The sequence below is a fragment of the Procambarus clarkii genome, chromosome 89, assembly GCF_040958095.1.
Source record: "Procambarus clarkii isolate CNS0578487 chromosome 89, FALCON_Pclarkii_2.0, whole genome shotgun sequence".
NCBI lineage: Eukaryota > Metazoa > Arthropoda > Malacostraca > Decapoda > Cambaridae > Procambarus > Procambarus clarkii.
In genome coordinates, this window is record NC_091238.1 from 21,369,427 (window position 1) to 21,508,738 (window position 139,312).

The 139,312-nt window shown below is 44.4% G+C and overlaps 1 protein-coding gene across 1 annotated transcript; it reads right to left on the minus strand.

The window, feature by feature from the left end:
• Positions 1-46,700: 46,700 nt before the first annotated feature.
• Positions 46,701-116,605, minus strand: LOC138359234 (uncharacterized). The gene is made up of 4 exons (XM_069318227.1): positions 116,470-116,605; positions 114,183-114,747; positions 48,053-48,257; positions 46,701-46,754 (listed from the first exon to the last, which is right to left on the minus strand). Exons 1-4 carry the CDS (start codon positions 116,603-116,605, stop codon positions 46,701-46,703), a joined length of 960 nt encoding a protein of 319 aa, XP_069174328.1.
• Positions 116,606-139,312: the final 22,707 nt, after the last annotated feature.

Sequence of the window (139,312 nt, forward strand, 5' to 3'; positions counted from 1 at the left end):
GGCAAAATGTAATCCATCGGTGCTCTCAGTAAGTGGCATATTTTCGGTATAAAGTACGTAATTTCAAACTGCGAATACGTGCACAGAACCATAATTTGGCTCCAAAATATGGCTCAAGCGTCGAATTTGGAGTGTTTGGGATATTTTGAAAACTGTCGGGCGGGTATAGGCAAAATGTGACTCATTGCCGCTCTCAGTAACTGGCATATTTTCTGTATAAAAATTCGTAATTTCAAGCTGCGAATTCGTGCAGAGAACCAGAGTTTGGCCCAAAAATATTGTTCAAGAGTCAAATTTGGGATGTTTGGGATATTTTGAAATCTGCAGGGGGGAAGGGTATGGGCAAAATGTGACCCATCCCCGCTCACAGTACTTGCCATATTTTCGGTATAAAAAGTCGTAATTTCAAACTGCGAATTCGTGCAGAGAGCCAGAATTTGGCTCCAAAATATGGCTCAAGCGTCGAATTTGGGATGTTTGGGATACTATGAAAAACTGCAGGGGGGGGGGGGGGAAATATGACCCATCGCTGCTCTCAGAAATTTGCATATTTTCGGTATGAAATTCGTAATGACAAACTGCGAATTCGTGCAGAGAGTCAGAATTTTCTTCCAAAATATGGCTCAAGGGTCGAACTTGGGATGTTTGTGATATTTTGAATTCTGCAGTGTGGTCTGTGCAAAATGTGACCCATCGCCGCTCACAGTAGTTGCCATATTTTCGGTATAAAAAGTTGTAATTTCAAACTGCGAATATGTGCAGAGAGCGAGAATTTGACTCCAAAATGTGGCTCAAGCGTGGAATTTGGGATGTTTGGGATATTTTCAAAACTGAAGGGTGGGTTTGCGGAAACTGTGACCCATCACTGCTCACAGTAATTGGCATATTTTCGATATAAATTTAGTAATTTTAAACTGCGAATACGTGCAGAGAGCCAGAATTTGGCTCCAAAATATGGCTCAAGCGTCGAACTTGGGATGTTTGGGATATTTAGAAACCTGCAGGGAGGGTTTGGGCAAAATGTGACCCATCGCCGCATCAGTATTTGGCATATGTTCGGTATAAAAAGTCGTAATTTCAAACTAGGAATACGTGCTGAGAGCCAGAATTTGGTTCCAAAATATAACTCAAGCGTCGAATTTGGGGTGTTTCGGATATTTTCTAAACTGCAGAATTTGGGATGTTTGGGATATTTTGAAAACTGAAGGGGAGGTTTGGGCAAAATGTGACCCATCGCCGTTCTCAGAATTTGGCATATTTTCGCAATAAAAAGTCGTAATTTCAAGCAGCGAATTCGTGCAGAGAGCCAGAATTTCGCTCCAAAATATGGCTCAAGGGTGGAATTTGGAATGTTTGATATATTTTGAAATCGGCAAAGGGGTTTGGTCAAAATGTGACCCTTCGCTGCTCTCAGTAATTGCCATATTTTCGGTATAAAAAGTCGAAATTACAAACTGCGAATACGTGCAGAGAGCTAGAATTTGGCTCCAAAATGTGGTTCAAGCTTCGAATTTGGGATATTTGGGATATTTTCAAAACTGCAGGTTGGGATTGCGGAAACTGTGACCCATAGCCGATCTCAGTAATTGGCATATTTTCGGTATAAAATTAGTAATTTCAAACAGCGAATACGTGCAGAGAGCCAGAATTTTGCTCCAAATTTTGGCTCAAGCGTCGAATTTGGGATGTTTGCGATGTTTTGAAAACTGCAGGGAGGGTTTGGGCAAAATGTGTTCCATCGCCGCTTTCAGTAACTGGCATATTTTCGGCATAAAAAGTCGTAATTTCATACTGCGAATACGTGGAGAGAGCCAGAATTTGGCTCCAAAATATGGCTCAAGCGCTGAATTTGGGATGTTTGGGATACTGTAAAAACTGCAGGGTGGGTTTAGGCAAAATGTAATCCATCGGTGCTCTCAGTAAGTGGCATATTTTCGGTATAAAGTACGTAATTTCAAACTGCGAATACGTGCACAGAACCATAATTTGGCTCCAAAATATGGCTCAAGCGTCGAATTTGGAGTGTTTGGGATATTTTGAAAACTGCCGGGCGGGTATAGGCAAAATGTGACTCTGCCGCTCTCAGTAACTGGCATATTTTCTGTATAAAAATTCGTAATTTCAAGCTGCGAATTCGTGCAGAGAACCAGAGTTTGGCCCAAAAATATTGTTCAAGAGTCAAATTTGGGATGTTTGGGATATTTTGAAATCTGCAGGGGGGAAGGGTATGGGCAAAATGTGACCCATCCCCGCTCACAGTACTTGCCATATTTTCGGTATAAAAAGTCGTAATTTCAAACTGCGAATTCGTGCAGAGAGCCAGAATTTGGCTCCAAAATATGGCTCAAGCGTCGAATTTGGGATGTTTGGGATACTATGAAAAACTGCAGGGGGGGGGGAAATATGACCCATCGCTGCTCTCAGAAATTTGCATATTTTCGGTATGAAATTCGTAATGACAAACTGCGAATTCGTGCAGAGAGTCAGAATTTTCTTCCAAAATATGGCTCAAGGGTCGAACTTGGGATGTTTGTGATATTTTGAATTCTGCAGTGTGGTCTGTGCAAAATGTGACCCATCGCCGCTCACAGTAGTTGCCATATTTTCGGTATAAAAAGTTGTAATTTCAAACTGCGAATACGTGCAGAGAGCGAGAATTTGACTCCAAAATGTGGCTCAAGCGTGGAATTTGGGATGTTTGGGATATTTTCAAAACTGAAGGGTGGGTTTGCGGAAACTGTGACCCATCACTGCTCACAGTAATTGGCATATTTTCGATATAAATTTAGTAATTTTAAACTGCGAATACGTGCAGAGAGCCAGAATTTGGCTCCAAATTTTGGCTCAAGCGTCGTGTTTGCGATGTTTGGGATGTTTTGGAAACTGCAGGGGGGGTTTGGGCAAAATGTGACCCATCGCTGCTCTCAGTAATTGTCATATTTTCGGTATAAAGAGTCGTAATTTCAAACTGCGAATACGTGCAGAGAGCCAGAATTTGGTTCCTAAAAATGGCTCAAGCTTCGAATTTAGGATGTTTGGGATATTTTGAATACTGCAGGGGGGGTTTGGGCAAAATGTGACTTATCGCCGCTGTCATTAATTAGCATATTTTCGGAATAAAAATTCGTAATTTCAAACTGCGAATACGTGCCGAGAGCGAGAATTCGGTTCCAAAATACTGCTCAAGGGTTGAATTTGGGATGTTTGGGATATTTTGAAAACTGCAAGGGGGGTTTGGGCAAAATGTAACCCATCGCCACTCTCAGTTATTGGCATATTTTCGGTATAAAAAGTCGTAATTTGATTCAGTGAATACGTGCCGAGACACAGAATTTGGCTTCAAAATATGGCACAAGGGTCGAATTTGTGATGTCTGGGATATTTTGGAAACTCCAGAGGGGTTTGGGTAAAATGTGATCCATCGCCGCTCTCAGTAATTGACATATTTTCTGTATAAAAAGTCGTAATTTAAATCTGCAAATACGTGCAGAGAGCGAGAATTTGGCTCCAAAATATGGCTCAAGGCTCGAATTTGGGGTGTTTGGGATATTTTGAAAACTGCCGAGGAGGGTTTGGGCAAAAATTGACCCATCGCTACTCCCAGTAATTTATATGTTATGGGTATAAAAAGTCGTAATTTCAAACTGCGAATACATACAGAGAGCCAGAATTTGGGTCCAAAATATGGATCAAGCGTCGAATTTGGGATGTTTGGGATATTTTCAAAACTGAAGGATGGGTTTGGCAAAATGTGACTTATCGCTGCTCTCAATAATTAGGATATTTTTGGTATAAAATTCGTAATTTCAAACTGCGAATACGTGCAGAGAGCCAGAATTTGGCTCCAAAATATAGCTCAAGCATCGAAATTGGGATGGTTGGGATACTATGAAAACTGCAGGGGGGGGGGGCAAAATGTGACCCATTGCTGCTCTCAAAAATTTGCATATTTTCAGTATAAAAATTCGTAATTTCAAAGAGCGAATACGTGTAGAGAGCCAGAATTTGGCTCCAAAATATGGGTCAAGCGTCGAACTTGGGATGTTTGGGATATTTTGAAACCTGCAGGGAGGGTTTGGGCAATATGTGACCCATCGCCGCAGCAGTATTTGGCATATTTTCTGTATAAAAAGTCGTAATTTCAATCTGCAAATACATGCAGAGAGCCAGAATTTGGCTCCAAAATATGGCTCAAGGCTCGAATTTGGGGTGTTTGGGATATTTTGAAAATTGCCAGAGAGGGTTTGGGCAAAAATTGACCCATCTCTACTCACAGTAATTGACATGTTTTAGGTATAAAAAGTCGTAATTTCAAACTGCGAATACGTACAGAGAGCCAGAATTTGGATCCAAAATATGGATCAAGCGAAGAATATGGGATGTTTGGGACATTTTCAAAACTGCAGGGTGGGTTTTGGCAAAATGTGACCATCACCGATCTTAGTAATTGGCATATTTTCGGTAAATAAAAAAACCTAATTTCAAACAGTGAATACGTGCAGAGAGACAGAATTTAGCACCAAAATGTGGCTGAAGGGTCGAATTTGAGATGTTTGGGATATTTTGAAAACTCCAGAGGGGTTTGGGCAAAATGTGACCCATCGCAGCATCAGTATTTGGCATATGTTCGGTATAAAAAGTCGTAATTTCAAACTGGGAATACGTGCTGAGAGCCAGAATTGGGTTCCAAAATATAGCTCAAGCGTCGAATTTGGGGTGTTTCGGATATTTTCAAAACTGCAGAATTTGAGAAGTTTGGGATATTTTGGAAACTGAAGGGGAGGTTTGGGCAAAATGTGACACATCGCCGTTCTCAGAATTTGGCATATTTTCGCCATAAAAAGTCGTAATTTCAAGCAGCGAATTCGTGCAGGGAGCCAGAATTTCGCTCCAAAAAATAGCTCAAGGGTGGATTTTGGAATGTTTGATATATTTTGAAATCGGCAAGGAGGTTTGGTCAAAATGTGACCCATCGCTGCTCTCAGTAATTGCCATATTTTCGGTAAAAAAAGTCGTAATTTCAAACTGCGAATACGTGCAGAGAGCTAGAATTTGGCTCCAAAATGTGGCTCAAGCGTCGAATTTGGGATATTTGGGATATTTTCAAAACTGCATGTTGGGATTGCGGAAACTGTGACCCATAGCTGATCTCAGTAATTGGCATATTTTCGGTATAAAATTAGTAATTTCAAACTGCGAATACGTGCAGAGAACCAGAATTTTGCTCCAAATTTTGGCTCAAGCGTCGAATTTGGATGTTTGCGATGTTTTGAAAGCTGCAGGGAGGGTTTGGGCAAAATGTGATCCAACTCTGGTTGAAGTAATTGGCATATTTTCGGTATAAAAATTCGTAATTTCAAACTGCGAATTCGTGCAGAGAACCAGAATTTGGCTCAAAAATATGGATCAAGGGTCGAATTTGGGATGTTTGGGATATTTTGAAATATGCAAGGGGGGTCTGGGCAAAATGTGACCCATCCCCGCTCAAAGTACTTGCCATATTTTCGGTATAAAAAGTCGTAATTTCAAACTGCGAATTCGTACAGAGAGCCAGAATTTGCCTCCAAAATATGGCTCAAGCGTCGAATTTGGGATGTTTGGGATACTATGAGAAACTGCAGGGGGGGGGGGCAAAATGTGACCCATCGCTGCTCACAGAAATTTGCATATTTTCGGTATAAAATTCGTAATGACAAACTGCGAATTCGTGCAGAGAGCCAGAATTTGCCTCCAAAATATGGCTCAAGGGTCGAACTTGGGATGTTTGGGATATTTTGAAATGTGCAGGGGGGGTCTGGGCAAAATGTGACCCATCACCGCTCAAAGTAGTTGCCATATTTTCGGTATAAAAAGTCGTAATTTCAAACTGCGAATACGTGCAGAGAGCGAGAATTTGACTCCAAAATGTGGCTCAAGCGTGGAATTTGGGATGTTTGGGATATTTTAAAAACTGCAGGTGGGTTTACTGAAACTCTGACCCATCACTGCTCTCAGTAATTGGCATATATTCGATATAAATTTAGTAATTTTAAACTGCGAATACGTGCAGAGAGCCAGAATTTGGCTCCAAATTTTGGCTCAAGCGTCGTGTTTGCGATGTTTGGGATGTTTAGAAAACTGCAGGGGGGTTTGGGCAAAATTTGACCCATCGCTGCGCTCAGTAATTGGCATATTTTCGGAATAAAAAGTCGTAATTTCAAACTGCGAATACGTGCCGAGAGCGAGAATTCGGTTCCAAAATATTGCTCAAGGGTCGAATTTGGGATGTTTTGGATATTTTGAAACTTGAAAGGGGGGTTTGGGCAAAATGTAACCCATCGCCACTCTCAGTTATTGGCATATTTTCGGTCTAAAAATTCGTAATTTCATACAGTGAATACGTGCAGAGACACAGAATGTGGCTAAAAAAATTGGTTCAAGGGTCGAATTTGAGATGTTTGGGATATTTTGAAAACTCCAGAGGGGTTTGGGTAAAATGTGATCCATCGCCGCTCTCAGTAATTGGCATATTTTCTGTATAAAAAGTCGAAATTTCAATCTGCAAATACGTGCAGAGAGCCAGAATTTGGCTCCAAAATATGGCTCAAGGATCGAATTTGGAGTGTTTGGGATATTTTGAAAACTGACGAGGGGGGTTTGGGCAAAAATTGACCCATCGCTACTCCCAGTAATTGACATGTTTTCGGTGTAAAAAGTAGTAATTTCAAACTGCGAATACGTACAGAGAGCCAGAATTTGGGTCCAAAATATGGATCAAGCGTCGAATTTGGGATGTTTGGGATATTTTCAAAACTGCAGGATGGGTTTGGCAAAATGTGACCCATTGCTGCTCTTAATAATTAGCATATTTTCGGTATAAAATTCGTAATTTCAAATTGCGAATACATGCAGAGAGCAAGAATTTGGCTCCAAAATATGGCTGAAGCGTCGAAGTTGGGATGGTTGGGATACTATGAAAACGGCAGGGGGGGGGGGGGTCAAAATGTGACCCATCGCTGCTCTCCAAAATTTGCATATTTTCAGTATAAAAATTCGTAATTTCAAAGAGCGAATACGTGTAGAGAGCCAGAATTTGGCTCTAAAATATGGCTCAAGCGTCGAACTTGGGATGTTTGGGATATTTTGAAACCTGCAGGGAGGGTTTGGGTAAAATGTGACTTATCGCCGCTGTCATTAATTGTCATATTTTCGGAATAAAAAGTCGTAATTTCAAACTGCGAATACGTGCCGAGAGCCAGAATTTGGTTCCAAAATATAGTTCAAGCGTCGAATTTGGGGTGTTTCGGATATTTTCAAAACTGCAGAATTTGGGATGTTTGGGATATGCCTAAACCTGCCCAAACCCCCCTGCAGTTTTTAAATATATCCCAAACATCCCAAATTCGACGCTTGAACCATATTTTGGAGCCAAATTCTAGCTCTCTGCACGGATTCGCAGTTTGAAATTACGAATTTTATTCCGAAAAAAGCCAATTACTGTGAGCGGCGATGAGTCACATTTTGCCCAAACCCACCCTGCAGTTTTCAAAATATCCCAAACTTCCCAAATTCGACGCATGAGCCACATTTGGGAGCCAAATTCTAGCTTTTTTTCATATTCGCAGTTTGAAATTACGACTTTTTGTACCGAAAATATGCCAATAACTGACAGCTGCGATGGGTCACATATTGCCCAAACACCCCTGTAGTTTTTAAAATATCCCAAACATCCCAAATTCGATCCTTGAGACATATTTTGGAGCCAAATTATGGCTCTCTGCTTGTATTCGCAGTATGAAATTTTGACTTTTTATACCGCAAATATGCCAATTACTGAGAATTGCGAAGGTCACATTTTGCACAAATCCTACCTACAGTTTTCAAAATATCCAAAACAGCCCAAATTCGACGCTTAACCATATTTTGGAGCCCAATTCAAGGTCTCTCCACGTATTCGCAGTTTGAAGTTATGACTTTTTATACCGAAAATATGCCAATTACTGAGATTTACTACCGGTCATATTTTGCCCAAACCCCCAATGCAGTTTTCAAAATATCCCAAACATCCCAAATTCAACGATTGAGCTATATTTTGGAGCCAAATTCTGGCACTCTGCACGTATTCGAAGTTTGAAATTACGACTTTTTATACCGAAAATATGCCAATTACTGAGAGCAGCTATGGGTCACATTTTGCCCCCCATCCCCCTGCAGTTTTCAAAATATCGCAAATATCCCAAATTAGACGCTCGAGGTATCAGAGCTTTGAGGAAAATCAGGAACATTTTAGTTCATTCTAATGAAAACACATTGATTTTTATTATTTGTATCGGAAACAACATTGTCATATGTATTTTCTTGGATATAAATAATACGAAACCTCGCTTTATTATTCGAAGTTAAAATTCTTAAATTTCATTTAATAGTGACTTTTTTCACGTTTTTCATGTAGTTTGATAAAAGCGTAAATATATACATTTTACCAATATTTCGATACTTTTTCATGTAGTATCACGATATGGTATTTGGCCTTCAAATCTCAGAATTTCGGATAATATTGCATTTTAAGCAAGTTTTCTAGCATTTTGTTTCGTACTATAAATCATCGAATTTAGTAATATTTTGACGTTTATCATCCCCCTTTTCCTTTATGTGATATAAACAAAATATCATCGAATTAGGCAATATTTTGCTGTTTTTCAACGTTTTTGTGAATTTCCAGTTTATTGTTATTAATTCATTAAATATACGATAAAACTTATACAAACACATAATTGATTAGATAATAACTTTAAATACTTCATTTTCAATCATCTATTTGTTTCTCGTTGAAATACTCAGTAAGATATTGAAAAGGGGAGAAGTTCGGTTTTTATTGCATATATCGACGTTTAGGCCGGAATAGAGCGGTTTTACGTGTACATCTTCCATCGGTAATATAAACGGAAAATCAGGAACATTTTAGTTAATTTTAATGAAAACACATTGATTTTTATCATTTGTATTGGAAACAATATTATCATATGTCTTTTCTTAGATCTAAATAATACGAAACCTCGCTTTATGATTCGAAGTTAAAATCCACAAATTTGGAATAATAGTGACTTTTTTCACGTTTTTCATGTAGGTTGATATTACGTAAATATATTAATTTTTACCAATATTTCGATACTATTTCATGTAGTATCACGATATGTGATTTGGCCTTCATATCTCAGATTTTCGCAAATTTTTGCATTTTAAGCAACTTTTCTTGCATTTTGTTTCGTACTAAACATCATCGAATTTAGCAATATTTTGCCGTTCTTCAACGTTTTTGTGAATTTTCAGTTTGTTATTAATTCATTAAATATACGATAAAAATCATACAAACACGTAATTGATTAGATAATAACCTGAAATACCTCATTTTCAATCAACTATTTGTTTCTCGTTAAAATACTGAGAAACATATTGAAAAGGGGAGAAGTTCGGTTTTTATTGCATATAACGACGTTTCAGCCGGACTTCAGCGGTTTTACGTGTACATTTTCCATCGGTAATATTAACGGAAAATCAGGAACATTTTAGTTCATTCTAATGAAAACACATTGATTTTTATCATTTGTATTGGAAACAACATTGTCATATATCTTTTATTGGATCTAAATAATACGGAACCTCGCTTTATGATTCGAAGTTAAAATCCTCAAATTTGGTATAATAGTGACTTTTTCACGTTTTTTATGTAGTTTGATATTACGTATATATATTCATTTTACCAATATTTCCATACTATTTCATGTAGTATCACGATATGTGATTTGGCCTTCAAATCTCAGAATTTCGCATAATATTGCATTTTAAGCATGTTTTCTTGCATTTTGTTTCGTACTAAAAATCATCGAATTTAGTAATATTTTGACGTTTATCATCCCCCTTTTTTATTTATGTGATATAAACAAAATATAATCGAATTAGGCAATATTTTGCTGTTTTTCCACGTTTTTGTGAATTTTCAGTTAATTGTTATCAATTCTTTAAATTTACGATAAAAATGATGCAAACACATAATTGATTAGAAATTGACCTTAAATACTTCATTTTCAACCAACTATTTGTTTCTCATTAAAATACTGAGTAAGATATTGATAAGGGGAGAAGTTCGGTTTTTATTGCAATTATCGACGTTTCAGCCGGAATAGAGCGGTTTTACGTGTACATCTTCCATCGGTAATATAAACGGAAAATCAGGAACATTTTAGTTAATTCTAATGAAAACACATTGATTTTTATTATTTGTATTGGAAACAACATTGTCGTATGTCTTTTCTTGGATCTAAATAATACGAAACCTCGCTTAATGATTCGAAGTTAAAATCCACAAATTTGGAATAATAGGGACTCTTTTCACGTTTTTCATGTAGTTTGATATTACGTAAATATATTCATTTTTACCAATATTTCGATACTATTTCATGTAGTATCACGATATGTGATTTGGCCTTCATATCCAATATTATCGCATAATATTGCATTTTAAGCAAGTTTTCTTGCATTTTGTTTCATACTAAACATCATCGAATTTAGCAATATATTGACGTTTATCATCCCCTTTTCCTTTATGACATATGACAATGTTGTTTCCAATACAAATGATAAAAATCAATGTGTTTTCATTAGAATTACTAAAATGTTCCTGATTTTCCGTTTATATTACCGATGGAAGATGTACTCGTAAAACCGCTCTATTCCGGCTGAAACGTCGATATATGCAATAAAAACCGAACTTCTCCCCTTTTCAATATCCTACTCAGTATTTCAACGAGAAACAAATAGATGATTAAAGGTGAAGTATTTAAGTTTATTATCTAATCAATTACGTGTTTGCATAATTTTTATCGTATACTGAATGAATTAATAACAATAAACTGAAAATTCACAAAAACGTGGAAAAACGGCAAAATATTGCTTAATTCGATGATATTTTGTTTAAATCACATAAAGGAAAAGTGGATGATAAACGTCAAAATATTGCTAAATTCGATGATGTTTAGTACGAAACAAAATGCAAGAAAACTTGGTTAAAATGCAATATTATGTGAAAATCTGGGATATGAAGGCTAAATCACATATCGTGATACTACATGAAATAGTATCGAAATATTGGTAAAAATGAATATATTTACGTAATATCAAACTACATGATAAACGTGAAAAGAGTCACTATTATTCCAAATTTGTGGATTTTAACTTCGAATCATAAAGCGAGGTTTCGTATTATTTAGATCCAAGAAAAGACATATGACAATGTTGTTTCCAATACAAATGATAAAAATCAATGTGTTTTCATTAGAATTAACTAAAATGTTCCTGATTTTACGTTTATATTACCGATGGAAGATGTACACGTAATACCGCTCTATTCCGGCTGAAACGTCGATATATGCAATAAAAACCGAACTTCTCCCCTTTTCAATAGGGGAGTATTTCTGAGTATAAATACTCAGTATTTCAACGAGAAACAAATAGACGATTAAAGGTGAAGTATTTAAGTTTATTATCTAATCAATTAAGTGTTTGCATCATTTTTATCGTATATTTAATGAATTAATACCAATAAACTGAAAATTCACAAAAACGTGGAAAATCGGCAAAATATTGCCTAATTCGATGATATTTTGTTTAAATCACATAAAGGAAAAGGGGATGATAAACGTCAAAATATTGCTAAATTCGATATTGTTTAGTATGAAACAAAATGCAAGAAAACTTGCTTAAAATGCAATATTATGCGAAAATCTGAGATATGAAGGCCAAATCACATTTCGTGATACTACATGAAATAGTATCGAAATATTGGTAAAAATGAATATATTTACGTAATATCAAACTACATGATAAACGTGAAAAGAGTCACTATTATTCCAAATTTGTGGATTTTAACTTAGAATCATAAAGCGATTTTTCGTGATATTTAGAACCAAGAAAAGACATATGACAATGTTGTTTCCAATACAAATGATAAAAATCAATGTATTTTCATTAGAATTAACTAAAATGTTCCTGATTTTCCGTTTATATTACCGATGGAAGATGTACACGTAAAACCGCTCTATTCCGGCTGAAACGTTCAAATTTCAAATCATAGAGAGAGGTTTCGTATTATTTAGATCCAAGAAAAGACATATGACAATGTTGTTTCCAATACAAATGATAAAAATCAATGTATTTTCATTAGAATTAACTAAAATGTTCCTGATTTTCTGTTTATATTACCGACGGAAGATGTACACGTAAAACCGCTCTAATCCGGCTGAAACGGCGATATATGCAATAAAAACCGAACTTCTCCCCTTATCAATATCTTACTCAGTATTTTAACGAGAAACAAATAGCTGATTGAAAATGAAGTATTTAAGGTCAATTTCTAATCAATTATGTGTTTGCATCATTTTTATCGTAAATTTAAAGAATTGATAACAATTAACTGAAAATTCACAAAAACGTGGAAAAACAGAAAAATATTGCCAAATTCGATTATATTTTGTTTATATCACATAAATAAAAAAGGGGGATGATAAACGTCAAAATATTACTAAATTCGATGATTTATAGTACGAAACAAAATGCAAGAAAACTTGCTTAAAATGCAATATTATGCGAAATTCTGAGATTTGAAGGCCAAATAACATATCGTGATACTACATGAAAAAGTATCGAAATATTGGTAAAATGTATATATTTACGTAATATCAAACTACATGAAAAACGTGAAAAAAGTCATTATTAAATGAAATTTAAGAATTTTAACTTCGAATCATAAAGCGAGGTTTCGTATTATTTAGATCCAAGAAAATACATATGACAATGTTGTTTCCGATACAAATAATAAAAATCAATGTGTTTTCATTAGAATGAACTAAAATGTTCCTGATTTTCCTCATAGCTCTTGAGCTCTGATACCTCAAGCGTCTAATTTGGGATATTTGCGATATTTTGAAAACTGCATGGGGATGGGGGGCAAAATGTGACCCATGGCTGCTCTCAGTAATTGGCATATTTTCGGTATAAAAAGTCGTAATTTCAAACTTCGAATACGTGCAGAGTGCCAGAATTTGGCTCCAAAATATAGCTCAATCGTTGAATTTGGGATGTTTGGGATATTTTGAAAACTGCATTGGGGGTTTGGGCAAAATATGACCCATCGCCGCTCTCAGTAATTGGAATATTTTTGGTATAAAAAGTCATAATTTCTAACTGCGAATACGTGAAGACACCTTGAATTGGGCTCCAAAATATGGTTAAGCGTCGAATTTGGGATGTTTTGGATATTTTGAAAACTGCAGGTAGGATTTGTGCGAAATGTGACCTTCGCCGTTCTCAGTAATTGGCATATTTCGGTATGAAAAGTCAAAATTTCATACTGCGAATACATGCAGAGAGCCATAATTTGGCTCCAAAAATATAGCTCAAGGATCGAATTTGGGATGTTTGGGATATTTTGAAAACTACAGGCGGATTTGGGCAATATGTGACCCATCGCAGCTGTCAGTAATTGGCATATTTTCGGTACAAAAAGTCGTAATTTCAAACTGCGAATATGAAAAAAAGCTTTAATTTGGCTCCCAAATGTGACTCATGCGTCGAACTTGGGAAGTTGGGGATATTTTGAAAACTGCAGGGTGGGTTTGGGCAAAATGTGACTCATCGCCGCTCACAGTAATTGGCTTTTTTTTCGGAATAAAATTCGTAATTTCAAACTGCGAATCCGTGCATAGAGCTAGAATTTGGCTCCAAAATATGGTTCAAGCGTCGAATTTGGGATGTTTGGGATATATTTAAAAACTGCACGGGGGTTTGGGCAGGTTTGGGCATATCCCCAAAATCTCAAATTCTGCAGTTTTGAAAATATCCGAAACACCCCAAATTCGACGCTTGAGCTATATTTTGGAACCAAATTCTGGCTCTCAGCACGTATTCGCAGTTTGAAATTACGACTTTTTATACCGAACATATGCAAATACTGACGCGGCGATGGGTCACATTTTACCCAAAGCCTCCCTGCAGGTTTCAAAATATCCTAAACATCCCAAGTTCGACGCTTGAGCCATATTTTAGAGCCAAATTCTGGCTCTCTACACGTATTCGCTCTTTGAAATTACGAATTTTTATACTGAAAATATGCAAATTTTGGAGAGCAGCGATGGATCACATTTTGACCCCCCCCCCCCTGCAGTTTTCATAGTATCCCAACCATCCCAATTTCGACGCTTCAGCCATATTTTGGAGCCAAATTCTGGCTCTCTACATGTATTCGCAATTTGAAATTACGAATTTTATACCGAAAATATGCTAATTATTAAGAGCAGCAATGGGTCACATTTTGCCAAACCCATCCTGCAGTTTTGAAAATATCCCAAACATCCCAAATTCAACGCTTGATCCATATTTTGGACCCAAATTCTGTTGCTCTGTACGTATTCGCAGTTTGAAATTACGACTTTTTACACCGAAAACAAGTCAATTACTGGGAGTAGCGATAGGACAATTTTTGCCCTACCCTCCTCGGCAGTTTTCAAAATATCCCAAACACCCCAAATTCGAGCCTTGAGCCATATTTTGGAGCCAAATTCTGGCTCTCTGCACGTATTTGCATATTTAAATTACGACTTTTTATACAGAAAATATGCCAATTACTGAGAGCGGCATTGGATCACATTTTACCCAAACCCTTCTGGAGTTTCCAAAATATCCCAAACATCACAAATTCGACCCTTGAGCCATATTTTGGAGCCAAATTCTTTGTCTCGGCACGTATTCACTGTATCAAATTACGACTTTTTATACCGAAAATATGCCAATAACTGAGAGTGGCGATGGGTTACATTTTGCCCAAACCCCCCTTGCAGTTTTCAAAATATCGCAAACATCCCAAATTCGACCCTTGAGCAATGTTTTGGAACCGAATTCTCGCTCTCGGCACGTATTCGCCCTTTGAAATTACGACTTTTTATTCCGAAAATATGCCAATTAATGACAGCGGCGATAAGTCACATTTTGCCCAAACCCCCTCTGCAGTATTCAAAATATCCAAAACATCCAAAATTCGACGCTTGAGCCATTTTTAGGAACTAAATTCTGGCTCTCTGCACGTGTTCGCAGTTTGAAATTACGACTTTTTATACCGAAAATATGCCATTTACTGAGAGAGCGATTGGTTACATTTTCCCCAAACCCCCCTGCAGTTTTCAAAATATCCCAAACATCCCAAATTCGACCAATGAGCCATATTTTGGAGGCAAAATCTGGCTGTCTGCACGTATTCGCCGTTTGAAATTACGACTTTTTATACCGAAAATATGCAAATTACTGAGAGCAGCGATTGGTCACATTTGGCGACCACCCCCCTGCAGTTTTCAAAATATTCCAAACATCCCAAATTCGACGCTTGAGCCATATTTTGGAGCCTAATTCTGGCCCTCTGCACGTATTCGCCCTTTGAAATTACGACTTTTTATTCCGAAAATATGCCAATTACTGAAAGCGGCGATAGGTCACATTTTGCCCAAACCCCCAGTGCTGTTTTCAAAATATCCCAAACATCCCTAATTCGACCCTACAGCAACATTTTGGAGCCTAATTCTGTCTCTTTGCACGTATTCGCAGTTTGAAATTATGAATTCTTTACCGAATATATGCAAATTACTGGAAGCAGCGATGGGTCACATATTGCCCAACCCCCCTCCCCTCCTGCTGTTTTCAAAATATCACAAACATCCCAAATTCGACACTTGTGCTATATTTTGGAGCCCAATTCTGGCTCTTTTGAAGTATTCGCAGTTTGAAATTACTACTTTTTATACCGAAAATATGCCAATTACTAAGAGCGACGATGAGTCACAATTTGCCTGAACCCACCCTGCAGTTTGAAAATACCCCAAACACTCTAAATTCGACTCTTGAACTATATTTTGGAGCCAAATTCTGGCTCTGTGAACGTATTCGCATTTTGAAATTACGAACTTTATACCGAAAATATGCCAATTACTGAGAGCAGCGATGGTCTCATTTTGCCCAAACTTACCCTGCAGTTTTGAAAATATCCGAAACATCTCAAATTCGACGCTTGAGCAATTTTTTGGAGCCAAATTCTGGCTCTCAGCCCGTATTCGCAGTTTGCAATTAGGACTTTTTTTACCGAAAATATGCCAAATAGTGAAAGCATCGAAGGATCACATTTTGCTCAAACCACCTCCCCTCCTGCACTTTTTAAAATATCCTAAACATCCCAAATTCGACGCTTGAGCCATATTTTGGAGCCAAATTCTGGCTATTTACACGTATTAGCCGTTTGAAATTACGAATTTTATAGCGAAAATATGCAAATTTCTGAGAGCAGCGATGGGTCACATTATGCCCTCCCCCCCCCCTGCAGTTTTCATAGTATCCCAAACATCCCAAATTCGACGCTTGTGCCATATTTTGGAGCCAAATTATGACTCTCTGTACATATTCGCAGTTTGAAATTACGACTTTTCATACAGAAAATATTCCAATTACTGAAAGCGGCAATGGATCACATTTTGCCCAAACCCCTCTGGAGTTTTCAAAATATCCCAAAAATCTCAAATTCGACCCTTGAGCCATATTTTGGAGCCAAATTCTGTCTCTCTGCACGTATTCACTGTATGAAACTACGAATTTTATACCGAAAATATGCCAATTATTGAGAGCAGCGATGGGCCACATTTTACCCCCCCACCCCCTGCAGTTTTCAAAGGGGGCAATTTGGTGGCCTTTTTGCTTCTAGAGAATATGGCCTTGTGATGATAAGAATCACGTTCCTCACGATTATACCTTTTAGAACTCTTTCCCCTTGTCTAGTTGACGTTGAGAAGCAGTTCAGTTAGACGAGCGAAGGATAGTTTCTTCATCGCTTGATCTCCTCAGCGGCGGCCACATGGCGGTTCATATTCCTTTAATGCTCTCCTATTTCAACATCCCACAAGACGTAGGAAAGAAGCCTAACCTAACGTAGCCTAACCTTACCTTACCTAACCTAACCTTACCTAACCTTACCTTACCTTAACTTACCTTACCTTACCTTACTTTACCTAACCTAAACCATCCTAACCAAACGTAACGTAACATAACCTAACTTAACCTAACCTAATCTAAGAAATTGTATGAGTAACGACAGTTTCTACGAGAATGCAATTTGTTAATGAGGGCGAGCTCCGTTAGTAGCTATAATCTAGATTATTTGTCAAAGGTTTCGTTGCTCGACTGAGGCCTCATTGATGCAATAATTAATGATTCAAAGTTGATGAAATCAAGTCCATTGAGGTCGCGGTCAGTACACAAATATTGTTTGGTTGAGATGATCTGCGAACTGCAGCAGGAAAAAAAAGAATACCAGGGAAGTAATTAATAGTCAGTAATCGTTGCGAAGATACCAATCGTCAGATATTAACAAATGATCCTTTAATATATTTCAGATTTTTTTTTTTTTCTGGAAATGTATATTTGTTTAATTAGGAAGTTTAATTGTCTGAGTAATGCGAGAAACTGCACATCTGATGGTTTGATGAACGTTAGAATTTTAGTAATCTGTGAAACTCTGTCAAATATTTTCACTGTAGTCGTGTAAGATACTGTAAGCTCTATCCTTCAGTAAGTACAAGCTTTCTGGTCTAATGCTTCCTCTATAGATCCCTGTTACCTTGCACTAGTGGAGGTTGAATTCCATTAACCACTTACAACTGTTCCTACTTTACTGAATATATTATCATAAATAGAACTTCCGTATCTGTTATCCATCCTCACTACACATCAGACTCCATCCTCACGACACGTAAGACTCCATCCTTGCTACACATCAGACTTCATCCTCACGACACATCAGACTCCATCCTCGCTACACATCAGACTCCATCCTGAATATATTATCATAAACAGAACTTCCGCATCTGTTATCCATCCTCACGACACATCAGACTCCATCCTTGCTACATATCAGCTTCCATCCTCGCTACATATCAGCCTCCATCCTCGCTACATATCAGCCTCCATCCTCGCTACATATCAGCCTCCATCCTCGCTACATATCAGCCTCCATCCTCGCTACATATCAGCCTCCATCCTCGCTACATATCAGCCTCCATCCTCGCTATATATCAGCCTCCATCCTCGCTACATATCAGACTAATAATTCAGTATTTACTGAAAATAGATACAGGTAAATACTGTCTTCGGTACTTACCACTTTCCCTTTATAGGGAAATAGGGAAAGTGGTGAAGAGTGGAGTGTGATGAAGGGTAGGGAAGGTGGTGAATGATTGGGGTGGTAAATGATAGGGAAGGTAGTGAAGGGTAGGGAAGGGCAGAGAAGACGATGAAGGGTAGGGAAGGGGACGAAGGGTAGTCAATATAGTAAAGGAGAAGGAAGGTGGTAAAGAAGATGGAAGGTAGTGATGATGGTGATTGTAGATTGGGTAATTAACGGTGCCTGCGCTGATAAAATGGTTGTAGTGAGGAAGATAGTGTGAATGGATGAGGATGGCCCTGTTTAGTTTAGATGGTTACAGTGTAGAAGGTGGCTTGTTGTGAGGGTAGTTTTAGTGTGAAAGATATGTATTTATTACAGAGTGAAAGATGGTCTGTAGTTAACAGGGTTACAGTGACGAAGATAGTGTACAGGGAAGATGGTTACAAGGATGAAGATAGTGAACAGAGAAGCTGTGACGTCCGTCACCAGAGCAACGCCAAGTAACCCCCACCCCCTTTCTACACACACACACGCACACACACACACACACAGTCTTGGGTCAGCTTTGATCGTGAGCAGACGTGTAGGGTCAGCGGTCGCGTTAAACGAGGGAACAATAGGGTTCAAGGGAGCGGGTGAACTGTGCTGTGAGAATCGGGACAGTGTAAATTGAACAGTGGCATTGTTATGCAACACATTGATCACATCTCGTGGTGAATTATCTTAGTGAATTTAGAGAAGATAGCTAGTGAATATCGACTTCTTGAGGAAGCATCAGTCGCATCAGCCGGGACACAAGTGGAGACCTGAAGACCTCACAAGATTATTGACGATTATCGATTATCCACTCACACTAGGACTATTCTTGCTCTCTCTCTTGCTCTCTCTCTCTTGACAAGGGCAACATGGCAGGAGGACGCAACAGGGACACAGGAAACAGCCAGAGTGACCAAACGAAGGAAATGTTAACCCAAGTTCTGGAGGAACTCAGGAGGGAGATGCATGAAATGAGGATTACAATTAACAACCTGCAAAGTGAGCTGACATCAGCAAGAGAGGAGATCAAATCCCTCACAGAAAAAAATAAAAAGACCGAGCATCAGATTATCATCCAAAGGGAAGGTGGGAATGTTACATTGGAAGGAAATGCCTCTGTACCTGAAACATTTGCAGACATACTGAAAAAGAGCTCAGAAGCAATGGACACAGTGAGGGAGGTAGCGATGCAAGCAGCCACCTCACAGGAAGCAGCAAGATGCACCACTCAGCTGCTGGAGAGAAAAAGATCAGTGGTAGTTGTAGGCATAAAAGAACAGGAAGGATCCAACAGGCAAGAATGGAATAGCAAGGATAGAGAGGCAGTACAGGGGCTACTGAAGGGGTTACAGATGGAAGGGGCTGAACGAAACATTGAGAAGGTTTTCAGGTTGGGCTGGTACAACAAGGACAGAAACCGACTTGTAAAGGTGGTGTTTACAAACGAAACCATGAAGGAGGATATCCTCGAAAGGAAGAGTCGACTGCAGCATGTGGAGGGATACAAGAAAGTATTCCTGCAGAGGGACAGGACGAAGGAGGAGAGAGCCAGGGCAGCAGAGGCAAGGAGGAAGCGCAGGGAGGGAGAAGCAAACCAGGAAATCACAGCCCCCAACACAACAGTCCTAGAGACTAGAGGCGAACCCAAAACCAGCATCCCAGCAACACCAGAGGGGAGGGCAACCCCACAACCCCCCTCTGCATAGAAACCCTCCCTTCCCCTCACCCTACCTGCCCCCACCCAACCCTCCCTCCCCCCCACCCCATTCTTACCCTGTCATCCCTTCCCCATTCCCATCATGTCCCCCCTCCCACCTTTCCCCCTCCCCCTTCATCCCATACCCTCCCTATCCCTCCTCCCACCTCACCCCGTATCCTCCATATCCCCCCTATCTCCTTAACCCACACCCTACCTGTCCCCCCTTCCATGAAACCCCCACCCCTCACCCCAAACTCCCCTGAAACCCTGCAAACCACCTCACAGATCATCTCACCCACTGAAAAGCTTCCCACACCAGCAGAATGCTCGCCAAGAAAGGGACAAGAAAATGAACTGAAGAAAGTGAGCTTCAAGGCAATGTACACTAACATAGATGGAATTACTAATAAAACAAATGAACTCGGAGAATAGGCACTAGAAGAAAACCCAGACATAATAGCACTCACAGAAACAAAGCTAACAAACACCATAACAAACGCAGTGTTTCCACAGGGCTACTATGTAGTGAGGAAAGAGAGAGAAGGGAGAGGAGGAGGTGGTGTAGCTTTGCTACTAAGAGAAGGTTGGAGTTTCGAAGAGATGGTAATTCAGAACTGTGAAGGTTTCAGTGACTACATATCAGGCACCATAGCAACTGGAGGACAGAAAATTATAGTAGTAGTCATATATAACCCCCCACCGAATGTCATAAGACCCAGACAGGAATATGATAGAAACAACTTGGCCACCATCAATATAATAGAGAGAGCAGCTTCTGTGGCTAGCAGGAATGGATCCAGGCTACTAATCATGGGAGACTTCAACCATGGAAAGATAGATTGGGGGAACAGAGACCCACATGGAGGCCCAGACACATGGAGAGCTAAGCTGCTGGATGTGGCAACAAGAAACTTTCTAAGTCAGCACGTCAAGGGACCGACAAGAACGAGAGGAGGGGATGAACCAGCCTTGCTTTATCTGATATTTACCCTAAATGAGTCGGATATAAGGGAAGTTAAGTTGGAAGCCCCCTGGGGAATGAGTGATCATAGTGTATTGAGCTTTGAGTACCTGGTTGATCTAGGAATTATCACCCCCAAAAAAGAACTGGGAAACAAAGGGCTGGCGTACCGAAAGGCAAACTATGAGGAGATGAATAAATTCCTATGGGATATACATTGAGACACAGAACTCGGAACCAAGTCTGTACAAGACATGATGGACTATGTCACCCAAAAATGTCAGGAGGCTGTAAGCAGGTTTGTCCCAGCCCAACAGGAAAAAACAGAGAAGCAAAGGAAGAATCCGTGGTTTAATAGGGAATGTATGAAGGCAAAGGAGCTGAACAAAAGGGCATGGAGGAACTTCCGTAATAACAGAACACCAGAAAGTAGAGAGAGATACCACAGAACCAGGAACGAGTATGTTAGTGTGAGAAGAGCAGCTGAGAAAAGGTATGAAAATGATATAGCTAATAAAGCCAAGACCGAACCAAAGCTACTACACAGTCACATCAGGAGGAAGACAACAGTGAAGGAACAGGTGATGAAACTTAGGGTGGGCGAGGACAGGTACACAGAGAATGACAAAGAGGTGTGTGAAGAACTCAACAAAAGGTTCCAGGAGGTCTTTACAATAGAACAGGGAGAAGTCACGGTGCTAGGAGAGGTGGCAGCAAACCAGGTGACCTTGGAAAGGTTCGAAATTACAAGAGATGAGGTCAAGAAGCACCTATTGGAGCTGGATGTGAGAAAAGCTGTTGGGCCGGATGGAATCTCACCATGGGTATTGAAAGAGTGTGCAGGAGCACTTAGCTTGCCACTCTCCATAGTGTATAGTAGGTCACTGAAATCGGGAGACCTACCAGAAGTATGGAAGACTGCTAATGTAGTACCAATATTTAAAAAGGGTGACAGACAAGAGGCACTGAACTACAGGCCAGTGTCCTTAACTTGTATACCATGCAAGGTGAAGGAGAAGATTGTGAGAAAAAACCTAGTAACACATCTGGAGAGAAGAGACTTCGTGACAACCCATCAACATGGGTTCAGGGAGGGTAAATCTTGCCTTACAGGCTTGATAGAATTCTATGATCAGGTGACAAAGATTAAGCAAGAAAGAGAAGGATGGGCGGACTGCATTTTTTTGGACTGTCGGAAAGCCTTTAACACAGTACCCCAGAAAAGGTTGATGCATAAGCTGGAGAAACAGGCAGGAGTAACTGGTAGGGCGCTCCAGTGGGTAAGGGAGAACCTAGGCAATAGGAAGCAGAGAGTTATAGTGAGGGGTGCGACCTCAGAATGGCGGGAAGTCACCAGTGGAGTCCCACAGGGCTCTGTGCTTGGACCTATCCTGTTTCTGATATATGTAAATGATCTCCCAGAGGGTATAGACTCATTCCTCTCAATGTTTGCTGACGACGCCAAAATTATGAGAAGGATTAAGACAGAGGAGGACAGCTTGAGGCTTCAAGAAGACCTGGACAAGCTGCAGGAATGGTCGAACAAATGGATGTTAGAGTTTAACCCAAGCAAATGTAATGTAATGAAGATAGGAGTAGGAAGCAGGAGACCAGATACAAGGTATCACTTGGGAGATGAAATACTTCAAGAGTCAGAGAGAGAGAAAGACCTGGGGGTTGATATCACGCCAGACCTGTCCCCTGAAGCTCATATCAAGAGGATAACATCAGCAGCATATGCCAGGTTGGCTAACATAAGAACGGCCTTTAGAAACTTGTGTAAGGAATCTTTCAGAACATTATATACCACATATGTCAGACCAATCCTGGAGTATGCGGCTCCAGCATGGAGTCCATATCTAGTCAAGCATAAGACTAAACTGGAAAAGGTTCAAAGGTTTGCCACCAGACTAGTACCTGAGCTGAGAGGTATGAGCTACGAGGAGAGACTACGGGAATTGAACCTCACTTCGTTGGAAGACAGAAGAGTTAGGGGGGACATGATCACCACATTCAAGATTCTCAAGGGAATCGACAGGGTTGATAAAGATAGGCTATTTAACACAAGGGGCACACGCACTAGGGGATACAGGTGGAAACTGAGTGCCCAAATGAGCCACAGAGATATTAGAAAGAACTTTTTTAGTGTCAGAGTGGTTGACAAATGGAATGCATTAGGAAGCAATGTGGTGGAGGCTGACTCCATACACAGTTTCAAGTGTAGATATGATAAAGCCCAATAGGCTCAGGAACCTGTACACCTGTTGATTGACGGTTGAGAGGCGGGACCAAAGAGCCAGAGCTCAACCCCCGCAAGCACAACTAGGTGAGTACACAAACATATTTTAATCCGGCATTATTCAGCAATAAACAAATTTCTGATCAATATATAAATAACGGTTATAAATGAGAACATATACGACATCCCGTGTATATCAACATAATTCTTCTGTTTCTATGATTCTGTCTCTGCCTCTCTCTTTCTGTCTTTCTGTTTCTGTTTCTGTGAGTTTGTCTGTCTTCAGATTCTTGGGGATAGTCTCACCAAATTTTTAACAGTAATTCATGTTGGGTACGTGCCCCTCCGTGAACAGTGGCGGCCATAAATGAATTGAGTGCCACTTGAAATGGTGCCAAGTGACCCCCAAAAATGAATTTTGCAATATCCAGTTAAATTTGAATTATATAATGTAAAACATTTTCACTGATATCTGCGAAATATGAAAACAGTTAAATTGTCATATTTTGCCTGTAATGTCCTGTAATGTGTTAATAATGTCATCACCACCGCGTCCCTTACCACAAAAACCCTACCTGAGTCAGGGTCCCAAATGTCAGCCACTCCAGTGTCACCCATCCAAGTTTCAGTTTACGTGGCATCATTAATGCGTACCCCAAGCCCTAGACCCCCTTTACTACCACCCCCCCCCCCACCACCTCTGGAGAGAGAAAGAAATGGATATAAACACATGGACACACAACTAGGTGAGTACACACACACACACACGTTTCTTATCCAAATAAAAATCAACTAATAGGAATATTTTTATTTTAAAAAGTTAGACACAGATAATAAATTAACAAATCACTGTGTGAGTGAAGACTCCTTAAATCTCTGAGCAAATATTTTCTCTCTATGCAGGAGGTCAAAGACAATCGTGTATATCCTTGTTGAATGTCCTGACTTCCAGGACAAGCGTGTGTCTTGCTTTCAGACCATCCCTCGCGGTCACTTGTCCCTCGATAGAATTCTTGGTGAATCGGATACTTTTGAAATTGTTCGCCTTATGCGTTTCTGTTCTCGTATTGGCATCTTTGGTGATACTTAGCGTCCTCTGATTATCCCGCACATTTGATGGTGCTACATAGCCTTCCCAGTTTGGTGCCTTCTTTTGATAATTACTTTGTTTTACTCAGGTGGGTATAGCAGCAGACGACTGGTGACTCCTGTCAACAGGCTGAGAGCTGTTCCATGCCATAGCTCAAGGTAAGCGTTACCCACTAGTTGCCCTGGAACACGACCCATCATATGCTTAACAACCTGCACCTGGAGTCATCAAGCAATTACAAAACCACTTACCAATCTTTACATTCTTGTCTTAATCTTTGGCGGCTTTGTTTACATCTATTAAACCGTTTAATAGATGTACTTAAATGAGTACAAGTAGAGGATGAGCATCTTATAAAAGTTAGAGGGAATAAGATGTCGACAATTTGTGATGTGATGTGATGCTGGCAGACATTGTAACACATCACTTGAGTTGCCACAGTTGTCAGGAATAGACGTGCATAACTGTCTCCTGGGAAGATAGAAGAATACAGTTCTGGATAAAGCGTTTGAGTGAAGGCTACAGTGTACCACTGGTGAGGAAGCTGCCGAGAGCGCAACATATGTCATTTCTCAGTGATTATGAAGATATTAGAGGCTACCTGAAGCCTTGATGGTGGTCGTGCCTGAGTGGACTTTAATGTGTTATATTCTCGAGTGGAGGAGAGTAAGCAGGTATTTCGGTGTGGAGCCTGCCAGGCGACTTGGTGTGCTCACATCAGGAGTGAGACAAGCTTTATGAGGCAGTCCTAAGGTGATTTTTTTGGCCGGCCAGATGTGACGCCATGTTGGAGCGCTAGAGTGAGCACCCTCACGTCCTGGAATTCTGTGGTAAGCTCATTTAATTAGCGATAGAATGTTTACAGTGTTTAATCGTGTGCCCAGCGATCGTAGAGAACGCATGTGAATATAGGATAGATGTTTAATTAAGACGGTGAGCAGAGATAAGGAGTTAGAGAGGAGTGGAGATGCTGAAGGCAGGAGCAGCACATATTCTCTTGCCTGTGGTCAGTGAGTGACTGAGGAGGCGGATCCCCTGGCCGCCGGCGCAGCTTCATTTCGGTGTGGACTCTTCCGAAAATGGGAGAGGGTCCACCACGGCAGAGCTGGAGTGCTAAAAGGGATATCGGAAGGAGTTTATTTATTGTAAATACATCTATTTACATTTTATTAGGGAAACATGTTATTATGGATTGGTAATGGAATTACAGGTTTGGATGGGAAAAGTTAGTGGAAGAGCTTCGCGTCTGAAGATTATATGCTAAACTCCAAGTGGGAGCTGAACTGTAAGGGTTGAGTAGAATTTCAAGTTCAGGAGTGGAACTCCATTGATATAGCGGAACTTCGAGTGTAGGGGGAGCTACACGTTTCTTTTGTGAAGCCGTTTGGAGGAGATTCACTGACATTCGAGTGGGACTTCATGTGCAGCAGATATTGGAAGAACTGCAGGAGTATTTACCTGATTTTAAGGACCAAGACGGATGTTCTTTGTGGTGGGCCTCAGGAAGAAGAACAGAGAATCATATGGATATCTTCCGGTGATGTATAAAGGAGTGCTTGATTGCATATTGGCATGAAAGACGCAGTGTAAGGTGAGAGATTGATTTCTATAGTTGTTGGAGATATTTTATGTGCCAGATATTCAGCCTCAAGCAGTGAGGGGACAATAGGTTGAGTGCCAAGATTTGAGCAGCAACCTAATAAAGTTATTTGGTAAAGTCTGAATATGATATTGGGGGTGCTACCAGTTGACAGTAGCGTACAGTGCTGTACTGTAATATTATATATATTGTTGTTGTACGTGATTATGTAATACTAGAAGTACCCGGTCAGGCATTGCTGTGGCTCAGTAGCGTATGTGCGTTGCTGAGCCACAGCAAAATTCCCTGTCCCCCAGTCCTCCCCCACCATTCCCCCCCTCACCCATCTCCTCAGCCTTCCAACCATTCCCCACCCCACCGTCCCCTCGTCTTCCCCACCATTCCCCACTCTACCCTCCCCTCTTCCTTCCAATCATGCCCCACTACCCTGTCACTTTGTCCTCCTCCCCATTCTCCATTCCCCCATACCCTCGTCCCCACCATCCCAAAAGTCGCCGTCCCCTCGTCCTCCCCACCATCTCTCACTTCCGTCCCCTCGTTATCCCCACCATTCCCCACTCCCTCGTCCGGTGCCTTCCCAAATGGTCTGATGTTCCCATCAGAAAAATGAGAACATCAAGTGATCTGATGTTCCCATCACCGAAATATAATAAAAAAAAGGTTAAAAAATAAAATGAAAATATGAAAAAATAATAAAATAATCTATACTCACGAAATGAATGGTATGGTAAACAACACAGCTCAATTCCAACGCAATTCACACTATTCCATAACAAGGAGAGTGTGGGGGAGTCATGGCGGCTCGTGAGGGTGTGTACTCATGATAATAGGCCAGTTTGGAGCTGCACCCTAGAGTAAAGGTGATGTTGAACCCTCTCCAAGAAAAAGATCTCCAAACTTAATATAAGCACTCCAGTGTTCATTGCTGGTCGACTGACGGCAGCAGAAGTGTGTGGGTGCCGTGGTCGGTCATATTTTTATGACCGACCACGGCAACCGGCCATAGTCCCAAGATTGTCATAATGACAATTACACTCGCAACATAGTCGTCATAACTATTACACTCCCAACATCGTCATCATGACTATTACACCCCCAACATAGTCATCATGACTATTACTCTCCGAACATCGTCATCATGACTATTACATCGTCATCATGAATATTACACTCCCAACATCGTCATCATGACTATTACACCCATAGTCATCGTTACTATTGCACTCCCAACATCGTCATCATGACTATAACACATCCATCATAGTCATCATAACTAATATTCTCCCAACATCGTCATCATGACTGTTACACCCCCAACATCGTCATCATGACTATTACACTCTCAACATAGTCATCATGACTATTACATCGTCATCATGACTGTTACACCCCCAACATTGTCATCATGACTATTACACTCTCAACATAGTCATCATGACTATTACATCGTCATCATGTATATTGCACTCCCAACATCGTCATCATGACTATATCTCTCCCAACGTCGTCATCATGACTATTGCACACCCAACAATGTCATCATGACTGTTACGCTCCCAACATCGTGATCAAGACTATTACACTCCAATCATAGTCATCATGACTATAAAACCTCAACATAGCCATCATGACTATTACACTCAAATCAGAGTCATCATGACAATATCACTCCCATCATAGTCATCATGACAATTACAATCCCAACATCGTGATCAAGACTACTACACACCCAACAGAGTCATCATGACTGTTAAACTCCCAACATCAGCATCATGACTATTACATCGTCGTCATGACTATAACACTCCCATCATAGTCATCATGATTATTACTCTCCCAACATCGTAATCATGACTATAAAACATCAAAATAGTCATCATGACTATTACACTCCCATCATAGTCATCATGACTATTACACACCCAACATAGTCGTCATGACTATTACACACCCAACATAGTCGTCATGACTATTACACTCCCAACATCGTCATCATGACGATTACTCTCCCATCATAGTCATCATTACTATTACTCTCCCAACGTCGTCATCATGACTATTACTCCCCCAACACCGTTATCATGACAATTACACTTCCAACATCGTCATCAAGACTATTGTACACCCAACAAAGTAATCATGACTATTACACTCCCAACATCGTCAACATGACTATTAGTCTCCCAACATCGTCATCAGTACTATAACACCCCCAACATAGTCATCATGACTATTTCTCTCTCAACGTCGTCATCATGACTATTACACTCCCAACATCGTCATCATGACTATTACACCCCCAACATAGTCATCATGACTATTATACTCCCAACATCGTCATCATGACTATTACAACCCAACATAGTCATCATTACTATTACACTCCCAACATCGTCATCATGACAATAACACTCCCAACATAGTCATCATGACTATTACTTTCCGAACATCGTCATCGTTAATATTACTCTCCCAACGTCGTCATCATGACTATTACTCCCCCAACATTGTCATCAAGACTCTTACACTCCTATCATAGTCATCATGACTATTACTCTCCAAACATCGTAATAAGTACTATTACACCCCCATCATAGTCGTCATGACTATTACACCTCCAACATAGTCATCATAACTTTTATGCTCCCAAAATCTTCATCATGACTATTACACCCCCAACAAAGTCATCATTACTATTACACTCCCAACATCGTCATCATAACTATAACACTCCCATCATAGTCATCATGACTATTTCTCTTCCAACGTCGTCATCATGACTATGACTCTCTCAACATCGCCAACAGTACTATTACACCCTCATCATAGTCGTTATCACTATTACACTCCCATCATAATCATCATGATAATTGCATTCCCAACATAGTAACCATGACTGTTTCACTCCCATCATAGTCATCATTACTATTACACTCCCAACATCGTCATCATGACTATTACACCCCCATCATAGTCATGACTATTACTCTCCGAACATCGTCATCATTAATATTATTCTCCCAACGTCGTCATCATGACTATTACTCCCCCAACACCGTCATCATGACAATTACACTGCCAACATAGTCGTCATGACTAATAAACTCCCAACATAGTCATCATGATAGTTGCATTCCCAACATCGTCATCATGACTATAACACTCTCATCATAGTCATCATGACTATTACTCTCCCAACGTCGTCATCATGACTATTACACTCCCAACATCGTCGTCATAACTATTACACTCCCAAGATCGTCATCATGACAATAAAACCTCTACATAGTCATCATGACTATTACACTCCCTTCATAGTCATCATGACTATTACATTCCCATCATTGTCATCATGACTGCTACACTCCCAACATAGTCATCATGACTATTACACTCCCAACATCGTCGTCATGGCAATAACTCTACCAACATAGTCCTCATGACAATTACTCTCCCAACATCGTCGTCATGACTATTACTCTCCAAACATCGTAATCAGTACTATTACACTCCCAACATCGTCATCATGACTATAAAACCTCAATATAGTCATCATGACTAATACACTTATTATAGTCATCATGACGATTAAACTCCCAACACCGTCATCATGACTATTACATCGTCATCATGAATATTACATTCCCAACATCGTCATCATGACTATAACACTCCCAACATAGTCATCATGACTATTAAACTCCCAACGGCGTCACCATGACTATTACTTGCCCAACATCGTTATCAGTACTATTACCCCCCCCCATCATAGTCATCATGACTATTGCACTCCTAACATCGTCATCAGTACTATTACACTCCCAACATCGTCATCATGACTATTACATCGTCATCATGAAAATTACACTGCCAACATAGTCGTCATGACTATTACACTCCCAACATCGTGATCAAGACTATTACACCCCAAGATAGGCATCATTACTATTACACTCCCAACATTGTCATCATTAGTATTACACTCTCAACATTGTTATCATGACTATAACACTCCCATCATAGTCATCATGACTATTTCTCTCTCAACGTCGTCATCATGACTATTAGTCTCCCAACATCGTCATCAGTACTATTACACCCCTATCATAGTCGTCATGACCATTACACTCCCAACATCGTCATCATGACTATTACACCCCCAACATAGTCATCATGACTATTATGCTCCCAACATCGTCATCATGACTTTTACACCCCAACATAGTCATCATTACTATTACACCCTCAACAAAGTCATCATGACTATTATACTCCCAACATCGTCATCATGACAATAACACTCCCAACAGAGTCATCATGACAATAACACTCCCAACAGAGTCATCATGACTATTACTTTCCGAACATCGTCATCTTTACTATTACTCTCACAACGTCGTCATCATGACTATTACACCCATATCATAGTCGTCATGACTTTTATACTCCCAAAATCGTCCTCATGACTTTTACACCCCCCAACATAGTCATCATTACTATTACACTCCCAACATCGTCATCATGACTATAACACTCCCAACATAGTCATCATGACTATTTCTCTTCCCACGTCGTCATCATGACTATTACTCTCCCAAAATCGCCATCAGTACTATTACACCCCCTTCATAGTCGTCATGACTATTACACTCCCAACATAGTCATCATGACAATTACACTGCCAACATAGTCCTCATGACTATTAAACTCCCAACATCGTGATCAAGACTATTACACTCACAACATAGTCGTCATGACTATTACTCTCCCAATATAGGCATTATGACTATTACACCCCCAACATAGTCTTCATTACTATTACACTCCCAACATCGTCATCATGACTATAACACTCCCATCATAGTCATCATGACTATTCCTCTTCCAACGTCGTCATCATGACTATTACACCCCCATCATAGTCATCATGACTATTACATCGTCATCATGAATATTACATTCCCAACATCGTCATCATGACTATAACACTCCCAACATAGTCATCATGACTATTAAACTCCCAACGGCGTCACCATGACTATTACTCTCCCAACATCGCCATCAGTACTATTACACCCCCATCATAGTCGTCATGACTATTACACTCCCAACATCGTCATCATGACTGTTACACCCCCAACATAGTCATCATGACTATTATACTCCCAACATCGTCATCATGACTATTATATCCCCAACATAATCATCATTACTATTACTCTCCCAACGTCGTCATCATGACTATTACTCCCCAAACATCGTCATCATGACAATTACACTGCCAACATAGTCATCATGATTATTATACTCCCAACATCGTTATCAAGACTATTGCACCCCCAACAAAGTCATCATGACTATTACACTACCAACAACGTGATGAAGACTATTACACTCCCAACATAGTCATCATGAATATTACACTCCCAACATGGTCATCATGACTATTACTCTCCCAACATAGTCATCATTACTTTTACACTCCCAACATAGTCATCATGACTATTACACTCTCAACATCGTTTTCATGACTATTATACCCTCAACATAGTCATCATGACTATTATACACCCAACATCGTCATCATGACTATTTCACCCCCAACATACTCATCATGACTATTACTTTCCGAACATTGTCATCATTACTATTACTCTCCACACGTCGTCATCATGACTATTACTCCCCCAACATCGTCATCATGACAATTACACTGCCAACATAGTCGACATGACTATTACACTCCCAACATAGTCATCATGACTATTACACTCCCCACATAGTCATCGTGACTATTACACTCCCAACATAGTCATCATGACTATAATACCTCAACATAATCATCATGACTATTACACTCCCAACATAGTCATCATGACTATTACACTCCCAATAGAGTCATCATTACTATTACACTCCCAACATCGTCATCATGACTATAACACTCCCATCATAGTCATCATGACTTACTCTCCCAACGTCGTTATCATGACTATTACTCTCCCGACATCGTCGTCACAACTACTACACACCCAGCATAGTCATCATGGCTATTACACTCTCATCATAGTTATCATAAGTATTACACTCCGAACATAATCATGATGACTATTCCAACATGGAAATGCCTGGTAATGATTCCCAGCATCATCATCGGTACAAATAGTTAAAAAAAAAAGAACGATTATGTACTGTAATTCGGGTAACACCATCACCACCACTACTTGCGGGCTCTTCATGCGCGTGCCACCTCTTGGGTGGCTTAATCTTCATCAATCTTCACCACCACTATCATTCCCCCACCCAACCATTTGGGCTGGACGGTAGAGCGACGGTCTCGCTTCATGCAGGTCGGTGTTCAATCCCCGACCGTCCAAATGGTTGGGCACCATTCCTTCCCTCCCGTCCCATCCCAAATCCTTATCCTGACCCAGTGCTATATAGTCGTAATGGCTTGGCCCCTTACCCCCGATAGTTCCCTTCCCCCCCCCCCCCCCTCCTTCACTCCCCAATTGTGACCATTTACACCATCACAACTAAAACCACTATTCCCACCCATAGCCTCGCACAATCACTGGTTTGTATTACTATATTGCCAGTTAACTATATTTTGTGTTATCTAGGATATAATTTTGGGTAGTAGTGCTGGATGGTATGGCTTAGTAGGAATCATAATAATTATACTCTCCCGTGTCCAAGTAGATAGAGCGACAGGGTTCCTGTCCCTCCTAAGACAGAAAAAATGAGGTGTCTTCCAGTGACAGTCTGCGTCTCCTCGGGCTCTCCCAGGGTGTTTGAAGTATACACAATGAGGCCTGGGGAGTGGGAGAGGTATGCTGCAGTTGAGCAGCAATACACAGTACTCGACGCACAGAAACAACTTGCTGCTCTCGCCCTCGGCAAACGTGAGACAAAGGTGTTACAACGTAAAGATAAGGACAAAAAAAATGAAGTAAAAGAGCGCCGCCAGAGGATGGTGAGGATTACACTGGATAACGGGAAGGTTCCCCCACGCCACCCTCCTCCCACCCGCGCCATCGTCTCCCACTGAACACTGCGAGAATGCAGGATTTATATTATTTAATTTAATTTAATTTATTTTCATTTTAAAGTGGACTGCTTTTTAATATTTACCCTAATAGGTGTTTATCCATGCACGTAGCGAGCCTTAAACTGTACATACAGCTTATATAACAATTGGTGGTTATAAATAAACTACAGTATAATGTGTGTTAGTTTTATTGTAACCGTATAATGGGTTAGTGTAACTAGTAAAAAAGTCTATTGGGGAAGCCAGAGCATGCAAGGTGTCTGTGGTGTCTGGTAGTTGGTACAGTTCTCTTTGACTTCTCATGGATAACAAGCTTACCTGCCAACAAGTTAGGCTATAACACTTGCACTAACATGTAAAGTACAGGTGAGACACATGAAATGAAAAGTGTAATAATAATAATGAGGATTACTTTTTGTTTCGGATTGATCTACTACATAACAGCAATGAACTATCTAATATTCTCGGACTGGACGGTAGAGCGACGGTCTCGCTTCTTGCACATCAGCGTTCAATCCCTGACCGTCCAAGAATGAGACCGGTACCACCTTACACCATCAACAATGACCACTGTACTTCCTTACACCATCATCAATGACCACTGTACTGTCTTACACCTTCAACAATGACCACTGTACTTCCTTACACCATCATCAATGACCACTGTACTTCCTTACACCTTCAACAATGACCACTGTACTTCCTTACACCATCATCAATGACCACTGTACTTCCTTACACCTTCAACAATGACCACTGTACTGTCTTACACCATCAACAATGACCACTGTACTTCCTTACACCTTCAACAATGACCACTGTACTGCCTTACACCATCAACAATGACCACTGTACTGCCTTACACCATCAACAATGACCACTGTACTGCCTTACACCATCAACAATGACCACTGTACTGCCTTACACCATCAACAATGACCACTGTACTGCCTTACACCTTCAACAATGACCACTGTACTGTCTTACACCATCAACAATGACCACTGTACTTCCTTACACCATCATCAATGACCACTGTACTGCCTTACACCATCATCAATGACCACTGTACTGTCTTACACCATCAACAATGACCACTGTACTTCCTTACACCTTCAACAATGACCACTGTACTGTCTTACACCATCAACAATGACCACTGTACTTCCTTACACCTTCAACAATGACCACTGTACTTCCTTACACCATCATCAATGACCACTGTACTTCCTTACACCTTCAACAATGACCACTGTACTGCCTTACACCATCAACGATGACCACTGTACTGCCTTACACCATCAACAATGACCACTGTACTGCCTTACACCATCAACAATGACCATTGTATGGCCTTACATCATCAACAATGACCACTGTACTGCCTTACACCATCAACAATGACCACTGTACTGCCTTACACCATCAACAATGACCACTGTACTGCCTTACACCATCAACAATGACCACTGTACTGCCTTACACCGTCAACAATGACAGCAGTGCTACCTTACAACATCAACAATGACCATTGTATGGCCTTACATCATCAACAATGACCTCTGTATGCCTTACACCATCAACAATGGTGTATTCCAGCATAGTTGAGGCAGTGTATAGTGGGAAGGTTTGTTACGTTGTAAACCTTGACTAAACGTTGTAAAACAGAGTCATCATGACTGTTAAACTCCCAACATCAGCGTCATGACTATTACATCGTCATCTTGACCATTACATCGTCGTCATGACTATAACACTCCCATCATAGTCATCATGATTATTACTCTCCCAACATCGTAATCATGACTATAAAACATCAAAATAGTCATCATGACTATTACACTCCCATCATAGTCATCATGACAATTACACACCCAACATAGTCGTCATGACTATTACACTCCCAACATCGTCATCATGACGATTACTCTCCCAACATAGTCATCATGACTGTTACACACTCAACATCGTCATCATGACTATTACACTCCCATCATAGTCATCATGAATAATACACTCCCAACATCGTCATCATGACTATTACACTCCCATCATAGTCATCATTACTATTACTCACCGAACATCGTCATCATTAATATTACACTCCCATCATAGTCATCATTACTATTACTCTCCCAACGTCGTCATCATGACTATTACTCCCCCAACACCGTCATCATGACAATTACATTGCCAACATAGTCGTCATGACTAATACACTCCCAACATAGTCATCATGATAGTTACACTCCCAACATCGTCATCATGACTATAACACTCTCATCATAGTCATCATGACTATTACTCTCCCAACGTCGTCATCATGACTATTACTCTCCCAACATCGTCATCAGTATTATTACACTCCCAAGATCGTCATCATGACAATAAAACCTCTGCATAGTCATCATGACTATTACACTCCCTTCATAGTCATCATGACTATTACATTCCCATCACAGTCATCATGACTCCTACACTCCCAACATAGTCATCATGACAATTACACTCCCAACATAGTCATTATGACTATTACACTCCCATCATAATCATCATGATCATTACTCTCCCAACATCGTCGTCATGACCATTACTCTCCAAACATCGTAATCAGTACTATTACACTCCCAACATCGTCATCATGATTATAAAACCTCAATATAGTCATCATGACTAATACACTTATTATAGTCATCATGACTATTACACTCCCAACACCGTCATCATGACTATTACACTGCCAACATAGTCATCATGACTATTACATCGTCAACATGGCAATTACACTGCCAACATAGTCGTCATCACTATTACACTCCCAACATCGTAATCAATACTATTGCACACCCAACAAAGTCATCATGACTATTACAATCCCAACATCGTGATCAAGACTATTACACCCCAACGTAGTCATCATTATTATTACACTCCCAACATAGTCATCATTAGTATTACACTCCCAACATCGTTATCATGACTATAACACTCCCATCATAGTCATCATGACTATTTCTCTCTCAACGTCGTCATCATGACTATTAGTCTCCCAACATCGTCATCAGTACTATTACACCCCTATCATAGTCGTCATGACTATTACACTCCCAACCTCGTCATCATGACTATTACACCCCCAACATAGTCATCATGACTATTATACTCCCAACATCGTCATCATGACAATTACACCCCAACATAGTCATCATTACTATTACACTCCCAACATCGTCATCATGACAATAACACTCCCAACATCGTCATCATGACTATTACTTTCCGAACATCGTCATCTTTACTATTACTCTCCCAACGTCGTCATCATGACTATTACTCTCCCATCATTGTCGTCATGACTATTACACCTCCAACATAGTCATCATGACTTTTATACTCCCAAAGTCGTCATCATGACTATTACATCCCCAACATAGTCATCATTACTATTACACTCCCAACATCGTCATCATGACTATAACACTCCCATCATAGTCATCATTACTATTTCTCTTCCAACGTCGTCATCATGACTATTACTCTCCCATCATCGCCATCAGTACTTTTACACCCCCATCATAGTCGTCATGACTATTACACTCCCAACATAGTCATAATGACAATTACACTGCCAACATAGTCGTCATGACTATTACACTCCCAACATCGTCATCATGACTATTACTCCCCCCAACATCGTCATCATGACAATTACACTGCCAACATATTCATCATGACTATATCTCTCCCAACGTCGTCATCATGAGTATTACTCTCCCATCATCGTCATCATGACTATTACTCCACCAACATCGTCATCATGATAATTACTCTGCCAACATAGTCGTCTTCACTCCCAACATATGACTGCTACACAACCAACATCGGCATGAAGACTATTACACCCCTAACATAGTCATCATGACTATTACACTTCCTTCATAGTCATCATGACTATTACATTCCCATCATAGTCATCATGACTCTTACACTCCCAACATCGTAATCAGTACTATTACACGCCCAACATCGTCATCATGACTATAAAACCTCTATATAGTCATCATGACTAATACACTTATTATAGTCATCATGACTATTATACTCCCAACACCGTCATCATGACTATTACATCGTCATCATGAATATTACATTCCCAACATCGTCATCATGACTATAACACTCCCATCATAGTCATCATGACTATTAAACTCCCAACGTCGTCACCATGACTATTACTTGCCCAACATCGTTATCAGTACTATTACACCCCCATCATAGTCACCATGACTATTGCACTCCTAGCATCGTTATCAGTACTATTACACTCCCAACATCGTCATCATGACTATTACATCGTCATCATGGCAATTACACAGCCAACATAGTCATCATGTCTATTACACTCCCAACATCGTCATCAAGACTATTACACTCCCAACATCGTCATCAAGACTATTGCACCCCCAACATAGTCATCATTAGTATTACACTCCCAACGTCGTTATCATGACTATAACACTCCCATCATAGTCATCATGACTATTTCTCTCTCAACGTCGTCATCATGACTATTAGTCTCCCAACATCGTCATCAGTACTATAACACCCCTATCATAGTCGTCATGACTATTACACTCCCAACATCGTCATCATGACTATTACACCCCCAACATAGTCATCATGACTATTATACTCCCAACATCGTCATCATGACTATTACACCCCAACATAGTCATCATTACTATTACACTCCCAACATCGTCATCATGACAATAACACTCCCAACATAGTCATCATGACTATTACTTTCCGAACATCGTCATCGTTATTATTACTCTCCCAACGTCGTCATCATGACTATTACTCCCCCAACATCGTCACCATGACAATTACACTCCCAACATCGTCATCAAGACTCTTACACTTCTATCATAGTCATCATGCCTATTACTCTTCCAACATCGTCGTCATGACTATTACTCTTCAAACATCGTAATAAGTACTATTACACCCCCATCATAGTCGTCATGACTATTACACCTCCAACATAGTCATCATAACTATAACACTCCCAACATCGTCATCATAACTATAACACTCCCATCATAGTCATCATGACTATTTCTCTTCCAACGTCGTCATCATGACTATTACTCTCCAAACATCGTAATCAGTACTATTACACTCCCAACATCGTCATCATAACTATAACACTCCCATCATAGTCATCATGACTATTTCTCTTCCAACGTCGTCATCATGACTATTACTCTCCAAACATCGTAATCAGTACTATTACACTCCCAACATCGTCATCATGACTATAAAACCTCAATATAGTCATCATGACTAATACACTTATTATAGTCATCATGACTATTAAACTCCCAACACCGTCATCATGACTATTACATCGTCATCATGAATATTACATTCCCAACATCGTCATCATGACTATAACACTCCCAACATAGTCATCATGACTATTAAACTCCCAACGGCGTCACCATGACTATTACTTGCCCAACATCGTTATCAGTACTATTACACCCCCATCATAGCCATCATGACTATTGCACTCCTAACATCGTCATCAGTACAATTACACTCCCAACATCGTCATCATGACTATTACATCGTCATCATGACAATTACACTGCCAATATTGTCGTCATGACTATTACACTCCCAACATCGTGATCAAGACTATTACACCCCAAGATAGTCATCATTACTATTACACTCCCAACATTGTCATCATTAGTATTACACTCTCAACATTGTTATCATGACTATAACACTCCCATCATAGTCATCATGAGTATTTCTCTCTCAACGTCGTCATCATGACTATTAGTCTCCCAACATCGTCATCAGTACTATTACACCGCTATCATAGTCGTCATGACTATTACACTCCCAACATCGTCATCATGACTATTACACCCCCAACACAGTCATCATGACTATTATACTCCCAACATCGTCATCATGACAATAACACTCCCAACAGAGTCATCATGACAATAACACTCCTAACAGAGTCATCATGACTATTACTTTCCGAACATCGTCATCTTTACTATTACTCTCACAACGTCGTCATCATGACTATTACACCCCCATCATAGTCGTCATGACTATTACACCTCCAACATAGTCATCATGACTTTTATACTCCCAAAATCGTCATCATGACTTTTACACCCCCCATCATAGTCATCATTACTATTACACTCCCAACATCGTCATCATGACTATGACACTCCCAACATAGTCATCATGACTATTTCTCTTCCCACGTCGTCATCATGACTATTACTCTCCCAACACCGCCATCAGTACTATTACACCCCCATCATAGTCGTCATGACTAGTACACTCCCAACATAGTCCTCATGACTATTACTCCCCCAACATAGTCTTCATTACTATTACACTCCCAACATCGTTATCATGACTATAACACTCCCATCATAGTCATCATGACTATTCCTCTTCCAACGTCGTCATCATGACTATTACACCCCCATCATAGTCATCATGACTATCATGACTATTACATCGTCATCATGAATATTACATTCCCAACATCGTCATCATGACTATAACACTCCCAACATAGTCATCATGGCTATTAAACTCCCAACGGCGTCACCATGACTATTACTCTCCCAACATTGCCATCAGTACTATTACACCCCCATCATAGTCGTCATGACTATTACACTCCCAACATCGTCATCATGACTATTACACCCCCAACATAGTCATCATCACTATTATACTCCCAACATCGTCATCATGACTATTATACCCCCAACATAATCATCATTACTATTACTCTCCCAACGACGTCATCATGACTATTACTCCCCCAACATCGTCATCATGACAATTACACTGCCAACATAGTCGTCATGACTATTAAACCCCACCATAGTCATCATGACTATTATACTCCCAACATCGTTATCAAGACTCTTGCACCCCCAACAAAGTCATCATGACTATTACACTACCAACATCGTGATCAAGACTATTACACTCCCAACATAGTCATCATGAATATTACACTCCCAACATAGTCATCATGACTATTACTCTCCCAACATAGTCATCATTACTTTTACACTCCCAATATCGTCATCGTGACTATAACACTCCCATCATAGTCATCATGACTATTACTCCTCCAACATCGTCATCAGTACTATTACACCCCCATCATAGTCATCATGACTATTACACTCTCAACATCGATTTCATGACTATTATACCCTCAACATAGTCACCATGACTATTATACACCCAACATCGTCATCATGACTATTTCACCCCCAACCTAGTCATCATTACTATTACACTCCCAACATACACATCATGACTATTACTTTCCGAAGATTGTCATCATTACTATTACTCTCCCCACGTCGTCATCATGACTATTACTCCCCCAACATCGTCATCATGACAATTACACTGCCAACATAGTCGTCATGACTATTACACTCCCAACATAGTCATCATGACTATTACACTACCCACATAGTCATCGTGACTATTACACTCCCAACATGACTATAAAACCTCAACATAATCATCATGACTATTTCACTCCCAACATAGTCATCATGACTATTACACTCTCAATAGAGTCATCATTACTATTACACTCCCAACATCGTCATCATGACTATAACACTCCCATCATAGTCATCATGACTATTACTCTCCCAACGTCATTATCATGACTATTACACTCCCGACATCGTCGTCACAACTACTACACACCCAGCATAGTCATCATGACTATTACACTCTCATCATAGTTATCATAAGTATTACACTCCGAACATAATCATGATGGCTATTCCAACCTAGAAATGCCTGGTAATGATTCCCAGCATCATCATCGGTACAAATAGTTAAAAAAAAAAGAACGATTATGTACTGTAGTTCGGGTAACACCATCACCACCACTACTTGCGGGCTGTTCATGTGCGTGCCACCTCTTGGGTGGCTTAATCTTCATCAATCTTCACCACCACTATCATTCCCCCCCCCCCTCCTTCACTCTCCAATTGTGACCATTTACACCATCACAACTAAAACCACTATTCCCACCCATAGCCTCGCACAATGACTGGTTTGTATTACTATATTGCCAGTTAACTATATTTTGTGTTATCTAGGATATAATTTTGGGTAGTAGTGCTGGATGGTATGGCTTAGTAGGAATCATAATAATTATACTCTCCCGTGTCCAAGTAGATAGAGCGACAGGGTTCCAGTCCCTCCTAAGACAGAAAAAATGAGGTGTCTTCCAGTGACAGTCTGCGTCTCCTCGGGCTCTCCCAGGGTGTTTGAAGTATACACAATGAGGCCTGGGGAGTGGGAGAGGTATGCTGCAGTTGAGCAGCAATACACAGTACTTGACGCACAGAAACAACTTGCTGCTCTCGCCCTCGGCAAACGTGAGACAAAGGTGTTACAACGTAAAAATAAGGACAAAAAAAATGAAGTAAAAGAGCGCCGCCAGAGGATGGTGAGGATTACACTGGATAACGGGAAGGTTCCCCCACGCCACCCTCCTCCCACCCGCGCCATCGTCTCCCACTGAACACTGCGAGAATGCAGGATTTATATTATTTAATTTAATTTAATTTATTTTAATTTTAAAGTGGACTGCTTTTTAATATTTACCCTAATAGGTGTTTATCCATGCACGTAGCGAGCCTTAAACTGTACATACAGCTTATATAACAATTGGTGGTTATAAATAAACTACAGTATAATGTGTGTTAGTTTTATTGTAACCGTATAATGGGTTAGTGTAACTAGTAAAAAAGTCTATTGGGGAAGCCAGAGCATGCAAGGTGTCTGTGGTGTCTGGTAGTTGGTACAGTTCTCTTTGACTTCTCATGGATAACAAGCTTACCTGCCAACAAGTTAGGCTATAACACTGGCACTAACATGTAAAGTACAGGTGAGACACATGAAATGAAAAGTGTAATAATAATAATGAGGATTACTTTTTGTTTCGGATTGATCTACTACATAACAGCAATGAACTATCTAATATTCTCGGACTGGACGGTAGAGCGACGGTCTCGCTTCTTGCACATCAGCGTTCAATCCCTGACCGTCCAAGAATGAGACCGGTACCACCTTACACCATCATCAATGACCACTGTACTTCCTTACACCATCATCAATGACCACTGTACTGCCTTACACCTTCAACAATGACCACTGTACTGCCTTACACCATCAACAATGACCACTGTACTGCCTTACACCTTCAACAATGACCACTGTACTGCCTTACATTATCAACAATGACCACTGTACTGCCTTACACCTTCAACAATGACCACTGTACTGCCTTACACCATCAACAATGACCACTGTACTGCCTTACACCTTCAACAATGACCACTGTACTGCCTTACATTATCAACAATGACCACTGTACTGCCTTACACCATCAACAATGACCACTGTACTGCCTTACACCATCAACAATGACCACTGTACTGTCTTACACCATCAACAATGACCACTGTACTGCCTTACACCATCAACTATGACCACTGTACTGTCTTACACCATCAATAATGACCACTGTACTGCCTTACACCATCAACAATGACCACTGTACTGTCTTACACCATCAACAATGACCACTGTACTACCTTACACCATCAACAATGACCACTGTACTGTCTTACACCATCAACAATGACCACTGTACTGTCTTACACCATCAACAATGACCACTGTACTGTCTTACACCATCAACAATGACCACTGTACTGCCTTACACCATCAACAATGACCACTGTACTGTCTTACACCATCAACAATGACCACTGTACTACCTTACACCATCAACAATGACCACCGTACTGTCTTACACCATCAACAATGACCACTGTACTGTCTTACACCATCAACAATGACCACTGTACTGCCTTACACCATCAACAATGACCACTGTACTGTCTTACACCATCAACAATGACCACTGTACTACCTTACACCATCAACAATGACCACCGTACTGTCTTACACCATCAACAATGACCACTGTACTGCCTTACACCATCAACAATGACCACTGTACTACCTTACACCATCAACAATGACCACCGTACTGTCTTACACCATCAACAATGACCACTGTACTGCCTTACACCGTCAACAATGACCGCAGTACTACCTTACACCATCAACAATGACCATTGTATGGCCTTACATCATCAACAATGGTGTATTCCAGCATGGTTGAGGCAGTGTATAGTGGGAAGGTTTGTTACGTTGTGAACCTTGACTTTAGAAAAGTTTTTGATACAGTGCCACATGAAATATTGATTAGAAAATAGAAGCGCGTGGTACTGGGGGCACTATATTAAGTTGGATTAGAGAAAGGCTATTGAAAAGAAAGCAAAGAGTTAGAATAAGTGGATTACACACATGGGTTTCATGTGTGTAAGGTTTGGTTAGGTTAACCTAAGTTAGTGAACTTAACCTAACCTAATTTTAAGGTAAATTAGGATAGGTTGAGGTAGGTTAGTTCAAGATGGGTTGTTATGTTGTTGTATTTGGAATTTTTCCGTCTGGGATGTGACTACATCGGTCTTCTTTGACGAGCCAATAGTCTATCGTGTTGAATATCTGATAGTGGTTGGAGGATGGTTAGTGGATGAATGTGGTTTATGTTGTTTTTCAGTCAAAGAGGCAGGTCGTTGGGAGGTTTGTACAGCTGGGGGATTCTTACTCCTCGTGCTGGTGGTTGGGGTTTGTGGCAAAGTCAGCCTGGGGAAGTGACTTGGGTAAGGCGTGCTAAGGAGTCATTTAGGAGTTTTTCCATCAACATTTCAAATGATGTGTGTCCAGCAATGGTAGCTGTGTTAGAGCGGATGTCATTGTCCATGGATGTCAATGGGGTGTCTTTTGGGACCGCCTAGGGGATGGGTTGTATTACGTGTGTAAAGAATTTAGTTAGGAGTCAGTTCAACGTCTTTTCTATTGCATTTTCATTGCCAGCGACAAGAGTCTCAACAAGATCGGCAATCTTAGTCATACGTTTTATGGGATCAGATTGGACTCTGAAACTGTAGGATTGTCAGTGACAGACATGTCAGGAACAAGCAAAAGTTATGGTTGAGTGTGAGGTAGCGGTTGACGATGGGCTGAGTTAGGTTGTTTCAATGCACTACTGTATTGCAGGTTATTGGTAAGAAGAACCTTAGGTTTTGCCGCAATGTATGAAGGACATTGTTTGAATGTAATGTTGTGATCGTCACCACAGTTTGAGCAGGTGAGTACATATGATGCACAGTCTTGTGTGTAATGGGAACCAGAGTATTTTCCACATTTAATGTGAAGGGTGCAGCCTTTCCTGGTATGGTTAAAACCTTTACATATGAAGCATTGACTGTTACGGGGTATGTACACCTCTACTCTATGGAGTAAGCTGTTAAACCGAACCTGATCAGGGGAGGGGGAGTAGTCTAGAAGAGTAAATAGGGCAGTGTCTGTATCACTCAGTTCTCCGTTTATTCTACCGATACATTTTTTGACTCCAAAGATTGGAATGCCATCTGCCAGAAGTTGTGCCTTGATGTCGTTTGCACTAATGTCTACAACATGTCTGAATATATATTTTGCTAATAGGTCACATAGTGGTTTGTAGCATTTGACTTGGTGTCCACAGATGTCAGTAACGTCTGAAAGCTCTAGTTCTTCGCTGTGTTTGTGGTCCACTGCGATTAAGTTCCTTTGTTTGTTAGGTTTAATATCGTGCACTATGATCTTAAATATATTGGGAATGGCATTATATAGGATACTTTGTGACCTGCTATTTCTGAAAACAATCTTATCTTCCTCGTCAAAGGCAATTATGAAAATTTGTAAAGCAGGAGAACTTGTCCTAGCATGGTTGAGCGGTGGATGTTGATACTGAGGCCGCCTGGGGCCAGGATGGTCTCTCTTTACCTCTGTATGATGGCGACGTTGCGCCTCTAATCTGTTTGCCTTACTGTGATGTTTACTGTCCAGGAAAACTCCCTCTGGATCCTCCTCTAAGACCGGGTGACCATCATGATCTAAATGTGTGCCATGTAACAGTGGTTTCTTAAAACTCTCAAAGGTATCGTGGATGTTTGTAGGAGAGATACTGTGCACACCTCCAGCCGTTGCCATGTTGTTCGCCCCCCCCCATATCCTCCCAAGAAGCAGTTTAATGCTGAAAAATGTTGCAAATCAAAGATACAAATATTGCAAGTCAAATGCAATATCATTCATAGATAACTGGGAAATCTTCTATGGAAGAAATAACATGTATGCTCGAGATGGGGTGCATTTATCTAGGGCTGAGGTTGTTGCTATTGCTAACTCATTTCTTCCTGTGGCTGGAGGGGTTTGCTTGGGTTTAAAGTTTAAAGGTTTGTTTAAAGATTAAAGTGGTATGGGAATTGATATGGAGAAAGGAGGAAATATAAGTATGTGTTTGTGGGGGGGAAACATATTGACAAAATGAACATGGAAAGAGAAAGGCTTCAAATTAATAATACACTTAAGGTATAATACAAGAACAGTAGGAGTCTAAGAAACAAAATAAACTATTTAAATGATCTTGTCTGCACAGAAAAAAATTATTATTGCACTTGCCGAAACATGGATGAATGTAGAGAATAGAGAACTTTTAGCTGAATATTAAATAAACGGATTTAAACTACTTCACACAGATAGATATATTAGACGAGGAGGGGGAGTAGCCATTTATGTTAGGGAAAACTGTACATGTAATCTCAAATATTGAAACAAAACGGAGCCACACACAGTAACTATCTAGCTAGAATTAAACGAGAAAATAAAAATCTTATAATATGAGTTATTTACAGGCCACCAAACTTAGGCAGAATGGAAGCAAAGCATCTATGGGATGAAATATCTAGGTCAAACAGTATTTGTTTCATGGGTGACTTTAATTTTAGTGGAATAAACAGGATTAACAGAACAGGGAATAACGAATCAGAAGATTTTCTACAATTTATTGACGATTGCTTCCCCCCCCCCCCCCAACATCGTTATCATGACTGTTACACTCCCAACAAAGTCATCATGACTCTTACACTCCCAACATCGGCATCATGACTATTACATCGTTATTATGAATATTACACTCCCAACATCGTCATCATGACTATTACACTTCAACATAGTCATCATTACTATTACATTCCCAACATCGTCATCATGACAATAACACTCCCATCATAGTCATCATGACTATTCCTCTCCGAACATCGTCATCATTACTATTACTCTCCCAACATCGTCATCATGACTATTATTCCCCCAACATAGTCATCATAACAATTACACTGCCAACATAGTCATCATGACTATTATACTCCCAACATTGTCATCATGACTTTTACACCCCCAACATAGTCATCATTACTATTACACTCCCAACATCGTCATCATGACTATAACACTCCCATAATAGTCATCATGACTATTTCTCTCCCAACGTCATCATCATGACTATTAATCTCCCAACATCGTCATCAGTACAATTACACCCCCATCATAGTAGTCATGACTATTACACTTCCAACATCGTCATCATGACTTTTACACCCCCAACATAGTCATCATTACTATTACACTCCCAACATTGTCATCATGACAATAACACTCCCAACATAGTCATCATGACCATTACTCTCCGAACATCGTCATCATTACTATTACTCTCCCAGCATCTTCATCATGACTATTACTCCCCGAACATGACAATTATACTGCCAACAAAGTCATCATTACTATTAACCTGAGGATGATAAGCCGTAGTGAATGCTGAAGTGGTTTCTACAATTTTACATACGTCTCTAAAAATATTCCAATTAAATTCCTGACCTCGGTCAGAAATTAACACTTTAGGGGGACCGAATACAGTGACGAACCTATCTAAGAACTCCTTTGCAACAGTTCGTGAATCCTTCTGAGGCAATGCAATCAGTGTGGTGTACCTGGACAGGTGGTCTACCAACACCAATACGTAACGGTTTCCTGAATGACTGTGACGCAGATCAATCAGATCAGCCCCCACCCGATCTAAAGGTTCCAAAATTTTTGGGAATTCTTGCAATGGAGCTTGTACCTTAGGGGTACCTTTCCTCCTTTGGCAGTGACCACAGGACTTAACGAAGTTAATGACCTCTGTTAACATACCGGAGAAGAAAAAGAGTTACTTGGCTTTCATGTGAGTTTTAAAAATCCCCGGATGACCTGCAATCTTAGACGAATGTGCGAGTTTCAACGCCGACTTCCTCAACACCTCTGGGATAACCAGCTGAAAAACTGCACGATCCTTCTGTCCCTTTACATAAAATAAGACCCCATCCCCCATTTCAAAATCATGAATTGCTAAATTACGTTTCTTCGACGGATATTTTCCTCCCTCCAAATGTTCAATAATTTCCTTCCACCTTGGTTCGTTCATCTGGAATTCTCGCATTTTCTCACTGGAAATATTTTCGATATTAAGATTTACGTTAATAGTAGCAATGATTCTACTCAAAGTGTCTGGTACAACATGTGATGGACCCGGCTTGTAAAGTATTTAGAATGAGTGAGCAGCTAGTTCATGAGACCAACGTGACATGCGAGAGCACTTAGTTCTTTTCTTAAAAATATGAGTCAACGCCCTGTGATCTGTATAATGACAAAGTGACGTTGGAAAAGATACGGTTCAAAGTACTTGACACTTTCTACCACAGCCAAAGCTTCCCTATCCGTTGCAGAATAGCGGACCTCCGGACCCTTAATCTTCCTGCTGAAATATACTACTGGGTGAGGAAGACTGTCATTGTCACGTTGCATTAAGCACCCACCAATAGCTATGCCACTGGCGTCAGTGTGTACTTCCCACTCCTGATCAAAATCCGGTACTGCCAAGACTGGAGTGGTAATGAGTTGGCTTTTTAATTTTGCATAAGCGTTATCATGCTCAGGTTTCCAAACGAATTTAACATTTTTCTTAGTAAGCTCAGTTAACGGTGCTGTTGTACTTGCAAAACCCTCAATGTGGCGACGGAAATATCCGGCTGCCCCCAGAAACCTTCGAACATCCTTTGCGGTCTTAGGTGTAGGCATGTCAGCAATGGCACGACAGGAGTCGGGGTCAGGTCGGATACCATCTGTGCACACCTGGAATACCAGAAACTTGAATTTCTGCGATGCCAGAGTGCATTTCCCCACATTGAGTTTGAAACCCGCCTTATCTAAAAGTGTCAACGTCTCAGTCAAATCTCGTAAGTGCTCATCAAACGTCCTGGAATAGATGACCACATCATCCAGGTACGCTAATGAGTGCCTTCCGAGAACTGGGTTTAGTATATAATTGATAGCCATCTGAAATGATGAAGGCGCTGTCTTTAACCCGAAAGGCATCCGCTTGAATTGATAAGTATGAACCCCATCAGAAAGTATGAACCCCATCATCGCGGTCTTCTCTCTATCTTTCTCAGCGACTGGGATTGCCCAATACGCAGATTTCGCATCCAGAGTGGAAAAGTATTTGGCTGCCCCAAACTGATCTATTATTTCTTGTATCCGTGGCAAGGGATACACATCACCTTTAGTAATTTCGTTTATCTTTCGGTAGTCAACACAAAACCTATAACTACCATCCGGTTTACGTACCAGCACCACTGGCGACAACCATGGTGATGTCCTAGGCTCTATCACATCCTGTCTCAACATTTTCTGACACTCATCCCTAATTACTTCCTTCGCCCGTTCCGGAAGCCTCCATTGACGGATGTAAATAGGAGGATGGTCATCTGTAGGAATAACATGCTCGATCCTATCCAGAAACCCGATCTGATCGTCTTCTGTTGCAAACAGTCTAGGGAATTTACGTAAAATCCCTCTCAAAAGTTTCCTATCTGACTGTTGCACATGTTGCAAATCCAGAGCCGAGATTAACTTATCAACTTCTTGAGTATTACTACTTTTTCCTGTCTCGGTCTTGTGTTTACCCTGTGTACTACTTTCTGTAACATTCAGCGCACTACATTGTGCTGTGGTGGCTGGCATCTCCTGGCTTTGAAACTGAAAAATTCCTGTATTTTCTACAACTGTAGCTGAGACACCCTATCACCTGCCCTGAAACGATAGGTTTTGTGCGAGAGATTGACAACTGGAATAAGGGCACCTTTATCAAGCACTGTGATCAAATGATGAGGGATCAACAACTTGTCACATCTCCCAGCCACCTGAAGGGTGGTACCTGGTGCAATGTGACGTCCCACTGATACTTTAATGAATTTAACTGAATGGGGTGGGCAACATTGTTTCACCAAGGCATGTAACCCACATGATTTCTTATCTGTGTCTGGAAGAGACTTAAACAACAACTTAGGGTAGTGAATGTTGTACTTCTGTTTCTTACTAATGGAAGCAATTACTGGTGGATGATCTACCATTTTAAAGGGATAAACTACCTGGCCCAACTTCAATCTGCACTTCCTTGCTCCCTCTTGAGCCGACAAAGAAAAGTTAACTCGTCCCAGAAAATCCATTCCCAACAAAATCTGACCAGGGAATGCAAGATTCTCGACAATCGTGCAATTGTGTGGGTAAGCTTCCCCCTTACCCACTTCAAAATTGAGAGTGGCATGGCCCAAGATATAAATATGTTGACCATTCACTGCTGTTAAATGCTTCCCACAACGCTCAAGGCGTGTCTCCCCTATTCTATTCCCCTAGAGGCACAATGGATATTTACTATGGAGATGAACTCAAGTGCACTATACCTTCAATACTGCAGCTTGCCAAAGGATGTTGATTGGCTGCCCACAGGTCAGTTGACCTGTATGTACCTCAGCCGAGGTCCCCAGACACACTAAACTTTACTTTTTTTAAAACGCCCTCCAGTGGGACAGGCTCCACCCCCTAGTTCCTAAGCCCACATTAACTCCGCCTATCCCAAGCCTATGGCCAATGGATTTTACCATGACTAGGTGCTCTAGAAACCGGGCCAATGGCATGGGCAGGCACTACCCTGTGAGGCCCCGCCTCCCCAGGCCTACATGTCTTTAACCAATCCGGATCAGGCTTGACCATAAGGGTCAATTCCTCTTGACAGAAAACTCCAAAAACTGGGAAGACACCAACGACTTTCCTGGCTGGGCACCCACGTGTAACTTGAGATCACAAGTTTATTATATTAGCCCTGGGGCAATATTTCCAATTCGTCACTGGCCCGGAGGACAGGAGAGAGAGGGGAGCAAGTGGCTTCAAGCTGTTTATGACCCCGTGACAAAAGACAGAAATGACCCAAGGGAGGGTAGGCAAGCGAAAGAAGGGAAGGGGAAGAAAAAGGAGAAGAGAAAGGGGGAAGGGGAAAGGGGGGAAGGGGCTATGGTGTATAAATACCATTAAAGCATGAGGCTGGTGCTAGGAGCATGAGGCTGGTGCTATGAGCATGAGGCTGGTGCTATGAGCATGAGGCTAGTGCTAGCTGGAGCATCAGGCTAGTGCTAGGAGCATGAGGCTAGTGCTAGGAGCATGAGGCTGGTACTAGGAGCATGAGGTAGGTGCTAGGAGCATGAGGTAGGTGCTAAGAGCATGAGGCTGGTGGTAGGAGCATTAGGCTGGTACTAGGAGCATGAGATAGGTGCTAGGAGCATGAGGTAGGTGCTAGGAGCATGAGGTAGGTGCTAAGAGCATGAGGCTAGTGCTAGGAGCATGAGGCTGGTACTAGGAGCATGAGACTGGTAATGGAGCACGAGGCTGGTGATAGAAACACGAGGTAGGTGCTAGGAGCATGAAGCTGGTTCTAGGAGCATGAGGCTGGTGCTAAGACCATGAGGCTGGTGCTAGAACCATGAGGTAGGTACTAGGAACATGAGGCTGGTGCTAAGAGCATGAGGCTGGTGCTAGGAGCATGAAGTAGGTGCTAGGAGCATGAGGCTGGTGCTAAGACTATGAGGCTGATGCTAGGAGCATGAGGCTGGTGCTAGGAACACGAGGTAGGTGCTAGGAGCATGAGGCTGGTGATAGGAGCACGAGGCTGGTGCTAGGAACATGAGGTAGGTGCTAGGAGCATGAGGTAGGTGCTAGGAGCATGAAGTAGGTGCTAGGAGCATGAGGCTGGTGCTAAGACCATGAGGCTGGTGCTAGGAGCATGAGGCTGGTACTAGGAGCACGAGGCTGGTGCAAGGAGCACGAGGATGGTGCTAGGAGCATGAGGCTGGTGCTAGGAGCATGAGGTAGGTGCTAGGAGCATGAGGCTGGTGCTAGGAGCATGAGGTAGGTGCTAGGAGCATGAGGCTGGTGCTAGGAGCACGAGGCTGGTGCTAGGAGCATGAAGCTGGTGCTAGGAGCATGAGGTAGGTGCTAGGAGCATGAGGCTGGTGCTAGGAGCATGAGGTTGGTGCTAGGAGCATGAAGCTGGTGCTAGGAGCATGAGGTAGGTGCTAGGAGCATGAGGCTGGTGCTAGGAGCACGAGGCTGGTGCTACGAGCATGAGGTTTGTGCTAGGAGAATGAGGCTGGTGCTAGGAGCATGAAGTAGGTGCTAGTAGCATGAGGTTGGTGCTAGGAGAATGAAACGTATGCTAGGAGCATGCGGCTGGTGCTAGGAGCATGAGGTAAGTGCTAGGAGCATGAGGTTGGTGCTAGGAGCATGAAACGTATGCTAGGAGTATGAGGCTGGTGCTAGGAGCATGTGTCTGGTGATAGGAGCATGAGGATGGTGCTAGGAGCAAGAGGTAGGTGCTAGGAGCATGATGCAGGTGCTAGGAACATGAGGCTGGTGCTAGGAGCATGAAACTTATGCTAGGAGCATGAAGCTTCTGCTAGGAGCATGAGGCTGGTGCTAGGAGCATGAGGCTGGTGCTAGGAGTATGAGGTTGGTGCTATTAGCATGAGGCTGGTGCTAGGAGCATGAGGTTGAGGCTAGGAGCATAAGGTTGGTGCTAGGCGCATGAGGCTGGTGTTAGGAGCATGACATAGGTGCTAGGAGCATGAGACTGGTGCTAGGAGTATGAGGCTGGTGCTAGGAGCACGAGGCTGGTGCTAGGAGCATGAGGCTGGTGCTAGCTAGGAGCATGAGGTTGGTACTAGGTGAATGAGGTAGGTGCTATATAAGAGCATGAGGCTGGTGCTAGGAGCATGAGGTTTGTGCTAGGAGAATGAGGCTGGTTCTAGGAGCATGAAGTAGGTGCTAGGAGCATGAGGTTGGTGCTAGGAGAATGAAACGTATGCTAGGAGCATGAGGCTGGTGCTACGAGCATGAGGTAAGTGCTAGGAGCATGAGGTTGGTGCTAGGAGCATGAAACGCATGCTAGGAGTATGAGGCTGGTGCTAGGAGCATAAGGATGGTGCTAGGAGCATGAGTCTGGTGATAGGAGCATGAGGCTGGTGCTAGGAGCAAGAGGTGGGTGCTAGGGGCATGATGCAGGTGCTAGGAACATGAGGCTGGTGCTAGGAGCATGAAACTTATGCTAGGAGCATGAAGCTTATGCTAGGAGCATGAGGCTGGTGCTAGGAGAATGAGGTTGGTGCTAGGAGCACGAGGCTGGTGCTAGGAGCAAGAGGTTGGTGCTATTAGCATGAGGCTGGTGCTAGGAGCATGAGGCTGGTGCTAGGAGCACGAGGCTGGTGCTAGGAACATGAGGTAGGTGCTAGGAGCATGAAGTAGGTGTTAGGAGCATGAGGCTGGTGCTAAGACCATGAGGCTGGTGCTAGGAGCATGAGGCTGGTACTAGGAGCACGAGCCTGGTGCAAGGAGCACGAGGATGGTGCTAGGAGCATGAGGCTGGTGCTAGGAGCTTGAGGTAGGTGCTAGGAGCATGAGGCTGGTGCTAGGAGCATGATTGGTAGGTGCTAGGAGCATGAGGCTGGTGCTAGGAGCACGAGGCTGGTGCTAGGAGCATGAAGCTGGTGCTAGGAGCATGAGGTAGGTGCTAGGAGCATGAGACTGGTGCTAGGAGCATGAGGTTGGAGCTAGGAGCATGACGCTGGTGCTAGGAGCATGAGGTAGGTGCTAGGAGCATGAGGCTGGTGCTAGGAGCACGAGACTGGTGCTAGGAGCATGAGGTTTGTGCTAGGAGAATGAGGCTGGTGCTAGGAGCATGAAGTAGGTGCTAGTAGCATGAGGTTGGTGCTAGGAGCATGAGGCTGGTACTAGGAGCACGAGGCTGGTGCAAGGAGCACGAGGATGGTGCTAGGAGCATGAGGCTGGTGCTAGGAGCTTGAGGTAGGTGCTAGGAGCATGAGGCTGGTGCTAGGAGCATGATTGGTAGGTGCTAGGAGCATGAGGCTGGTGCTAGGAGCACGAGGCTGGTGCTAGGAGCATGAAGCTGGTGCTAGGAGCATGAGGAAGGTGCTAGGAGCATGAGACTGGTGCTAGGAGCATGAGGTTGGAGCTAGGAGCATGACGCTGGTGCTAGGAGCATGAGGTAGGTGCTAGGAGCATGAGGCTGGTGCTAGGAGCACGAGGCTGGTGCTAGGAGCATGAGGTTTGTGCTAGGAGAATGAGGCTGGTGCTAGGAGCATGAAGTAGGTGCTAGTAGCATGAGGTTGGTGCTAGGAGAATGAAACGTATGCTAGGAGCATGAGGCTGGTGCTAGGAGCATGAGGCTGGTACTAGGAGCACAAGCCTGGTGCAAGGAGCACGAGGATGGTGCTAGGAGCATGAGGCTGGTGCTAGGAGCTTGAGGTAGGTGCTAGGAGCATGAGGCTGGTGCTAGGAGCATGATTGGTAGGTGCTAGGAGCATGAGGCTGGTGCTAGGAGCACGAGGCTGGTGCTAGGAGCATGAGGTTTGTGCTAGGAGAATGAGGCTGGTGCTAGGAGCATGAAGTAGGTGCTAGTAGCATGAGGTTGGTGCTAGGAGAATGAAACGCATGCTAGGAGCATGAGGCTGGTGCTAGGAGCATGAGGTAAGTGCTAGGAGCATGAGGTTGGTGCTAGGAGCAAGAGGTAGGTGCTCGGAGCATGATGCAGGTGCTAGAAACATGAGGCTGGTGCTAGGAGCATGAAACTTATGCTAGGAGCATGAAGCTTATGCTAGGAGCATGAGGCTGGTGCTAGGAGCATTAGCTGGTGCTAGGAGCATGAGGCTGGTGCTAGGAGCATGAGGTTGGTGCTATTAGCATGAGGCTGGTGCTAGAAGCATGAGGTTGAGGCTAGGTGCATAAGGTTGGTGCTAGGCGCATGAGGCTGGTGTTAGGAGCATGACATAGGTGCTAGGAGCATGAAGCTGGTGCTAGGAGCATGAGGTTGGTGATATTAGCATGAGGCTGGTGCTAGGAGCATGAGGTTGAGGCTAGGAGCATAAGGTTGGTGCTAGGCGCATGAGGCTGGTGTTAGGAGCATGACATACGTGCTAGGAGCACGAGGCTGGTGCTAGGAGTATGAGGCTGGTGCTAGGAGCACGAGGCTGGTGCTAGGAGCATGAGGCTGGTGCTAGCTAGGAGCATGAGGTTGGTACTAGGTGAATGAGGTAGGTGCTATATAAGAGCATGAGGCTGGTGCTAGGAGCATGAGGTTTGTGCTAGGAGAATGAGGCTGGTGCTAGGAGCATGAAGTAGGTGCTAGGAGCATGAGGTTGGTGCTAGGAGAATGAAACGTATGCTAGGAGCATGAGGCTGGTGCTAGGAGCATGAGGTAAGTGCTAGGAGCATGAGGTTGGTGCTAGGAGCATAAGGATGGTGCTAGGAGCATGAGTCTGGTGATAGGAGCATGAGGCTGGTGCTAGGAGCAAGAGGTAGGTGCTAGGAGCATGATGCAGGTGCTAGGAGCATGAGGCTGGTGCTAGGAGCATAAGGATGGTGCTAGGAGCATGAGTCTGGTGATAGGAGCATGAGGCTGGTGCTAGGAGCAAGAGGTAGGTGCTAGGAGCATGATGCAGGTGCTAGGAACATGAGGCTGGTGCTAGGAGCATGAAACTTATGCTAGGAGCATGAAGCTTATGCTAGGAGCATGAGGCTGGTGCTAGGAGCATGAGGTTGGTGCTAGGAGAATGAAACGTATGCTAGGAGCATGAGGCTGGTGCTAGGAGCATGAGGTAAGTGCTAGGAGCATGAGGTTGGTGCTAGGAGCATAAGGATGGTGCTAGGAGCATGAGTCTGGTGATAGGAGCATGAGGCTGGTGCTAGGAGCAAGAGGTAGGTGCTAGGAGCATGATGCAGGTGCTAGGAGCATGAGGCTGGTGCTAGGAGCATAAGGATGGTGCTAGGAGCATGAGTCTGGTGATAGGAGCATGAGGCTGGTGCTAGGAGCAAGAGGTAGGTGCTAGGAGCATGATGCAGGTGCTAGGAACATGAGGCTGGTGCTAGGAGCATGAAACGTATGCTAGGAGCATGAAGCTTATGCTAGGAGCATGAGGCTGGTGCTAGGAGCATGAGGTTGGTGCTAGGAGCATGAGGCTGGTGCTAGGAGCATGAGGTTGGTGCTATTAGCATAAGGCTGGTGCTAGGAGCATGAGGCTGGTGCTAGGAGCACGAGGCTGGTGCTAGGAACATGAGGTAGGTGCTTGGAGCATGAAGTAGGTGCTAGGAGCATGAAGTAGGTGCTAGGAGCATGAGGCTGGTGCTAAGACCATGAGGCTGGTGCTAGGAGCATGAGGCTGGTACTAGGAGCACGAAGCTGGTGCAAGGAGCACGAGGATGGTGCTAGGAGCATGAGGCTGGTGCTAGGAGCATGAGGTAGGTGCTAGGAGCATGAGGCTGGTGCTAGGAGCATGAGGTAGGTGCTAGGAGCATGAGGCTGGTGCTAGGAGCACGAGGCTGGTGCTAGGAGCATGAAGCTGGTGCTAGGAGCATGAGGTAGGTGCTAGGAGCATGAGGCTGGTGCTAGGAGCATGAGGTTGGTGCTAGGAGCATGAGGCTGGTGCTAGGAGCATGAGGTTGGTGCTATTAGCATGAGGCTGGTTCTAGGAGCATGAGGCTGGTGCTAGGAGCACGAGGCTGGTGCTAGGAACATGAGGTAGGTGCTAGGAGCATGAGGCTGGTGCTAGGAGCATGAGGTTGGTGCTAGGAGCATGAAGCTGGTGCTAGGAGCATGAGGTAGGTGCTAGGAGCATGAGGCTGGTGCTAGGAGCACGAGGCTGGTGCTAGGAGCATGAGGTTTGTGCTAGGAGAATGAGGCTGGTGCTAGGAGCATGAAGTAGGTGCTAGTAGCATAAGGTTGGTGGTAGGAGAATGAAACGTATGCTAGGAGCATGAGGCTGGTGCTAGGAGCATGAGGTAAGTGCTAGGAGCATGAGGTTGGTACTAGGAGCATGAAACGTATGCTAGGAGTATGAGGCTGGTGCTAGGAGCATGAGTCTGGTAATAGGAGCATGAGGCTGGTGCTAGGAGCAAGAGGTAGGTGCTAGGAGCATGATGCAGGTGCTAGGAACATGAGGCTGGTGCTAGGAGCATGAAACTTATGCTAGGAGCATGAAGCTTATGCTAGGAACATGAGGCTGGTGCTAGGAGCATGAAACTTATGCTAGGAGCATGAAGCTTATGATAGGAGCATAAGGCTGGTGCTAGGAGCATGAGGCTGGTGCTAGGAGCATGAGGCTGGTGCTAGGAGCATGAGGCTGGTGCTAGGAGCATGAGGTTGGTGCTAATAGCATGAGGCTGGTGCTAGGAGCATGAGGTTGAGGCTAGGAGCATAAGGTTGGTGCTAGGCGCACGAGGCTGGTGTTAGGAGCATGACATAGGAGCTAGGAGCATGAGGCTGGTGCTAGGAGCATGAGGTTGGTGCTATTAGCATGAGGCTGGTGCTAGGAGCATGAGGTTGAGGCTAGGAGCATAAGGTTGGTGCTAGGCGCATGAGGCTGGTGTTAGGAGCATGACATAGTTGCTAGGAGCATGAGGCTGGTGCTAGGAGTATGAGGCTGGTGCTAGGAGCACGAGGCTGGTGCTAGGAGCATGAGGCTGGTGCTAGCTAGGGGCATGAGGTTGGTACTAGGTGAATGAGGTAGGTGCTATATAAGAGCATGAGGCTGGTGCTAGGAGCATGAGGTTTGTGCTAGGAGAATGAGGCTGGTGCTAGGAGCATGAGGTTGGTGCTAGGAGAATGAAACGTATGCTAGGAGCATGAGGCTGGCGCTAGGAGCATGAGGTAAGTGCTAGGAGCATGAGGTTGGTGCTAGGAGCATAAAACGCATGCTAGGAGTATGAGGCTGGTGCTAGGAGAATAAGGATGGTGCTAGGAGCATGAGTATGGTGATAGGAGCATGTGGCTGGTGCTAGGAGCAAGAGGTAGGTGCTAGGAGCATGATGCAGGTGCTAGGAACATGAGGCTGGTGCTAGGAGCATGAAACTTATGCTAGGAGCATGAAGCTTATGCTAGGAGCATGAGGCTGGTGCTAGGAGCATGAGGTTGGTGCTAGGAGCATGAGGCTGGTGCTAGGAGCATGAGGCTGGTGCTAGGAGCATGAGGTTGGTGCTATTAGCATGAGGCTTGTGCTAGGAGCATGAGGCTGGTGCTAGGAACATGAGGTAGGTGCTAGGAGCATGAGGTAGGTGCTAGGAGCATGAAGTAGGTGCTAGGAGCATGAGGCTGGTACTAGGGGCACGAGGCTGGTGCAAGGATCACGAGGATGGTGCTAGGAGCATGAGGCTGGTGCTAGGAGCATGAGGCTGGTACTAGGAGCACGAAGCTGGTGCAAGGAGCACGAGGATGGTGCTAGGTGCATGAGGCTGGTGCTAGGAGCATGAGGTAGGTGCTAGGAGCATGAGGCTGGTGCTAGGAGCATGAGGTAGGTGCTAGGAGCATGAGGCTGGTGCTAGGAGCACGAGGCTGGTGCTAGGAGCATGAAGCTGGTGCTAGGAGCATGAGGTAGGTGCTAGGAGCATGAGGCTGGTGCTAGGAGCATGAGGTTGGTGCTAGGAGCATGAGGCTGGTGCTAGGAGCATGACGTTGGTGCTATTAGCATGAGGCTGGTGCTAGGAGCATGAGGCTGGTGCTAGGAGCACGAGGCTGGTGCTAGGAACATGAGGTAGGTGCTAGGAGCATGAGGCTGGTGCTAGGATCATGAGGTTGGTGCTAGGAGCATGAGGCTGGTGCTAGGAGCACGAGGCTGTTGCTAGGAGCATTAGGTTTGTGGTAGGAGAATGAGGCTGGTGCTAGGAGCATGAAGTAGGTGCTAGTAGCATGAGGTTGGTAATAGGAGAATGAAACGTATGCTAGGAGCATGAGGCTGATGCTAGGAGCATGAGGTAAGTGCTAGGAGCATGAGGTTGGTGCTAGGAGCATGAAACGTATGCTAGGAGTATGAGGCTGGTGCTAGGAGCATGAGTCTGGTGATAGGAGCATGAGGCTGGTGCTAGGAACAAGGTTGGTGCTAGGAGCATGATGCAGGTGCTAGGAACATGAGGCTGGTGCTAGGAGCATGAAACTTATGCTAGAAGCATGAAGCTAATGCTAGGAGCATGAGGCTGGTGCTAGGAACATGAGGCTGGTAGTAGGAGCATGAGGCTGGTGCTAGGAGCATGAGGTTGGTGCTATTAGCATGAGGCTGGTGCTAGGAGCATGAGGTTGAGGCTAGGAGCACGAGGCTGGTGCTAGGAGCATGAGGCTGGTGCTAGCTAGGAGCATGAGGTTGGTACTAGGTGAATGAGGTAGGTGCTATATAAGAGCATGAGGCTGGTGCTAGGAGCATGAGGTTTGTGCTAGGAGAATGAGGCTGGTGCTAGGAGCATGAAGTAGGTGCTAGGAGCATGAGGTTGGTGCTAGGAGAATGAAACGTATGCTAGGAGCATGAGGCTGGTGCTTGGAGCATGAGGTAAGTGCTAGGAGCATGAGGTTGGTGCTAGGAGCATAAGGATGGTGCTAGGAGCATGAGTCTGGTGATAGGAGCATGAGGCTGGTGCTAGGAGCAAGAGGTAGGTGCTAGGAGCATGATGCAGGTGCTAGGAACATGAGGCTGGTGCTAGGAGCATAAGGATGGTGCTAGGAGCATGAGTCTGGTGATAGGAGCATGAGGCTGGTGCTAGGAGCAAGAGGTAGGTGCTAGGAGCATGATGCAGGTGCTAGGAACATGAGGCTGGTGCTAGGAGCATGAAACTTATGCTAGGAGCATGAAGCTTATGCTAGGAGCATGAGGCTGGTGCTAGGAGCATGAGGTTGGTGCTAGGAGCATGAGGCTGGTGCTAGGAGCATGAGGTTGGTGCTATTAGCATAAGGCTGGTGCTAGGAGCATGAGGCTGGTGCTAGGAGCACGAGGCTGGTGCTAGGAACATGAGGTAGGTGCTAGGAGCATGAGGCTGGTGCTAGGAGCATGAGGTTGGTGCTAGGAGACTGAGGCTGGAGCTAGGAGCATGAGGTAGGTGCTAGGAGCATGAGGCTGGTGCTAGGAGCACGAGGCTGGTGCTAGGAGCATGAAGCTGGTGCTAGGAGCATGAGGTAGGTGCTAGAAGCATGAGGCTGGTGCTAGGAGCATGAGGTTGGTGCTAGGAGCATGAGGCTGGTGCTAGGAGCATGAGGTTGGTGCTATTAGCATGAGGCTGGTTCTAGGAGCATGAGGCTGGTGCTAGGAGCACGAGGCTGGTGCTAGGAACATGAGGTAGGTGCTAGGAGCATGAGGCTGGTGCTAGGAGCATGAGGTTGGTGCTAGGAGCATGAAGCTGGTGCTAGGAGCATGAGGTAGGTGCTAGGAGCATGAGGCTGGTGCTAGGAGCACGAGGCTGGTGCTAGGAGCATGAGGTTTGTGCTAGGAGAATGAGGCTGGTGCTAGGAGCATGAAGCAGGTGCTAGTAGCATAAGGTTGGTGGTAGGAGAATGAAACGTATGCTAGGAGCATGAGGCTGGTGCTAGGAGCATGAGGTAAGTGCTAGGAGCATGAGGTTGGTGCTAGGAGCATGAAACGTATGCTAGGAGTATGAGGCTGGTGCTAGGAGCATGAGTCTGGTAATAGGAGCATGAGGCTGGTGCTAGGAGCAAGAGGTAGGTGCTAGGAGCATGATGCAGGTGCTAGGAACATGAGGCTGGTGCTAGGAGCATGAAACTTATGCTAGGAGCATGAAGCTTATGCTAGGAACATGAGGCTGGTGCTAGGAGCATGAAACTTATGCTAGGAGCATGAAGCTTATGCTATGAGGCTGGTGCTAGGAGCATGAGGCTGGTGCTAGGAGCATGAGGCTGGTTCTAGGAGCATGAGGCTGGTGCTAGGAGCATGAGGTTGGTGCTAATAGCATGAGGCTGGTGCTAGGAGCATGAGGTTGAGGCTAGGAGCATAAGGTTGGTGCTAGGCGCATGAGGCTGGTGTTAGGAGCATGACATAGGAGCTAGGAGCATGAGGCTGGTGCTAGGAGCATGAGGTTGGTGCTATTAGCATGAGGCTGGTGCTAGGAGCATGAGGTTGAGGCAAGGAGCATAAGGTTGGTGCTAGGCGCATGAGGCTGGTGTTAGGAGCATGACATAGTTGCTAGGAGCATGAGGCTGGTGCTAGCTAGGGGCATGAGGTTGGTACTAGGTGAATGAGGTAGGTGCTATATAAGAGCATGAGGCTGGTGCTAGGAGCATGAGGTTTGTGCTAGGAGAATGAGGCTGGTGCTAGGAGCATGAGGTTGGTGCTAGGAGAATGAAACGTATGCTAGGAGCATGAGGCGGGCGGTAGGAGCATGAGGTAAGTGCTAGGAGCATGGGGTTGGTGCTAGGAGCATGAAACGCATGCTAGGAGTATGAGGCTGGTGCTAGGAGCATAAGGTTGGTGCTAGGAGCATGAGTCTGGTGATAGGAGCATGAGGCTGGTGCTAGGAGCAAGAGGTAGGTGCTAGGAGCATGATGCAGGTGCTAGGAACATGAGGCTGGTGCTAGGAGCATGAAACGTATGCTAGGAGCATGAAGCTTATGCTAGGAGCATGAGGCTGGTGCTAGGAGCATGAGGTTGGTGCTAGGAGTATGAGGCTGGTGCTAGGAGAATGAGGCTGGTGCTAGGAGCATGAGGTTGGTGCTATTAGCATGAGGCTTGTGCTAGGAGCATGAGGCTGGTGCTAGGAACATGAGGTTGGTGCTAGGAGCATGAGGTAGGTGCTAGGAGCATGAAGTAGGTGCTAGGAGCATGAGGCTGGTACTAGGGGCACGAGGCTGGTGCAAGGATCACGAGGATGGTGCTAGGAGCATGAGGCTGGTGCTAGGAGCATGAGGCTGGTACTAGGGGCACGAGGCTGGTGCAAGGAGCACGAGGATGGTGCTAGGTGCATGAGGCTGGTGCTAGGAGCATGATGTAGGTGCTAGGAGCATGAGGCTGGTGCTAGGAGCATGAGGTAGGTGCTAGGAGTATGAGGCTGGTGCTAGGAGCACGAGGCTGGTGCTAGGAGCATGAAGCTGGTGCTAGGAGCATGAGGTAGGTGCTAGGAGCATGAGGCTGGTGCTAGGAGCATGAGGTTGGTGCTAGGAGCATGAGGCTGGTGCTAGGAGCATGAGGTTGGTGCTATTAGCATGAGGCTGGTGCTAGGAGCATGAGGCTGGTGCTAGGAGCACGAGGCTGGTGCTAGGAACATGAGGTAGGTGCTAGGAGCATGAGGCTGGTGCTAGGAGCATGAGGTTGGTGCTAGGAGCATGAAGCTGGTGCTAGGAGCATGAGGTAGGTGCTAGGAGCATGAGGCTGGTGCTAGGAGCACGAGGCTGGTGCTAGGAGCATGAGGTTTGTGCTAGGAGAATGAGGCTGGTGCTAGGAGCATGAAGTAGGTGCTAGTAGCATGAGGTTGGTGCTAGGAGAATGAAACGTATGCTAGGAGCATGAGGCTGATGCTAGGAGCATGAGGTAAGTGCTAATAGCATGAGGTTGGTGCTAGGAGCATGAAACGTATGCTAGGAGTATGAGGCTGGTGCTAGGAGCATGAGTCTGGTGATAGGAGCATGAGGCTGGTGCTAGGAACAAGGTTGGTGCTAGGAGCATGATGCAGATGCTAGGAACATGAGGCTGGTGCTAGGAGCATGAAACTTATGCTAGGAGCATGAAGCTAATGCTAGGAGCATGAGGCTGGTGCTAGGAACATGAGGCTGGTACTAGGAGCATGAGGCTGGTGCTAGGAGCATGAGGTTGGTGCTATTAGCATGAGGCTGGTGCTAGGAGCATGAGGTTGAGGCTAGGAGCATAAGGTTGGTGCTAGGCGCATGAGGCTGGTGTTAGGAGCATGACATAGGTGCTATTAGCATGAGGCTGGTGCTAGGAGCATGAGGTTGGTGCTATTAGCATGAGGCTGGTACTAGGAGCATGAGGTTGAGGCTAGGAGCATAAGGTTGGTGCTAGGCGCATGAGGCTGGTGTTAGGAGCATGACATACGTGCTAGGAGCATGAGGCTGGTGCTAGGAGCATGAGGTTGGTGCTATTAGCATGAGGCTGGTACTAGGAGCATGAGGTTGAGGCTAGGAGCATAAGGTTGGTGCTAGGCGCATGAGGCTGGTGTTAGGAGCATGACATACGTGCTAGGAGCATGAGGCTGGTGCTAGGAGTATGAGGCTGGTGCTAGGAGCACGAGGCTGTTGCTTGGAGCATGAGGCTGGTGCTAGCTAGGAGCATGAGGTTGGTACTAGGTGAATGAGGTAGGTGCTATATAAGAGCATGAGACTGGTGCTAGGACCATGAGGTTTGTGCTAGGAGAATGAGGCTGGTGCTAGGAGCATGAAGTAGGTGCTAGGAGCATGAGGTTGGTGCTAGGAGAATGAAACGTATGCTAGGAGCATGAGGCTGGTGCTAGGAGCATGAGGTAAGTGCTAGGAGCATGAGGTTGGTGCTAGGAGTATGAAACGCATGCTAGGAGTATGAGGCTGGTGATAGGAGCATAAGGCTGGTGCTAGGAGCATGAGTCTAGTGATAGGAGCATGAGGCTGGTGCTAGGAGCAAGAGGTAGGTGCTAGGAGCATGATGCAGGTGCTAGGAACATGAGGCTGGTGCTAGGAGCATGAAACTTATGCTAGGAGCATGAAGCTTATGCTAGGAGCATGAGGCTGGTGCTAGGAGCATGAGGTTGGTGCTAGGAGCATGAGGCTGGTGCTAGGAGCATGAGGTTGGTGCTATTAGCATGAGGCTGGTGCTAGGAGCATGAGGTTGAGGCTAGGAGCATGAGGTTGGTACTAGGAGCATGAGGTAGATGCTATTAGCATGAGGCTGGTGCTAGGAACATGAGGCTGTTGCTAGGAGCATGAGGCTGGTGCTAGGAGCATGAATCTTATGCTAGGAGCATGAGAATGATGCTAGGAGCATGAGAATGATGCTAGGAAAATGAGGTTGGTGCTAGGAGCATGAGGCTGGTGCTAGGAGCATAAGGTTGGTGCTAGGAGCATGAGGTTGGGACTAGGAGCATGAGGTAGGTGCTAGGAGCATGAGGTTGGTGCTAGTAGAATGCGGCTGGTTGAAAGAGCATGAGGTTGGTGCTAGGAGCATGAGGTTGGCGCTATGCGCATGCGGTAGGTGCTAGGAGCATGAAGCTGGTGCTAGGAGCATGAAAATGGGGCAAGGTGCATAAGGTTGGCGCTAGGAGCATAAGCTGGTGTTAGAAGCATGAAGCTGGTGCTAGGAGCATGAGGTTGGGGCTGGGAGAATTAAGCTTATGATAGGAGCATGAGACTGGTGCTAGGAGCATGAGGCTGGTGCTAGGGGTATGAAGCTTATGCTATGAGCATTAGGATGGTGCTAGGAGCATGAGAATGGTGCTAGTAGCATGAGGTTGGTGCTAGGAGCATGAGGTTGGATCTAGGAGCATGAGGTTGGATCTAGGAGCATGAGGCTGGTGCTAGCAGCATCAGGCTGGTTCTAGGAGCATGAGGTAGGTGCTAACGAAGATGAGGTAGGTGCTAGGAGCATGATGTTGGTGCTAGGAGCATGAGGTTGGTGCTAGGAGAATAGGGTTGGTGCTAGGAGCATGAGGTAGGTTCTAGGAGCAGGAAGGTGGTGCTAGAAGCATGAAGCTGGTGCTAGGAGCATGAGGCTGGTGCTACGAACATAAGGCTGGTGTTAGGAGCATGAGGTTTGCGCGAGGAGCATGAGGTTGGTGCTAGGAGCATGACGTTGGTGCTACGAACATGAGGATGGTGCTAGGAGCATGAGGTTGGTGCTAGGAGCATGGGGTTGGTGCTAGGAGCATGACGTTAGTGCTAGGAGCATGAGGTTGTTGCTAGGAGCATGAGGCTGGTGCTACGAACATGAGGCTTGTGTTAGGAGCATGAGGTTTGTGCTAGGAGAATGAGGTAGGTGCTAGGAGCATGAGGTTGGTGTTAGGAGCAAGAGGTTGGTGCTAGGAGCATGAGGTTAATGCTAGGAGCATGAAGCTGGTGCTAGGAGCATGAGGTAGGGGCAAAGAGCATTAGGCTTATGGTAATAGCATGATGTTGATGCTAGGAGCATGAGGCTGGTGCTACGAACATGAGGCTGGTGTTAGGAGCATAAGGTTCGTGCTAGGAGAATGAGGTAGGTGCTAGGAGCATGAGGTAGGTGCTAGGAGAATGAGGCAGGTGCTAGGAGCATGTGAATAGTGCTAGGAGCATGAGGTTTGTGCTAGGAGCATGAGGCTGGTGCTAGGAGCATGAGGTTGGTGCTAGGAGCATGGGGGTGTTGCTAGGAACATGAGGTAGGTTCTAGGAGCAGGAAGCTGGTGCTAAGAGCATGAGGTTGGTGCTAGGAGCATGAGGTTGGAGATAGGAGCATGAGGTTGTTGCTAGGAGCATGATGCTGGTGCTACGACCATGAGGCTGGTGTTAGGAGCATGAGGTTTGTGCTAGGAGAATGAGATAGGTGCTAGGAGCATGAGGTAGGTGCTAGGAGAATGAGGTAGGTGCTAGGAGCATGAGGATGATGCTAGGAGCATGAGGTTGGTGCTAGGAGCATAGGGTTGGTGCTAGGAGCATGAGGTAGGTTCTAGGAGCATGAAGCTTGTGCTAGAAGCATGAAGCTGGTGCTAGGAGCATAAGGTTGGGGCTAGGAGCATGAAGCTTATGCTAGGAGCATGAGGCTGGTGTTAGGAGCATGAGGCTGGTGCTAGAAGCATGTGGCTGGTGCTAGGAGCATGAGGTAGGTGCTTGGAGAATGAGGTTGGTGCTAGGAGCATGAGTCTGGTGCTAGTAGCATAAGGTTGGTTCTAGGAGCATGATGTTGGTGCTAGGAGCATGAGGTTGGTGCTAGGTGCATGAGGCTGGTGATAGGAGCATGAGGCTGGTGCTAGTAGCATAAAGTTGGTGCTAGGAGCATGAGGATGGTTCTAGGAGCATGAGGATTGTGCTAGGAGCCTGAGGTTGGTGCTAGGAGAATGAGAAAGATGCTAGGAGCATGAAGCTGGTGCTAGGAGCATGAGGTTGGTGCTAGGAGCATGAGGCTGGTGCTAGGAACATGAGGCTGGTGTTAGGAGCATGAGGCTGGTGCTAGGAGCATGAGGTAGGTGCTTGGAGAATGAGGTAGGTGCTAGAAGCATGAAGTTGGTGCTATTAGAATGAGGTTGGTGCCAGGAGCATGAGGGTGGTGCTAGGAGCTTGTGGTAGGTGCTAGGAGCATGAAACTGGTGCTAGGAGCATGAAGCTGGTGCTAAGACCATGAGGCTGGTGCTAGGAGCATGAGGCTGGTATTAGGAGCACGAAGCTGGTGCAAGGAGCACGAGGATGGTGCTAGGAGCATGAGGCTGGTGCTAGGAGCATGAGGTAGGTGCTAGGAGCATGAGGCTGGTGCTAGGAGCATGAGGTAGGTGCTAGGACCATGAGGCTGGTGCTAGGAGCACGAGGCTGGTGCTAGGAGCATGAAGCTGGTGCTAGGAGCATGAGGTAGGTGCTAGGAGCATGAGGCTGGTGCTAGGAGCATGAGGTTGGTGCTAGGAGCATGAGGCTGGTGCTAGGAGCATGAGGTTGGTGCTATTAGCATGAGGCTGGTTCTAGGAGCATGAGGCTGGTGCTAGGAGCACGAGGCTGGTGCTAGGAACATGAGGTAGGTGCTAGGAGCATGAGGCTGGTGCTAGGAGCATGAGGTTGGTGCTAGGAGCATGAAGCTGGTGCTAGGAGCATGAGGTAGGTGCTAGGAGCATGAGGCTGGTGCTAGGAGCACGAGGCTGGTGCTAGGAGCATGAGGTTTGTGCTAGGAGAATGAGGCTGGTGCTAGGAGCATGAAGCAGGTGCTAGTAGCATAAGGTTGGTGGTAGGAGAATGAAACGTATGCTAGGAGCATGAGGCTGGTGCTAGGAGCATGAGGTAAGTGCTAGGAGCATGAGGTTGGTGCTAGGAGCATGAAACGTATGCTAGGAGTATGAGGCTGGTGCTAGGAGCATGAGTCTGGTAATAGGAGCATGAGGCTGGTGCTAGGAGCAAGAGGTAGGTGCTAGGAGCATGATGCAGGTGCTAGGAACATGAGGCTGGTGCTAGGAGCATGAAACTTATGCTAGGAGCATGAAGCTTATGCTAGGAACATGAGGCTGGTGCTAGGAGCATGAAACTTATGCTAGGAGCATGAAGCTTATGCTAGGAGCATAAGGCTGGTGCTAGGAGCATGAGGCTGGTGCTAGGAGCATGAGGCTGGTGCTAGGAGCATGAGGCTGGTGCTAGGAGCATGAGGTTGGTGCTAATAGCATGAGGCTGGTGGTAGGAGCATGAGGTTGAGGCTAGGAGCATAAGGTTGGTGCTAGGCGCATGAGGCTGGTGTTAGGAGCATGACATAGGAGCTAGGAGCATGAGGCTGGTGCTAGGAGCATGAGGTTGGTGCTATTAGCATGAGGCTGGTGCTAGGAGCATGAGGTTGAGGCTAGGAGCATAAGGTTGGTGCTAGGCGCATGAGGCTGGTGTTAGGAGCATGACATAGTTGCTAGGAGCATGAGGCTGGTGCTAGCTAGGGGCATGAGGTTGGTACTAGGTGAATGAGGTAGGTGCTATATAAGAGCATGAGGCTGGTGCTAGGAGCATGAGGTTTGTGCTAGGAGAATGAGGCTGGTGCTAGGAGCATGAGGTTGGTGCTAGGAGAATGAAACGTATGCTAGGAGCATGAGGCTGGCGCTAGGAGCATGAGGTAAGTGCTAGGAGCATGAGGTTGGTGCTAGGAGCATGAAACGCATGCTAGGAGTATGAGGCTGGTGCTAGGAGCATAAGGTTGGTGCTAGGAGCATGAGTCTGGTGATAGGAGCATGAGGCTGGTGCTAGGAGCAAGAGGTAGGTGCTAGGAGCATGATGCAGGTGCTAGGAACATGAGGCTGGTGCTAGGAGCATGAAACTTATGCTAGGAGCATGAAGCTTATGCTAGGAGCATAAGGCTGGTGCTAGGAGCATGAGGTTGGTGCTAGAAGCATGAGGCTGGTGCTAGGAGCATGAGGCTGGTGCTAGGAGCATGAGGTTGGTGCTATTAGCATGAGGCTTGTGCTAGGAGCATGAGGCTGGTGCTAGGAACATGAGGTAGGTGCTAGGAGCATGAGGTAGGTGCTAGGAGCATGAAGTAGGTGCTAGGAGCATGAGGCTGGTACTAGGGGCACGAGGCTGGTGCAAGGATCACGAGGATGGTGCTAGGAGCATGAGGCTGGTGCTAGGAGCATGAGGCTGGTACTAGGGGCACGAGGCTGGTGCAAGGAGCACGAGGATGGTGCTAGGTGCATGAGGCTGGTGCTAGGAGCATGATGTAGGTGCTAGGAGCATGAGGCTGGTGCTAGGAGCATGAGGTAGGTGCTAGGAGTATGAGGCTGGTGCTAGGAGCACGAGGCTGGTGCTAGGAGCATGAAGCTGGTGCTAGGAGCATGAGGTAGGTGCTAGGAGCATGAGGCTGGTGCTAGGAGCATGAGGTTGGTGCTATTAGCATGAGGCTGGTGCTAGGAGCATGAGGCTGGTGCTAGGAGCACGAGGCTGGTGCTAGGAACATGAGGTAGGTGCTAGGAGCATGAGGCTGGTGCTAGGAGCATGAGGTTGGTGCTAGGAGCATGAAGCTGGTGCTAGGAGCATGAGGTAGGTGCTAGGAGCATGAGGCTGGTGCTAGGAGCACGAGGCTGGTGCTAGGAGCATGAGGTTTGTGCTAGGAGAATGAGGCTGGTGCTAGGAGCATGAAGTAGGTGCTAGTAGGATGAGGTTGGTGGTAGGAGAATGAAACGTATGCTAGGAGCATGAGGCTGATGCTAGGAGCATGAGGTAAGTGCTAGGAGCATGAGGTTGGTGCTAGGAGCATGAAACGTATGCTAGGAGTATGAGGCTGGTGCTAGGAGCATGAGTCTGGTGATAGGAGCATGAGGCTGGTGCTAGGAACAAGGTTGGTGCTAGGAGCATGATGCAGGTGCTAGGAACATGAGGCTGGTGCTAGGAGCATGAAACTTATGCTAGGAGCATGAAGCTAATGCTAGGAGCATGAGGCTGGTGCTAGGAACATGAGGCTGGTACTAGGAGCATGAGGCTGGTGCTAGGAGCATGAGGTTGGTGCTATTAGCATGAGGCTGGTGCTAGGAGCATGAGGTTGAGGCTAGGAGCATAAGGTTGGTGCTAGGCGCATGAGGCTGGTGTTAGGAGCATGACATAGGTGCTATTAGCATGAGGCTGGTGCTAGGAGCATGAGGTTGGTGCTATTAGCATGAGGCTGGTACTAGGAGCATGAGGTTGAGGCTAGGAGCATAAGGTTGGTGCTAGGCGCATGAGGCTGGTGTTAGGAGCATGACATACATGCTAGGAGCATGAGGCTGGTGCTTGGAGTATGAGGCTGGTGCTAGGAGCACGAGGCTGTTGCTTGGAGCATGAGGCTGGTGCTAGCTAGGAGCATGAGGTTGGTACTAGGTGAATGAGGTAGGTGCTATATAAGAGCATGAGACTGGTGCTAGGACCATGAGGTTTGTGCTAGGAGAATGAGGCTGGTGCTAGGAGCATGAAGTAGGTGCTAGGAGCATGAGGTTGGTGCTAGGAGAATGAAACGTATGCTAGGAGCATGAGGCTGGTGCTAGGAGCATGAGGTAAGTGCTAGGAGCATGAGGTTGGTGCTAGGAGTATGAAACGCATGCTAGGAGTATGAGGCTGGTGATAGGAGCATAAGGCTGGTGCTAGGAGCATGAGTCTAGTGATAGGAGCATGAGGCTGGTGCTAGGAGCAAGAGGTAGGTGCTAGGAGCATGATGCAGGTGCTAGGAACATGAGGCTGGTGCTAGGAGCATGAAACTTATGCTAGGAGCATGAAGCTTATGCTAGGAGCATGAGGCTGGTGCTAGGAGCATGAGGTTGGTGCTAGGAGCATGAGGCTGGTGCTAGGAGCATGAGGTTGGTGCTATTAGCATGAGTCTGGTGCTAGGAGCATGAGGTTGAGGCTAGGAGCATGAGGTTGGTACTAGGAGCATGAGGTAGATGCTATTAGCATGAGGCTGGTGCTAGGAACATGAGGCTGTTGCTAGGAGCATGAGGCTGGTGCTAGGAGCATGAAACTTATGCTAGGAGCATGAGAATGATGCTAGGAGCATGAGAATGATGCTAGGAAAATGAGGTTGGTGCTAGGAGCATGAGGCTGGTGCTAGGAGCATAAGGTTGGTGCTAGGAGCATGAGGTTGGGACTAGGAGCATGAGGTAGGTGCTAGGAGCATGAGGTTGGTGCTAGTAGAATGCGGCTGGTTGAAAGAGCGTGAGGTTGGTGCTAGGAGCATGAGGTTGGCGCTATGCGCATGCAGTAGGTGCTAGGAGCATGAAGCTGGTGCTAGGAGCATGAAAATGGGGCAAGGTGCATAAGGTTGGCGCTAGGAGCATAAGCTGGTGTTAGAAGCATGAAGCTGGTGCTAGGAGCATGAGGTTGGGGCTGGGAGAATTAAGCTTATGATAGGAGCATGAGACTGGTGCTAGGAGCATGAGGCTGGTGCTAGGGGTACGAAGCTTATGCTATGAGCATTAGGATGGTGCTAGGAGCATGAGAATGGTGCTAGTAGCATGAGGTTGGTGCTAGGAGCATGAGGTTGGATCTAGGAGCATGAGGTTGGATCTAGGAGCATGAGGCTGGTGCTAGGAGCATCAGGCTGGTTCTAGGAGCATGAGGTAGGTGCTAACGAAGATGAGGTAGGTGCTAGGAGCATGATGTTGGTGCTAGGAGCATGAGGTTGGTGCTAGGAGAATAGGGTTGGTGCTAGGAGCATGAGGTAGGTTCTAGGAGCAGGAAGGTGGTGCTAGAAGCATGAAGCTGGTGCTAGGAGCATGAGGCTGGTGCTACGAACATAAGGCTGGTGTTAGGAGCATGAGGTTTGCGCGAGGAGCATGAGGTTGGTGCTAGGAGCATGACGTTGGTGCTACGAACATGAGGATGGTGCTAGGAGCATGAGGTTGGTGCTAGGAGCATGGGGTTGGTGCTAGGAGCATGACGTTAGTGCTAGGAGCATGAGGTTGTTGCTAGGAGCATGAGGCTGGTGCTACGAACATGAGGCTTGTGTTAGGAGCATGAGGTTTGTGCTAGGAGAATGAGGTAGGTGCTAGGAGCATGAGGTTGGTGTTAGGAGCAAGAGGTTGGTGCTAGCAGCATGAGGTTAATGCTAGGAGCATGACGCTGGTGCTAGGAGCATGAGGTAGGGGCAAAGAGCATTAGGCTTATGGTAATAGCATGATGTTGATGCTAGGAGCATGAGGCTGGTGCTACGAACATGAGGCTGGTGTTAGGAGCATAAGGTTCGTGCTAGGAGAATGAGGTAGGTGCTAGGAGCATGAGGTAGGTGCTAGGAGAATGAGGCAGGTGCTAGGAGCATGAGAATAGTGCTAGGAGCATGAGGTTTGTGCTAGGAGCATGAGGCTGGTGCTAGGAGCATGAGGTTAGTGCTAGGAGCATGGGGGTGTTGCTAGGAACATGAGGTAGGTTCTAGGAGCACGAAGCTGGTGCTAAGAGCATGAGGTTGGTGCTAGGAGCATGAGGTTGGGGATAGGAGCATGAGGTTGTTGCTAGGAGCATGATGCTGGTGCTACGAACATGAGGCTGGTGTTAGGAGCATGAGGTTTGTGCTAGGAGAATGAGATAGGTGCTAGGAGCATGAGGTAGGTGCTAGGAGAATGAGGTAGGTGCTAGGAGCATGAGGATGATGCTAGGAGCATGAGGTTGGTGCTAGGAGCATAGGGTTGGTGCTAGGAGCATGAGGTAGGTTCTAGGAGCATGAAGCTTGTGCTAGAAGCATGAAGCTGGTGCTAGGAGCATAAGGTTGGGGCTAGGAGCATGAAGCTTATGCTAGGAGCATGAGGCTGGTGTTAGGAGCATGAGGCTGGTGCTAGAAGCATGTGGCTGGTGCTAGGAGCATGAGGTAGGTGCTTGGAGAATGAGGTTGGTGCTAGGAGCATGAGTCTGGTGCTAGTAGCATAAGGTTGGTTCTAGGAGCATGATGTTGGTGCTAGGAGCATGAGGTTGGTGCTAGGTGCATGAGGCTGGTGATAGGAGCATGAGGCTGGTGCTAGTAGCATAAAGTTGGTGCTAGGAGCATGAGGATGGTTCTAGGAGCATGAGGATTGTGCTAGGAGCCTGAGGTTGGTGCTAGGAGAATGAGAAAGATGCTAGGAGCATGAAGCTGGTGCTAGGAGCATGAGGTTGGTGCTAGGAGCATGAGGCTTGTGCTAGGAACATGAGGCTGGTGTTAGGAGCATGAGGCTGGTGCTAGGAGCATGAGGTAGGTGCTTGGAGAATGAGGTAGGTGCTAGAAGCATGAAGTTGGTGCTAGTAGAATGAGGTTGGTGCCAGGAGCATGAGGGTGGTGCTAGGAGCTTGTGGTAGGTGCTAGGAGCATGAAACTGGTGCTAGGAGCATGAAGCTGGTGCTAGGAGCATGAAGCTTATGGTAGGAGCATGAAGCTTATGCTAGGAGCATGAGGCTGGTGTTAGGAGCATGAGGCAGGAGCAACATTTCCTCGAGGCTGTCCCTAGCTTTACTACTCTACACAGTAAATTGTCCAACATAACTAGTTCTTTCAATGGTACTGGTGGTTTATGAATCGGGCGAGTGTCTTGCTTAGTCAAAAATTTAATGACGGGTGCCCATATGGGGTCTTGTCTTTGTTCCGTTTCTACTACTGTAGCATCTAATGCTGGGTAATTTAACTGAATCGCAGCTACGTGTCGAGAAAACGCATCGGCTACAACATTTTGCTTTCCTGGAATATATCCAAATGTGGGATTGAATTCTTGAATTGTGAGCAAATATCTAGCAAACTTTCCAACTGGATTCTTATTTTTGAACAAGGGAATTAATGGTTGGTGATCTGTAAGAACATGAACTGGGTAATTATAAATTGTATCCTTGAAATGTTTAAGTGCCCAAACAACTGCCAAGGCTTCTCGTTCTGTTGCACTATAATTTTTCTCTTCTTTGGATAATGTGCGGCTAGCATAAGCTATTGCGTGATCTCTGTGACCTTCTGCTTGAAGTAATGCAGCACCTAGACCTATGTCACTAGCATCTGTAACCAACGTAAAAGGTTTAGAAAAATCTGGGTACCTAAGGACAGGTGACGAAATCAAGGCTGCTTTGAGTTTTTTGAATGATTGATCCTGGGCCTCTCCCCAAACAAAGGGTTCATCTTTTCTTTGCAACTTGTAAAGCGGGGCGGCTATAATAGAGAATCCAGCAATAAATGAACGATAAAATCCTACAAGACCTGTGAACTGTCTTACGGCTTCTGCGGTACGAGGTGTTGGAAAATCACGGGCAGCAATAATTTTTGATTCATTCAATGTAATACCTGAAGGTGTAACTGTATGACCTAGGAAATTAATCTTTTGCTTTAAAAATGAACATTTTGCAAGCTTTATTTTTAAATTAGCTTCAGCGAGCTTTGCAAGTACTTTTTCAAGGTTCTGGAAATGAGTCTGAACATCTTGCGACATGATTATGAGATCATCAAGGTAAACTAGAAGCGTACTTCCTATCAATCTACGAAATAGATTTGTCATGAGCCGTGAAAAGGTTATTGGACTACTACGCAAACCAAACGGCATTCTTTTGAAATGAAAATGACCATTGGGAGTACTAAAGGCTGTCAATTGTTTACTTTCCTCATCAAGGGGGATTTGCCAGAATCCCTGCAACAAATCTAACGTTGAGAATACTTTGTTTCGACCAATACTTTGCAACAAATCATTTAGAACTGGAAGTGGGAAACGATCAGGTATCGTTACTCTGTTAAGATTGCGATAATCGATTACAGGTCTCCAAGTCCCATCTCGCTTTGGTACAAGAATCAATGGAGCGTTCCATGGCGAATTACTCGATTCAATTACATCACTCTGTAACATTTCTTCTACAAGTCTATCTGCTTCTGCTCTCTGAGAATGGGGAAGACGGTAAGCTGGTACATAAATAGGCGTAGTTCCTTGTTCAAGGGGAATTTTATGTGTAATGAGAGGAGTGAGACCTAATTTTTCTCCTGGTAGAGCAACAACAGCTCTATTCTTGTTCAAAATTTTCAAAAGCTGAGCCACAGAGTCAGGAAAATCAGTAGGACTGAGGTGTTGCGCTTGCACCTCTGGCTGAGATCCCTGTTCTCCTGGTGTGAGTGTACAAACAGTATGATCCATGGAGACATCATCCACAACTCGCACCGGTAACGAGCAATGGGCAAAATCTACAACATGGGTACCAGACTGGAGATGGATATCGGCATTACTTGTGTTCGCGATAAAAAGTGAGACAGTACCATCCTGCACTGTGTGCCAGGAGGGTTCAACAAATGTACCATTCACTTTACATGTTTCACTTTCCGCAATCACATCCGACAACTCAGGCACTCCCTGAACCTTAACTCTTATTCTGGTGAGAGAATGAGGGTGTAGCACAGTGTCAGTAGCCATGGAACCACTGACTTCAGAGATGGAAGCTGCCAGGCGAGCGAGACAACGAGAATCCGTTAGGGCGTCCCCTTCCAGAAAGTCCCGATACTCATTCTCCTTAACAACTGCACAACTACTATGCTTCAATCGAGTGCCTGTTTTCTCGGGTATGCTACCACGACAATGATCTGACAAACCTACGCTTGCAAGGCGGGTGTCAACAAAATTAACATAATCTGATTGAAGGTTGAACTCGTGGCCCTGTCGATACATGCTACACAAGGGTATGACATGGTCTTTGATACTTATGTTCCAACGATGGGGAAACAATGCAATATTTTCATCAATCATGGTGTACAGACCTAAGAGAATGTCTCCAGGAAAATGAATAATGTCAACAACTAAACATGTTATAGACAATGTGACATCATTGAACTTGAGTGGGAGGTCAATTTCACCCTGAACTTTTACTTTATTTCCTGAAATACCACTTAGAAAAGGTATGTGTGACTGTTTTAAAATAGTAGGGTGCTTACTCTCAATGTCTCTAAGAGCTGAGGGCTTGACAATATTAATTTTTGCACCTGAGTCAAGAAAAACTTTTAAAACTCTACCATGTACAATGGCTGATACAAGGGGACCATCACTTGAGACTGGACAAGTTACTATTTTTGACTTATGTTGTCTGGGATATCTGTGTCTTGTTTGTGTCAAATTTACTGTGGATCCGTCAACATCTACAACTGGTCTAGAGTCAGTGTCCTCCTCTGTCAAGTGTCCAAATCTATTTTGGGTAGCTACTGAATACACAGGGAGGGCACTAGGATTGGCTAGCTTGAATTGGTTAGCGGATGGCCTTGGGGGTTTCCCGACGACATGGAGTGAACATTCTGAGCTCCAGCATTCTGTGACTGAGCATTATAATTTGAAGTTGCATTATAGCTGGGCTGGGAGTTGTAATTACGAGAGTTCTGATAATGTCTTGGACGCTGTGAGCCTCGCCAAGACTGACCATGGGAGTTACGAGGTGGAGATGTCCTTTGCCTAGCTCTTCAATCCGCAGTGTGGTGACCAACTTGTTTATGGTACGTGCAATATGGAAGCCTAGAATGATTAGATTGATGAGGGGGCCGAGAGAATTGTCTAGGAGGTGATGATCTAGGGGCGGACCAACAGTCCCTTGCAAGGTGGTTACTCTTACCACAATGCCAACATGAGGGAGTGGATGGTTGTGGACTATGGCGTTTCGGCATTTTATGAGGCGGCGAATTTGACTGGGGGCTACGAGCATGGGTACGCTTCTGCGACCAAGAGTTTTGAGAATTTGTGGGAGGATGCTGAGAGCTTGTGACTACATTTACAGCATCAGAGGGTGGCAACAGTTGAGCACTTCGGGGAGCTAGTTTATCTGCGGCATTGTTAATAGCCTCAAATACTTCACCAATTTCATGTTTAACACCAAAATTTTGTTGCTCAACGATTGGTTTTGTATGCTCGGGGGCAAAATGCATTAAAGTACCAAATGCTATCATTTTGGCCATAGCCTCAGGGGACAGATTATTGTCTTTATCTAACCAAGTCGAATTATTCATAGCAGAAACTAAGGCATACAGATACTGATCGAGACGGCTAGTAAACGCATTAAACGATTCACCAGGCTGCATGGTGGCATTGGCAATTTTCTTGACTAACCTATATGGGTCAAGGTCTCCTTTATTAACAAAGCGACGGCGAAAGAAATCCTTAAATTCAGGCCAAGACTGGAGGCTAACAATGGCTTTCTCATCAACAACAAAACGTGCATCACCTTTGGTTGTGTCCACGGCTGACCGTGCAATTGCTAAGTATTCGGCATCAGTAGGCTTAGAAAAACGTGCAACTGTTTTCGCTTCAACCTTACTAAACCATGATTCTAATAAACGCGATTCCCCAGCAAAAAGAGGAATAGCCATTTCCTGAGCTGATCTCTGGCCATTGGGACGAGCAACTGTTCCCATTGATTCTGAAGGGGTTTCAACAGTGGTAGGCATTGTCACAGCCGTGGAAGTAATATTTGAACGCAGATTATAATTAAGTGCACCTGGCATCAGAAATAGTATACACAAAAATAAACACAAAAAATATCAACTTGGCTAAAGTAAAAATGGCAGAAATAAAATTATTAAATTGGGCTAGGCAAGAAAATAATTAAGAACAAGCAAATTGTAAACTAAATTTAGCAATCTTTCATTAAAAAAATGACTGGAATTAGATGTATGTAAATTAATTAAACCAGACTAAGCACAGCAATTTAGAATAAAAACTGGGAAATGCAATTGCAAAATTTCATTAAAAAGATTCAACACAACAAGTGGCAATGCAAGAAATATGGATGTAGCACATAAACTGGACACAGGAATGTATATAACTCCTATGGTAAAAGTTTAAATTAAAATGCTTAAAGGATAAATTTCAAGTTAGGTCTGGAGAAATATAAAAAAAATTTCTATGTTCTATTGTCTATGGAAATCTCAAAAACAAATTTCTTTTATGCAAAAATAAACTGCTAGAACAATTATTTCTTACTTCTCTCACCTTTGAATTCAGTAATGACACTAGTAACAATTAATGAATAATGGAATCATATGCAGGGAATATTGAAATGTCTCAGAGAAACTGTGGGCCTCTGGAGTACTAAACCGGCTCCAATATTTAACAAGTCACTGAAAGATTAATTCATAAGATATTTTGGATATATTTACGTTAAACCTCATTAAATCATAGCACACGATATCTTAGCTCATATTTACTTAACTCAGGGCTGCAGGATTTGCAATATAACAGTGGCCAAAACGAAAAACGGTGACCAGACGTGTGAAGAGGACCATGTGAGGGCTTGTTTACAAACTGGTGCGATGGCAGCGCTCCTGGCGGCGGTGGCGCGAAACTCAGGGACCCCACACTGTTGATGCTGGAAGTGCGAAGATAAATTCTGACGACGACGATATTACGACGATGTCGGTGGAGAAACACGATTGGGAGGCAGGAGTTCACACAAAATGATGTAGCAGGGGCTGGTGGCGAGGTGTGAGCTTAGAGGGAGGCGAGGCGTGTGAGCCTGGGGAGGCGACACTAGTCAACCAATTGCAGTCCACCAAATATTCTCAAGGAACAATACAGCACATACGATGATCAGGTGATGCTTGCGACGATGGCTGACGACGATTGCAGTAGCTTGCACCCTCACGAAGCTTGATACTGTCAGCTTGGGTGGCGGTGGTGGTGGTGGTGGGTGCACTAGGTGGTTCCCACGTGGTGGCGCGAGGTTCAAAAATGGCTGGCGCGGGAAGCTTCCTTCCTCCTCACTGATGAGTGAGCGTTCTCACAGGAAAATATTGACCCTTACTTCTGAAACGTTGGCCTGGAGTAGTGGTTGATGGCAGGACCCCGGTCTGGCACAATATTTGATGCGTGGGTGGCAGGATGGCGGCTTATGGCGGTGGCGGTGGCGGCGGTTTTGGCTGGAACACGAGGCGATGCTGGGTACTGGAACTTTTGCTTCCAGAAAAAAATTTCTGGATCCCACTGCTGCTACCAGTATTCGTTTGCCTTGTTCGGGTAGAATGTAGACTCAGTAGTCGCTTCTGTATATATTTATTGACTGAGATAGCAAGGTAAATATCTGCCTAGCCGAGGTCCTTCTACTCCGAGTCTGTGAGGATAACTGCGGCTGCTGGGAGCATGCTTGATGCTCCTCTGTCTGGCATGACGTCAGAGGCCTACTTGCCTGTGATTGGTTACATTTCAACTGACAGAATTTTGAGTATAACAATTTGCTTGGAGAATGAGGTAGGTGCTAGGAGCATGAGGCTGGTGCTAGTAGCATAAGGTTGGTTCTAGGAGCATGAGGTTGGTGCTAGGAGCATGAGCCTGGTTCTAGGAGCACGATGTTGGTGCTAGGAGCATGAGGTTGGTGCAAGGAGCATGAGGCTGGTGCTAAGAGCATGAGGTAGGTGCTAGGAGCATGAGGCTTGTGTTAATAGCATGACGTAGGTGCTAGGAGCATGAGGTAGATGCTAGGAGAATGAGGAAATGTGCTAGGAGCACGAGGTAGGTGCTAGGAGCATGAGGTTGGTGCTAGGAGCATGAAGCGTGTGCTAGGAGCATGAGGTAGGTGCTAGCAGCATTAAGCTAATGCTAGGAGCATGAGATAGGGGCTAGCAGCATTAAGCTAATGCTAGGAGCATGAGGTAGGGGCTAAGAGCATGAAGCTTATGCTAGGAGCATGAGGATCATGCTAGGAGCATGAGGCTGGTGCTAGGAGCACGAGGCTGGTGCTAGGAACATGAGGTAGGTGCTAGGAGAATGAGGTAGGTGCTAGGAACATGAGGATGGTGCTAGGAGCCTGAGGTTGGTGCTAGGAGCATGAGGTTGGTGCTAGGAGTATGGGGTTGGTGCTAGGAGCATGAGGATGGGGCTAGGAGCATGAGGTAGGTGCTAGGAGCATGATGTTTGTGCTAGGAGCATGAGGTTGGTGCTAGGAGCATGAGGCTGGTGCTACGAACATGAGGCTGGTGATAGGAGCATGAGGTTTGCGCTAAGAGCATGAGGTTGGTGCTTGGAGCATGACGTTGGTGCTACGAACATGAGGATGGTGCTAGGAGCATGAGGTTGGTGCTAGGAGCATGAGGTTGGTGCTAGGAGCATGACGTTGGTGCTAGGAGCATGAGGTTGTTGCTAGGAGCAAGAGGCTGGTGCTACGAACATGAGGCTGGTGTTAGGAGCATGAGGTTTGTGCTAGGAGAATGAGGTAGGTGCTAGGAGCATGAGGTTGGTGTTAGGAGCAAGAGGTTGGTGCTAGGAGCATGAGGTTAATGCTAGGAGCATGAAGCTGGTGCTAGGAGCATGAGGTAGGGGCAAGGAGCATGAAGCTTATGGTAATAGCATGATGTTGATGCTAGGAGCATGAGGCTGGTGCTGCGAACATGAGGCTGGTGTTAGGAGCATAATGTTTGTGCTAGGAGCATGAGGTAGGTGCTAGGAGCATGAGGTAGGTGGTAGGAGAATTAGGCAGGTGCTAGGAGGATGAGAATAGTGCTAGGAGCATGATGTTTGTGCTAGGAGCATGAGGCTGGTGGTAGGAGCATGAGGTTCGTGCTAGGAGCATGAGGTTGGTGCTAGGGGCATGAGGTTGGGGATAAGAGCATGAGGTTGTTGCTAGGAGCATGAGGCTGGTGCTACGAACATGAGGCTGGTGTTAGGAGCATGAGGTTTGTGCTAGGAGAATGAGATAGGTGCTAGGAGCATGAGGTTGGTACTAGGAGAATGAGGTAGGTGATAGGAGCATGAGGATGGTGCTAGAAGCATGAGCGTTGTGCTAGGAGCATGAGGCTGGTGCTAGGAGCATGAGGATGGTGCAAGGAGCATAGGGTTGGTGCTAGGAGCATGAAGCTGGTGCTAGAAGTATGAAGCTGGTGCTAGGAGCATAAGGTTGGGGCTAGGAGCATGAAGCTTATGCTAGGAGCATAAGGCTGGTGTTAGGAGCATGAGGCTGGTACTAGGAGGATGAGGTTGGTGCTTGGAGAATGAGGTAGGTGCTAGGAGCATGAGGCTGGTGCTAGTAGCATAAGGTTGGTTCTAGGAGCATGAGGTTGGTGCTAGGAGCATGAGCCTGGTTCTAGGAGCATGATGTTGGTGCTAGGAGCATGAGGTTGGTGCTAGGTGCATGAGGTTGGGGCCAGGAGCAAGAGGTTGGTGCTAGGAGCAAGAGGTAGGTGCTAGGAGCATGAAGCTGGTGCTAGGAGCATGAAGCTGGTGCTAGGAGCATGAAGCTAATTCTAGGAGCATGAGGCTGGTGATAGGAGCATGAGGCTGGTGCAAGAAGCATGAGGTAGGTGCTTGGAGAATGAGGTAGGTGCTAGGAGCAAGAGGCTGGTGCTGGTAGCATAAGGTTGGTGCTAGGAGCATGAGGATGGCTCTAGGAGCATGAGGTTGGTTCTCGGAGCATGAGCCTGGTTCTAGGAGCATGATGTTGGTGCTACGAGGATGAGGTTGGTGCTTCGAGCATGAGGTTGGTGCTAGGAGCATGGGGCTGGCGCTAAGAGCATGAGGTAGGTGCAAGGAGTATGAGGTAGGTGCTAGGAGAATGAGGATGGTGCTAGGAGCCTGAGGTTGGTGCTAGGAGCAGGAGGTTGGTGCTAGGAGCATGGGGTTGGTGCTAGGAGCATGAGGATGGGGCTAGGAGCATGAGGTAGGTGCTAGGAGCATTGGGCTGGTGCTAAGAGCATGATGCTGGTGCTAGGAGCATGAGGCTGGTGCTAGGAGCACGAAGCTGGTGCTAGGAGCACGAGGCTGGTGCTAGGAGCATGAGGCAGGTGCTAGGAGCATGAGGTTAGTACCAGGAGAATGAGGTAAGTGTTATGTAGGAGCATGAGGCTGGTGCTAGGAGCATGACGCTGGTGCTAGGAGTATGAGGTAGGTGCTAGGAGCATGAGGTAGGTGCTAGGAGCATGAGGTTGGTGCTTGGAGCATAAAACGTATGCTAGGAGCATGAGGCTGGTGCTAGGAGCATGAGGCTGGTGGTAGGAGCATGAGTCTGATGCTAGGAGCATGAGGCTGGTGCTAGGAGCATGAGGTAGGTGCTAGGAGCATGAGGCTGATGCTAGGAACATGAAGCTGGTGCTAGGAGCATGAAACGTATGCTAGGAGCATGAGGCTGATGCTAGGAGCATGAAGCTTATGCTAGGAGCATGAGTCTGATGCTAGGAGCATGAGGCTGGTGCTAGGAGCATGAGGTAGGGGCTAGGAGCATGAGACTGGTGCTAGGAGCATGAGGTAGGTGCTAGGAGCATGAGGTTGGTGCTAGGAGCATAAAACGTATGCTAGGAGCATGAGGCTGGTGCTAGGAGCATGAGGCTGGTGCAAGGAGCATGAGGTAGGTGCTAGGAGCATAAAACGTATGCTAGGAGCATGAGGCTGGTGCTAGGAGCATGAGGCTGGTGCTAGGAGCATGAGTCTGATGCTAGGAGCATGAGGCTGGTGCTAGGAGAATGAGGAAGGTGCTAGGAGCACGAGGCTGATGGTAGGAACATGAGGCTGGTGCTAGGAGCATGAGGTTGGTGCAAGGAGCATGATGTTGGTGCTAGGAGCATGAGGTAGGTGCTAGGAGCATGATGTTGGTGCTAGGAGCATAAAACGTATGCTAGGAGCATGAGGCTGGTGCTAGGAGCATGAGGTTGGTGCTAGGAGCATGAGTCTGATGCTAGGAGCATGAGGCTGGTGCTAGGAGCATGAGGCTGGTGCTAGGAGAATGAGGCTGGTGCTAGGAGCATGAGGTAGGTGCTAGGAGCATGAGGTTGGTGCTAGGAGCATAAAACGTATGCTAGGAGCATCAGGCTGGTACTAGGAGCATGAGGCTGGTGCTAGGAGCATGAGTCTGATGCTAGGAGCATGAGGCTGGTGCTAGGAGCATAAGGTAGGTGCTAGGAGCAGGAGGCTGATGCTAGGAACATGAGGCTGGTGCTAGGAGCATGAAACTTATGCTTGGAACATGAGGCTGATGCTAGGAGCATGAAGCTTTTGCTAGGAGCATGAGGTTGGTGCTAGGAGCATGAGGTTGGTGCTAGGAGCATGAGGCTGGTGCTAGGAGCATGAGGTTGGTGCAAGGAGCATCAGGTTGGCGCTAGGAGCATGAGGTAGGTGCCAGGAGCATGAGGTTGGTGCTAGTAGTATGCGGTTGGTTCAAGGAGCATGAGGATGGTGCTAGGAACATGAGGTTGGTGCTAGGAGCACGAGGCTTGTGCTAGGAGCGTGAGGTTGGTGCTAGGAGAATGAGGTTGGTGCTAGGAGCACGAGGCTCGTGCTAGGAGCGTGAGGTTGGTGCTAGGAGCATGAGGGTGGTGCTAGGAGCATGAGGTTGTTGCTAGGAGCATGAGGTTGGTGCTAGTAGTATGCGGCTGGTTCAAGGAGCATGAGGTTGGTGCTAGGAGCATGAGGTTGGGGCTAGGAGCATAAGGTTGGTGCTAGGATCATGAGGCTGGTGTTAGGAGCATGACGTAGGTACTAGGAGCATGAGGTAGGTGCTAGGAGCATGAGGGTGGTGCTAGGAGCATGAGGCTGGTGCTAGGAACACAAGGCTAGTGCTAGGAGCATGAGGCTGGTGCTTGGAGCTTGAGGTAGGTGCTAGGAGAATGACGTGGGTGCTAGGATCATGAGGTTGGTGCTAGGAACATGAGGTTGGTGCTAGGATCATGATGTTGGTGCTAGGAACATGAGGTTGGTGCTAGGAGCATGAGGCTGGTGCTAGGAGCATAAGGTTGATGCTAGGAACATGAAGTTGGTGCTAGGAGCATGAGGCTGGTGCTAGGAGCACGAGGCTGGTGCTAGGAGCATGAGGCTAGTGCTAGGAGCTTGAGGTAGGTGCTAGAAGCATGAGGCTAGTGCTAGGAGCATGAGGCTGATGCTAGGAGCATGAGGTGCTGAAAAAGAAAACTGGCAGCTCTAGGGTCTCTAGTTGTTTCGATTAGCTTAGACCCTAACTCCTTCAAAAAGCTAGCAGCACTTTTACCCCAGGCACCAAGTGTCTCTGAGACAATGGGGACAAAATTGTAGTGGTGCTCAAGGTCTCTGTATTTATGTGACTTGGCTGCTTCCCGGTGATTGGCAGCTCCTCCTGCTTGTGTAGCACTGAAGTCAACATAGGTATTGGCCAAAGTTGAAACGCAAGTGTAGTCCCACACCAACTGTCTACCACTCTTCCAGGGGTTCACCGTGATTCCGTCTGGGCGACCGACAGGCTCATCAGAGTTGCGGGACATTAGGTAACGGGGCTCTCTCTCTGCTGGACAACCGGCTGTGGTAAGGCTTCTCTTAATAATGTCATTGACCTCGCCGTGTCTTGCATGCCATCCTCCTGTCCTTTGGCAGAGAAGGCCATGCCGACCGTATCTGTCGGCCTCTGCCTCGCCGCAAATACACCTGTATTCGGTGTGGATTGGGGCAGTGAGGCGGAGAGCTACGGCAATTCGGAGGGCCTGCGGAGTGAGACGGGTGCCGGTTGCTGACATTGGGGTTGCTAATAGGAAATCACCTGCATGGGGAGCAGCTACAGCTCTAAGTCGGGCAGTCTCATGTGGTGTTGTCGCAGCTTCTAGCAAAGTCGCAGCTTCTTGGTCGGCAATGGGGCGATCCCAGCTGGATTGCTTATGGGCTTCAGAAGGCTGTGGTTGGGGGTGCTGGTCCTGCAAGAGAGACCCATTTGGTTGTGCAGTCTGTGAAGCTGGGATCATGTACCCCTGCCTGTTGAACTAGGTGCTCAGGTAGGATTTCCTTCACCAAGTTGTTAGACCCCACTGAAGAGGACAGGAACGCTGGCACAGCAATTTGTGTTGCTGTGCGCACTCCAAGGCCCCCGAGTCTGACAGGAAGGGAGGCCTGTTTCCACTGTGAGTCGCTGAGGGAAAGATTGAGGATTTTTTCTAGTGTTGATTTCAGCAAGCTGTCGTACTCTTCTAATTTAATATTGTTGAAAGATGGCGAACATCTTAGAAAGTAGGTCAGCCTGGGGAGGGACAAGCATCTGGTGATGAGGTAAAGTGCATCATGAGCATCGATGTCTTCAATCCTCTCGTTCATTCTCTTCAGGTCAGTGATCTTCTTACCTAGGACCCCGTCGATAGCATTCCTGCCAACAGGAGCACCTAGGAGTGTGCTGTCCTCAGGTTTGGTTGTATGAATGTCAGGCAAAACAACCTTTATTTGCTCTATTATGCGCTGGTTGGTGGAGGTTATTTCGCACTTGGAAGGGTTCAGGGTGAGGCCTAGGCTTGCTCCTTGCTCCTGAATTATTCTTATGTCGTCCAAGAGTGAGGCTGGGGAGCCAGCTAGAGTACCATCGTCCAAAAACAAAAATATTGAGCTCACTGGACAGGTTATCGGTCACTTCCTTGATAACTAGGCAGAAAAGGAAAGGAGCAAGGGGGTCACCCTGTTGGACACCTTCTTGTGATTCAATTTCGTGTTCCCCAAAAAGCAGAGTTAGATTCTTGCTTTAGCATGAGTTTACAAACGGGTAGAGGGAAGGAAAAAGGCGATGAACTGCACTGAGTACTGCATCCCTTCTAACCAGATTGAAAGCATTTTTGAAGTCCAGCTTTATCAGGGCTTTTTCATCCGTAATGTAGGCTCTAGCTGCATGAGCCGCTGCCTCACACCCTTGGGGAATGCCAAACCCAAGCTGTTTTGGCTTCAGCATGTCGGCTGCTGCCTGATATATACATATATATATATATATATATATATATATATATATATATATATATATATATATATATATATATATATATATATATATATATATATATATATATATATATATATATATATATATATATATATATATATATATATAATATATTTAAACCTAGAAGGGGTACCTTTGGTGCATGTGTAGGGACCCATAGCCTCGGAGAAGAAAATAAAGAGTACTCAGAGAAGATCTTGTGGATCCTCACTGAACACTTTGATATTTTCTTCTCCTACCACCCCTATTCTTTTGGTATGTGTGTATATTTATCTAACTTTATTTGAAAATGTCATTACACAAAAAAGTTACAATGTTGATTACATGCAGGGTACAGGGCTGTTTGTCACAAGTTGTCTAGCTCCTCCAGCTCCTCAGATGGCAGGCAGGAACCATGGATGCAGTGAGCATTTCCTCTCTAGATTCCCACACTAAGGCACTGAAAAATAAAACTGGCAGCTCTAGGGTCTCTAGTGGTTTCGAATAGCTTAGACCCCAACTCCTTCGAAATGCTAGCAGCACTTTTACCCCAGGCACCAAGTGTCTCTGAGGCAATGGGGACAAAATTGTAGTGGTGCTCAAGGTCTCTGTATTTACATGTCTTGGCTGCTTCCCGGTGGTTGGCAGCTCCTCCTGCTTGTGTAGCACTGAAGTCAACATACATATATATATATATATATATATATATATATATATATATATATATATATATATATATATATATATATATATATATATATATATATATATATATATATATATACATATATATATATACATATATATATATACATATATATATATATATATATATATATATATATATATATATATATATATATATATATATATACATATATATATATATATATATATATATATATATATATATATATATATATATATATATATATATATATATATGTATATATATATATGTATATATATATATATATATATATATATATATATATATATATATATATATATATATATATATATATATATATATTAGTATATTTTGGTAGCAGTCTTTCCTGTAGACATATATTATTAAATATGACCGAAAAAGTAAGATTAATAATTCTAACACGAATTTTCTCAATCTTTCGTACATTACGCTTCACTGTTGGAGGTAAATCAAAAATCACTTCTCCAAAATTCATTTTTATTTCTAGTCTGACGCGACACGGGCGCGTTTCGTAAAACTTATTACATTTTCAAAGACTTCACAAATACACAACTGATTAGAACTTACGTATCTCTGATTTTATATCTACATTTGAGTGAGGTGGGAGGGGTGATGTGGCATTAACACAAGACAGAACAAGAGGGGATATTAGTAGGGTATTAAAAGTATCAACACAAGACAGAACAGAAACAATGGGTATTGAATAGAAGTGTTTGTAGAAAGCCTATTGGTCCATATTTCTTGATGCTTCTATATTGGAGCGGAGTCTTGAGGTGGGTAGAATATAGTTGTGCAATAATTGGCTGTTGATTGCTGGTGTTGACTTCTTGATGTGTAGTACCTCGCAAACGTCAAGCCGCCTGCTATCGCTGTATCTATCGATGATTTCTGTGTTGTTTACTAGGATTTCTCTGGCGATGGTTTGGTTATGGGAAGAGATTATATGTTCCTTAATGGAACATATAATCATAACCAAACCATCGCCTTACAACAACTGGCATAACTGGTACGCCTTTAACCCACTGCACCAAACTCAGACCCTTAAAAGAGATGGTAATTTTGGGGTATTTAAACCCCCTAAAGATCACCACCTCCCAAGGGTAACTAGAGCTAGCGAGGAGTTACTCCCGTTCTTTCATCAAATTCCTGTTAATATAGGAGAACTCTGTGTCTATGCTTATAGACACATCATAGACATATATATATATATATATATATATATATATATATATATATATATATATATATATATATATATATATATATATATATATATATATATATATATATATGTATATATATATATATATATATATATATATATATATATATATATATATATATATATATATATATATTTTGTGACGATAATCTCTTTCAAGAGAGATTGAGCCTGCTCTTCCCTACACAATTTACGTCATTCAAGTACACGATACTATATTGAAGATATGTCCACCAGTATCGCCAATTGTTTTGCCCAGGAAGCAAAGCGTACCTTGCACCACCAGACACACCGGCTCCCGCCCGCCGTCAAACCAGCAAACTACTCATTCTCCGCCTGCCTGTTCCTGATTGGCTGGTGTGTCGCCGCACCTGCACTCACGCCACTACCTGAGTCGACGTCTGGGCCAGCAGCACGCCGTATTCCTCAGAATATCTCTGTGCTCCTTGGAGTTGACATCTCTCTATAGTAGACAAAGCAATGGCTGTCGTGTACTAAGGGAGTCTATCAATTAATTATTAGGTCAGTGTTATTTTCTTGTTTCAATAAGGGATCATTAAAAAAAAAGTGGATTAATTATTTATTATTTCTGACATGTATTTCACAAATATATGTAATGAAAACCATGCCAAAGTAACATCTCGAAATCAGAAATAACATTATAAATCATAATTTTGTATTTTTTTGTATTTTTATAATGAATGGAGCTGTGTGAGGCAAATATAGCAAATTTCCCAAATTAGTTAAAACTGTGATAACTTGTTAAGGAAATTCCTCAAATTCTTTTGGTGAACAGAATGTTTGTTTATTATTTTATTTCCTGTTCAGCTTACGAAAGAGTAAACAAGAGTTTTTAAGAATTTTGTTCAATAAATTCTAAAGTAATAAATGTGATAATTTAAGAAAAAACTCACACAGCAACATGATATACAGAGTTACACCTAACTCCACGACTGGTAACAGTGCCACCATCTGGAGAGTTACACATAACTCCACCACTGGTAACAGTGTCACCATCTGGAGAGTTACACATAACTCCACGACTGGTAAGAGTGTCACCATCTGGAGAGTTACACATAACTCCACGACTGGTAACAGTGCCACCATCTGGCAAGATATATATGTTCATAACTCTACTTATATATAAGTTTACATCAAATATAATCAACAGTCAAGTGATAAGCAAACAAGCAAAATATTACCAGATTCTATAATAGGTCCGTTGTATCCAGCAACACCATGTAATACAATGATGGAAAGTTTCACGTTACAGACAGTTTTGCCTAAATATTTCTTTGGTGAAATTAATATTTAACATATTAAAAACCTAAGGTAAACCTTCTTATCACTTGATGGTTGTTGATGATACAGATTAATCATGGTTTATTGAATAATATAACTTTGTTCAATTAATCTAACTACACTACGAGAGGATCGACAACATCTCTTGCCTAAACTGAGAACAGGATGTTATGTTGCTAATACTCTTTAAATAATACATATAAATGATTGATAATGTACAAGCCTGCGTCAACTGTCAAGTTTTTGTAGACAGATTCTGTAAATTTTCAAGGAGTTGAATTCAAATCTGTATTTGGTTACCTATGATCAGCTCAAGTTTTCTCGTAATCTAATTTTATTCAGATAAAAGCCTACCTGTTCAGTTTTGTTTATGTCTGTAATAATATGAATGCAGGAAGGCTAGTCCAATTACCCGGGTTGTCTTTGTGGGAGAGTGGAGCAGCTGACAAACACTATGAGTGTAGTGGAGGCCATCTCCAGGAGCCCTTCAACCTGGCTCACATAATGTGGCTGCTCAACCTCTAGTCTGTCCTCCTCAAATTTTGCTGCCACCTCTTTATGTGAAACGTGAATTGATGAAAAAGAATCAAGATCATGAATAAAGAAAGTCTAGCTTTTGTTTTCATAGAACATAAATGTTCATGTTAAAGTGATGCTAAATTGTATGCAGGAATTTATGATGGTTCTGAGAAAGGACGACCAGTAGGAAAGAGTAATGAGTGAGACGGAGAGGAATGCAAGGCAAGCCTTCATATCAGAAGTGAATAAATTTCCTGGAACCGCCGAATTTCAGAATTCGTGCACTTTGTTGAAGAACTGATAAAGAGTACTAAGTCTGGAACATGGATGTTGAAGAACTGATAAAGAGTATTAAGTCTGGAACATGGATGTTGAAGAACTGATAAAGAGTATTAAGTCTGGAACATGGATGTTGAAGAACTGATAAAGAGTACTAAGTCTGGAACATGGATGTTCAAGAACTGATAAAGAGTAATAAGTCTGGAACATGGATGTTGAAGAACTGATAAAGAATATCAAGTCCGGGAGCATTGATGTCAGTATAATTGTATATTCTCAGATCGCATCTGAATTATTTCCCTGAGAACTGTTGTTGACTAGAGTGAGGAACAAGGGGCCAGGTTCACCAAGATATTCCTACTATGTAAGGAAGGTACCAGAGACGACGGAACACTAACATGTTAGCCCGCTGACCTTACCACTACAAAACACCAACTAAAATCATTGAAGACAACTTTTCATACACATTAATGTATATTGCTATTGAGAATTTTAACCTTAAGACAAGGTTTTATGAGATACTGGAATAGGTGAAAAATCTAAGCTGATTGAGCGAAACCTTTGCAATATTTTAGTTCAGCGCAGCGATGTAATTTAGATTCAGTGCAAAAAAATAAACTCTGACAATAGAAAACATATTTCAAAATGCAGGCTTGTGCAATTACATAAATGCAACAGGAACTATATTAAGGCATTTCTTGAATTATTTGTGTCATTATAATAAGTTAATTAAAACATGATCAATATTAAAATTTTAAAATGAGTCGGGAAACATATTGACCAAAATATATTGGCTGACATTACTAATCTTTTTGACCCATATAAATAATATATAGAAATCAGATCCCGTGAAAAATAAAAACAAAAGTATATTGAATAAAATGTTAAACACATTGTTAAATATCAGTGATAAACACATTGTTAAATATCAGTGATAAACACATATCGTCCTCTGCTCTATAATCACCAGCAGATTACAAAGATAACTGATGTCAAGTGGCCATGGACCACACAACTCATTAACTGTAGATATCTGATGCTAACTGGCCATGAACACACAACATATCAACAAGTGCTAGCTGATACCAACTGACCATGACAGCCTATCCCCCCGTTTTGGTGGTACTTATAATATCGATTAGGACCATATATTTTTTTTTTGCAAGAATATTCCTTCGCGGGCCCTGAGCCTTTGGCTGGCCCACTAAATGTTGCTTGTTTCTGTTTTACTTGGGCGGAGTGTGAGTATTTATGACTCGTATGGTCGCTTCAGTAAGATTTTGCCATATGTGTTTAACAACTTCTTCTGCTCCGATGAATTAAGTTGAAATCTTAATGGGTTTGTAACTGCACTGTGTTAGATAATGTTCCAGTGGTCTGTTGTGGTTGTAACTGTGCACTGTGTTAGATAATGTTCCACTGGTATGTTGTGGTTGTAACTGTGCACTGTGTTAGATAATGTTCACGTGGTCTGTTGTGTGTGTAACTATGCACTGTGTTAGATAATGTTCCAGTGGTCTGTTGGGCATTTCTCCACAGTGCATTAGGACCATAGTACATATATAAACGAACAACGCAATTATAAAGTAGAAATTTCTACTAATTTGGCCAAACCGGAATAGGTTTTCTATTTATGTTGCAAAGACAAGCTAAGCTACCCTAACTTAATCTCCATAGGCCTAATACACGCTACCTGAGGCATAATATAGTACATATGTGTTCTATACTAGGCCTTGGAATATTTAAGTTTGTTTTTTCAGCGTCATTTTTTTCGGAATATATAGAGTGAATAGTACCAAATTCTACTGTCCAATTGCTTAGTACGTCAATATTTGTACTATTGCGCACATAGTTACAACCACTAGTATCTAAACAGGAGGATGGGTTGACCATGAACACACAACTGATCAACCAGGACTAGCTGAGGCCAACTAACCTTGGACACACAGCTCAACAACCATGGCCATCTGAGGCCAACTTACCATGAGCACAGCTCAACAATCATGGTTAGCTGAGGCCAGCTAACCATGAACACAGCTCAACAATCATGGTTAGCTGAGGCCAGCTAACCATGAACACAGCTCAACAATCATGGTTAGCTGAGGCCAGCAACCATGAACACAGCTCAACAATCATGGTTAGCTGAGGCCAGCTAACCATGAACACAGCTCAACAATCATGGTTAGCTGAGACCAGCTAACCATAAACACACAGCTTAACAGTTTACCATGAACACAGCTCAACAATCATGATTAGCTGAGGCAAGCTAACCATGTACACACAGCTTAATAACCATGGCTAGCTGACGCCAACTACCCATGACCTCACAGCTCAACAACTAGAGAGCTAAGATCGACAATATTTATATTACTCGTCAACAAGTAATGACTTTTCAAATAAGGACAGACATACAGCTCTTTCTTTTAACCAACTTACAATACTGAGAACAGTACATATTATGTTACAAGATCATGGGAATTCATTCACGGTAATGTTAAAACAGAATAGTTACTCACAAGAACAAGTTAAGTTGCATCTTAGTAATCACAAGGGAACAACCTAATCATGCTAATATCAAGACATACAAACACAAAATATTATTTAAGTTATCAATATGCTAACCATGATACTCAAGCTACAGTGAAAAATTACTTTAAGTAAACCATTTATTATATTAAATTAAAAGCACTCTAGTGCTAAGTAGAAGTCCATATATACTAATAAATAACCTTCCAAGTGTTAAGACTGGTACAGGAATAGTTATACACAAGCACACCAGTGTTAAGACTTAAAATAAATAAAAATAATAAATGTTTATTCATGTAAGGTACATACATACAAGAGGTTTTACAAAAATTGATAGATTTATAGATAGAGCTAGTACATACAATGCCTAAAGCCACTATTGTATAACTATTGTATAACTTGGTACAGGAATAGTTATACACAAGCACACTAGTGTTAAGACTGGTACAGGTATAGTTATACACAAGCACACCATTGATAAGACTTGGTACAGGAATAGTTATACACAAGCACACCAGGGTTAAGACTTGGTACAGGAATAGTTATACACAAGCACACCATTGATAAGACTTGGTACAGGAATAGTTATACACAAGCACACCAGGGTTAAGACTTGGTACAGGAATAGTTATACACAAGCACACCATTGATAAGACTTGGTACAGGAATAGTTATACACAAGCACACCAGGGTTAAGACTTGGTACAGGAATAGTTATACACAAGCACACCAGTGATAAGACTTGGTACAGGAATAGTTATACACTAGAACACCAGTGTTAAGACTTGGTACAGGAATAGTTATACACAAGCACACCAGGGTTAAGACTTGGAACATGAATAGTTATACACAAGCACACTAGTGTTAAGACTGGTACAGGTATAGTTATACACAAGCACACCATTGTTAAGACTTGGTACAGGAATAGTTATACACTAGAACACCAGTGTTAAGACTTGGTACAGGAATAGTTATACACAGGCACACTAGTGTTAAGACTTGGTACAGGAATAGTTATACACAGGCACACCAGGATTAAGAATTCGTGCATGAATTGTTATACACAAGCACACTAGTCTTAAGACTGGTACAGGAATAGTTATACACAAGCACACTAGTGTTAAGACTTGGTACAGGAATAGTTTTACACAAGCACACCAGTGTTAAGACTTGGTACAGGAATAGTTATACACAAGCACACCAGTGATAAGACTTGGTACAGGAATAGTTTTACACAAGCACACCAGTGTTAAGACTTGGTACAGGAATAGTTATACACAAGCACACCAGTGTTAAGACTGGTACAGGAATAGTTATACACATGCACACTAGTGTTAAGACTTGGTACAGGAATAGTTATACACAAGCACACTAGCGTTAAGACTTGGTACAGGAATAGTTATATACAAGCACACTAGTGTTAGACTGGTACAGGAATAGTTATACACATGCACAGTAGTGTTAAGACTTGGTACAGGAATAGTTATACACAAGCACACTAGTGCGGGGCATATTACGGAAAAATGTGATAAATGAAAAATGATTCGATTTCAATCAAACTTTTTTGACGAGTTTTATATAAAATTTGGTTCAACTTGCTCATCTCTCAGCATTATAGCATAAATAGGAAGGGAGAAAAAATATTAAATTTTGTGTCAAAAAATTTCCAAAATGGTAAAAAATTAACATCAAGTGTCAATTGCCAGCTACTGTGAGTCAGGGGATATGGTGTCAAGTGCCAGGTACTGTGAGTTAGGGGATATGGTGACAAGTGCCAGCTACTGTGAGTCAGGGGATATGGTGTCTAGTGCCAGCTACTGTGAGTCAGGGGATATGGTGTCAAGTGCCAGCTACTGTGAGTCAGGGGATATGGTGTCAAGTGCCAGCTACTGTGAGTCAGGGATATGGTGTCAAGTGCCAGCTACTGTGAGTCAGGGGATATGGTGTCAAGTGCCAGCTACTGTGAGTCAGGGGATATGGTGACAAGTGCCAGCTACTGTGAGTCAGGGGATATGGTGACAAGCGCCAGCTACTGTGAGTCAGGGGATATGGTGACAAGTGCCAGCTACTGTGATTCAGGGGATATGGTGTCAAGTGCCAGCTACTGTGAGTCAGGGGATATGGTGTCAAGTGCCAGCTACTGTGAGTCAGGGGATATGGTGACAAGTGCCAGCTACTGTGAATCAGGGGATATGGTGACAAGTGCCAGCTACTGTAAGTCAGGGGATATTGTGACAAGTGCCAGCTACTGTGAGTCAGGGGATATGGTGTCAAGTGCCAGCTACTGTGAGTCAGGGGATATGGTGTCAAGTGCCAGCTACTGTGAGTCAGGGGATATGGTGTCAAGTGCCAGCTACTGTGAGTCAGGGGATATGGTGACAAGTGCCAGCTACTGTGAGTCAGGGGATATGGTGACAAGTGCCAGCTACTGTGAGTCAGGGGATATGGTGACAAGTGCCAGCTACTGTGAGTCAGGGGATATGGTGTCAAGTGCCAGCTACTGTGAGTCAGGGGATATGGTGTCAAGTGCCAGCTACTGTGAGTCAGGGGATATTGTGACAAGTGCCAGCTACTGTGAGCCAGGGGATATGGTGTCAAGTGCCAGCTACTGTGAGTCAGGGGATATGGTGACAAGTGCCAGCTACTGTGAGTCAGGGGATATGGTGTCAAGTGCCAGCTACTGTGAGTCAGGGGATATGGTGACAAGTGCCAGCTACTGTGAGCCAGGGGATATGGTGTCAAGTGCCAGCTACTGTGAGTCAGGGGATATGGTGACAAGTGCCAGCTAATGTGAGTCAGGGGATATGGTGTCAAGTGCCAGCTTCTATGAGTCAGGGGATATGGTGACAAGTGCCAGCTACTGTGAATCAGGGGATATGGTGTCAAGTGCCAGCTACTGTGAGTCAGGGGATATGGTGACAAGTGCCAGCTACTGTGAGTCAGGGGATATGGTGACAAGTGCCAACTACTGTAAGTCAGGGGATATGGTGACAAGTGCCAGCTACTGTGAGTCAGGGGATATGGTGACAAGTGCCAGCTACTGTGAGTCAGGGGATATGGTGTCAAGTGCCAGCTACTGTGAGTCAGGGGATATGGTGACAAGTGCCAGCTACTGTGAGTCAGGGGATATGGTGACAAGTGCCAGCTACTGTGAGTCAGGGGATATGGTGTCAAGTGCCAGCTACTGTGAGTCAGGGGATATGGTGTCAAGTGCCAGCTACTGTGAGTCAGGGGATATGGTGTCAAGTGCCAGCTACTGTGAGTCAGGGGATATGGTGTCAAGTGCCAGCTACTGTGAGTCAGGGATATGGTGTCAAGTGCCAGCTACTGTGAGTCAGGGGATATGGTGTCAAGTGCCAGCTACTGTGAGTCAGGGGATATGGTGACAAGTGCCAGCTACTGTGAGTCAGGGGATATGGTGACAAGCGCCAGCTACTGTGAGTCAGGGGATATGGTGACAAGTGCCAGCTACTGTGATTCAGGGGATATGGTGTCAAGTGCCAGCTACTGTGAGTCAGGGGATATGGTGTCAAGTGCCAGCTACTGTGAGTCAGGGGATATGGTGACAAGTGCCAGCTACTGTGAATCAGGGGATATGGTGACAAGTGCCAGCTACTGTAAGTCAGGGGATATTGTGACAAGTGCCAGCTACTGTGAGTCAGGGGATATGGTGACAAGTGCCAGCTACTGTGAGTCAGGGGATATGGTGTCAAGTGCCAGCTACTGTGAGTCAGGGGATATGGTGTCAAGTGCCAGCTACTGTGAGTCAGGGGATATGGTGACAAGTGCCAGCTACTGTGAGTCAGGGGATATGGTGACAAGTGCCAGCTACTGTGAGTCAGGGGATATGGTGACAAGTGCCAGCTACTGTGAGTCAGGGGATATGGTGTCAAGTGCCAGCTACTGTGAGTCAGGGGATATGGTGTCAAGTGCCAGCTACTGTGAGTCAGGGGATATTGTGACAAGTGCCAGCTACTGTGAGCAAGGGGATATGGTGTCAAGTGCCAGCTACTGTGAGTCAGGGGATATGGTGACAAGTGCCAGCTACTGTGAGTCAGGGGATATGGTGTCAAGTGCCAGCTACTGTGAGTCAGGGGATATGGTGACAAGTGCCAGCTACTGTGAGCCAGGGGATATGGTGTCAAGTGCCAGCTACTGTGAGTCAGGGGATATGGTGACAAGTGCCAGCTAATGTGAGTCAGGGGGATATGGTGTCAAGTGCCAGCTTCTATGAGTCAGGGGATATGGTGACAAGTGCCAGCTACTGTGAATCAGGGGATATGGTGTCAAGTGCCAGCTACTGTGAGTCAGGGGATATGGTGACAAGTGCCAGCTACTGTGAGTCAGGGGATATTGTGACAAGTGCCAACTACTGTAAGTCAGGGGATATGGTGACAAGTGCCAGCTACTGTGAGTCAGGGGATATGGTGACAAGTGCCAGCTACTGTGAGTCAGGGGATATGGTGTCAAGTGCCAGCTACTGTGAGTCAGGGGATATGGTGACAAGTGCCAGCTACTGTGAGTCAGGGGATATGGTGACAAGTGCCAGCTACTGTGAGTCAGGGGATATGGTGTCAAGTGCCAGCTACTGTGAGTCAGGGGATATGGTGTCAAGTGCCAGCTACTGTGAGACAGGGGATATGGTGACAAGTGCCAGCTACTGTGAATCAGGGGATATGGTGACAAGTGCCAGCTACTGTGAGTCAGGGGATATGGTGACAAGTGCCAGCTACTGTGAGTCAGGGGATATGGAGTCAAGTGCCAGCTACTGTGAGTCAGGGGATATGGTGTCAAGTGCCAGCTACTGTGAGTCAGGGGATATGGTGTCAAGTGCCAGCTACTGTGAGTCAGGGGATATGGTGACAAGTGTCAGCTACTGTGAGTCAGGGGATATGGTGACAAGTGCCAGCTACTGTGAGTCAGGGGATATGGTGTCTAGTGCCAGCTACTGTGAGTCAGGGGATATGGTGTCAAGTGCCAGCTACTGTGAGTCAGGGGATATGGTGTCAAGTGCCAGCTACTGTGAGTCAGGGATATGGTGTCAAGTGCCAGCTACTGTGAGTCAGGGGATATGGTGTCAAGTGCCAGCTACTGTGAGTCAGGGGATATGGTGACAAGTGCCAGCTACTGTGAGTCAGGGGATATGGTGACAAGCGCCAGCTACTGTGAGTCAGGGGATATGGTGACAAGTGCCAGCTACTGTGATTCAGGGGATATGGTGTCAAGTGCCAGCTACTGTGAGTCAGGGGATATGGTGTCAAGTGCCAGCTACTGTGAGTCAGGGGATATGGTGACAAGTGCCAGCTACTGTGAATCAGGGGATATGGTGACAAGTGCCAGCTACTGTAAGTCAGGGGATTTTGTGACAAGTGCCATCTACTGTGAGTCAGGGGATATGGTGTCAAGTGCCAGCTACTGTTAGTCAGGGGATATGGTGTCAAGTGCCAGCTACTGTGAGTCAGGGGATATGGTGTCAAGTGCCAGCTACTGTGAGTCAGGGGATATGGTGACAAGTGCCAGCTACTGTGAGTCAGGGGATATGGTGACAAGTGCCAGCTACTGTGAGTCAGGGGATATGGTGACAAGTGCCAGCTACTGTGAGTCAGGGGATATGGTGTCAAGTGCCAGCTACTGTGAGTCAGGGGATATGGTGTCAAGTGCCAGCTACTGTGAATCAGGGGATATTGTGACAAGTGCCAGCTACTGTGAGCCAGGGGATATGGTGTCAAGTGCCAGCTACTGTGAGTCAGGGGATATGGTGACAAGTGCCAGCTACTGTGAGTCAGGGGATATGGTGTCAAGTGCCAGCTACTGTGAGTCAGGGGATATGGTGACAAGTGCCAGCTACTGTGAGCCAGGGGATATGGTGTCAAGTGCCAGCTACTGTGAGTCAGGGGATATGGTGACAAGTGCCAGCTACTGTGAGTCAGGGGATATGGTGTCAAGTGCCAGCTTCTATGAGTCAGGGGATATGGTGACAAGTGCCAGCTACTGTGAATCAGGGGATATGGTGTCAAGTGCCAGCTACTGTGAGTCAGGGGATATGGTGACAAGTGCCAGCTACTGTGAGTCAGTTGGATATGGTGACAAGTGCCAACTACTGTAAGTCAGGGGTTATGGTGACAAGTGCCAGCTACTGTGAGTCAGGGGATATGGTGACAAGTGCCAGCTACTGTGAGTCAGGGGATATGGTGTCAAGTGCCAGCTACTGTGAGTCAGGGATATGGTGTCAAGTGCCAGCTACTGTGAGTCAGGGGATATGGTGTCAAGTGCCAGCTACTGTGAGTCAGGGGATATGGTGACAAGTGCCAGCTACTGTGAGTCAGGGGATATGGTGACAAGCGCCAGCTACTGTGAGTCAGGGGATATGGTGACAAGTGCCAGCTACTGTGATTCAGGGGATATGGTGTCAAGTGCCAGCTACTGTGAGTCAGGGGATATGGTGTCAAGTGCCAGCTACTGTGAGTCAGGGGATATGGTGACAAGTGCCAGCTAATGTGAGTCAGGAGATATGGTGTCAAGTGCCAGCTTCTATGAGTCAGGGGATATGGTGACAAGTGCCAGCTACTGTGAATCAGGGGATATGGTGTCAAGTGCCAGCTACTGTGAGTCAGGGGATATGGTGACAAGTGCCAACTACTGTAAGTCAGGGGATATGGTGACAATTGCCAGCTACTGTGAGTCAGGGGATATGGTGACAAGTGCCAGCTACTGTGAGTCAGGGGATATGGTGTCAAGTGCCAGCTACTGTGAGTCAGGGGATATGGTGACAAGTGCCAGCTACTGTGAGTCAGGAGATATGGTGACAAGTGCCAGCTACTGTGAGTCAGGGGATATGGTGTCAAGTGCCAGCTACTGTGAGTCAGGGGATATGGTGTCAAGTGCCAGCTACTGTGAGTCAGGGGATATGGTGACAAGTGCCAGCTACTGTGAATCAGGGGATATGGTGACAAGTGCCAGCTACTGTGAGTCAGGGGATATGGTGACAAGTGCCAGCTACTGTGAGTCAGGGGATATGGAGTCAAGTGCCAGCTACTGTGAGTCAGGGGATATGGTGTCAAGTGCCAGCTACTGTGAGTCAGGGGATATGGTGTCAAGTGCCAGCTACTGTGAGTCAGGGGATATGGTGACAAGTGTCAGCTACTGTGAGTCAGGGGATATGGTGACAAGTGCCAGCTACTGTGAGTCAGGGGATATGGTGTCTAGTGCCAGCTACTGTGAGTCAGGGGATATGGTGTCAAGTGCCAGCTACTGTGAGTCAGGGGATATGGTGTCAAGTGCCAGCTACTGTGAGTCAGGGATATGGTGTCAAGTGCCAGCTACTGTGAGTCAGGGGATATGGTGTCAAGTGCCAGCTACTGTGAGTCAGGGGATATGGTGACAAGTGCCAGCTACTGTGAGTCAAAGGATATGGTGACAAGCGCCAGCTACTGTGAGTCAGGGGATATGGTGACAAGTGCCAGCTACTGTGATTCAGGCGATATGGTGTCAAGTGCCAGCTACTGTGAATCAGGGGATATGGTGTCAAGTGCCAGCTACTGTGAGTCAGGGGATATGGTGACAAGTGCCAGCTACTGTGAATCAGGGGATATGGTGACAAGTGCCAGCTACTGTAAGTCAGGGGATTTTGTGACAAGTGCCAGCTACTGTGAGTCAGCGGATATGGTGTCAAGTGCCAGCTACTGTGAGTCAGGGGATATGGTGTCAAGTGCCAGCTACTGTGAGTCAGGGGATATGGTGTCAAGTGCCAGCTACTGTGAGTCAGGGGATATGGTGACAAGTGCCAGCTACTGTGAGTCAGGGGATATGGTGACAAGTGCCAGCTACTGTGAGTCAGGGGATATGGTGACAAGTGCCAGCTACTGTGAGTCAGGGGATATGGTGTCAAGTGCCAGCTACTGTGAGTCAGGGGATATGGTGTCAAGTGCCAGCTACTGTGAGTCAGGGGATATTGTGACAAGTGCCAGCTACTGTGAGCCAGGGGATATGGTGTCAAGTGCCAGCTACTGTGAGTCAGGGGATATGGTGACAAGTGCCAGCTACTGTGAGTCAGGGGATATGGTGTCAAGTGCCAGCTACTGTGAGTCAGGGGATATGGTGACAAGTGCCAGCTACTGTGAGCCAGGGGATATGGTGTCAAGTGCCAGCTACTGTGAGTCAGGGGATATGGTGACAAGTGCCAGCTAATGTGAGTCAGGGGATATGGTGTCAAGTGCCAGCTTCTATGAGTCAGGGGATATGGTGACAAGTGCCAGCTACTGTGAATCAGGGGATATGGTGTCAAGTGCCAGCTACTGTGAGTCAGGGGATATGGTGACAAGTGCCAGCTACTGTGAGTCAGTTGGATATGGTGACAAGTGCCAACTACTGTAAGTCAGGGGATATGGTGACAAGTGCCAGCTACTGTGAGTCAGGGGATATGGTGACAAGTGCCAGCTACTGTGAGTCAGGGGATATGGTGTCAAGTGCCAGCTACTGTGAGTCAGGGTTATGGTGTCAAGTGCCAGCTACTGTGAGTCAGGGGATATGGAGTCAAGTGCCAGCTACTGTGAGTCAGGGGATATGGTGACAAGTGCCAGCTACTGTGAGTCAGGGGATATGGTGACAAGCGCCAGCTACTGTGAGTCAGGGGATATGGTGACAAGTGCCAGCTACTGTGATTCAGGGGATATGGTGTCAAGTGCCAGCTACTGTGAGTCAGGGGATATGGTGTCAAGTGCCAGCTACTGTGAGTCAGGGGATATGGTGACAAGTGCCAGCTACTGTGAATAAGGGGATATGGTGACAAGTGCCAGCTACTGTAAGTCAGGGGATTTTGTGACAAGTGCCAGCTACTGTGAGTCAGGGGATATGGTGTCAAGTGCCAGCTACTGTGAGTCAGGGGATATGGTGTCAAGTGCCAGCTACTGTGAGTCAGGGGATATGGTGTCAAGTGCCAGCTACTGTGAGTCAGGGGATATGGTGACAAGTGCCAGCTACTGTGAGTCAGGGGATATGGTGACAAGTGCCAGCTACTGTGAGTCAGGGGATATTCTGACAAGTGCCAGCTACTGTGAGTCAGGGGATATGGTGTCAAGTGCCAGCTACTGTGAGTCAGGGGATATGGTGTCAAGTGCCAGCTACTGTGAGTCAGGGGATATTGTGACAAGTGCCAGCTACTGTGAGCCAGGGGATATGGTGTCAAGTGCCAGCTACTGTGAGTCAGGGGATATGGTGACAAGTGCCAGCTACTGTGAGTCAGGGGATATGGTGTCAAGTGCCAGCTACTGTGAGTCAGGGGATATGGTGACAAGTGCCAGCTACTGTGAGCCAGGGGATATGGTGTCAAGTGCCAGCTACTGTGAGTCAGGGGATATGGTGACAAGTGCCAGCTAATGTGAGTCAGGGGATATGGTGTCAAGTGCCAGCTTCTCTGAGTCAGGGGATATGGTGACAAGTGCCAGCTACTGTGAATCAGGGGATATGGTGTCAAGTGCCAGCTACTGTGAGTCAGGGGATATGGTGACAAGTGCCAGCTACTGTGAGTCAGTTGGATATGGTGACAAGTGCCAACTACTGTAAGTCAGGGGATATGGTGACAAGTGCCAGTTACTGTGAGTCAGGGGATATGGTGACAAGTGCCAGCTACTGTGAGTCAGGGGATATGGTGTCAAGTGCCAGCTACTGTGAGTCAGGGGATATGGTGACAAGTGCCAGCTACTGTGAGTCAGGGGATATGGTGACAAGTGCCAGCTACTGTGAATCAGGGGATATGGTGTCAAGTGCCAGCTACTGTGAGTCAGGGGATATGGTGTCAAGTGCCAGCTACTGTGAGTCAGGGGATATGGTGACAAGTGCCAGCTACTGTGAATCAGGGGATATGGTGACAAGTGCCAGCAACTGTGAGTCAGGGGATATGGTGACAAGTGCCAGCTACTGTGAGTCAGGGGATATGGAGTCAAGTGCCAGCTACTGTGAGTCAGGGGATATGGTGTCAAGTGCCAGCTACTGTGAGTCAGGGGATATGGTGACAAGTGCCAGCTACTGTGAGCCAGGGGATATGGTGTCAAGTGCCAGCTACTGTGAGTCAGGGGATATGGTGACAAGTGCCAGCTACTGTGAGTCAGGGGATATGGTGTCAAGTGTCAGCTACTATGAGTCAGGGGATATGGTGACAAGTGCCAGCTACTGTGAGTCAGGGGATATGGTGTCAAGTGCCAGCTACTGTGAGTCAGGGGATATGGTGACAAGTGCCAGCTACTGTGAGACGGGATATGGTGTCAAGTGCCAGCTACTGTGAGTCAGGGGATATGGTGACAAGTGCCAGCTACTGTGAGTCAGGGGATATCGTGTTAAGTGCCAGCTACTGTGAGTCAGGGGATATGGTGTCAAGTGCCAGCTACTGTGAGTCAGGGGATATGGTGACAAGTGCCAGCTACTGTGAGTCAGTGTATATGGTGACAAGTGCCAGCTACTGTGAGTCAGGAGATATGGTGTCAAGTGCCAGCTACTGTGAGTCAGGGGATATGGTGTCAAGTGCCAGCTACTGTGAGACAGGGGATATGGTGTCAAGTGCCAGCTACTGTGAGTCAGGGGATATGGTGACAAGTGCCAGCTACTGTGAGTCAGGGGATATGGTGACAAGTGCCAGCTACTGTGAGTCAGGGGATATCGTGTCAAGTGCCAGCTACTGTGAGTCAGGGGATATTGTGTCAAGTGCCAGCTACTGTGAGTCAGGGGATATGGTGACAAGTGCCAGCTACTGTGAGTCAGGGGATATGGTGACAAGTGCCAGCTACTGTGAGTCAGGGGATATGGTGACAAGTGCCAGCTACTGTGAGTCAGGGGATATGGTGTCAAGTGCCAGCTACTGTGAGTCAGGGGATATGGTGTCAAGTGCCAGCTACTGTGAGTCAGGGGATATTGTGACAAGTGCCAGCTACTGTGAGCCAGGGGATATGGTGTCAAGTGCCAGCTACTGTGAGTCAGGGGATATGGTGACAAGTGCCAGCTACTGTGAGTCAGGGGATATGGTGTCAAGTGCCAGCTACTGTGAGTCAGGGGATATGGTGTCAAGTGCCAGCGACTATGAGTCAGGATATATGGTGTCAAGTGCCAGCTACTGTGAGTCAGGGGATATGGTGTCAAGTGCCAGCTACTGTGAGTCAGGGGATATGGTGTCAAGTGCCAGCTACTGTGAGTCAGGGAATATGGTGTCAAGTGCCAGCTACTGTGAGTCAGGGGATATGGTGACAAGTGCCAGCTACTATGAGTCAGGGGATATGGTGTCAAGTGCCAGCTACTATGAGTCAGGGGATATGGTGTCAAGTGCCAGCTACAATGAGTCAGGGGATATGGTGACAAGTGCCAGCTACTGTGAGTCAGGGGATATGGTGTCAAGTGCCAGCTACTATGAGTCAGGGGATATGGTGTCAAGTGCCAGCTACTATGAGTCAGGGGATATGGTGTCAAGTGCCAGCTACTATGAGTCAAGGGATATGGTGTCAAGTGCCAGCTACTGTGAGTCAGGGGATATGGTGTCAAGTGCCAGCTACTGTGAGTCAGGGGATATGGTGTCAAGTGCCAGCTACTATGAGTCAGGGGATATGGTGTCAAGTGCCAGCTACTATGAGTCAGGGGATATGGTGACAAGTGCCAGCTACTGTGAGTCAGGGGATATGGTGTTAAGTGCCAGCTACTGTGAGTCAGGGGACATGGTGACAAGTGCCAGCTACTGTAAGTCAGGGGATATGGTGTCAAGTGCCAGCTACTGTGAGTCAGGGGATATGGTGACAAGTGTCAGCTACTGTGAGTCAGGGAATATGGTGACAAGTGCCAGCTACTGTGAGTCAGGGGATATGGTATCAAGTGCCAGCTACTGTGAGTCAGGGGATATGGTGTCAAGTGCCAGCTACTGTGAGTCAGGGGATATGGTGACAAGTGCCAGCTACTGTGAGTCAGGGGATATGGTGACAAGTGCCAACTACTGTGAGTCAGTGGATATGGTGACAAGTGCCAGCTACTGTGAGTCAGGAGATATGGTGTCAAGTGCCAGCTACTGTGAGTCAGGGGATATGGTGTCAAGTGCCAGCTACTGTGAGTCAGGGGATATGGTGACAAGTGACAGCTACTGTGAGCCAGGGGATATGGTGTCAAGTGCCAGCTACTGTGAGTCATGGGATATGGTGACAAGTGCCAGCTACTGTGAGTCAGGGGATATGGTGTCAAGTGCCAGCTACTATGAGTCAGGGGATATGGTGACAAGTGCCAGCTACTATGAGTCAGGGGATATGTTGTCAAGTGCCAGCTACTATGAGTCAAGGGATATGGTGTCAAGTGCCAGCTACTGTGAGTCAGGGGATATGGTGTCAAGTGCCAGCTACTGTGAGTCAGGGGATATGGTGTCAAGTGCCAGCTACTATGAGTCAGGGGATATGGTGTCAAGTGCCAGCTACTATGAGTCAGGGGATATGGTGACAAGTGCCAGCTACTGTGAGTCAGGGGATATGGTGTTAAGTGCCAGCTACTGTGAGTCAGGGGACATGGTGACAAGTGCCAGCTACTGTGAGTCAGGGGATATGGTGTCAAGTGCCAGCTACTGTGAGTCAGGGGATATGGTGACAAGTGCCAGCTACTGTGAGTCAGGGAATATGGTGACAAGTGCCAGCTACTGTGAGTCAGGGGATATGGTATCAAGTGCCAGCTACTGTGAGTCAGGGGATATGGTGTCAAGTGCCAGCTACTGTGAGTCAGGGGATATGGTGACAAGTGCCAGCTACTGTGAGTCAGGGGATATGGTGACAAGTGCCAACTACTGTGAGTCAGTGGATATGGTGACAAGTGCCAGCTACTGTGAGTCAGGAGATATGGTGTCAAGTGCCAGCTACTGTGAGTCAGGGGATATGGTGTCAAGTGCCAGCTACTGTGAGTCAGGGGATATGGTGACAAGTGACAGCTACTGTGAGCCAGGGGATATGGTGTCAAGTGCCAGCTACTGTGAGTCATGGGATATGGTGACAAGTGCCAGCTACTGTGAGTCAGGGGATATGGTGTCAAGTGCCAGCTACTATGAGTCAGGGGATATGGTGACAAGTGCCAGCTACTGTGAGTCAGGGGATATGGTGTCAAGTGCCAGCTACTATGAGTCAGGGGATATGGTGTCAAGTGCCAGCTACTATGAGTCAGGGGATATGGTGTCAAGTGCCAGCTACTATGAGTCAAGGGATATGGTGTCAAGTGCCAGCTACTGTGAGTCAGGGGATATGGTGTCAAGTGCCAGCTACTGTGAGTCAGGGGATATGGTGTCAAGTGCCAGCTACTATGAGTCAGGGGATATGGTGTCAAGTGCCAGCTACTATGAGTCAGGGGATATGGTGACAAGTGCCAGCTACTGTGAGTCAGGGGATATGGTGTTAAGTGCCAGCTACTGTGAGTCAGGGGATATGGTGACAAGTGCCAGCTACTGTGAGTCAGGGGATATGGTGTCAAGTGCCAGCTACTGTGAGTCAGGGGATATGGTGACAAGTGCCAGCTACTGTGAGTCAGGGAATATGGTGACAAGTGCCAGCTACTGTGAGTCAGGGGATATGGTATCAAGTGCCAGCTACTGTGAGTCAGGGGATATGGTGTCAAGTGCCAGCTACTGTGAGTCAGGGGATATGGTGACAAGTGCCAGCTACTGTGAGTCAGGGGATATGGTGACAAGTGCCAACTACTGTGAGTCAGTGGATATGGTGACAAGTGCCAGCTACTGTGAGTCAGGAGATATGGTGTCAAGTGCCAGCTACTGTGAGTCAGGGGATATGGTGTCAAGTGCCAGCTACTGTGAGTCAGGGGATATGGTGACAAGTGACAGCTACTGTGAGCCAGGGGATATGGTGTCAAGTGCCAGCTACTGTGAGTCATGGGATATGGTGACAAGTGCCAGCTACTGTGAGTCAGGGGATATGGTGTCAAGTGCCAGCTACTATGAGTCAGGGGATATGGTGACAAGTGCCAGCTACTGTGAGTCAGGGGATATGGTGTCAAGTGCCAGCTACTGTGAGTCAGGGGATATGGTGACAAGTGCCAGCTACTGTGAGTCAGGGGATATGGTGACAAGTGCCAACTACTGTGAGTCAGGGGATATGGTGACAAGTGCCAGCTACTGTGAGCCAGGGGATATGGTGTCAAGTGCCAGCTACTGTGAGTCAGGGGATATGGTGACAAGTGCCAGCTAATGTGAGTCAGGGGATATGGTGTCAAGTGCCAGCTTCTATGAGTCAGGGGATATGGTGACAAGTGCCAGCTACTGTGAATCAGGGGATATGGTGTCAAGTGCCAGCTACTGTGAGTCAGGGGATATGGTGACAAGTGCCAGCTACTGTGAGTCAGTTGGATATGGTGACAAGTGCCAACTACTGTAAGTCAGGGGATATGGTGACAAGTGCCAGCTACTGTTAGTCAGGGGATATGGTGACAAGTGCCAGCTACTGTGAGTCAGGGGATATGGTGTCAAGTGCCAGCTACTGTGAGTCAGGGATATGGTGTCAAGTGCCAGCTACTGTGAGTCAGGGGATATGGTGTCAAGTGCCAGCTACTGTGAGTCAGGGGATATGGTGACAAGTGCCAGCTACTGTGAGTCAGGGGATATGGTGACAAGCGCCAGCTACTGTGAGTCAGGGGATATGGTGACAAGTGCCAGCTACTGTGATTCAGGGGATATGGTGTCAAGTGCCAGCTACTGTGAGTCAGGGGATATGGTGTCAAGTGCCAGCTACTGTGAGTCAGGGGATATGGTGACAAGTGCCAGCTACTGTGAATCAGGGGATATGGTGACAAGTGCCAGCTACTGTAAGTCAGGGGATTTTGTGACAAGTGCCAGCTACTGTGAGTCAGGGGATATGGTGTCAAGTGCCAGCTACTGTGAGTCAGGGGATATGGTGTCAAGTGCCAGCTACTGTGAGTCAGGGGATATGGTGTCAAGTGCCAGCTACTGTGAGTCAGGGGATATGGTGACAAGTGCCAGCTACTGTGAGTCAGGGGATATGGTGACAAGTGCCAGCTACTGTGAGTCAGGGGATATTGTGACAAGTGCCAGCTACTGTGAGTCAGGGGATATGGTGTCAAGTGCCAGCTACTGTGAGTCAGGGGATATGGTGTCAAGTGCCAGCTACTGTGAGTCAGGGGATATTGTGACAAGTGCCAGCTACTGTGAGCCAGGGGATATGGTGTCAAGTGCCAGCTACTGTGAGTCAGGGGATATGGTGACAAGTGCCAGCTACTGTGAGTCAGGGGATATGGTGTCAAGTGCCAGCTACTGTGAGTCAGGGGATATGGTGACAAGTGCCAGCTACTGTGAGCCAGGGGATATGGTGTCAAGTGCCAGCTACTGTGAGTCAGGGGATATGGTGACAAGTGCCAGCTAATGTGAGTCAGGGGATATGGTGTCAAGTGCCAGCTTCTATGAGTCAGGGGATATGGTGACAAGTGCCAGCTACTGTGAATCAGGGGATATGGTGTCAAGTGCCAGCTACTGTGAGTCAGGGGATATGGTGACAAGTGCCAGCTACTGTGAGTCAGTTGGATATGGTGACAAGTGCCAACTACTGTAAGTCAGGGGATATGGTGACAAGTGCCAGCTACTGTGGGTCAGGGGATATGGTGACAAGTGCCAGCTACTGTGAGTCAGGGGATATGGTGTCAAGTGCCAGCTACTGTGAGTCAGGGGATATGGTGACAAGTGCCAGCTACTGTGAGTCAGGGGATATGGTGACAAGTGCCAGCTACTGTGAGTCAGGGGATATGGTGTCAAGTGCCAGCTACTGTGAGTCAGGGGATATGGTGACAAGTGCCAGCTACTGTGAATCAGGGGATATGGTGACAAGTGCCAGCTACTGTGAGTCAGGGGATATGGTGACAAGTGCCAGCTACTGTGAGTCAGGGGATATGGAGTCAAGTGCCAGCTACTGTGAGTCAGGGGATATGGTGTCAAGTGCCAGCTACTGTGAGTCAGGGGATATGGTGACAAGTGCCAGCTACTGTGAGCCAGGGGATATGGTGTCAAGTGCCAGCTACTGTGAGTCAGGGGATATGGTGACAAGTGCCAGCTACTGTGAGTCAGGGGATATGGTGTCAAGTGTCAGCTACTATGAGTCAGGGGATATGGTGACAAGTGCCAGCTACTGTGAGTCAGGGGATATGGTGTCAAGTGCCAGCTACTGTGAGTCAGGGGATATGGTGACAAGTGCCAGCTACTGTGAGACGGGATATGGTGTCAAGTGCCAGCTACTGTGAGTCAGGGGATATGGTGACAAGTGCCAGCTACTGTGAGTCAGGGGATATCGTGTCAAGTGCCAGCTACTGTGAGTCAGGGGATATGGTGTCAAGTGCCAGCTACTGTGAGTCAGGGGATATGGTGACAAGTGCCAGCTACTGTGAGTCAGTGTATATGGTGACAAGTGCCAGCTACTGTGAGTCAGGGGATATGGTGACAAGTGCCAGCTACTGTGAGTCAGGGGATATGGTGTCAAGTGCCAGCTACTGTGAGTCAGGGGATATGGTGACAAGTGCCAGCTACTGTGAGTCAGGGGATATGGTGACAAGTGCCAGCTACTGTGAGTCAGGGGATATGGTGTCAAGTGCCAGCTACTGTGAGTCAGGGGATATGGTGTCAAGTGCCAGCGACTATGAGTCAGGATATATGGTGTCAAGTGCCAGCTACTGTGAGTCAGGGGATATGGTGTCAAGTGCCAGCTACTGTGAGTCAGGGGATATGGTGTCAAGTGCCAGCTACTGTGAGTCAGGGAATATGGTGTCAAGTGCCAGCTACTGTGAGTCAGGGGATATGGTGACAAGTGCCAGCTACTATGAGTCAGGGGATATGGTGTCAAGTGCCAGCTACTATGAGTCAGGGGATATGGTGTCAAGTGCCAGCTACTATGAGTCAGGGGATATGGTGACAAGTGCCAGCTACTGTGAGTCAGGGGATATGGTGTCAAGTGCCAGCTACTATGAGTCAGGGGATATGGTGTCAAGTGCCAGCTACTATGAGTCAGGGGATATGGTGTCAAGTGCCAGCTACTATGAGTCAAGGGATATGGTGTCAAGTGCCAGCTACTGTGAGTCAGGGGATATGGTGTCAAGTGCCAGCTACTGTGAGTCAGGGGATATGGTGTCAAGTGCCAGCTACTATGAGTCAGGGGATATGGTGTCAAGTGCCAGCTACTATGAGTCAGGGGATATGGTGACAAGTGCCAGCTACTGTGAGTCAGGGGATATGGTGTCAAGTGCCAGCTACTGTGAGTCAGGGGATATGGTGACAAGTGCCAGCTACTGTGAGTCAGGGGATATGGTGTCAAGTGCCAGCTACTGTGAGTCAGGGGATATGGTGACAAGTGCCAGCTACTGTGAGTCAGGGAATATGGTGACAAGTGCCAGCTACTGTGAGTCAGGGGATATGGTATCAAGTGCCAGCTACTGTGAGTCAGGGGATATGGTGTCAAGTGCCAGCTACTGTGAGTCAGGGGATATGGTGACAAGTGCCAGCTACTGTGAGTCAGGGGATATGGTGACAAGTGCCAACTACTGTGAGTCAGTGGATATGGTGACAAGTGCCAGCTACTGTGATTCAGGAGATATGGTGTCAAGTGCCAGCTACTGTGAGTCAGGGGATATGGTGTCAAGTGCCAGCTACTGTGAGTCAGGGGATATGGTGACAAGTGACAGCTACTGTGAGCCAGGGGATATGGTGTCAAGTGCCAGCTACTGTGAGTCATGGGATATGGTGACAAGTGCCAGCTACTGTGAGTCAGGGGATATGGTGTCAAGTGCCAGCTACTATGAGTCAGGGGATATGGTGACAAGTGCCAGCTACTGTGAGTCAGGGGATATGGTGTCAAGTGCCAGCTACTGTGAGTCAGGGGATATGGTGACAAGTGCCAGCTACTGTGAGTCAGGGGATATGGTGACAAGTGCCAACTACTGTGAGTCAGGGGATATGGTGACAAGTGCCAGCTACTGTGAGTCTGGGGATATGGTGACAAGTGCCAGCTACTGTGAGTCAGGGGATATGGTGTCAAGTGCCAGCGACTATGAGTCATGGGATATGGTGTCAAGTGCCAGCTACTGTGAGTCAGGGGATATGGTGTCAAGTGCCAGCTACTGTGAGTCAGGGGATATGGTGTCAAGTGCCAGCTACTGTGAGTCAGGGGATATGGTGTCAAGTGCCAGCTACTGTGAGTCAGGGGATATGGTGACAAGTGCCAGTTACTATGAGTCAGGGGATATGGTGTCAAGTGCCAGCTACTATGAGTCAGGGGATATGGTGTCAAGTGCCAGCTACTATGAGTCAGGGGATATGGTGACAAGTGCCAGCTACTGTGAGTCAGGGGATATGGTGTCAAGTGCCAGCTACTATGAGTCAGGGGATATGGTGTCAAGTGCCAGCTACTGTGAGTCAGGGGATATGGTGTCAAGTGCCAGCTACTGTGAGTCAGGGGATATGGTGACAAGTGCCAGCTACTATGAGTCAGGGGATATGGTGTCAAGGACCAACTACTATGAGTCAGGGGATATGGTGTCAAGTGCCAGCTACTATGAGTCAGGGGATATGGTGACAAGTGCCAGCTACTGTGAGTCAGGGGATATGGTGCCAAGTGCCAGCTACTGTGAGTCAGGGGATATGGTGACAAGTGCCAGCTACTGTGAGTCAGGGGATATGGTGTCAAATGCTAGCTACTATGAGTCAGGGGATATGGTGTCAAGTGACAGCTACTATGAGTCAGGGGATATGGTGTCAAGTGCCAGCTACTGTGAGTCAGGGGATATGGTGTCAAGTACCAGCTACTGTGAGTCAGGGGATATGGTGTCAAATGCCAGCTACTATGAGTCAGGGTATATGGTGTCAAATGCCAGCTACTTTGAGTCAGGGGATATGGTGACAAGTGCCAGCTACTATGAGTCAGGGGATATGGTGTCAAATGCCAGCTACTATGAGTCAGGGTATATGGTGTCAAGTGCCAGCTACTATGAATCAGGGGATATGGTGTCAAGTGCCAGCTACTGTGAGTCAAGGGATATGGTGTCAAGTGCCAGCTACTATGAGTCAGGGGATATTGTGTCAAGTGCCAGCTACTGTGAGTCAGGGGATATGGTGTCAAGTGCCAGCTACTATGAGTCAGGGGGATATGGTGTCAAGTGCCAGCTACTGTGAGTCAGGGGATATGGTGTCAAGTGCCAGCTACTGTGAGTCAGGGGATATGGTGTCAAGTGCCAGCTACTATGAGTCAGGGGGATATGGTGTCAAGTGCCAGCTACTGTGAGTCAGGGGATATGGTGACAAGTGCCAGCTACTGTGAGTCAGGGGATATGGTGACAAGTGCCAACTACTGTGAGTCAGTGGATATGGTGACAAGTGCCAGCTACTGTGAGTCAGGAGATATGGTGTCAAGTGCCAGCTACTGTGAGTCAGGGGATATGGTGTCAAGTGCCAGCTACTGTGAGTCAGGGGATATGGTGACAAGTGCCAGCTACTGTGAGCCAGGGGATATGGTGTCAAGTGCCAGCTACTGTGAGTCATGGGATATGGTGACAAGTGCCAGCTACTGTGAGTCAGGGGATATGGTGTCAAGTGCCAGCTAGTATGAGTCAGGGGATATGGTGACAAGTGCAAGCTACTGTGAGTCAGGGGACATGGTGTCAAGTGCCAGCTACTGTGAGTCAGGGGATATGGTGACAAGTGCCAGCTGTTGTGAGTCAGGGGATATGGTGACAAGTGCCAACTACTGTGAGTCAGGGGATATGGTGACAAGTGCCAGCTACTGTGAGTCTGGGGATATGGTGTCAAGTGCCAGCTACTGTGAGTCAGGGGATATGGTGACAAGTGCCAGTTACTATGAGTCAGGGGATATGGTGTCAAGTGCCAGCTACTATGAGTCAGGGGATATGGTGTCAAGTGCCAGCTACTATGAGTCAGGGGATATGGTGACAAGTGCCAGCTACTGTGAGTCAGGGGATATGGTGTCAAGTGCCAGCTACTATGAGTCAGGGGATATGGTGTCAAGTGCCAGCTACTGTGAGTCAGGGGATATGGTGTCAAGTGCCAGCTACTGTGAGTCAGGGGATATGGTGACAAGTGCCAGCTACTATGAGTCAGGGGATATGGTGTCAAGGACCAACTACTATGAGTCAGGGGATATGGTGTCAAGTGCCAGCTACTATGAGTCAGGGGATATGGTGACAAGTGCCAGCTTCTGTGAGTCAGGGGATATGGTGCCAAGTGCCAGCTACTGTGAGTCAGGGGATATGGTGACAAGTGCCAGCTACTGTGAGTCAGGGGATATGGTGTCAAATGCCAGCTACTATGAGTCAGGGGATATGGTGTCAAGTGACAGCTACTATGAGTCAGGGGATATGGTGTCAAGTGCCAGCTACTGTGAGTCAGGGGATATGGTGTCAAGTACCAGCTACTGTGAGTCAGGGGATATGGTGTCAAATGCCAGCTACTATGAGTCAGGGTATATGGTGTCAAATGCCAGCTACTTTGAGTCAGGGGATATGGTGACAAGTGCCAGCTACTATGAGTCAGGGGATATGGTGTCAAATGCCAGCTACTATGAGTCAGGGTATATGGTGTCAAGTGCCAGCTACTATGAATCAGGGGATATGGTGTCAAGTGCCAGCTACTGTGAGTCAAGGGATATGGTGTCAAGTGCCAGCTACTATGAGTCAGGGGATATGGTGTCAAGTGCCAGCTACTGTGAGTCAGGGGATATGGTGTCAAGTGCCAGCTACTATGAGTCAGGGGGATATGGTGTCAAGTGCCAGCTACTGTGAGTCAGGGGATATGGTGTCAAGTGCCAGCTACTGTGAGTCAGGGGATATGGTGTCAAGTGCCAGCTACTATGAGTCAGGGGGATATGGTGTCAAGTGCCAGCTACTGTGAGTCAGGGGATATGGTGACAAGTGCCAGCTACTGTGAGTCAGGGGATATGGTGACAAGTGCCAACTACTGTGTGTCAGTGGAAATGGTGACAAGTGCCAGCTACTGTGAGTCAGGAGATATGGTGTCAAGTGCCAGCTACTGTGAGTCAGGGGATATGGTGTCAAGTGCCAGCTACTGTGAGTCAGGGGATATGGTGACAAGTGCCAGCTACTGTGAGCCAGGGGATATGGTGTCAAGTGCCAGCTACTGTGAGTCATGGGATATGGTGACAAGTGCCAGCTACTGTGAGTCAGGGGATATGGTGTCAAGTGCCAGCTAGTATGAGTCAGGGGATATGGTGACAAGTGCCAGCTACTGTGAGTCAGGGGACATGGTGTCAAGTGCCAGCTACTGTGAGTCAGGGGATATGGTGACAAGTGCCAGCTACTGTGAGTCAGGGGATATGGTGACAAGTGCCAACTACTGTGAGTCAGGGGATATGGTGACAAGTGCCAGCTACTGTGAGTCTGGGGATATGGTGACAAGTGCCAGCTACTGTGAGTCAGGGGATATGGTGTCAAGTGCCAGCGACTATGAGTCATGGGATATGGTGTCAAGTGCCAGCTACTGTGAGTCAGGGGATATGGTGTCAAGTGCCAGCTACTGTGAGTCAGGGGATATGGTGTCAAGTGCCAGCTACTGTGAGTCAGGGGATATGGTGTCAAGTGCCAGCTACTGTGAGTCAGGGGATATGGTGACAAGTGCCAGTTACTATGAGTCAGGGGATATGGTGTCAAGTGCCAGCTACTATGAGTCAGGGGATATGGTGTCAAGTGCCAGCTACTATGAGTCAGGGGATATGGTGACAAGTGCCAGCTACTGTGAGTCAGGGGATATGGTGTCAAGTGCCAGCTACTATGAGTCAGGGGATATGGTGTCAAGTGCCAGCTACTGTGAGTCAGGGGATATGGTGTCAAGTGCCAGCTACTGTGAGTCAGGGGATATGGTGACAAGTGCCAGCTACTATGAGTCAGGGGATATGGTGTCAAGGACCAACTACTATGAGTCAGGGGATATGGTGTCAAGTGCCAGCTACTATGAGTCAGGGGATATGGTGACAAGTGCCAGCTACTGTGAGTCAGGGGATATGGTGCCAAGTGCCAGCTACTGTGAGTCAGGGGATATTGTGACAAGTGCCAGCTACTGTGAGTCAGGGGATATGGTGTCAAATGCCAGCTACTATGAGTCAGGGGATATGGTGTCAAGTGACAGCTACTATGAGTCAGGGGATATGGTGTCAAGTGCCAGCTACTGTGAGTCAGGGGATATGGTGTCAAGTACCAGCTACTGTTAGTCAGGGGATATGGTGTCAAATGCCAGCTACTATGAGTCAGGGTATATGGTGTCAAATGCCAGCTACTTTGAGTCAGGGGATATGGTGACAAGTGCCAGCTACTATGAGTCAGGGGATATGGTGTCAAATGCCAGCTACTATGAGTCAGGGTATATGGTGTCAAGTGCCAGCTACTATGAATCAGGGGATATGGTGTCAAGTGCCAGCTACTGTGAGTCAAGGGATATGGTGTCAAGTGCCAGCTACTATGAGTCAGGGGATATGGTGTCAAGTGCCAGCTACTGTGAGTCAGGGGATATGGTGTCAAGTGCCAGCTACTATGAGTCAGGGGGATATGGTGTCAAGTGCCAGCTACTGTGAGTCAGGGGATATGGTGTCAAGTGCCAGCTACTGTGGGTCAAGGGGATATGGTGTCAAGTGCCAGCTACTGTGAGTCAGTGGATATGGTGTCAAGTGCCAGCTACTGTGAGTCAGGGGATATGGTGTCAAGTGCCAGCTACTGTGAGTCAAGGGGATATGGTGTCAAGTGCCAGCTACTGTGAGTCAAGGGATATGGTGTCAAGTGCCAGCTACTGTGAGTCAGGGGATATGGTGTCAAGTACCAGCTACTGTGAGTCAGGGGATATGGTGTCAAGTGCCAGCTACTGTTAGTCAGGGGATATGGTGTCAAGTGTCAGCTACTGTGAGTCAGGAGATATGGTGTCAAGTGCCAGCAACTGTGAGTCAGTTGATATGGTGTCAAGTGCCAGCTACTGTGAGTCAGGGGATATGGTGTCAAGTGCCAGCTACTGTGAGTTATGGGATATGGTGTCAAGTGCCAGCTACTGTGAGTCAGGGGATATGGTGTCAAGTGCCAGCTACTGTGAGTCAGGGGATATGGTGTCAAGTGCCAGCTACTGTGAGTCAGGGGATATGGTGTCAAGTGCCAGTAACTGTGAGTCAGGGGATATGGTGTCAAGTGCCATCTACTGTGAGTCAGGGGATATGGTGTCAAGTGCCAGCTACTATGGGTCAAGGGGATATGGTGTCAAGTGCCAGCTACTGTGGGATAAGGGGATATGGTGTCAAGTGCCAGCTACTGTGGGTCAAGGGGATATGGTGACAAGTGCCAGCTACTGTGAGTCAGGGGATATGGTGTCAAGTGCCAGCTACTATGGGTCAAGGGGATATGGTGTCAAGTGCCAGCTACTGTGGGTCAAGGGGATATGGTGTCAAGTGCCAGCTACTGTGGGTCAAGGAGATATGGTGTCAAGTGCCAGCTACTGTGGGTCAAGGGGATATGGTGACAAGTGCCAGCTACTGTGGGTCAAAGGGATATGGTGACAAGTGCCAGCTACTGTGAGTCAGGGGATATAGTAACAAGTGCCAGCTACTGTGAGTCAGAGGACATGGTGTCAAGTGCCCGGTCCTCTGAGTGAGAGGACAGGGTGTCAAGTGCCCGGTCCTCTGAGTGAGAGGGCATGGTGTCAAGTGCTGCTGGCAGAGAGACAGCATACCGGAGAGGATAAGCCAAGGGGTTGTGGACCAAGACAGGAGGGTGAGACAGGTGTGAACAGGAGCCCACCAAGTGATGGTCTGGGAGAGGTGAGGGTGTGGCCAGGTGGCGGAAGTAGTCAGACACTGTGCGGCGCCACATGAAAGGTGTTCCTTGTCGACGGTGGTGAGACAGTTGACTGAGGCGCCCAGGCCGACGGCGTATGTCACCAACATGGACGCCCCACATGGCGTATGCTGCAGCCTGGGCTCTGGCAACACTGTCCACGGAGGAGTAGATGCTGCTCTGGGTGAACGGGTGGCGGTACCGGGCAGGTACGCGGCCAGCATGTAGACCAAGGTAAGCGGCCATGAGTCCCAGGTCCTGCAGGCATATTGCTGTGGAGGTCACTATATGTGTGGGACCCTCCTTGTCAGAGTCACGCTCAGCCGAGTGGTGTTGTGTTTGTTGGTCACCGTCGTCGTCCAGCACAGCATAGCTCATGTCCTCCTCCAGCTCCAGCAGCGCCTTCCTCAGTGTGGCCACTTCCTCCTCTCCTTCACAATACTGACAAGAGAGAGAAAACCCTGTTAGAAGACAGTAAGCAAAAGGATTATTATTAGTGTGTGTGTGCGTGTGTACTCACCTAGTTGTACTCACCTAGTTGTGCTTGCGGGGGTTGAGCTCTGGCTCTTTGGTCCCGCCTCTCAACTGTCAATCAACAGGTGTACAGGTTCCTGAGCCTATTGGGCTCTATCATATCTACACTTGAAACTGTGTATGGAGTCAGCCTCCACCACATCACTTCCTAATGCATTCCATTTGTCAACCACTCTGACACTAAAAAAGTTCTTTCTAATATCTCTGTGGCTCATTTGGGCACTCAGTTTCCACCTGTGTCCCCTAGTGCGTGTGCCCCTTGTGTTAAACAGCCTGTTTTCGTCAACCCTGTGTGTGTGTGTGTGTGTGTGTGTGTGTGTGTGTGTGTGTCTACTCACCTAGTTGTGCTTGCGGGGGTTGAGCTTTAGCTCTTTGGTTCCGCCTCTCAACCGTCAATCAACAGGTGTACAGATTATTGAGCCTATTGGGCTCTATCATATCTACACTTGAAGCTGTGTATGGAGTCAGCCTCCACCACATTACTCCTACTCCCTAATGCATTCCATTTGTCAACCACTCTGGCACTAAAAAAGCTCTTTCTAACATCTCTGTAGCTCATTTGGGCACTCAGTTTCCACCTGTGTCCCCTAGTGCATGTGCCCCTTGTGTTAAATAGACTGTCTTTCTCTACCCTATCAATTCCCTTGAGAATCTTGAATGTGGTGATCATGTCCCCCCCCTAACTCTTCAGTCTTCCAGCGAAGTGAGGTTTAATTTCCGTAGTCTCTCCTCGTAGCGCATACCTCTCAGCTCGGAACTAGTCTGGTGGCAAACCTTTGAACCTTTTCCAGTTTAGTGTTATCCTTGACTAGATATGGACTCCTTGCTGGGGCTGCATACTCCAGGATTGGCCTAACATATGTGGTATACAAAGTTCTGAATGATTCCTTACACAAGTTTCTGAATGCCGTTCTTATGTTGGCCAGCCTGGCATATGCCGCTGATGTTATCCTCTTGATATGGGCTGCAAGAGACAGGTTTGGGGTGATATCAACCCCCAAGTCTTTTTCTTTCTCTGACTCTTGAAGTATTTCATCTCCCAGATGGTACCTTGTATCTGGCCTCCTGCTCCCTACACCTATCTTCATTACATTACATTCGCTTGGGTTAAGCTCTAACAACCATTTGTTTGACCATTCCTTCAGGGGCTATTTACCAGGAACTATGAGAGTTGTTGTAGGGTATTCATAATTCATTATCCTAATACATGTGAAAGGTGCTGCAACTAGGCCAAGTTTCAGCATCTCGGCCTAAATAGAGAAGGAAAAAAAAAATTTGACAATTTTTCTACAATGTTCAATTGCTTTCACAGCCCACAATTGTGAACCAAAATCATTTCTATGACACTCAGCTATGACCTTACTATATAATAAAGATTTGAAACAAAGATTTTTATCCCAGATGTATTTAGTGCAATAATACAGATTTTTAAAGTTTCCCAAAAACGTATGCAACAAAATGAAGTTTATCATTATTTATAAAATCAATAAATCTACGTAGATAAGAAAAACTACATGTGTTTTTAGAGGCATAAACTCTACATATAATGTGCAAGTTTCATGTAAATTGAATAATAAATAAAGGCTGTGAAGGCAGATCTAGTTGTAAAAGTTGGAGTGGGGTAGCGCGCCGCGACAAGTTACTCATACTCGCAGCTGAGAGGCCGCCACGATATTCACTTGTCACAATGAGTGATTTACGCATTGCGGCCAGCTCGTACCTTCTATGGAGAGCTCGCATGCATCTAGCTTTCAATGCTTTTCTCTTGTTCGTTTGGTACGTCATATTGCATTACAAATAGCATGAGTTCTGGGAGATATTGTGAGAGCGTGTCAACGATACATCCACTTGCTGAGGGACACACCAGTGACTGACTGCTAAGCCACGAACTCCACCCTCTCCCTCACACGAGACTGTTGCCAATGAGTGAGTTTATATTCGTTTTATGCATAACATGTTATTTTCAACGCTATTACGAAATATTAGACTTCTACAACGTAAGACGCATCCAGGCCGTGAGGACCGGATTCGGGAAAGTTGCAGCGGGAAATTTGACTCTAATTACGTTATTTTTCAAGATAACATAAAACGGTTTGCACCACAGTGTTGCCAGAACGTTGTAGTATTTTACGTAATTTTTCGTAAATATTCCATTTTTCTTCGGATTTTCGGGTCAATGGGCCCTTCAGCTTGTCTAGGTCTTCTTGAAGCCTCAAGCAGTCTTCCTCTGTCTTAATCCTTCTCATAATTTTGGCATCGTCCGCAAACATTGAGAGAAATGAATCTACACCCTCCGGGAGATCATTTACAAATATCAGAAACAAGATAGGACCGAGTACAGAGCCCTGTGGGACTCCACTAATGTCTTCACGCCAATCTGAGGTCTCACCCCTCACCATAACTCTCTGCTTCCTATTGCTCAGGTTATCCACTGGAAGGTGCCCCAGTGGATAACCTTACCAGCTACACCTGCCTGTCTCTCCAGCTTTATGTACCAGCCTCTTATGCGGTACTGTGTCAAAGGCTATCCGACAGTCCAAGAAAATGCAGTCCCCCCAGCCTTCTCTTTCTTGCTTAATCTTTGTCACCTGGTCGTAGAATTCTATTAAGCCAGTCAGGCAAGATTTATCCTCCCTGAATCCATGTTGGCGATATGTCACGAAGCCCCTTCTCTCCAGATGTATTACCAGGTTTTTTTCTCACGATCTTCTCCATCACCTTGCATGGTATACAAGTCAAGGACACTGGCCTGTAGTTCAGTGCCTCTTACCTGTCGCCCTTTTTGTATATTGGGACCACATTAGCCCTCTTCCATATTTCTGGCAGGTCTCTCGTCTCCAGTGACTTACTATACTCTATGGAGAGCGGCAAGCAAAGTGCCTCTGCACACTCTTTCAGTATCCATGGCGAGATCCCGTCTGGACCAACAGCCTTTCTAACATCCAAATCCAGCAGGTGTCTCTTGACCTCCTCTCTCCTAATTTCGAACTCTTCCAAGGCCGCCTGGTTTACCTCCCTTTCTCCTAGCACAGTGACCTCACCTTGTTCTATTATGAAGACCTCCTGGAACCTCTTGTTGAGTTCTTCTCACACCTCTTTGTCATTCTCTGTATACCTGTCCTCACTTGTTCTAAGTTTCAAAACCTGTTCTTTCAATGTTGTTTTCCTTCTGATGTGACTGTGGAGTAGCTTTGGTTCGGTCTTGGCTTTGTTTGCTATATCATTTTCATAACTTTTCTCTGCTTCTCTTCTCACCCTGACATACTCATTCCTGGTTCTCTGGTATCTCTCTCTGCTTTCTGGTGTTCTGTTATTCTGAAAGTTCCTCCACGCCCGTTTGTTCAGTTTCTTTGCTTCCATACATGCCCAATTATACAATGGATTCTTCTGTTGCTTCTCGGATTTTTCCCTTTGGGCCGGGATGAACCTGTTTACTGCCTCCTGACACTTTTCGGTGACATAGTCCATACTTGTACAGACTTATTTCTGAGGTCTGTGTCCCAAGGTATTTCCCCTAGGAAACTTTCCATCTCTTCATAATTCCCCTTTCGGTATGCCAACTTTTTGTTACCTAGTTCTTTTTTTGGGGAGATAATTCCTAGCTCTACCAAGTACTCACAGCTCAATACACTGTGATCACTCATTTCCAAGGGTGCTTCCAACTTAATTTCCCTTATATCCCACTCATTTAGGGTAAATATCAAATCAAGCATTGCTGGTTCATCTTCTCCTCCCATTCTTGTTGGTTCCTTGATGTGCTGGCTTAGAAAGTTTCTTGTCGCCACGTCCAGCAGCTTAGCTCTCCATGTTTCTGGTCCTCCATGTGGGTCTCTGTTCTCCCAATCTATCTTCCCATGGTTGAAGTCTCTCATGATTAGTAGTTCAGATCCATTCCTGCTAGCAACAAAAGCTTCTCTCTCTATTATGTTAATGGTGGCCATGTTGTTCCTATCATATTCCTGTCTGGGTCTTCTGTCATTTGGTGGTGGATTATACATGACTACGACTATAAGTTTTTGCCCTCCAGTTGTTATGGTACCTGCTATGTAGTCACTGAAACCTTCATAGCCCTGAAGAACCATCTCCTGAATATCCCAGCCTTTTCTTATCAGCAGAGCTACACCATCACCACCTCTTCCTTCCCTCTCTTTCCTCATAGAAAGTGAATTTCCGTGTGTGTGTCTGTGTGTGTGTGTGTGTGTGTGTGTGTGTGTGTGTTAATGTGTGTGTGAGTGTAGGGATACGGTTATGTGTGTGTGAGTGAGTGTAACTGTCTGTGTGACAAATAGTGCGGAGTATCATGTTATGTCTGCCTGAATATTAGACAAAACCTTGCCTGGTAACGATGGTGTCAATTTGTGCTGTCAAACTCTTCAACAATAACTTGTTGTTCCCCATGTACTCGAGAGGGCAACACGACAAATTTTAACGTTCCAGGCTCAAAATGGCTACTGTCCTCTCCCTCCCGCATTGACTGATCTCCAGATGCGTTTTATCAAGAAGTGGAAAGAGGGTTTATATTTAATTTATTTTAGTACTGATAATTAAGTTGGTTCAAGGGAAAATGTTTTCGTGATGTTTACCGTCCAGAGACTGATGTTTTAATAAGAATTCCCAATATTATTAGCTGGTGAATTTAATGGCTACATGGCAATGATTTCCCTGTTTTCTTTCGGGGAAAATTTCACTGTAGCCTCGTATTCTTTGAATCATTAAAACACTATTTATCGTGTTAATTTGTAAGTACAAAACAGCAGAAATATTATCTGCCTATTGTAATAAATGTTAGTAAATGGTGTCGGTTTTTCTGACATGTGTGTTTATATATTCAGTTGTCTTTGCAGCGTCAAGCATAAACTCGTAAGGCCAGCATTTCGACCATCATTTGTTTAATGCTGCGACTCATTTTCCCTTGTGTTATTTAATATTTACGTGTAAAAATATTTTGAATTCTGTTCGTAAATTTCCTCATTTAGTCCATTAAACTTACTACTCTGAGACTTAAAAAGATATTTCTTGACATCCCTTTGACTCATCTGTCTTTTCAGTTTCCAATCATGTCCTCTCGTTCGACTGTTAATTAATTTTAACATTCTTCTAGATCTACTTTGTAAATCCCTTTAGTATCTTGCACGTCGCTATCGCGTAGCCCCTATTCCTTCCTTCATCCAGTGTTGTGATGTTCAGTTCTCTCAGAGTTTCTTCATAGCTCTGTCCCCTTACCTCAGGAGCGAGGCGCAATCGACTGTCGTGGATTGTCGTGGCGCACTCGACTAAGGCGCATCCAGGACGTAAGTTCGAACCCTCATCACGACCCTAGAGCATTTGTTCATTATCAGGAGCGAGACTTGTTGCATATGTTTGCACATTTAAAGTTTTTTTTTCCTTTAAGTAGGGGTTAAAGCCATTCCATCATACTCAATAATGAGTCTCAAAGTATTTCTACAGCGTTCGGAAGAGATCTTTGTCTATGTTCCTGAATGATAACGAAACGTTTACTAGTAACGCAAATGCTACCCTAGTTATTCTGCTGGTGTGTGCCTCTAGTATAGATTCCCTGTTATGTCCACGCCTAAGGTTTTCTCTTTTACAGAAATTTAAAGTTGCCTTCCCTTTATGTTGAGCTGCATTTGAGATTTCTTTCCTCTGATTCTAGTCCACATAACCTTGCATTTGTCAGGGTTAAAGTCTAGTAGCAATTTCTCTGACTATCTATGGATATTTTCCAGTTCATCTTGTAAGGTATTGCAGTCCTCCTCATTTGTGATTAGTCTACTTAGCAATTCATCATCAATAGACATTGACAAGAATGAGCTTGCTCCGCTGCTAGATTGCATTCATATATTGGGAACAGGATAAGCCCCTATTACTGACACTTGAGGTACTCAACTCACTACCTGTCGGAAAATCTGACACCATTTAATAATCATACAGATAATAACTGTATTACCAACAAGTTACCCATAGAAAACGTAACTTGTAGTGGAATTACCGTCTAAAGAAAACGGGATATCATCACCACATACTATTATAATTCACCAGCTATTCTGCTGGGAATTATTCTTAAATACATTAGTCTTTGGACTTTACCATCATAAAAACATCTTATATAAATTAACTTAATTATCAATATTAAAGTAGAGTAAATGTGACCCTTCTATCACTTTCTGAAATCTGGACAAAGTAGGCCAGGCGTCAGTGGGGAAGGAGGGCAGCCATTGTTGTTTATTGAGACCAGAGGCTCACACGGGAGCAAATTCGGCTCCTGTTAAATTTACTTGGACGTAGTGTTATGGAACCCAAAGGTGTACCATTGTCAACACGTTGTCTACAAATACAAGTTAAGTGTCTATCCGAAACCCGTTTATCATTCATTTATGGCCATTAATGTCAGGATATAGGGTTAGCCGGTTAGAACGCGAAATCGCCTCATACTAAAGGTAATTAAGCCAGGTCTTTAATGTTCCATGTACTGTATAGTGTTTTCTCTGATATACTTGTCATATATAGGATTCTGGCTTCACAGCTAGCGCACTTTTGACAGGTCAAGACGAGGAAGCAAGATTTGTGCACCAGTTACTGGGTGATATGGAAGCTACCTCAAAGAGGATAATTTGGTGTCTACACCCTAGTTATACCTGGTGGACTAACCTGCTGTACTATAAGAGAAGGAACCTCATCAATGTATGTAGCTATTACTGTAGTTTGATTGGCTGCATATATATTAATTTAATAAACCCCCCTAATGTGTAGAGGATCGATTTGTGAGATTATGAGATTATTGCAGAAATACAGTCCACTTATCATTATACAAATTGCTATCGAAGTATATAAATTAACGTAAGTATAAATTCATATAAATTAAATAAATATAAATCTCACAGGTCGGTTCCCACATTATTTGGTCCTTCGAACCGGATGACGGATTATTTGATCCTTTGAACCCACATTTGGTCATCTTAGTACCGGATGAACCAGTTATCCAGTGGATTCATTAAATATACTAGTGCAGTGTTATTTAAACAAAGGCCAGCCAGTCAAAGACAGCGGCGAAGCCTCGTGGGAGCTCAGGAGCCTCCCTCAGCCCAGTTCAGCTTCGTCAGCGGTTTCATGCACACCCACAGATATTTGGTGGCGTGTTATTTCGTGAAATGACAGCGCTAATATAGAATCCAGCCAAATTAGTGACTGTGTCTTCGCGAGATTGTTCACGGATTTCGTGGTGTTACATTTCGCGAGAGATTATCTACGAATTTTGTGGACTTTATTTCGCGAGGTCACTAATAATATTTAATACTTCTAGATAATATTAGAAGTTTCATAGAGGCTAATTAAGAGGCTATTATCAATAATTGTGTATATTATTTCTCCAAATAGAGAATTATTTAATATATATTGCACTAGTGATCACAGTATAATATTTACTAATTGCCAACCCACAACAGGGTAGGATACTGACTAGTTGAACTATTATCGTTCATCCTAGTCCCATTATTACCATAGTCAGTTGTACTATATTGAACAACCTAACACCATTAATGAATGGTGCAGACCCTATTTTGGGTGTAATTTTTATCAACTCGAGTTGAGTTGTATATATAATAATTTACTTATGATCATTACACCTTTGAGTGATTAATTAGTGTCTCTACCATCCTAGGGTGATATAGAAGAGCTAACCTAAAGGTACTTCCAGTGACACTGGTTTATCACTCAAATCATTAGTGTGTATGATTGTATATATATAATGTGTATTAATTTTAAGTGCTAACCTCTAGTAGAGGTAGGATTATTGCCTAGAGAGTGCATTTTACCCTAGGCTACCATTAGAGCTTGTTCAGTATTATGAGCAGCCCAAGTACAAGTCCCACAAGGCTTCACCAACTAGCCAGTATGGATAATGCAGGGAGAATGAAAAGAACCCTTGCAGGTCTTAAAGGCCACTTAACAAGACAGATCAAGAAATGTGAAGATTTGTCACAACAATCTCAAGTTGATTATGCTGACCTGGAAAGCTATTATCAAGCAGCTGCAGGTAAATTTGAGCAAATCAAATGCCAAATGGCTGTCCTTGTGGGGACAGACTACTACCATCAATTCATTGGTATCCCTACTAAATATCAGGGTATAACCATGTTAAACTCTGCAGGAGGTAAATTACTCTCAGGCCCAGTATCAAGCCTGAGGAGACCTATGCCTGCAGATAAACAATACCAGTAGAAATCTAAATTTGTCAGCTGATTATATTTCTCCAGTAGCATTATACTAAGGAGATTACAGCTGACTATACCAACAGAGGTTGATGTTAGTATCATCATTTGAAGCTGGAGATGAGTTCATGAGGCCTCAGTGGCAAATCAGTGAACAGTAGCCTAAAACAGCTACAAGTCACTGCGACCAATGTCACTGAACCCACTGCAGTCTCAGAACCATACTTTACTTTAATGATGAGCTATTCAATCTTCTGAATCAATTAACTAAATTAAACCCTAATAAATCTGATGACTGATTTGATACATTTATTATTTAATCAAGATGTATTCCATGGGCCTCAGTGTATATATATCAGTGACCAGTTACCTGAACAAACTTCAAGTTATATCTAATGTCACTGATCTCACTGCAGTCCCTGAATCATACTTGACTGTAGTACTTGATCACATTCAGTCTTCTGGGTTAAATAATATGTAATTAGGCTTGAATATTAGCCTTTCAAGAGTTGACAGGGAAATGAAATCGCATTAGACTTCTAACCCCTGCAACTCTAGTACGGGACATCCGTCCTGTACGAACAGACACACAAATGTGTGATTACTAACTATAATTCGAAGGAGGAGTATCGGTGTTCGTCTGTTCTAAAGAGGACTTCGACCCGTGAGCAGCCCCCTGGGGAATTATGTCGGAAAATCTGACACCATTTAATAATCATACAGATAATAACTGTATTACCAACAAGTTACCCATAGAAAACGTAACTTGTAGTGGAATTACCGTCTAAAGAAAACGGGATATCATCACCACATACTATTATAATTCACCAGCTATTCTGCTGGGAATTATTCTTAAATACATTAGTCTTTGGACTTTACCATCATAAAAACATCTTATATAAATTAACTTAATTATCAATATTAAAGTAGAGTAAATGTGACCCTTCTATCACTTTCTGAAATCTGGACAAAGTAGGCCAGGCGTCAGTGGGGAAGGAGGGCAGCCATTGTTGTTTATTGAGACCAGAGGCTCACACGGGAGCAAATTCGGCTCCTGTTAAATTTACTTGGACGTAGTGTTATGGAACCCAAAGGTGTACCATTGTCAACACGTTGTCTACAAATACAAGTTAAGTGTCTATCCGAAACCCGTTTATCATTCATTTATGGCCATTAATGTCAGGATATAGGGTTAGCCGGTTAGAACGCGAAATCGCCTCATACTAAAGGTAATTAAGCCAGGTCTTTAATGTTCCATGTACTGTATAGTGTTTTCTCTGATATACTTGTCATATATAGGATTCTGGCTTCACAGCTAGCGCACTTTTGACAGGTCAAGACGAGGAAGCAAGATTTGTGCACCAGTTACTGGGTGATATGGAAGCTACCTCAAAGAGGATAATTTGGTGTCTACACCCTAGTTATACCTGGTGGACTAACCTGCTGTACTATAAGAGAAGGAACCTCATCAATGTATGTAGCTATTACTGTAGTTTGATTGGCTGCATATATATTAATTTAATAAACCCCCCTAATGTGTAGAGGATCGATTTGTGAGATTATGAGATTATTGCAGAAATACAGTCCACTTATCATTATACAAATTGCTATCGAAGTATATAAATTAACGTAAGTATAAATTCATATAAATTAAATAAATATAAATCTCACAGGTCGGTTCCCACACTACCTTTCTCCAGTTTGAAAGCTCTCCTCTTACTATGACTCTTTGCCTCCTTCTCCAAAGGCCCTCTATCACCCACTTTAGTAATCTTGTTGATACACCAGTCTGTTTTCCTAGTTTACATAAGAGTTCCCTTAGAGTACATGTTATCAATAGCGTCAAAAGCTTTCTTGCAATGAAGGAGAATGCAGTCTGTCTAGGTATCTCTCTCCGGTTATATTGTCCTAATTGGAGTGAGGGTAAAATTCGCAAAGACGCATGCAACACCATCAATTTACAGAAATTATAAGAGAGAGCAGATACGCAGTACCTCAAATGGAGAGGAGTATCTCACCACACCAGTCTCCAGACGAACATATCTCCCGTCACTGGGTCGTCAGCCTTGCTCAAATGTGTGAACCATCTTCTAGAGAAATGACCGCTGTGGTCCCCTATAAATATTGAGTATGTTAGTGTTAGTAGGCTGTAGGGTCTCGATACCCAGAGCCGGTACCAAATGACTGCTGTGGTCCCCTATAATCATTGAGTATGTTAGTGTTAGTAGGCTGTAGGGTCTCGATACCCAGAGCCGGTACCAAATAATCAGCAAAGTGACAATAATGGCAGCATAAATAGGGGAGTGGGGACAGAACTTAGGGAAATGCTGACGAAAAGACTCTGGTACTAATATTTATTCAATAAACTTGCTTACCAATACACAATGAGCTTGCCCTTGCGTTAATCAAGAGTGTAACGATAAATCTACTCAACCCGTACACAGCAGGAATCGTTCCCATCACTCTGGTATAAGGAGTTACTCGGTCTCTACCCACTTGCTTGGGTCAATGTGAACTAAGCCGAACACTATGGAACACTCTGACACGTTCGGCATATGTTACTTGCAGTAAAGGGATGTTGATTTCCGGTCCACACGGGACACTCGGGGCAGTGCACATCAATACTCAGGAAATGCACAATTACAAATCATTGCGCCAAAATGTACACAGCATAAATCATTGAGTTTTAAATTATAAATGAGTCAGTTACCCGTCACTGAGACATTAAACATAAACTAATTAAACGCACGACACCGAGATGATAATTATAAATAAGTTAAGAACACGTCACTAAGACACAAATCATAAATTAATTAAACACACATGATTAATACAATCATAAGTGAATTAAACTCACATCACTGAGACAATAATAATGAATTAAATAATAACATTGTTGAGGCATTATTCACAAATGAACTAAACACATCACTGAGACAATAATGCAATATTTAAATATCACACGACGCTGAGACGTCAACACAACAATGATAATTCAGTAACAAAGTTGGGAGTGTGTATGTAACCAATATAGAGGTGAGAGGTATGTGCAGCACGGTGAACTCACATTACCACACTCACACCCTCCAGTTTACTTCACACGTGTTGCAGGTATTTGATGACATATTTATCAATCGGGTTGCTGATCACAGGGTTAGCACAATGAAAGAATATTAATTATAAGTATAAACATTGTACATACAGCAGGCTGGCCTGATATGCTCTCACTCTCTCAATACTCATACAGCATTGACAGCCCTGATGATCCTTGGCAGCTGGTATGACACAACTGCAACATCACTAAGGCGTGGCAAGTAGATGACACATTCATGCCGATACACAAAGCACGTGGCTGGCCATGCGAACAGGCGTAGTACAGGTGTACAGTCACGCCAGCCACATGTGGTGACAGGTGTGTGACACAGCACGATGGTACAGGTGTACAGTCACGCCAGCCACATGTGGTGACTGGTGTGTGACACAGCACGGTGGTACAGGTGTACAGTCACACCAACCACATGTGGTGACAGGTGTGTGACACAGCACGGTGGTACAGGTGTACAGTCACACTAGCCACATGTGGTGACAGGTGTGTGACACAGCACGGTGGTACAGGTGTACAGTCACACCAGCCACATGTGGTGACAGGTGTGTGACACAGCACGGTGGTACAGGTGTACAGTCACGCCAGTCACAGGTGGTGACAGGTGTGTGACACAGCACGGTGGTACAGGTGTACAGTCACGCCAGCCACATGTGGTGACAGGTGTGTAACACAGCACGGTGGTACAGGTGTACAATCACACCAGCCACATGTGGTGACAGGTGTCTGACACAGCACGGTGGTACAGGTGTACAGTCACAGGATCACACATGAGGCTACATTCACAATAACCCTGACTTTACATGGTATCTGGTTAGGACACAGTGTGGTGGAACAGATGGACACAAAGTTAGGACACAGTGTGGTGGAACAGATGGACACTAAGTTAGGACACAGTGTGGTAGAACAGACGGACACAAAGTTAGGACACAGTGTGGTGGAACAGATGGACACAAAGTTAGGACACAGTGTGGTGGAACAGATGGACACTAAGTTAGGACACAGTGTGGTGGAACAGGTGGACACAAAGTTAGGACACAGTGTGGTGGAACAGATGGACACAAAGTTAGGACACAGTGTGGTGGAACAGATAGACACAAAGTTAGGACACAGTGTGGTGGAACAGATGGACACAAAGTTAGGACACAGTGTGATGGAACAGATGGACACAAAGTTAGGACACAGTGTGGTGGAACAGATGGACATAAAGTTAGGACACAGTGTGGTGGAACAGGTGGACAAAATGGGCCATACGTGGCTAGTTCAGGTGAGAGGCAGTTGTCAATGATGCCACATGGCAGCATAATGTTGGTGGGAGACTCAACACACTCACAGCACGGTGTTGGCAGCTAGTCTGATCACTGACACGTGGGCAGGTGACTCGTCACTTCCAGCCAGTTATCTTACTACACACTGATCATGTTGTGAGTCTATGTTTATTTGATTGCCAGGATATTCACTCAAGAACTCATGCGGCGACGATTATACACGATTTGTATCACTTTGATCATCTTGCCAGCTATTATAGTATACTGTTTTATGACATTCTCAGGTACTCTGGCTGCAGTCTGTTACTTCTGTTCGACATGACGTGGGATCACATAGTTTCTCTACACTTCAAGTTCACTCAGAAAATCGTATTATATTCTCATCTACTGCAATCGGATTCAGTAGACAATCATGTAGCCTGAAATTGAGTCTTATCGAGTGACCTTTTTTTTTAGAGAATATCATGCTGGTTGATCACGTTAGTGGCTAATTAACTTGATTGATACACGTCCATTGTAGACGACCTCCGGAGGTAAAATGAATTTGTGAGGCTCTAAGTAGGCTCCACCACGAGTACAACAGTCCAATTTATGGGTTGACCAATGAGACACAAGCAATGGTGCCTAAACTAATGAGAAGCGGTAACCCATGCCAGGAAGGTCTATGACATCATGGATACAGCATGTATGAGGCCTATGGTTGTTAGGGAATTCAAGACGATTAAGGCTCCCAACTTCTTAACCACAGTTAAAAAAAGTTCCCCCTGTCTCCTTCCAACGTTGAAGCTCCGAGACATATGACTTGCGATGTATATGTTCAACTTGCTCTATTTAATTGTTGGACATTGTATACACTTGCCCTTGCAGTGCATTTGGTCTACTGATAACGTAGACTATCCGGAGAGAGCCAGTACGGCAGACCTAAGTCCCTAATTAAAGTATCTAGACCAGTGGACTAAAAAACTGTGCACGCTGGATGTTCCACACTGACGTACCTATTGTCGTGCAATCATTTGCACAACCATCTTTCGGCTGCGCATCCCCTCAGGTGAAGTATTAGGGTACTGTATAAGATGTGAAGGCCTTGCTCATACATGGGGTTTATATTTGCTTCCACAGGCCTCCAGTAACCATCTTACATATTAATTTAAAAAATATCTTTAGACCTTCCACTTTCCTTCTAAGGCGTCAGTAAAAACGTTAAAGACCATGTCGGATACATCACCATTCAGTTTCTGAATGTGCCAGGGAGCCAGCCATACGAGGAACCATCGAACTTTTAACAATAGCAAATAAGTGATTACCATATTTATATTTACAGGTAAAATGTGTGCTATGTCCTATTTTATGACATATTTTTATATTTTATGACATATAGTACATTTATGAACATACATCTGAACATACGCATATTTTCAAAGCTATTCATAAGGAACACAACCTTTAACACATCAATGCAAACTGATCGACAAAGCTATTCCAGTGTGGCACCTCATCTAATTTCTACAGAAAAAGCGCAACTTCTCCGGGTCACTACATGGCTATGGCTACTAAAGTTGAACTCTGAAAAGTGTAAAGTAATGAAATTAGGTGAATGGAGCAGGAGGCCGATCACAAGGTACCAACTTGGAGGTGAAATCCTGCTAGAGTCAAATACAGAAAACGATTTGGGGGTCGATATCACACCGCACTAGGTGCTATTAACAGGAGGGTAAGACAGCTGTGAAATCCCATTCTCACACAGTTTGTCAAACTGAATTCCTATTGATGCTTAGAAACAAAGTTTATGGGATGGAAATGTTCTATGAACTATCTTTTGACCAGTCTCTGTAATAGCTTACAGGAAATACATGTTAGCAATACCGGTATCTAGTTCAGTGGTTCCTATCTTCCCCCTGTCTTGTACGTAGGTACCACCTTTGCCATTTTCCAAATATCAGGAAGTTCGGCCATATCAAGTGATGAGATGTAGACTATAGTATGCAATATGCTAAACATAATGCTAAAGCTGCCCCTTTCAGGATACATGGTGAGATCAACACGCGACTTGTGGCTTCCGTAACATCCAGCTCCTCTTAGTATTTCTTTTCGTTCTTTGATATTACTTATATTGCATTAGTGTTTCTTTCTGGTAGTGCCTGTTCCATTAGAAATCTTAGATAAGTATTGTGCCTGCCCGAAACGCTGCGCGTACTAGTGGCTTTACAAGGTTGTAATTACTATACTATGTATCCTCACACTTCTAATGTACCTTCTTGTATATATATAAATAAATAAATAAATTTAGGGGCAGCTCTAGTTCTATCATGAAAACTTCCTGGAAACTTTTAATGAGTTTTTTCGCTGTTATGACGAAGCATACACCAGTATGATCATACTGAGGCTGGTGTATGATTGTGCTCAAACTATTAGTGATATCTTGGCTGATTAGCCTAGTATCACGAATGTTGTAATTATTAGTGAATCTTCTTTAACACAATATTATTCTTAATTTATGTATTGTCAATGTGTGACATACATAACCAATTCTATGATAATTCTGTATCAAAGATGTATGCCATGTAATTGTGGATATATATTAGTTGTTTAGTGTATAGCAGTAGCCTAATGTCATGTAGCTTGAAAAATCTCCTTGTATCCTTATTGTATGTAATGCTTCATAAATGCTGTATAGATAACATTGTGTGGACCATGATGGAGAATGTATACATTTAGGTTCCAGATGTATTACTCACATGTATACTGTGTAATTTCCATTTCAGTGTTGTTCTTTGTATTTCCTCTTCTCATGACATTTACTGAAATTATGGCACTGTAAAATGTATACCACCTAGACAAGCTTTTGATACACATGTTGTATATATCTACTTTATTTTGTATTCTTGTATACACATGTATTAACGGTTGGCCGACGTCTTGAATCCTCCCTAACTTCCCCCTCCATTCCTCACCCTCCCCCCCTCTTTGATGTACCGACTCGCGCCAGTGTTACCATGTCGTACTGATACGAATTCTTTGTGTACTTATTTTTATGTCATGATACATTCTCTAATGTATTGAATTCTTATTTTGTATAAATTAGGTAAGGTTGTGTCTTATAATCTTTACTTTGTTGTATATTAAATTAGAGTTCATGATCGAGGTATGTCTGTAATGAGCTTGAGATTATTTGAAAGTTGAGGGTCAGTTGACTCATGGAGTTGGATACAGTGTCGCCTCCCGCCGAGCTTGGCTCAAGACGACTACTCCTTGACCATTCCAGGCGAGCGCATCTGTGGCGTTCCAGTCCGAGATTTGGGACCTTATTTGTGTATTGTGACTGTTAGATTAATTATCATGTAACACTATATATTACGATAGATATTTTCTACTGTTGTTCATCATGTATACCAGGTGGTAGAGGTTTATATATGTCTTAATGAGGTGATATTCTGAGGAACTTAAGTAATGCCATGGTGCTTTATGAGATATTGTTTCTCCATACCTCATGTGTTACTGGTTGTGCCACCACCACCACACTGTATTGGTATTAGCAGCATATAGGCCCTAGTGTTCCACTGTGCCAGGCAAAGTTCTTGGTGCCAGCTAGTGTTGATTGATGCAGTTTCCAGACATTTTTGTATGATCATGCCCAGCTGATGAGAAGCTGGATAAAGTAATTGTGTGCGAGTTAGTAGCTGTTTATTGTTTTAATGTTATGTGGATTTATATTAATGCCAGTAAACTAGAATATTTTTTACTAGCCTTTCACTCCCGTAGAACATTGATTGATATTTGGCCAGGCTGTGTTCCAGTGATGCTGAAGGTTACTCTCTCATTACATTAATATGAGGTCCTTGTCCATGTCTCTTAACAGTGAAATAGGGGCACTGTACATGAGCTCATAACATTCACAAACTTCCTTATTACTCTTTGTATGGACTCCACTTTTGTGTTGTCTGATCACTTATTATTTACCGACATCTTACCTCAATTGGCTATTTAGTAATTTAGGATGATCTTAGCCTTGGATGTTATATACTTATCATATTGCTTCTTTGCTGTGTATTCGTTCCTGCCTCTTGTATATACGTTATGGTTCTCCCTCGGTTCTGTGCCCCATGAATATCTTGCATGCTCTTTTACTTTAACTTTTTGCCTCCAAACATTGTCTGTTAAATTCAGAATATTTTTGTATCTTAGCTCATTTATTCAAATATGGGCAGTATAAATTAAGTTACCTTACATTGGATTATTATCAAGTTTTATACAATTTTTTCTCCTAGTTCTATATCCCAGGGTATTGTTACTAAGAATTTTCTAACCTTCTGATACTCGCCTGTATGAAAAACTAGTCTCCCCTTTCGTCTTCTCTTCATTTTACTACTACCTTCATAAGAACTGCACATTCAAAGACCAGTTCACAATGGTCACTTACTCAATGTTCTCAATGACCAATTTGCTCCTGGTAAGGTCTAGATCCACTCATGTTGATTGGTCTCCCATTCACCTCCATGTTTCCTCTCTAATATGTTCTCTTAGGAAATTTCTCTAAGCAACTTCTACCAGTTTTGGCAGAAGTTATTTCTTGTCTCTTCTCCATGTTTCTTCACGCTCTTTCTGATACATCGATTTTTAGTCAATTTGTCTATTATTGACACCTCGCAATACTAGAAGCTTTGCCATCAATCTATTCGATAATTCGGCCTCACTTTGTATGATATTTATCCAAGCTCTGTTTGCTTTCTTATATTCTTGTCTCGGGTCATCTATGTTACTCTGGTCATCTATGTTACATTTATTCATTACTCTGTTATGTAAATTTCTACCAATTTTTTTTTTCCTTTCACTGAAGTCATTTGTGCAAAATATTCTTCATTATTGGTATCTTTCTAAAAATTTATATTTTCAAACCTTTATCTTCTTGATACCTGGTATTGTCTGTGGAATATTACCATAGTGATTTTTTTCAGTTACAATGTAATTACTATTGCTCTTATATGAGGTTAATTTCAACAGTCTTTTTCTCAAATTTTTTGGCTGGTCATTGATATTCTATTCCCATTATGGGTATCTGCCTGGTTATGGGAGGTACTTGATAGGTTCGTGTGTAGAAGGTAAGAAAAAGGTTGGAGGATTGGTCGCTAGAGATCTCCTGGGAGTGGAGGTCACTGAGGTAGTGGTGGTGGTTAGTGCGCGTTATTGACACTGGGATTGAGTGGGGGTTGAGGGTTTGGAGCACACAATGGATATTGTTACGATTAACACTGCAATCCATTCTCGTTCGTGCATTTTCCGGATATAATAGAAATTGTTCAACCTACTTGTACAATGGGCCAGTGATAATTTTAGTTCAAGCAGGAAATGTGCAAGTTGCACAGTTTATTAGAAATTTTACTTTAAAGATTTTTTAGGTGGTCACTTTCTGATATTTTCTAATATGACAGTTTGCATTTGGACTCTAGATATTTTCCTGCAAATCAACATGGGACCAATAGTGTTGGAAATTTCCAACACTAATAAACTACTATTGTATTATAATATATCATCATCATTATATACTAACTACAGTAGTTATTAATTTCACTAACGGTAGTGTAAACATAAATTAAACCATTTCATCTGCGTATTAGTGCTAGAGTTCTCATGAAATCGAGTAACAACATTGCGTCAGATAATGTCTAGTTAGACACGTTTATTACCAATGTGTTAGAGAATTGAATGTGGTTCTCTAAAATTATCAGTATTCCGTGTAATAATTACTTACGGATAATATGACTCCCGATAAATTAAAACCGAGAGTTATTAACTGAAATTGTTATCAAGTAGCAGGTTTATCTGTTATGTGCGAATGCCATGGAGAGAATAAAATCTTCTCCATTTCTCGTTTAACATCATTAAACAAGAATATGATAATATTTAAGTCCCTATAATTGCAACCCAGTTCTCATTAACGTATTACATCCATAATTGCGCGGCAAAGAATTATTCGTGAATAATAATTTCTGTGGTGAATGCGAGAGACGGGTTGAGGGAAGGCGGAGATGCCATTGTACACGAGGCATCCCTGGCGTGAAGAGTGGCGAGACACGTGGTAGTGACTGGGGAGTTATTATCGACAAGAATTACGTTGATACCTGGTTAACAATTAACAATTACTTATTCACGTGTTCTATAGTGCCCAGCCAGTTAATAACACGTCAACAATTGAAGCCACGACCCATAATTACACGTACACAGCAGTGGACGCCTGGGACTGGCTGACGCGGTTTCGGCAGACCTCAGTATTTGATACGCTCATGTTAAGTATACCATTCTCGATTGATGCATCATCCTAGATTATATATTTGTGAGTAGTCTGTCGTTATACAGCAAGGATACCTAATACACAACGTTAGTTGAATTTCAACAATTTCTCCGTTTTCATGAATATTTGAAATAAATCGTAGCCTAATTAAATGCTACTTAAATTTCTTTGATTTCAGCGTGTATACAAGGAGTCGACAAGTTGTTTCTCATCATTCTTGATATTCACCTCGGGTTCTTTCTTTAATGGGATCCTGTGACCACGAGGACGAATGACGAAATGGCGTTACAGAAATCGTCTTGCAGCTAAGACATTCATTTCGTACAAATTTATCTAATATTATTACTGATTTCCATATAATTCAAATAGGATCTTTACATTGAATAAATTATTGCCAGAAATGATGATTTGGTAATTAATGTATTTTGCTCTGACTGTTGCTCAGTAATACATAATCTTTAATATTCATAATTTGAGTTATCATATCTTTGAATCTATTGTAGTTTAGATTTACTATGTTACTAACTCAACATTAAACTAGTGACAAACCACACTGGTTCCTAGATATATATGAACTTCTAGAAATACCCCCCAATGTTGATATATGAGGCTTTGACTTTAATTAATTAATAATACAGTCTATTCAGTATTTTCAAGTGATTATTCATTTAATTAGTATCCATAGACACTGGTTCTCTAGTGTCATTCTAATGATCACTTTTATTCGTTTTCCCTCTTTTCTCAAAAGTGGGTGGTCCTTCGATTTATTAAATATAATAAGCAAATAATTGAATATATGAGTCAAGCCCCAGAAATCCAACATTATGGTCCTTATCGAACCAGATGGATACTAATTAGTCATAACTAATCACCGTGTGAAATAGTTTAAACTAAACACATTTATTAATTGTGGCTACCGGCAGTGTACCACATAAGTTAGCCTAATTCACACCAATTTATTTGCTGCTTATACCTCATGTATAAAGTAGCGCTAGTGGGACACAGTCAATTGCCCACAACACTCAGACCTATCTATACCTCACACTGAGGTAAGAATCTTCAGGTCACCAGGAGCAACAGCTCATAACTTTTATAATAATTCCACATTAACACCTGCGTTAGAGTGGCCTCACCATCTAACTATTATTTATTTAGGTGGTAATGACATCCATCCTACTCGACACCCAGCCGAGGTAATTAATCACCTTAAAACAATAATTTCCTCATTTAAACTTGTTAGCAGTTCAGTAGTGTTCACATTGGTGGAACCTCACCAACTGAGCAAAAATATTCGTTGGGGAGTGAGTCCAGAATATTACCAAAGAGCTACCAAATATATAAACCTTAGGCTGAGGAAGAGAGTACGATTGGATGCCACTTACATTCAATTTACAGCCAGACCATACAGGCAAAACCTGGCAAGAGATGGTGTACACCTGTCAGGTGAGTCTAGGTCACATGTAGTTGACAAATTGATCAACACAATCAATCACCATAAAAGGCTGTGGCTGGCAAGCCAAATTAATTGTACGTAATTGTATTTTCACCTGTGTGTGCAAGTGCACCTTTATATAAACTATAAAATCTAAAAAAAAAAAAAAACACAGCACAACTATATATTCACATTATTGCACCACAAATTAATCTATGCCAACCTTTATTAGGTAGGAATTTAGGCTGTGATTGTGCTGAATTTGGCACAAATGCAGACTAAATAAATTTGTAGTGTCTTAGGTAGAAATTCTTACAACTTGTCTTGGACTAGTCAGTAGTGCATACATTATTCATTCTTGTGCTGACCCTATCAAGGGTGGGATTCAACTTTATAGTAATTCTGATTAGAGTATATTCATAATAATTATTTGTGTACTCATTATTTGTGTGTATGCATTTTGAGTGCTGTTGAATGATCACCATTACATCTAATGGTGATAAAGATGAGCTAACCGGAAGAAAGTTAATGGTGAAGTTCAAGCACTACTCAAAATCCTTAGCTACTTATTGTTAGGTAAGTAAATTAACCTCTGAGCGAGGTAGTACAGTCTATTCAAATACGTTAGGCTATTATATTGATATTGACCTCCATTGAATGATTCAATATCCCAGTTACATCAGTAACAACTATTTTCTGTCAGACCAGCCCTTACCCAGCAAGATGGAAACGGCTGACAAAATAAAAAGGACCCTTATCGGTCTGAAAGGTCATTTGACCCGACAGATTACCAAGTGTCAAAATCTGTCACAACAGTCACCTGTTGACTACCTTGAATTAGAAGATTTACTTCAAGTTGCTGCAGACAAATTCGCGCATATTAAGCAACATAAATATCTGTATTTGACAGAACTTTACAAAACTTCAATAGGTGAAACTGAACTTGAGGATATTGTAAATGATTTAGCCCAGTATGAAGATGATATACAGGTTCAACACTTTAAAAAGCAAATTGCTAAAAACAAATTAACAACAGCCTCTACTGCACATCCAGATCCTGATGTCAAATTACCTCAGATCAATATACCCACATTCTCTGATAACGAGAATGAGAGTTGGGATGATTTCTGGAGTAAATTCGTGGATGCAGTAGACTCTAAAGCTAACATCCCTCAAACAACCAAGTTCACTTATTTACAAGGCTTATTACGAAATGAAGCCTTGAAGGTAATCTCTAACATAACACTGACCAGTGATGGTTACACCCTAGCTGTTCAATGACTCAAGAACAACTACGATAACAAGGAGAGAACTATTACTAACTTAGTTCAAAAATTGCTGGATTTACCATCTGCAAATAATTCTATAGATTCTCTCCAAACTTTCAGACTAGAGCTAGAATCTTTACTCAAGGCCTTAAGCCTTAAAGTCCAAATTCAGACTGCTGAATGGATGACAAAGGTAGTTGTAAGGCGCAAATTACCAAAAGAAACTTTAGATAAATTGTGTACTATGTACAATGAAACGTTTCTGACCTTAAATGAAATTACAGAAGGTCTACATACCTTAGTCGAAAGACAAAGAGCCAACCAAGATGGGAAGAGTGTTTCAAACTTCTCTACTAACTCTCATCATAACCCACCTAACATTGACAACTCAGTCAAACCCAAATCGACTTTGAATAAGTCTAATAAATTCAAACCTAAGACTACTCCATCCACTGGAAAAAGGAGTGGTAGTGTAGGTATTTATTCTGTATCTCCCTCTGACGTTACAACTGATATGTCCACTAAAAGGACAAATTCAGCCAGAGAGAAAGTGTCTGTTCTGTGATCAAGAACATGTCACCAACAAATGCACTGTTTATCCTAACTTTAATACCAGGATTAAACGACTACAAGAATTACACAGATGCACCAAGTGCATGGGCTCTCATGATCCTAGTAAATGTGTAGTGCAGCTACGGTTATGCAGTAGATGCAATAAAGGTATACATCATTATGCCTTATGTAGAAAAACTTCTACACAATCTATGACACCTGGGGAGAATTCTACGAATTCTACCACAGTACAATATTGCAAGGTACATCAAGAAATAAATGTACTTGCTACTGAGTCTGGCAATAATACCACTCTGCCTACAGCTCAACTCAAACTAATTGACAGGAAATCTAGAGTTAACACTAGAGGTCTCTTTGATCAAGGATCACAGAAAACCTTCATCACACAACAATTAGTCGAGCAGTTAAAATTAAAACCTGCCAAAAGCGTGAGACTGAATATTTCTGGGTTCTTGACTAATAGTGGACCTCGTGAATACCAAGTAGTTAAGGTGTTAGTGAGACTTGGATCTTCCACTAGTCCAATACAAGCGGTAGTAGTAGATAAACTTCCTTCAGATCTGCAGGTCACAGGACTAGCTCGCACTGCGAGATATCTTAAACGAAACCGCATGAGGCTAGCAGACTACAAAATAAATTCTGACTGCCTCACAGATGTTGGTATACTTATAGGCGCTGACCATTATTATAAATTTATAACGGGATGCACCAGACAACATGGAATGAATTTGTTGTCATCTGCTGGAGGCAAATTGCTTACTGGACCGGTGCTTTTCCAACAAAACCCAGCGTCAACCAACCAACAATCTAACAATACAATAGTGGCGTGACTAGGCTTGGAACAGTCAGTCACCCCTACATTTCAGAGAAATATCTGAAGATAATGAGTCTGATCCACCTGTACATCGTCTGTGGGATTTAGACACTTACTGTATTGTCCCTGAACAACCAAGCCCAAATGATATGTGGACTTACCCGCAATATCTGGATACAGTTGTCTATGAGGACAAACAATACTGGGTGAGACTTCCATGGAAGTTGAATCATCCACAACTTCCAGTTAATTATTTCATGGCAGCCTCTCAATTACAGTCTCAATTAATATGGCTGAAGAAACAGCCATACAAATTGAACATGTATCATCAATTAATTCAACAACTCAATAGTAAATTTATCAAAGTTGTTGATAATGATGACTGAAAAATAGGTCACTATTTACCCCATCAATCTGTGGTGAAAGATTCATTGACAACACCTATTCGTATTGTCTTCAACTGTAGTGCCAAAGTGAAGCCAAACAGCGTGTCCTTGAATGAATGTCTCCAAACGGGACCTAGCCTAACACAAAGGCTACATGATGTACTATTACGATTCCGCACTGGTATTTTAACATATACTGCTGATATCAGTAAAGCTTTCCTTAGAGTAGGTTTGCAAGAAGAGGATCGTAATTACACCAAATTTCTCTGGATTAAGGACCCACTGGATCCTGACAGTGATGTCATAACCTACCGGTTTGCCTCTGTGCTATTCGGAGCGACTTCCTCCCCGTTTCTACTTCAAGCCACATTATATACACATTTGAGGAAGCCAAATAGCCCTTATAAAACGGAGATCAGTGACAACTTGTATGTCGATAATTTCCAGGGAACTACAAATGACAAATCCAAATTGGTAGAAATTTACCATGAGGCTAACCGTGAGTTATTAGGAACCAATATGCCACTACAATCATGGGCCTCAAACAATAAATCATTAAACCAGATAATCGAGAAAGAATTTCCTGGTTATCAGGTGCCTAATCATTTAAAAGTTCTGGGCGTGGAATGGAACACAGGTACTGATGAGATGAATGTCAAGTCAGTACAAACCAATAATTCATCCCTTACCATGAGAAAATTACTCTCGTTTGTCAGTCAACCATTTGACCCTTTAGGCTTACTTAGTCCTATATTAATAAGGGGCAAACTCCTAATGCCGGAATGCTGGCAGAAACATATGGGATGGGATGATCCGTTGCCAATTGAGTTGCAGGATAAATGGCAAATACTCGCAACGGATTTCAATCAATTAGGTGTTTTGAAATTTCCTCGTAATGCTTCAGGACAAAACTTACCCACAAATTTGCACGTTTTTTGCGATGCCTCTGGCAAAGCATATGGCGCTGCAGCCTACTTAGTCAATAGTGCACAATCAATTTTACTCACATCTAGAGCAAGAGTTGCTCCAATCAATAAGAGATCTTTACCTCAAATGGAGTTAACTGCATTGCTGGTGGGAGTAAGATTGGCTCATTGCCTGACCAAGGCACTCAATAATATCCACTTTGGTGAAATCATAGTGTGGTCAGAC

Excerpts from the sequence above, each read along its gene's own strand:
- LOC138359234 (XM_069318227.1), bottom strand. The coding sequence starts at position 116,605 with ATGACGTACCAAACGAACAAGAGAAAAGCATTGAAAGCTAGATGCATG. Across the intron at positions 48,258-114,182 it reads CCCTTGGCTTATCCTCTCCG|GACGTTTGATGAGCACTTAC; the intron begins GTATGCTGTCTC and ends CATCTATTCCAG. Across the intron at positions 46,755-48,052 it reads CACCTAAGACCGCAAAGGAT|GTTAATAGTAATGATGACTT; the intron begins GTTCGAAGGTTT and ends TATCATCCTCAG.